Here is a 117,271-nt window from a genome sequence, read left to right as displayed (position 1 = left end):
GCCGGATTATCTTTGCGCCGAATTGGCACTGCTCTGAGTTGACGCTGTGCCAAATTTTCCACACTGAATTGAGGTAGAACGACAAATCACATTAGAAAATATTACTTAAATATATCAAATGGCCATTAAAAAATTGCTATTCATTTAAATATTTATAAAATTGAAGCTATTTATAAAATTGAAGCTATTTTTCCTTGTGAAGTGAAAGTGGTAGTCCCTTTATTAGCTACAATTGATTATTTTTAAATTAACCTATGGTCTATTTGGAGGGATGAAACAATATTAAAATTAGGCATTCTTATAAAAATTATAATCATAGAACATATGTAAGAATTGCTACAACTAGCTAATTGCTAGTCATTTGTTGAATGCATTGAAAAGGTGGCACATTCGATGCAGACATCTGGAACGAAGACCAGGGGCGGACTGGCGACGTTACGGCCTCGTGGGCATTTTTTTATAGCGGGCTCATTTTTATGGGGGCTTCGCCCCCATACCCCCTATTTTCGCTTTTGCCCGGCCTTCGGCCGGGTTCCCTTAAATGGCTTCTTTAAATTATATATTTTTATTACTTGTTATTTTTTATAGGTACAAACAATTTACATTTTAAAAAAGAAAAGAATAATGACACGATAATCATATATTTTATTTTAAAAAATTGCACATCCAAAATCATATTCATTGAACACATAAAAAAATATTCATTGCACATATAAAAAAATATTGCACATATAAAAAAATATTCATTGCACATATATATTTTATATTAGATTTATAAAGATATTGCACTATAAAATCAAATCATACATCACATGTTAAATATAATACATACTCAATATATAAAATCAATTAATTACACATATAAAATTATAACAATTATAGAATATTGCACAGAGAGTAAAATTGTTGCACTTATAAAATTAGAGATCATATTATAATAGATATAAATAAGATTTAAATAAATGAATTAATAATATATAATTTTTATGTTAATAAATCTCTCATTAACTTTGAACCTTTGCGTAAATAATATCTTCTATTTCAATCTGCGATAATAGTTCTCGTTCAACTGACATCATAAAAACCGCTTTTAATTTTTCTTGGCCTATATTAGCTCTCAGCCTATTTTTTATAATTTTCATTTGCTAAATGTTCTCTCGCAATTAACCTGCGTAAACGATAAAGTTAAAATGTATTCATACGCCAAAAATAAATTAGTGTGTGCACTTGTATGCATATTGTACCTCTTAAGAATTTCATACAGGCATATTAAACAATTGTTACATTTATCACACTTCGAGTTATTATCATTATGTAGTATTCCATCTTCTTCATTCGACTCCTCACTTGTACATAAGATATCATCGTCCGTTTCATTTAATTCTGCTATTAAATCTTTGAATACACTAGAAAATGAACACAATTCGTTATGTAATTTATCACTCGATATATTTGCCAATTGCGCCAGTTTTTCCAAGGCCATTTCAGAGATACCTTTACTATTAATGTCATCAAAATGCCTTGGATGCAAATATCGCACATTCAAAATAAGCTCTCTATTCGCAGAAAAGCGTTCCGACAAACTGTTTATAATTTGATCAATTATAGGACGAAATACTTCAACCCTATAAAGGTCAATCGATTCTTGAGGACGTTCATCCTGGCCTTCATCACTATATATTCTCTTTGCTCGTCCTATTCGAATTTTTGGCAGAGCAGTCTGTACACAGATACTCTCCGGAAGCTTTAAATATGAAAGTGTTTCATTTAAATCAGAAGCCATTTTTATTGCTTTATTTTGAATTGATGTAATAGTTATCGATGACACAAAAGACTTAGCATCTTCTATCATTTTCCATGCCGACTAATATCTAAATTTTTGGTTTGAAGATACAATGACAATGGCCCCATTATTTCAAAAATTTCTAAATATATTACAGCTGTACTAAGAGTCTTAAATTTACATAAATTATCTATAAACGACTGAGCTTCTGATGAGGTTTTTGCCTCAAATGATTTATTATCTATTATAAATCGAAGTGCACTTATCGTTATTGGAAGTAAGCTCTCTTTGCCATATATCCATTTAAGGGCTTTTTCACGTGCCCACCACCTTGTCTCACCTATTTTTTGCAGCCTTCTCAGTTTATTTTGGCCAATTAAGTTATTCTGTTTCACCCAAGCGTCCATCCTTTTATATGATTCACTAAAGAAAGTTGCTAGTCTGTTCAATAATCCAAATAAAATTTTGCCTTCAATATTATCGCATGAATGACATATACAGAGATTTAATATGTGACTATAACACCAAATATACAATCTACCTGGAGCCTCTTGTCTAGTAAGAGCTTGCAACCCAACAAATTCCCCCCGCATATTTGCAGCACCATCAAATGATTCTCCAATTATATTTCTCATTTGAATTCCATGTTTTAAAAAGCATTCACTCAAGATATCAAAAATTCCTTTTCCAGAAGAGTTGCAAAAAGCCTTTCTGTTATTTTACCATTTTATATGTATCGTAGGCAAATGGTTGCTTGATCATAAACGCAAATGTCTTGAGTAGTATCCATTTGCAAACTAAACCGTTTGTTACTAATCTCCTTTTTTATTAAATTCCTGATTTGATCAAGAACAGCATCAATAACTTTGTTGACAGTTGTTTTTGACAACAAGGTTATGAGAGAACCTCTTCCCTTCGATTTTGACTTGTTAGACAGTTTAAGCGTATCTTTTCTACGTTTGCTTTTAAAAATAGCCTTCTCTAAATGATCTCTAAGTATTTAATCATTCTTTGATATATTACGGATCATTTCCAGGAAATTGCCATGATTTAAATTTTCATTATCAAAGAGGCTAAGTGTTTCGGTAGCATTTGATCCTCTGTATGGTAAGTTTTGTTTACCTAAAAACTTTATTATCTCAAATATTTGTTTTATTATGTGGATATTGTTATGAATTTGTCGATTTTTTTCATTTAATATTTTAACGCTAATTGAATGATTAAATGACTGGTTTTTTGAAGCTCTGAGATAGGCCTCGACAGCACTAATATGCACTTTTGAATTTTCATGTATTTTAATAACTGAGTGCATGTGACGAAAATTTGTAGAGCCTGTTGTGAAAGTGTTTTCACATACTGCAAATGCCAGGCAGATTGAGCAGTACACAGCCTGGGCTTTATTGCGTATAATTTTTATGGTAATCCATTTTCTAGGTATTTTTTTCACTCATTACCATTCGATAATATAATCTATCATATTTAAAGTTTATTGGTTGTATAGGATGTTGCATTAAAAATCTAAGTTTTTGAGGTATGGTGGCTGTTAATTGCAACTTAAAATTTTCATGTGTATGCATATCCAATTTGATAATCCACTTTGAAAAATATCTGAAGGCATTATTGATGTAGTTGCTTCTGATAAGTGTGAGGATAGTGACAATGATTGAACTGATACCATAATACATGAAGATGTTGCAGATAAGGTAGTTGTTTCAGGTAGTGGTGAATGGGAGGCAGTTGTTGATATCTCTAAAAAAAAAGTTTATTTACATGAAGTAATTATTTGAAATACTTGGTATTGATTTTCAAAAAAAGATAATTTAAGTTGTTTTGGATCAGCACCAGCTGCTTTGGGACCAGCAGCATTTTTTTTTTCTTAATTTTTCAGCTCTACCTTTAAATTTCCTTTTGGTATTTCTATGCATATATGAAAATATATCAATTCAACTAAAATAAAATTTATTATAATTTTTTTTAAAGAATTGTATTTTAATATAAAGCATAAAGTAATCTGTTAGGTTACCAGCCAGTAATATTAATAAAAAAACATTACTATCTTTGGGTTATGAAATATAAATAAGTTTTTTACTTTTGACTATTTACATACATCTCAATTTACGTGTAAAAATAGTATATAAAGTTGATTCTTTTCTTATATTATGTTTGTTTGCTAATGATCAGTAAATTGTTGTAATACAAATATTAGGCGCACAAAAGTTTCCTCTACAATAAATTAATGTATAAAAATATAATATAATAAATTAATGAAAACTTAGCTTTCACTCTACTCAAGCCCAAGCTCAAAAGGATCAATGAATTAAGAACAAGATAGTTTCCTATATTACAATAAATTAATGTATAAAAATATAATATAAATTAATGAAAACTTAGCTTTCACTCAAGCCCAAGCTCAAAAGGATCAATGAATTAAGAACAAGAAATACAATCAATCACAATAGTTTCCATACAATAAATTAATGTATAAAAATTAATATAATAAATTAATGAAAATTTAGCTTTCACTCTACTCAAGCCCAAGCTCAAAAGGATCAATGAATTAAGAACAAGAAATATAATCAATCACAATAGTTTCCTATATACAATAAATTAATGTATAAAAATATAATATAAATTAATGAAACCTAGCTTTCACTCTACTCAAGCCCAAGCTCAAAAGGATCAATGAATTAAGAACAAGAATATAATCAATCACAATAGTTTCCTATATACAATAAATGAATGTATAAAAATTAATATAATAAATTAATGAAAACTTAGCTTTCACTCTACTCAAGCCCAAGCTCAAAAGGATCAATGAATTAAGAACAAGATAGTTTCCTATATACAATAAATTAATGTATAAAAATATAATATAAATTAATGAAACCTAGCTTTCACTCTACTCAAGCCCAAGCTCAAAAGGATCAATGAATTAAGAAGAAGAAATACAATCAATCACTATGGTTTCCTATATACAATAAATTAATGTATAAAAATTAAATAAATAAATGAAAACTTAGCTTTCACTCTACTCAAGCCCAAGCTCAAAAGGATCAATGAATTAAGAAGAAATACAATCAATCATTATAGTTTCCTATATACAATAAATTAATGTATCTAATTAATATAATAAATTAATCAAAACTTAGCTTTCACTCTACTCAAACTCAAACATAAGCGTTTTCACTTCCTTTAAAAAAAAACGAAAAGCACGTGGTAAATGATATATAGCGTCAAGCGATGTAATTGATATTTTATGCATTCAAATATAGTAAACGACATGATTCTTCTCAGGGAATGTTATATTCAAATAATAGATATCATTAAAAATAAATAATGAAAAGAGAAAATAATGTGAACAAAATAATATTTTTTTTTCCTACCGGCCTCTTTTTTGATATTTTCCTCTCATCGGCCTCAAAATCGACATTTTCTCGCGGCCTCGTGGGCAAAATGCCCACTGGGTCTTATGGCCAGTCCGCCCCTGATAAAGACATATAGGGTATAATATATATTATTCAATGGAGACATATGAATCTCAAATTAGACTCTTAAAAATATTATTTCCGTTTAAAAAAAGAAAGAATTAGGCATACCCATAGATTTTTAAATGTGTCCCAGATTCCTCCCATGCCAAATAATTGTTGACATATTTTAAAGATTATTTGGTATATTATATCTAAAATAATATATTTTCTAATAGTTTCTAATCCTCATCAATTTTTTTATATGCTTTTTTAGATTTGAACTGCTTGACATAGAGGTTAAAAATTTTAGGGTTCAATTTACAGTTATAAAGTGTAGACTTAGCCCTTTAATTTTCTTTATTTGTGTGAACTGGGACCAGAGCAGAATTAATTCATCATAAGAAATATATAATTGATATTTTAAAATAAATTATAATATTATAGGATTACATCTATGTCGATCTAGAATTGTCCACTTGCCAAAGTGTTATAATTGGGTTGGGAGAAGTAGTTTAGATTCAAATATAAGAAAAACTTAGAGATTAATATTACTAAAAAATGAGAGTTAATTTACAATACTATTTCCAAATGGTAGCCTAAATAAATTACACTCAAAAATTTCTGTGATAATTTTATTTGATAAAATTAAAATGCAAGCGAAAAATAAACACATAATCATTTTTTTTTTGTTCCATATGCTCCATTCCAACTTTATTTATGAGAATTTATTAAATAAAAGCAAAATAAACAGGTAACTATACTATAAATCATCTAATTATATTAGATACACAATTTTTATTTAATTATAATTTATTCATATAAATGATAATTTAGATGAATAAAAGATTATGCCAATATTTAACTATAATTTCCATGCATATTTAGTTATTTTTTTTTAATAAAATTTAAAAAAGGTGTACAACGGGAGATTATAAAATATAATAGCATAAACATCCACAATTGTGTTGTCAAATGGTTAGATTTGAGCCAATTATAATCTAAATATATTAGCCAGAAAAATAAGACCTATGACTTGAAATTTAGTTATTAGATATCTAAACCTGTGTGTCATCTATGAAAATCTTAAGAGTTGCATTTGGATAAAATATTGAGTTAGCCTTTTATAAAAATCGGCTCAAATCGAGCCTTTTAACAACACTAGAGTTCTCTTATAAAAAATTAATATTTTTAGTCTAGTTTTTATTTATATAATTAGTGGAAACTAACCTATTAAAATCCATACCTAATTCAAAAATTTCAAATGCAGCACTCCAATTCTAGAGAGATACCTTGATTGATTCACTATTAATTAGATTAATAAGATGATATAAAATTAGTGCTGTAATTCTAAAAAATCGAACGCGTTCGCGTTCAACGTTCATTGATAAAAATCGAACGCGTTCACGTTCAAGTTCACTTTCAAAAAAAGGAACGCGTTATGATAAAATTTTTTTTAAATTTTCTAATATAAGTGAATGTTTTATATTTATTAACACAATATTAGCCATGTTAAAAAATAATATAGTTTTATTTTGATAATATAATTATAAATTCAAAATAATATATCAAATAAAAAGATAATTTTATTTATAAAAATTTTTCTTATTAATTTTTAATAACAATTTCAAAATTTTCATCTGATAGACAGGAACGCTTGGCAGTTAATACGGCATTAGCTATACTAAAAACGCGCTCAAAATAGATGAAGTGATTGCGGTATTATACTTAATAAATAGCTCTTTTAACGTGGGGAATTTATTAAAAACATTTATTGTTTTGTTATTTGCTTCAAAGAATTGAGATAAGTTATCCTCCTTCCTCGACAAAAAGGATATCTCGAAATTAACAGTTCTTGCATTATCACTTCTAGGGTTTTCAAAGCATTTTTTACAATAACGCTATAAGTTTATTTTTAATAGGTTCGTTCTGAGGAAGTTTTATACATGGCCATTGAAACTTGAATACTGGATGTATAATTGCAGAAAGAACATATTGATCTTTATATATGTTCAAATCTTTAAAAAAATAAAATATATGTAATTAATTGAGAGTAATAGGTTTAATACCTTTTATAATCCCATTTAATATGGCGTCTATCAATAGTTGACCATATTTAGGCCACTAATTTTTTTTAATTTTAAAATAACTATTGTTATTGTTGGGGTCAAATATCCCAAATGCATTTTTTCTTCAAATTTAATGATTTTACTTAGTTATATTATATAAAATAAAATAATTAATTTTACAATCAAATGTCGTTTTAAATTGTAACCTGAAGATTTTGACAATATAATACTTTGGGCAGATTTTACACTTGTTAAGCATTGAATTAGTTCCTTCAATATGGGATGTTACTGTTAAACATTTATCATCTTTGGCCATGGTAATGATAATTCATCTGATTTTGGATTTTCAGAATCAGATGATGAGGATTAAATAATAATATCCATGCTTATGCTAATCTATTAAAATTAAAATATAAACAATAATATTCAAATTAATAAACTATGTGTTAAAAAAATTGAAATTGTGAAAAGGAAATACGCAGTCGATTACAAAATATAAATAATACTTTTTTAAAAAAAATTCGGAAATATTAAATTTTTCAAATAAATAAAAATAAAAATTATTTTTTAAATTGAACGAACGTTTAAATTCGAATGTCATAAAAAAGGAACGCGTTCACGTTCAAAGTTGGTCAAAAATAAAAGGAACGCCGTTTATCATTTTTTTCAAAAAAACGAACTTCGTTTACAACACTATATAAAATTAATCAATAAAAATGAAGTAATTAAATAAAAATGAAGAACTTTGGTAGTTAATCTGAATTTAAAACTGGGCTTAAATTATTTATGAAATTAATAAAAAAAATATAATATATAATAAAATATTTTTTTACCTATTTTTAAAAAAAAATTTTAAATAAACGTTTTGCGTTAATCGTTATTCAAAAAATGTGAACTTGTTACTCTTTCCTTTTGAAACAAACAATGAGTGGTTAGTTAAAAAAGGTAACGAGCGACGTTACTTCAAAGTTACTTTACAGTACTAATTTTATATTATTATTTAAAAAAATTTATATTTTGGTTTCATTAAATAACAACGCACATACCAGATTAAATTCCGATAAAGATTTAAAAAAAATTGATGAATGAAGTCTTGCGAAGATGATCTAAGAATTTTTTAAAAAATAAAGACGATGCCATTCTTTATATATTTTTAATAAATTCCACCAAATATTTTAATTTATTAAGTATAATAAAATCCTCCCATCCTCCGCGCCAATTGAATGTGTGTTTGACACAGCGAAAACTGTGTTGAAAACTTATCTGATCAAAATTTTGAAAATCAATTGTTTAAAATAAATAAAAAATTATCATAAAAAGATCTATATATTATTTTTGTATAACTTTTTTTTATTATCTATGGGTAAAAAAAGAAAATTTATATATAATATTTAGTATTTTTTTAAATAACGAGTAACATGTTACTTTTTTTTGATTAGAGAGTAACGCATTCCCTCTTTCACAAGATAATGAGTAAGGCAATCGTTTTTTTTTCAAACGTAATGAGGTTCTTTTTTGAAGTAACGTTTACAGTACAAAATACGAATAATTCTTGTTATTATATTACAAAAATAAATACATTAAAAATATTGGTAATTTCGATGAGATATAAGTAACGGGCTTTTCAAATTATTTGGGGCTTGAAGTGGGGTTCTGGACTCGACAATTCTAGAGAGAGAGAGAGAAAGAAAGACTAAAATAATCATTTTTTTATTGAAAAGGTTTTTCTTAAGGCTGTTTCGGGAAGAACTTATATTTCTAGAGTTTACCAAATTATAAATTCCATCACTTAAATTAAAATAAAAATATTTTAAAAAGAGTTATATGAAGTTAAGGCTTTCTTTCCAATAAAAAAAGGACAAAAGCAAATAGATTGATTATTATATAAATTACATATTAAATGAAGGGTGCCAATAAAAAATCAAACTTTTTATCATTGCTTATATTTCTCTAAATTCCTTTAATTGAATCTGATAAAAATAAAACGTACATATATAATTCTCATCATTAACCAATCCCATAAAATACCGATAAGATTGATATAATGTAAAATGATTGTTATTAATGTTTTTTTTTAAAATAATTCAAATCAGAATTATACAACTAGTATAATTAAATTCATCCTCTAATTACTCTTTTAAAATTAGAAGAGTTTTAAACCTTGAAAATGTTATAATTTTTTTAAGGAAGAAAAAAAATTATGTCCACAGGACAAAATAAATTAGCGGATAAAGGGAAAGTTGATGAATTAAACGGGAATGGAAATCCAGACGATGCGGACCCAAAGCAAAAAAAAATGAACGATTTATCAAATATTCGTAAACAAAATAATGAGGTCAACGCTTCGGTACCAACCAAACCCTCAGGTATAGACGAGAAGATAACTTCCAAGACCTCCATCACGACTCTTAATGGATTGATACAACGTAGACAGCTATTGACAGAACCAAACAAAAAGATAGGAAGGAAAATCATGGGAGTTGTGGATAAGAGAATGTCTCGGCATATGTCTCTATGGAAACAACGACAGACATCGATATCAACTTTAGATGATTTGAAACAAGAGCTAGACATAGTTTTGCTATAATAAAAATAATTATTATTTATGAATATTACAGGCGTTCTGTATGGACCCTATTTTCTCATGTCCTTCCAAAAATATTTTTTACATTGAACCATCAAAAAAGCAACGGTATTGGATAGAAAGTGGAAAAATTAAATGTGCTAAAGGATAATAAAAAAAATAACCTTATTCTTAAAAATATTAATGATTAAAACCTTATGAAAACGAAATATTTTAAAATTTTATCAAGGTCCAAATCTAACCGAATTAAAGTGTTTTATTGAGTTCGACTAACCCTGGACTCATAGTTTGTGCGAATTCACGGCTATTATATAAAATATGCTGTGTTTTGTAAATATTCTTCGCGAAATCGATCTAGAATGAGACATAATCCGAGTTTGGTCGAATCGGAATCGGATTAGACTTAAACTATGGTCGGTCCACAAAAGGGCACTAATATATATATATTTTATGAAGTTTCTATATATTATAAGTTGACTGAATATATAAAAAAATTAACATTTTGTTTTATTATACAGGATTTTCATTATGTGGAAATAGGAAAATTATACGAAAGATTTGAGACTCACCCCATAAATGTAACATTAGTTTTTTATTAATATATTATATATCTAAAAATAGGGCTTAACTTCAACAAAAGCCGTAGAATTACTGAAAAAACATGGCATGAATGCTTTGACTCCACCACCCAAGACCTCTGAGTGGATAAAACTTTTGGAACATCTAGTTTCAGGTTTCTCAATTTTATTGATCATTGGATCTATTATGTGCTTAATAGCATACGCTATCCAATATTCATTAATCAATCGGACGGTATCAAAGGACAATGTAATAAATAATTTTCCTCATAGTTTTTAACATAAAAAAAATACATATTTTACTCAGCTATTTCTAGGAGCTGTGCTCGCGGTGGTTGTATTAATAACAGGTTTTTTTTCATATTACCAAGAAGCAAAAAGCTCGAGAATTATGGAATCCTTTAAAAAAATGATGCCACAAGTAATTCTCACACATTTTATAATAAAAATTTATGATAACACTATAGCGCGCATTGGTGATAAGGGACGGTAAGAAAATAGATATAAAAGTGGAAAATCTCGTTATAGGGGACATTGTGGATATACGATTCGGTGATAGAGTTCCGGCAGATGTACGAATTATCAAAAGCCAAAGTTTTAAGGTAATATAAATTTTTAAATACAAACTTTACTGTCTAGACTACTTAATAAATGGGGAAAAAAAGGTAAATTACGTGGTTTATAAACTAGCCCAGTATAAGATTAAATAAAATTGGAAATCATTTAAATAGTTTTGTAACATTCTATATATATTACACAAGGTTGATAATTCTAGTATAACTGGTGAATCGGAACCCCAACCAAGATCAAATATTATGACTAGCCTCAATCCTCTGGAAACTAGAAATCTCGCTTTTTTTTCTACCTACGCGATTGAAGGTTATAAAAATGTCTGATAATTTATTTATAAATAAATCTTATATTTTATATATCCTATCATTTATTAATAACTATTACTATAATGACATTCATATGATATGAGCTTACGAGGAAAGTTTCTCATAAAAGATTTTAACGGTTTTTATAATTTTTTATAATAATAAAGGTTAAAAATTAGCTTAAAAAAAATACAAAAACTAATACCTGTCCATTATTATTTTATTAAGTGGGATCTTCTCCCTAGTACACACCTTTGGCCGTTTCCTGCTGACCGTAAGATACCATCTAATTTAGTCCTCAGTTTCTACCATCTTTTTTTTCATTCCATCTGCAATCCACAACTTCCTCCCCTTTTTCAACTCCCCTCCCCAAATAAAGAAGGAGAAAGGTGAATAAATTAGAAAGTTTATAGATTTTTTTCCTGAGATTTTTATTTCAAGGAATTTTTTGTTTATCTGGTATTGTTTCTGCGATTATCGATTTTAAACTTTTATTAAGTATTTCTAAAGCCTATGGTTAGATTTAGCTGAGGTACGGGTTATAGTTTTAATATTTGTTAATATTGATAATTTAATATTATATTTATATCTTAATTTCTTTTAATTCTTAAGAGAAAAAAAAAGATGAATTAATCAAAATCAAAGTAAAGATTTAGTGGTTATTTGGATGAGTTTCGTTATTTATAATATAACATTTTTATTTTATTACTGTTTTATAAACCCTTATATTTCAATTCAATAGCATATTAATTTTGATTTGCTATAACGAGGATTGTATGTTTGCGATCTTTTTAGTTAGTTATATTAATCTAGGAAGAATATCTTAAAAATTAGATCTTTTAAAATAAAAAAAAATTGTTTATATCAGTAGTATAAAACTTAAATTAAAATTAGTGAAACCGAAGAATAATACCATTTATAATAAGAGGTAATCCACTCATCAGTTAACTCTAAATATTTAATTTAACATAATGCATAAAATCATAACAAAATAAAATAATTGAAAATTTTTTTTTGGTAACTATACTACAAAATTGATTATTTATTCTGATAAAAATTAAAATATATTCCTTTTTTTAGTTGCTTAATTAAAACAGTTAATTTATATTAAATAAAATTATATTTAATTTTCAACAATATTTTCGAAAGGTAACGCTAGAGCGATAGTAATTAGCACGGGGGACGCTACTGTGATGGGCAGGATTGCCAACCTAGCTTCGATTATTGTAATAGAAGAGACTCCTATACACAAGGAGATCAAACGTTTTGTTTTTATTATAGCATCAATCGCAGTTTTTTTCGGCGTCTTGTTCTTCATAATTTCCATAATAATAGATTATACCTTGTTAAACGCAATAATATTCTTCATAGGTATTATAGTCGCTAACGTGCCTGAGGGATTATTACCTACTATCACGGTAAATTTCATAATAATATAAAATTCTTTTAAGGCTTAAAGTGTGTCATGATAGCATACATTTATTACGATCGACACTAAAAATGCTATTTATTTTTACAGGAAAATAATTTAGATTGATTCGATTAGGCTTAAAGGGTTTATAATTATATGAATTATATATTTCATGATAAATAATTATTAATTAGGTATGCTTAACATTAACGGCTCAACGTATGGCTTTAAAAAATTGCCTAGTCAAAAATTTAGAAGCCGTAGAAACGTTAGGGTCTACATCCACTATATGTTCAGACAAAACAGGAACCTTAACTCAAAATAAGATGACTGTTTCGCACGTTTGGCTTGATCGTCAGGTTCACAAAGTCGAATTCGGAACCGAAAATGAAAGTTCGCACTTAAATAATTTTTATATAAGCTATTTAATACGAAATATTTTATGTTTATTTAGCAAATAAATATGAGAATAGCAAGACGTGGAATGCGCTGGCTAGAATAGCAACACTTTGTAATCATGCCATTTTTACACCTACTCAAGATAAAGTTAACATTATGCAAAGGTTTATGCCGAGAATGTTATTTAAGCAATTTTTCCAAAGCCATATAAAATAATCCTGTTAACCTAAATGAGATTGGTTGTTTTTAATTTTTTGCTGGATAAATTAATTTTTTTGTATAATATTTTATTTTAAAGGGATAAGCCTAAATTTTTTATTTATTTTAAAATATTGACTGATAAGATATAATGAAGAATTCCGATTTCATCAAAGGATTTAACCCGATCCTCTTAGAGATTTTTCCAAATTTTATATTATAATAATATTATAAATAGTTTATATAAATTATACTTTCCGAATATGGCTCTTAAAAATCGGGAAATTTACAAAATGCACATTGATTTATTTTCAAATATTTGGGAAATAATTCAGTTAGAACAGTGATTTAACTTTTATTTAATAGCCCATAAAAATCAGCCTGTTATGAAAAAACGAATAGAATACATAAAAGCCATTCTTACTTTTTTTAATAGGTAACTAGGCGATATACCTATCAGAGAGCCTGGATTTTTTGATAAGGTTAGGCCCAGACCTGGCGTAAAAATTTTTTATAGGACAGGCCTATATTTAATATTAAAAAAAATTTCCAAGCCCGGCTCAAGCCAATAAATTTTAAAAATTTTGCCTAAACCCATATCCAAAAATTAAACTTATTGTATTTACTGAAAATAAATAATATAACAATAATTGAAAGCATTATTCATATTTAAAATATCTATACAATATATTTTGAAAATTATGTGAGGTTAAATGTAAGTAAATCATGTTTACAAACATTACCCCATCTAACGCCTCAATTTTGGCAGATTTTTAAAAACTTCTAACTCAATATTTTAGTCAGAAAAATATTGCCTTAGCCTAGCTAATGGATATCCAAACCTTTGAGCCATTTATGAGAAAAATATTTAGGCAGGATTGTGTAATAAATATTGAGTAAGCTGTTTTTTAAAAATTGATTCAAAACGAGCCATTTAAAACAACACTAACCCGAAAATATTTTCATACAATTTTTCAAAATATTTTTTAATCGATATTCTATTTTAAAGTATGAAAGATATTTACATAAAATTTAATGAATTAATTATACCATATATGACGGATTTGTAAAACATCATATAAATTAAACTTAGCTCAACCCAATTTACGATTTGATAAAGAGAAGTCTAGTCTATTTTCCATTTATAATTTTTTTTTGCTTTGAAATGTCTTTTTTTCTATGGCCATCCTATTTTCTTCTATTCCAGTTTTTGGCATTAAAACAATATCACTATGTATGTATAACGATAACGATACTTAAGGTATCTATAAAAATTAAATACAAGCTTATTAATTTACAGACATATTATGCATTTTCTCACTTTCATTTTTAATGACGAATTGGGAACTAAAATTTTGTTTCCTTCATTTTTAAACTGTCATTAAAATCTAAGTGGATCAGATTAAAAATTAAAAGGAATACCAATCGTTAAAAATTATCTTTAAAATAATCTTTTTAACCGCAGTTATTTTTCTTAGAAGATTAAAATTCTCTTAATTCATTAAAACTTTTAAAACCTATTTATTATAAGACCTCCAAAAATTTCAAATATATTGAATTTTTCCCCACCAGAGATTCACGTGGGTAGAATGACTTTACAATATTTTAATTTTAGAGAGTGCATAGGTGACGCGTCCGAATCTGCCCTATTAAAATGCATAGAAGCGAAAATAGGAAATACCGAAAAAACTAGAGAACTCAACGTAATGGTTGCTGAGATTCCTTTTAATTCTACCGATAAATATCAAGTAATTTTTGGCTATTTTTTTTACTGTCATGGAATAATTTTTTATATAAAAAATATAATGTGCAAGGTTTCCATTCACGAGATACCTGATCATTCGAAATATTTATTGGTAATGAAGGGAGCACCCGAACGAATTTTGGATCTATGTAAAACGGCTCTAATATACGACGAAGAAAAGAAGGAAGAAAGGGAAATTATAATTGACGAAAATTTTAAACAGGAGTTTAATAAGGCCTACGTACACCTTGGGGGAATGGGCGAAAGGGTTTTAGGATTTTGCGATTTTTGGATGCCAATCGACCAATACCCATTTGGAAAATTTTATTTTGATACCGAAAATGTCAATTTTTCTCTAAGCAATTTTAGATTTGTTGGAATGATGTCAATGATTGATCCTCCTCGACCTGGTGTACCAGACGCAGTCTCTAAGTGCAGAAGTGCTGGAATCAAAGTTAGTATATTTTTTTAAACTTTATCTTCCATTACCTAATTCTTTATTTTTTAATTTTTTCTTTTAGATAATTATGGTAACCGGTGATCATCCTCTCACAGCTAAAGCTATCGCCAAACAAGTTGGAATCATATCGGAAGCAAACGTCATTGTTGAAGAGATTATTGATAATCACAAAGAATTTTCCCCCGAGTATACTAAGCATTTTAGTCCTCTCTTATCTATTTTTAAAGAAAAAGAAAGAAAGAAAGAGTTTAATTGCAAAATTTGTTTTGAAATTATGCTAGCTGGTCACATCAGACTTTTAAAGTTTAAAAATCGCTCTCAACATAAATTGAGCGATGCAACCATATCACAATACGATACATTAAAAAATTATTATTTTAGATATAAAACATTTACTATAGTTCAAAAACATAATATCACTTTTATCCTGCTTATTTGGATTGTCAAGAGTCACTACTTTTTTGAAAAATTAATGAATAAAATCAACACTATTTATTATATGCAGGATCAAGAAAATCATTCAAGCCCCTATAAATCTATCATCCAAACCGGAAAACAACGTTAAAAGTATAGTAGTACATGGTCAAGAGTTAAAGGTTCTTAATAACCAAGATATAGATACGATATTAATAAAATTTAGAGAAATAGTTTTTGCGAGAATATCACCACAACAAAAATTGAGTATTGTCGAAGGGTGTCAAAGACTAGGAGAGATTGTTGCAGTGACTGGAGATGGAGTCAATGATTCACCCGCCCTTAAAATGGCTAATATAGGCAATTTTTAAAAATCTTTATAAATGCGTGCCTATCTATAATTTTAAAGAATTTCAATTTACATTGTACAATTGTTCAAAATAAAATAGGAATCGCAATGGGTATAGCCGGGAGTGATGTGAGTAAACAGGCATCAGATATGATATTATTAGACGATAACTTTGCTTCCATAGTTACTGGAATTGAAGAAGGTTTAATTAGTTGTTTGCTAAATGTATTATAATAGAGTTAAACTACTATTATATTACTATTCAGACCTTTCCTCCATTTATTTTTTACTTTAATAATTATCATCGAGTTTAAGATGTTTTTTCTAGCAAAGGGGTTAATCTTTTGTTTTACAGTACAAGCTCTCCAAAATCTTTTATAGGTTATACTTGATTCATTTGAATAGTAAGTCTTTATTTAAGACTTATTTCCAATATTGTTATTTTTTTTAAAATCCAATTGACTTTTGTTTGCTTGGCTAACCCACCTTGTCTGTTCCTAAAAGGCCTGAAAACAATATAATAACCATATTATTTTGACTTTTCAATCCGCTTGTCATCCTAACTGTTCTACTTTAGTTATTTTTATGAACCATATTTTTGCACCATGCGTTATGACTGGAAACAAGTAACTGAATTTAAGATGAGTCTTTCTAACTTAAAAAACAATAATTTAAATTAAAACATTTTTTGAAATTTTTTTAGGAAGGCTTATATTTGATAATTTGAAAAAGTCGATAGCTTACACATTAACCCATAATATACCCGAACTGACGCCCTTTCTAGTTTACGTAACATTTAGCATACCATTGCCCTTGGCGACGATCACTATTTTGTGCATAGACTTGGGCACGGATATAGTAAAAATATGATATTTAATATTTTAATGAAAAATATATAGGTAACCTCAAAAAAATTAGAGGTATTAATAATAAGAAGTGGACTTTTGAGCACATGAGCGTTTTCATTGTTAATTTAAACAAACAATTTGAAAATTAACAATGGAATACCCTTCTCAATCGCTTAAATTATGGCTTTATATAATAACTACAAAAGTGCATAAGGTAATATTAATATTTCAGTCAATCTTGTTAATTTTATTTATATATATGTTGTAGTAGATTAATAAATTTTGGATTATGCTTCATGGAACAAGGTCTTTTTTAGCTAAAAATATAAATAATCTATAGATAGTATTTTTTAAACTTTGAAAGACCTGATTTAACCGAAAAATTGTATTCTAGCATATACAGGATAGGAGTATCTCATAGAACTGTTCTCAACCAGAAAGTTCAATTATTTCGGCAGAATCATTTTTTTAAAGATACACACAATAAATTGTTTTGCTATTTTCCAACTTTAAAAATCACCAATATAGTGAGTTTTTTAAAATTTGAAAATCAAATTTTGCTGGTAATATATTCAACATGTGTCTGCCTTATAAATATAAGGCAGTTCTACAAGATATTCTAACCATATTGCCCGAATGCGCACATTACCTATATTAACATTATGTATAAATATTTAAAATATTGTATATTTCTTACAAAAACAAAGGTACCATCAATTTCGTACGCTTATGAATACCCCGAAAATGACATTATGGAAAGAATGCCCCGTGATCCAAAAAATGAAAAATTAGTTAATTCAAGGTTAACAATTTAAAATCAAACAATAATAAAACGTTTTCTTTTTGCTAATCCAAGACATTTTTTTAATTTTTTTTAAATTATCATTAATAATTCACTTTTAAAATCTGTCTAATTGATCTGAGCGACTATTCTAAACCCGAAGAATTTTTCGATGGCTTTACTAGCACATTAGTCCTTACAATCTCAGAGAATTAATTTTTTTAAAATTATTTTTCTTTGGTTAATAATTGCAAAATAATTTTTTTTTCGAACCTAACAACAGGTATTAATAAAAATATTTTAGCGGGCTAGAACACCTGTGCACCCCCACCCCATAGTGACGTTACTGCTGAAATATATATTAATTATAAGATAATTTTTCTTATGATATCTAGTTCAAATCTAACGGGTCTATTTTAATGTATTTAGATAGAAACTTTTTGTAATATTTATATTTATTTTAGGCTAATAGGTGGTTGTTATGGGCAGATTGGCATAATTCACTCGTTAGCTGGATTTTTTACATTTTTTATTGTAATGGCCGAAAACGGATTTTTACCAAACCGACTTCTAAACATTAGAGAACAGTGGGATTCAGAGTATATTAATGACTTAGAAGACTCCTTTGGACAAGAATGGGTAATTTTAAAATTTTAAATAATATTTTATTATCAAGAATTATTATTATTGAAATTTTTAGACATATGAAAATCGAAAAATACTAGAAAAAGCTGGTTATTCTGCATTCTTTGTGTCTGTTGTTATCGCACAATGGGCTAACCTGATCATCAGAAAAACTAGAAGGAAATCTATATTTCAACACGGAATGAGGTTATAATATTTAAATAGACTCTATCCTAATACTAATATTAATTAGCAAAGTTCTGAAAAAATATTATGATTGCATCTTTGAAAGAGTTTTTTATGCATGAAAATTAACATTATATATACTTGTAAAAGATTTATTATACAAAAATAAATATTGGGTATAAAAGAAATTGATCAAAAATCTTTCTTTTTTTAATTGAAAGGTTTTTAAACTCTGCTAGTTAGACTAATTAGTAAGAAATGATAATAGTAAATTTTTAAATTTATAAATAAAATACATCAACAATAGAAATTGGGTGCTGAATCTTTCCTTATTTTTTGAAACCGGGTTAACCTGTTTACTCTTTTACACCCCTGGATTAAATTCTGCCTTAGGATTTTATCCCATCAAGTAAATATTTTTTTAAACAAATTTGATCAATTGTTTTCTAATAAAACTCTTTTTTTTAAATTAATTACATCGTCATAGGGCTATTTGGTGGTTGCCAGCCATGCCATTTAGCGTCTTAATTTTCGTGTACGATGAAACTAGAAGATATTTTATGAGGAAATATCCTGGTGGCTGGATTGAATGCGAGACCTACTTTTAAATAAGCCTTCCGCCATCCTCATGAAATAAACTGTTTGTATTTTTTTAAAGGAACATAAATCGTTATAACATATTGTACCATTTGATTTTTAATGTTATTTTTTTTAAAAAAAACATTTAATTCAACACAATTAAAGGTATCCCAATATGCAACTTTTTTTTATAACACTTTCAAATTATTATAAAATATACCTCTTTCAAATTTATGGTAAATAATATGAATGTGTTTGTTATTTATTAAGAATGTGTTTATTATCGCTAATGTGTTTTAATCGATCAATTACTTTTTTGGTTATTTTTCTTGTTTTTAATTTTCCTTATTATTCAAATGTTTTCAATTACTGTAATACTATATATATCATCATAAACTGATGAGAAAACATAATTATTATTTTTTTTACTTGTAATTTTTCAAATTTTATACGAAAAAATAAACGTTACTTTTGACTTTTAGTCCATAATAAAGTTAAATATTTGTATTTAAATCATTGGCGTACGCAGCGGGGAGGGGGTGGCAGGGGGACAAATCCCCCCAAGCCAAAAAATGCAGATGCCGGATTATATTTTTCAAAAATATTATTGTTAATATTAATTTATATTTGTTAATATTTATTCCTATCTCATATATATTTATATTTAATTATATTTATTTATCACATTCATCTACTAAGTTATTTTATCAATCATCCTTGGCGTAATTTACCTATTATTTTCAAATTTTAGTTGCGTAATATTAATTTAAATTTCTAGTCAAATAATAATTATCTCTGAAACTCCTTGTCCAACAGGGAAAAAGAAATTGCAAGCTTGTCCAACGAAATCGAGTCTCCGTCATCAAGCAGTAACAGCTATTATGGAGTTAGAAGAGCCGATTATTAATGCTATTACTAAAATATCACAATGGCTTGAAAGAAATATTTCCTCAGAAGCAAGAAATTTATTGGATTCAATACTTATTTCAAATTTTTTTTCTCATTAGAATGTATTATTTAATTATACAACTATTTTATGTAATACTTTTCAAAAGCATAGCGGAGAGCATTTTATTAGAACTCAAGGAAATCAGAGCTGATGTTGTTGAAGAATTTCATATTTTATATGTTATTGTTGAGTCAAAAGCAGAGCTATACGTGTTTAATATTTGTCCCCCTCGACTTGCAGCAAGCAAGCTCATCGTCAAAACATTTATATAAGATCAGTAGAAAAGTATTATAAAACAAATGTCCCCTCTCCCAACCTTTTTCAAATGGTGATATAAAAAAAATATAAAAATTTTTTAGATTTTTATCATGAAGATGTTAAAATATCTTATGATGCCTTATTAGCTAAATAACTATGATTAAAAGATTAACTATTTGATACAGTCCCAAAAAATGCTATGGATGCTTTTTATTTCAAACACATTTTAGATTATACTCCCAATATATTAAAATGGTTATATATATTAGCAGCTCTTTAGTAAACTAATGAGAGAACATTCTCTTTTTTAAGAAGAATAACAGAGCCTTGCAGCGGTACCATTTGCAGGACACGGCCCAGATTTTTATAAAAAATTATTAGGCCTGACCCGGCTATTTTGAAAATAAAATTTTCAGGCCCGGCCCGAATTTTTTATAGCTAATAATGGCGATTTCAAATATTTGGTTTTAAAATATACAGCTCGGCCCGGATATTTTTTCTAAAATAAATTACGGGCCCGGCCCGGGTATATTTAAAAAAATTAAAATACGGTCCGGCTCAAGGGCCGGGCCTGCAAGTCTGTGAAAAACATACCTATGAAATACAACATCTGAAAGTAGATTGAATGATTTGGATCTTTTAAATATTCAAAGGCATTTAACGCCAAGCAAGGATAGTTAATTAAAAAATTAGCTCAAAACATACAAAATACAATTATTCCTAAGAAACTTTTCGTTTATTAATTTATATTTCCAACATTTAAATTTTTTATACTTTATATATTTTAAAAGCTCAAAAAATTCAAATTTCAATTTGGGTCATTTAAGTGATTCATATCGTGGGTTATATTTACTTTATATTTTATAATTCACATTTATTTTATAGTTTTTCAATGCCGGTTTATATATATAATTTTTTTAATTCACATTAGTTTAAAATTGTATATTAGAAAAGTTATCTAATAAATTTATGCTTAGTATTTTTAATTAACAGTAATATTTCTTAAAAAATTTTATTATCCCCCCAGACCAAATTCCTGCGTACGCGCCTGATTTAAATTATTTCAACAACTTTCTAAGTGTTGGTATATGATATGAATTCTTAAAAATCATATATTTTTCAATAATATTCAGTTAAGACCATTTTTTTAAAAAATTTTTTTTGCTCAAATCAGTATTTACACTAATCAATGATTAATTTGTTTAGGAAAAATAAGAAATGTTAGCTCCAAATTTGACGACACTTTAATCGTAATTTTACCAACCTCTAAATTGATTTTGAAAAATTAGCCATAAAAATTTCTATTTAAAAAAAATTCTATGCGTTTAAACGAAATCAGGGAAAAAACAAATAATTAATATTTATACTAATATTATATTGATAATTATTATTGCAAACAATCAAAAAAATGTCATAATAAAATTTTTAATTTTATACCGCACTATAATTTAAATAAATTTTATATAGCTATCATTCCTATCGGGGTTTACTGTAAGCTCGAGGATTATGGTTCAACTAAGGGAAATTACCGCAGCTGATTATATTAAAGTTCTACTTATTTTTTTATAATCACATGACCTATCAGGTTTTTAATAAAAATTGATCAAATTTTATTAAAAATCGAATTTAAAACTTAACCCATAACTCAAACTTTTGAATAACCATAGCCCAAGCTCTCTAACTTTTATTACTACTCCTTTCGGATGCTTTTTTAATTTAAGTATCATGCAATTAAAAAATTTTCTTCAGTTAAACATTTCTTGAGTTGAGAGATTATCAAGCTCGAAATAGCGTGATATCGTTCTCCAAACAAATATAAGATATACAAATTAAGCAAATATATATCGATCATTAGTTTGTAGTGAATATATTTGATAAAGCACTTAATATATTGTTATTCTTTACGCTTAATGGTAGTTAACATATTTATAATCAAGTAAGGTATAAAATAAAAAAGAAGAAAGTAATAATTTTGCAAAAATAATTGTAATCTAATTATTTTAAGGTATTTTATATACTATAATAAAAAATGATATAAGCGCAAGCAAAATTTAACCCGCTAGCGTCAGATAATTTAGAATTAAATGTTACTCTTACAATGATGTAATAATTATTTTAAATTTATATCATAATATATTGGCATCTACATGATAGAAAATTTATTGGAGACAAACTCCCTCAAAATTTACCTCCCCCCCCCCCTAAATATTTTGTCTACCCATTATATTATAGTATCGCCATGATATTAATGGACAAATCTTAAAATATGCAATGATTTGTAACCCAATAAAATCCTTATTAAACTTTTCAGGTATTATAATTTAGGTTAGGAATACCAAATATATTAGTTGGTGATAATCAACTAGTTGTTACTAACCAAAATCTACAAATTAGGCACCAGCATTTATAAACTAAAACTATTAAAATGTTTGCTGTGAATGACTTAAAATATAATTAATTATTAAAATCGAAATAAATATCTCATATTAAATGAGAATCTTTTACTATTTTAACCTTTGATCAATAACAATGTCTATTTTTAATTTAACCAACCCTCTTTTGAATGCCTACCCCCTCTCCTCTAAGAAAAATAGAAGTAAATGGTTCCTAACTTCTCCCCCTCCCTCTCATAGAGAATCAGTAAGAGCATAGCAAAAAATATAATATTATTACATTGCAAATAATTGCTATTATTATAAAATTTTGGGTGCTAGTGTTCTATATCCACCTTTTTGCATATGATATTTTTTTAATAAATAAATTCTTCTATATCAAATTTTTATATATCCGCAATATAAATTGTTAAAATATAATTGAAAATAATCATTATTTGCATTGTTACATTGCTATTTCCCATTTAAGATACAAGAAATAAACCCTTTTTATTAAATGTACTCCTGAATTATTATTTAAAAAAATGGATATAGAACATTATAATACTCAACCTATCACACATTTGGTAAAATGGTGAAATATTTGATCACTTAAGGTATATAAAATGTTGAACCATATTATTTTATGGGTTCTAATAATTTTTTTTAAAAATAGGGGAGGGCTTAGTTTCAGAAATAGCCAGAATTCTTAATTGGAATACATTTTAAAAATTTTAAAAAGTTTTTGACAACCAGATTTAGATCGAAAACTCTATCATCTACAGCCGGAGGCAAAATAAGTAACAGCTTTGACTATTTCATAAATTCTTATAATATATATAATCCTGGAATTCGAATCTAGAACATAAACTTCAAGGATAATTTTTATTACAGACAATTTTATACCAAGATTACATAAAATTTGGTTAATAAATATTTCAAGTAATTATATAAATTTAAAAAAAGATATCTATATATATATACTTTTTTAAATGCATATTATCAATAATCCATATATTAGAATCCCATTATGTACTGTGTCCCAATTGAACTGATACCCTTTTTGTTTTGGCAATCTGTAAATTCAAAAAATAATTCAATAAAATTTTTAAATTGACTTATCAATGTTTTTCGCAGATTTCATCAAATTCTATTGATAGAATTCAATGTTCTGCACATTCAAAGTTGGACAAACAAAATTTAAACCTTCCAACATGAAAAGATAAACATTATTTTTTTGCAAATACCTTATAAAAAAATATGACGTCATAATAATGGAAGCAAACCTATGCCTGACCGGAAAAATATTAACCAAGGAAAATTTAAATCAAATTCATAAATTAAATCAGTAGATGAATATGTTTATATTTAATAAAAAATGATTATTTTAAAATATAAATGAATATGATAAAATTTTGAAAAATATTTCCGGATCTGCAATGGATGTTGGCTGCGTATCAAATAACTAGCCGTAATAAATTTCTGAATCCTATATCTTAAATAGCTCCTAGAATAATTCTAAATTTTTTAACCCCCCCCCCCTCCCCCATATTTGAATTGGTCATCTTTTATAGAAAGTGCAGGATATTACAGCTATCTTAAATTTATTAATCTTAAAAATTATCAGGTAATGTTTGATATCGAAAATTAAATTATTCCGCATTATATATCATTCTATAGTAAATTAAATAAGAGTTCAAAGAGTAAATATTGATCACTGATATTAACCCAGGATTTTTTTTTAACATAAAGGTAAATTTGTTTACCGATTAATTTTAAAAATACTATATTAATATAATTATGCAACCAATGGTGTCGCTATTTTTTACAATCTTTTTTTAAATTATAGAAAATATTTTCAAGTAATTCTAAAATATTTTTTATAAGATTTATTAAGCCCAATTTGAGAAGACTTGAGGTCCTATGCTACCCTCAATGATGCTACTACATGCAACACGTGGAAAGTGATAAATATTAAATGATTATAATTGTTTTATATTATTATTTTTTCTTTATATTATGTAATAAAATAAAAATAGACAATTGTAAGGCGATTAAAGCCCCATAAAAATTCTATTGTCTATTTAAGGGATCGATTAAGAATTTCTATGTATTATATTTTTTAAAGGATGAAATTCAAATAAAGGTGATACAATGGGAAAAGATATAGTATCGAGAAAAAACTGGATATTTATTAATAATCATAAAAAGTAGTATTATATAAAGCGGGTATTTGTTCTCGAATTCATAATTATATTTTTTTTTTTAAACTTGTCTTAATTATAATATATTAAAAAGTTTTTATTAACAATTAATTTCTAACCTGAAATATCGATGGAATTGAAATATTTATCTTTAAGTGATGAGGTATCGAAGGCTAAATTCGACAAAAAAGGTGGGGAAGACAGTGGAATCTCGGATCAAGCATCAACTTCTTCCAAAATCATTAAATCAGATTCACTTAGGTTAGTTAACAAAACGGACAAAGATATAGAATTTAAAAGCAACAAGGATACAATTGACTTATTTACCAAGCCGATTCATATATCAAGATTTATGATTTATGAGGTCCGCGCCAATGACTCAAATTTGTCTTCTAAGAGTTTATATGTTCCACCTATAAGGTATGAGATCAGAAATCCTTATCCTGATGAAATCACCGAGATATGCCATTGGAGACACAAAGAATTAGGCTTCCGAGCCCATTTGGATTATTTGAGGTCCCTTTACAATTGTTATCCATCCGGTTGGATCGTAGCTATCGACAAAAAAGGAGAGATAATAGGTATAATATTATAAATATTTGTAAAATAAATAAATATTTTTCTCTTTAATTTTATTTAAAAGGAACAATATTTGCGATGAATATGAACGAGGACCAAGCTTTTGGGGGACTATTCGCTGTAAAGAAGGCTTATAGATGTCAGGGAATAGGTGGACAATTATGGAAAGTTCGTTTGAATTACATTGGAAATCGCAATTTAGGAATCAATGCCCTGGAATCAAGGATAGCACCTAACGAAAAACTAGGGATGAAAGTGGCATTTAGAAGTATAAAGAACATATTATTTATTTAAAATATATAATTATTTCCTTATTTTCTCTAAATATTCAGTGTCGAGATATTATGGAAGACTTACTATAAGAGTCATAAATTCCTTCAAACTCAAATTTCGTGCTCCTGTTTCAAATAACTACACTTTCAGAAAATTGTCAAATATTCAAGAGAGTCTACCAACTTCTATGAATCAAAAAGAGCTGCTACAATCGATCATAGAGTACGATACGCAAATAAATACGATTCCTCGTGCTCAGTTTCTCGAAGAAGCTATAAATCATTTTGAACACACAATAACCATTGCATGCATCGAAGAAACTATTATGGCAATTGATAAAGACAACGACATCATCAAATGATTGCCTAAAATAGTAGGTTACGGAATGTTAAAACCTCGTTTGGAAGGTTACTCAATAGAGTTCCTCTATGCCGATTCCACGGTTATAGCAGAATTGTTATTCAGAAATTTAATTAATCATATAGAACCTAACACCCTCATCGACATAACTATAATCGACGATTGTTTTGGTAAGAAATATGCTCCGAAGAAAATGATTGGTGGCTTAGTAAATAATTCCCGCTTGATGTGTGTTAAAAACATAATAGCCAATTTGGGACTCGATCTGGAATGCAATTTGTATCGTATGTATTCGAAAAGTAATGTTGAATTACCGGTGAGCAAAGTGTTCGCGATGAGTAGTTCTGAAGCATTTTTGGCGTAAAAATGACATTGATATTTTTACGGATATGTTATTATATATATATATATAGTATAGTGTTTTATATATATTCCATTTATTTTTGTTGTAAATTGAATAAAATTATCTTATCACACTTTTTTATGAAGTAAGATATAAGAAAAATTATATGAAGGAAACCTGACTTATAACAGGAATAATATAATTTATAATCTAAGCCAATATAATTGAAGAGGAAGGGGAGGGGGGGGGGGGGTTCAAAAATTATATATTTAAAAATATAAGTTATTTGGGCTATCTTAAATCGAGACATTGACATAGCAAAGATGCCACCATGGGGATAAGTTAAGAAATATATCCCAATATTTTGTAATTTGCTATAATCGGTATGGAATAATTGTTTGCCAAAAATTAACAATTTTAACTTGAATCAGGCTAATGTTAAATTAGCTCTATATTTCATACTGTATATCATATTCTATGTTCATAAATTCTACAATTATATTTAATTTAAATATTTTCACTCTATTGCCTGGTATGTAGTGCAATATATTTATATCAACATTATATTTTATGTCAACTTTTTATTTAAGTGAGGTAATCAATTATATCGTCGGTCTAGAATTGAGTGCTCCACTTGCAAAATTGCGAAGACTAGATTTTAAAGTTTAGATTCAAATAAAAGAAAAACTTGTAGATTAGTATAAATAAAAATTTGAGAAGTTAATTATTATATTATTTTCAAATGATAGCCTAAATAAATCAAAAAGATTGAAATTCACTCAAAGTTTTGGACCTTTAAATAATAAATGAAAGTAGAATAAAACTTGGTTTAACTTTAAGTAGTTTCTCCAAATGTGATGTTGAAGGAAAATCATTAAAATAGCTTATCAAGATTCGAATATATTTGAAAAGAAATGCTTTCTACCAAAGCTTTATTTATAAGAAAAATATTTATTTCTACCAAAATTTTAATAATTGGACATATTTTTTAAAAAAAATAAAAGATAATTACTCTTTCATAAAATTTTTATCAATATATTAGAAAATAATTTAGATATTAGATTGGGGGATTACGGGGGTTTCACACAATTTATTTTCTAAATGAGAGGTTTGCATATATATCCATTAAATATTATGTCTCTATCCATTTTTGATGAACAATGATGCCTTCCAGTATTATGCTTAGGCCCTGCTTGAAAATCTTTGAACTTGCCATAAGTTATAATACCCAGCCTTAACATACCTAAGAATTTTATAATCTTTAAATTGAAAATATTCTTAAAAATACTCTCATTGAAAGATAGATTCTTTCTTTCTACTAATTTGACATATACTTCAGAGGGGGGGGGGCTAAAAATATTTGGTTAGGACCTTCGAGTCTTCCCATAGTTATCTCTCTGAATATGAATATATATTTGGGTTAATCAATCATTTAGGCATATTTTGATGAAATTGCTAAGTGGATATTAAAACTGGTATATGGTACTATTTTCGATCTCAGGTGCTAGATTTCTGTAAAAGGGCATTTTAATGATAGGAATTTATTGTGTCCAGACAATGTACATCGAAATATTTTACCAGACCTAACTTTATATAATGGAACAAATTTCATTTTATTCATGTTAAAAAAAGTTACAATAAAATTTGACATATCATTCAAGTAATATTCTGCATAAATATAATAAGTAAAAGGTTATTTTCCTACCAACTTTAAAAGCTAATATGGATTTTAAAAAAAATTTGATATTGAAATATTATATTGTGACCAGATAGCACCTCAACTATCCTTTAATAATCTTTCCAAGCAAAACACAAATCTATCGAGAGATTCCTGAAATGGATCTATCCCTTCCCCTTATATTTCGATTGCAGAAGGAAAAGATCAATTTGTATTATATCATTCTAAATGAATGGCATCCTCATTGAATTTACGTATCCGAATTTATATTGCGTTCTTTACATAGACTTGGCGATGGGGGGGGGGGGGGTATATATGATCCCACTTTAGAAATTTTTCTGTTTTCGTATTCCCGTACATCCCCTCCTATTTTATGTATTTATTAATAATTTTTAAAAACTGAATGTAATTCAAAATTTATATCATAATAGTGAAAAGCCAAATTATTTTTATAAAAATATAACATAGCCACAAATAATATTTTTATATTTAACGAAATGTAATCAAAATGAAATATAGAATTATACATATGATGATTTAATAGGTTAATCAATATCGTTCATTAATGAAGATTTAATGTACCTTGCGATAATGCTAATTTTTTAATAATTTGCTCTATATTGGAAATTAAATCTCGATGTATGTTAAGTAAAATTTGGAGGTCAATATAAAAGCTTTCATTTTTAAGATTCTCTTATTAAAAAATCAAATAATTATTCAAGTTAGTCCTTGATTTTGCATTTATTTCAGAATTAAAATGGAATAATTCTAAATTGAACATTAGGTTAATTAGAAAATAAGCACAATCTTGGTATATTCAAAAATGGCAAAAATGAAGGTGTATATGGTTTTAATATGTAATATGTAATATAATTTATTTTTTGTTATTTTGTTGCTTAAGGCGAAAAAAAAGATAATAATAATAAAATGTTTTAATTATTCAGGAAATATAATATTTAATTATAATAAGAGTTAAAATTTCGTAAGAAAGTATATAAATAAAATATTTGTTTAAATGTGTGATAGTTATTTAAAAATTGGGTAATAATTTTAGAAAAGAAGTACTTTAGCACATAATCCACTTAGTTAGCGATGCACATTAGCAGGCGTGTACGCAGGAATTTGGTCTGGATGGGGGGATAATAAAATTTTTTAAGAAATATTATAAAATATTAAGCATAAATTTATTAGGACTAATAACTTTTATAATACACAATTTTAAATTATGTGAATTATAAAAAAATTATATATATAAACCGACATTGAAAAACTATAAAATAAATGTAAATTATAAAATAAAAATATAACCACCATATGAATTAGTGTCTGTATCGAGCCTAATTTTTCAAGCCCGGCCCGGCCCTAAATTTTTTTAAAAAACTTTAACGGCCCGGCCCGAACCCGAAATTTTTTTAAAAAGTTTAGCCGGCCCGGCCTGAACCGGAATTTTTTTTTAAAAAAATTTACCGACCCGGCCCGGTTCGAATTTATTTAAATATAGAAATTCATTTTTATAATTACTTAAAATAAAAGGTCGTTTAGTTTCAATAAATAAAATCAAATATTTTTATTTTACATAAAAAAATCAATATAAAATTGATAAATTTAGATATATTTAAAAAAAATTCCAAGGTCCGACCCGACCTGGCTCGAATTTTTTTTAAAATATTAGGCCCGGCCCAGCCCGAACCCGATTATTTTACATAGAATTAGGCCCGAGCCCGGCCCGAAGCCCGTTCGGGCCGGGCCGGGCCTAACTTTGCAGATCTCTAAATGAATCACTTAAATGACCCAAAATTGAAATTTGAATATTTTTAGCATTAAAAATTTATGTATAAAGTATAAAAAATTTTAATGTTAGAAATATCACAAAATGTTTCTTAGGAATAATTGTATTTTGTATATTTTGAGCTAATTTTTCAATTATCTCATCCTTGCTTGGCATTAAATGCCTATGAATATTCAAAATATCCAAACCATTTAATGAATTTTCAGAAGTTGTACTTCATTTCATAAGTATGTTTTCAGAGACTTGAGGCCCGGCCCCAGGCCGGACCGTATTTTAATTTTTTTTAAAATACACTCGGGCCGGGCCTCAATTTTTTTTTTAAAAAACACCCGGGCTGGGTCTGAAATTTTTTTAAAAAAATATCCTGGCAGGGCTATATATTTTAAAACCAAATATTTGAAATCGCATTATTAGCTATAAAAATCAAAAGTAAATCCGGGTCGTGCCCTGCAAATGGTACCTCTGCAGGGCTCTGTTATTCTTCTTAAAAAAGAGAGTGTTTTCTCATTATTTTACTAATGGGAAGAGTTGCTAATATATATATAACCATTTTAATACATTAGGAATATAATCTAAAATGTGTTTGAAATAATGCAAAGCATCCATAGCATATTTGGGGACTGTATCAACCATAGTTATTCAGCTAATAAGGCATCATAAGATACTTTAACATCTACATGATAAAAAAAATTTTTTTTTCTATCACCATCTTAAAAAGGTTTGGAAGACTTTTGTGGAAGTAATATCTGCAGATTGGTAAGTGCTGCATAATGAATTAAAAACCATTCATATATTTGGGTTAAAAATGTATCTAAGAGAGGTGACCTTTGTTCTATAATACTCTTATACCGATCCTTTATTAATGTTTTGACGATGAGCTTGCTTGCTGCAAGTCGAGGGGAGGGGGCAAATATTAAACACGTATAGCTCTGCTTTTGACTCAACAATAACATAAAATATGAATCAACATTAGCTCTAATTTCCCTGAGTTTTAATAAAATGCTCTGCGCTATTCTCATCTTCTTAATCAAGTAAATGTCATGTTTTTGAAAAGTATTACATAAAATAGTTTTATAATTAAATAATACATTCTAATGAGAAAAAAAATTTGGAATAAGTATTGAATCCAATAATTTTCTTGCTTCTGAGGAAATATTTCTTTCAAGCCATTGTGATATTTCAGTAATAGCAATAATAATCGGCTCTTCTAACTCCATAAAAGCTGTTACTGTTTGAAGGCGGAGACTAGATCTCGTTGGACAAGCTTGCAATTTCTTTCTCCCTGTTAGACATAAGTTTCAGGGAGAATTATTATTTGACTAGAAATTTAGATAAATATTACGCCATTAAAATTTGAATAATATGTAAATATTACGACATTAAAATTTGAAAATAATAGGTAAATATTACGCCAAGGAAAATTTGAAAAAATTAATTGATAAAATAAAGTAGATGAATGTGAAAAATAAATGTAATTAAATATATATATATATGAGATAGGAATAAATATTAACAAATATATAAATGAATATTAACAATAATATTTTTGAAAAATATAATCCGTCATCTGCATTTTTAGGTTTTGGGGCGTATGCGCCTGCACATTAGTCATATAAACGGAAAATGATGACTCGTTTGTTTTTGAATCTTACCTACATTAATATTAGAAAGACAGAAAATCTTTAACCTTTACGTAAATTGACAAGATTTGAGCGACAATATAAACAGATAATCTAAATAAAATGATTGACATTGTGATAAGTAAAATTATTTCGATAGCGGGGTCAACTTATTTCAATATTCCATATGGCTTTAATCCTATTTTCAATCTTTTACAATTTTCAAGATACGCTCGCTCAGTTGATCAAAATACAATTAATTCTGAAGTTATAACTATTTCTCCTATTTATTTAACTGAACAACACCCTACTACATCGAAAATTTGGCCTCCACAAGTTAGCATAACTAGGGCCCAACATAGTTCATCTCTAGTCCAAACGTTTATTGATATTGAAAGATCAACACCCCACTACTTCGAAAATTTGGCCCCCACAAACTAGTTTAAGTAATGTTCAACAAAGATAATCAATGGCGCAAACCATTAACGATACCTCGAATAGTCAGTTTCCACAAATAAGCCCCAAAAATTTTCAACAAAGTTCATTTACGTTTCAATCCCCCTCAAATGATGCAAGGATTCTTTAGTCAACTAAAGCTGAACTAGTTGGAATAATTAAGAAACTGAAGAATCATAAAGCTTGTGGTCAAGATTTATTATATAGTGAATACCTGAAGACTGACTCTAGACTATGTGCAGAGATTCTTCTTCCTATTATATCCAGAGTATGGTTTAAACGGGTGTGTCCGAATGATTGGATCACTGCCACTTTAATTAACTTCCCTAAAACGAAAGATGCCAAATTTCTTGAAGATTGGAGAGGAATATCACTAAATTCGATGGTATGTAAAATATTTGCAAATATTATATTAAATAGGCTAAGACCGCTACTTGAACCACTTTTTATAGACTCATTGGTCTCGTTTAGGAAAGGTCGAAACACTTTAGAAGCGATTCTATCAGTAAAAATTTAACTAGATAGAGCGTTAATTCGGAAGAGTCAGTTAATTATTGTGACTTTAGATTTTAAAAAAGCTTTTGATTCGATAATACTCTCAAAACTTTGGAGGACATTAGAGGAGGTAGGTACCCCGATTGTTTTGGTAAGTTTGCTGGAACTAATTTATAAAGATTATTCAATGCATATTATTCATGCTGGCCGCAAATCTCCTAAAATCTCGATAATGAAGGGTTTGAAACAAGGTTGTGTTCTATCGCCTCTCTTATTTAACTTTATTACAAATTATATTATTTTAAAAGTTAGAAATTTACATTCGGCTCAGGGGTCCTCAGGAAATTTAAATATTATCGCTTTCGCAGATGATTTATGCTTTTTAGGTAAATCGGTGTCAGACATCCAATCAGTTATTAACTGTATCGTTGTAGAGGCGGGTTTGGTCTGATATTAAATAAAGAAAAGACGAAAATGATGACATCATTTTATACTTCTTCACAGGTGACCCTAAATATTAATGGTAATACGATTACAGAAGTGGATATTCTAAAATATTTAGGGGTCTTATTGGATAAGAAAGGTAGTACAAAGAAAGATCAACACTTTAAATTGAATAAAACTAGGGTAAAGTACAGGTCCTTGATGAAGATTTGGTCATCTAGGCAAATATCTATTCCTTTAAAGATAAGACTCTTAAGTCTTAATATTAGCTTCCTTATACTATGGTATGTAAACGTGGAACGATAATATATCTGATAATAACAAGATGCAAGTTTTTATAAACAAATGTTTAAGATATTTAACTAGGACCTTTTATCCGCGAAACACTACTAATTATATATTATGAGCGAGTTGCGATATTCTTCCTATTCATAAAACAATAGAATAGAGGAAAATTGAGTTGGTGGGCCATATTTGAGACACCCCTCGAATAATTTAATTCATCAGGCACTTATAGATCAATCCCCAGAAGACATTGCTCTTAAACCTTTTTTATTCCATAAAGGCAGTTGGTTTGGGAGAATTTTAAGGTCCTTGACTGAATTAAATTAATATTGGGATTTTTTAAAGAGAGCTTCGATTGACCGGAAAGTTTTCAAAAATATTTTGAGACTTATATATGAACATATGAAGAATACATGCTGAACACTTATATTTATTGTAAAGGAGTTTCCCAAAGAAATCTATATCAATATTGGAACTAATAACTTAGAGTTCAAGCCTCTATTTTAAAGTAATTAAATTGTTCTTTTAATTATTTATGATTAAATTAAACTATATTATACAGGATATAAGTTAATTCTTAAAGATATGGAGTTGAATTTGGTTATTTAGTAAATTGATAATGGCCCCTTTAATGTCCCTTATTTAAATATTTAAATTAAATTAATATTTTAGACCATTGTTTTTGGAAGATTTCTTTTTTTTTAAAATGACTTTCTATTTTTATCCTACTTCTCATTATAACTTACTTATATTTCTACTTCTTGCTAATTTTAAATTTGCTACTTTATTGGTAGAGGGTTTAGTTCCACTCATAAATTATTTTCTGGGTAATAGGTTTGTCGGTATCCTGAGACAAAATCGGCTAAATTATATGAAGGATAGGCCTCATATAATTCACGTTCGCTCATTTTGGGCAGGTCTATGACCAACGTGCAAGATAAGAAGATAAGAATTTATTTTTATATTCTCTCTTGAATTCAGAGGTTATGATCATATATTATACCTATTTTCTCTCTTAAATTCAAAAGTTTTAAATGTCTAGGATTACATATGGATACGGTTTGTTATGAATACTAATCCTATATTTTATATAATTTAGAGTCATAGCCAAATTATCAATGGGCGTATTTTGTATTTATGTTTGAAAAACTTTATGTGCCATGACTACTTTGAAATAAATTTTAATGAAAAAATAAATTTTCTAAGTGGTCCGAATGGAAGTGAAATAATTATTCTAATATCTTTTTATCAATTATTTAAAGGTGGTAAAAGTGCTATTATGGCTGCCATTATGTTAATATTAGGTGGTAAGGCCACCCATACATCAAGAGCATCTTCGGTTAAAGAGTTTATCAAAGAAGGAAAAAAGTTTATAATCTTATCTATATATTTATTATAAATAATTATTTATGATTTAGATCTGGTGAAATAGTGATTCATTTAAAAAATGATTATATTAAAGGCTATAGACAAGACTTATATGGGAAAAAAATTATCATACAAAAAATTTTCAACATTAATGGCAGTATTACACACAAAATTTATTCAACCAATCAAAGTTTTTTTTTATTAAAAATTTGAATATATATAATTTTAATTAGAAAATGTTATATCAACAAAATCTAGAGACATTCAAAATATATGCAATCAATTAAACATTCAAGTTTACCTAATCATTTATATAAAAATTAATAAATTATAATATAGGTATCAAATCCTATACTTATGTTGACTCAAGATCTATCTAGAACATTTTTTCATAATACAAATCCTAAAAAATTATTTGAAGTATATTAATACTATAATTTTGTTAACACTTCAAATTAAAGGCTGTTAATCAAGCATTGAAAATTGATGAAATATTTGAAATTTACAATACCACACAATTATCACTCTTAAAAGTTGAAGAAAATGTCCAAAAACAAACAAAAGTATGATTATTTTTGACTTTTTAATGATATAAAATGTTTAAAATGATGCTAATAAAAATTCTAAAAAGGGATCAATACTTTCATAATTTTTTTATTATTGACTTCATTTTTTATAATCAGTAACAAATACATATAGTTGAATATGACAAACCACTTGAAATATCATTCTTAAATGGTAGGTCAAATATACACTCCCCTCCCCATCTGATCTAACAGGGTGTTTCAATTTGGCATATAATGAATACCCTAAATTGAATCAAATCAAAATTTTACTGCACCTTTTATATTTGTTTTTCTTTATTTTTTTTAATTTTCAAACATATATAATGGGTTAATGACGCTTACTACCAAGTGAATGAATGGAAATATTCTTAATAACAACCTAATTTGCTAAATACCGACCAAAATTTATTAAAAAGTAATAAAACCCTTATTATTTAATATATTATAACAGAATCATGTGGTCGAGTCCAACCTTCTATATATCATCCCCCAAAGGATGGAACCACCAAGTTAGATTAAGAAAAAAACATGATCATTCTTGGGATTCGAACCCGCGACCATGGGATGAGTAAGTGAAGCTCTTGCTTACTTAGCCATAGAGGCTTTCCAAAAATCACGATTTTTCAAATATATATTATAAAAATATTTGGTAGTGCCTATCCAAATGAAAAATAAACAAAATTCAAATTTGATAGGTAGTACCTTAAGGTAGTAAGCATCATTAACCTATATAATGTGCCAATATTAGGATAAATTTATTTATTTTTAAATTTTAAGGTTTTTTTTAATGCCCATTTTTCATAAAATATATATTTTCTAATATTTATAAACATGGTTTTTATTAATAAAAACATGATTTTTCTATTAAATTAAAATTTTTATTACAATTTATTAATTATTTATTCAAAAATTTCAATTTCGTTTTTGCCAGGGGCAAGAACCCGAACCCTCCTGAACCCTCAATATTACTGAAGCCAAACCTAAGCCCAAACCTTTTTTTAATATTTAGGGTTCAGGGTTCAAGCTTTTTTTTTAAATTTTAAAAAATTTATATATAAATTAAAAAACATTTTTTGATCATTTTCCATGTAATTATTTTTGTTATATTTAGTAATTTTTTAAATTATAATGTAGTATTACAATTGTGATGATAAATTATTTTTATGATAATACTAATTAAAATAATTTTTTAAAAAATGATGTTTTTGTTATTTTAACTAATTTTAATAAGTCATAATTTTTCTGGTCTCCGAACCCTGAACACACCTGAACCTGAACTGGGTTCAGAGATTTCATTGAACCTAAACCCAAATAAACCCAAACCCATTTTTTTAGAAGGAGGGTTCTCGTCCCCAGTTTTTGCTACTTACCATTTAAAGATAGATCTCTATGCCCCTTTTATCTATTGCAATCATGAAAACTAATTTTGATTTACAATGTATTGAAAATGTCCAATTTTTTAATTACTATATGTGATTCACATTATTATAATCATTACCATTTTAATTCCTGCCATTACCAATATTATGCAATTCTTGCAAAATTTTAATAGAACCAAATCATTTCAACTGAAAATATATGCAAGATTCAAACAAACTAAACAGGTGCTCCAAAACCCATCACCTACCAAACAAAATCATATACCAAAAAACATATCTGGACAACCTTTCTTATTTATCATAAAACCATTCTAAAATCAACCAAATCTCAGATTGACAGGAGTACTAAGGGCCCTTTCAATATCCCTTTATAAATTGGCAGAATGAATTCATTTATATATAGTTTAATAACATTCAACTTTTCAAATAATTTAACATATATATTATACATTTTTTATAAACTAACATTTTAAGAACTTAATATTCCTATCATAATTTTCTTATTACATGCATATATTTTTTAAACACACTTAATCCTCACATTATTTTTAGTAACAAAAGCAATAAATTCATTTCTCTAAACTCCAAGAATACTTAACCTTTTAGACAATATTACATATTCTACATTTTTTCAAAACTAACCCATTTTTTAACATCAAACATTGTATCAATCATACTTTTCATTTCTTCCCAAAATTTATTACTCAATTTTTCTTATATATCTTTAAAACTCTCCAAAAAATGAAATATTTTTTAATAACTCCTTCGAAAATAAATTTTTAAAATATTCCAAAATTATTTAAAAAAATTTTTTTTTGGTCTGTTACAATTTCATTTCTTTATTCATCATATAAAATAATTTCATTTTTCTCATCTTTTACTCAAGTCACAACCAGAGGTCTGCATTAGGCGGATTTTTACGTCCGCCTACACCCGTCTATTTAAGTGGGATGGTGGGCGAGCAGATAAAATTTTTAAAAAACGGGTGGGTGGGTTAAAAAGAACATTTAAATTATGGTTGGGCGGGTAGGTTGGGATAAAAAATTTGCAACTTTTATTTGTTATTTACTATCATTGTGAACATTAAAAAAATATGCTCCCTGAAATTCCAACATTTTTAATACCAAAGTACCGATAACTGAGAATGTTATCGTCGGAAGAAATTAACTAGGTAAAAAATTTATCGAAAATATGTTGGATTTGATTTGCATGGAAGTATATAACTTCAACATGGATGAAAATCTGATTTTACCTGTTTTCCAAAAAGCAAAGAGAATTCAGTCAAGGATTATTAAATTATAAATTCAATGTTTGAAATAGATAGCTAGCATCCATATCAAAATTAAACAACAATAGATGAAAGGATGTGCTCTTACAGAGGAGAGCATTACCTTATGACATCAAAATATTTTAATCTTAAAATAAAGAATTTTTGTACAATTAAGCAAGAATTTAAGCCATAGTTTCGTTTAGGTTTAAAATTTATAAACAATTAATTTAAATTACTTTTTAAATTTTATTATTAAGAGTTTCACTTTTTATTTAAATATCTTACATGAACGGATATCTATTACATGAAATTTTCTCATTTTTAGAACAAATTGATTATACAATCGCTAGTATCGCCACTTATATAAAATTTATGACATTCGCCAGATTATTAAAATAGCAAATGAATTGAAATGGATATATACTATAATTTGTTTTAAAAATAGCGAAGTTATTTTAACAATATATGAGGCATGTAAGAGGCAAGAATTTAACAAGAAAAAATCAATGAAATTATTACTCTATTGTTTTTCCCAATTCCTGAGTTACAATAGTAGCATTTCATCATCACAGATTACAGTAATAATATGATTTGTTGTAACACATTTCCATAATGTGAAAAAACTTTCTTATATAGTTAAATAACTTTCCATAATTATTGTAAAGAACATTTTTGATGTAAATTTTTTAAAAAATATTTTTGATATAAATTTAAAAAATTTTTTTTTTAATAATAAAAGTTTTTAAACTTTAATGAAGGCTAACGTCAAAGTTATGAATTGAATTAGTAAGTTTAAGTGGGAAAATGAGAATTTTAAAAAAAATTTTTACAATAACTTATTTTTAAAAATACATAAATTTTTAAAAATTTAAAATATTATTACGATATATTAATTTTACTTTTACTTATCTAAAGAATGGAAATCAGGATAAGAAATTTCAAATTTCTTAAACATGAGTGAAAATTGGAATTTAGGTTTTCAGATAATTCTTATTTGTTTAGATTTTTATTTTTTTATATGATCAATTCGAGACACTAAAATAAAAAAAAACCATTATAAATTATTACACAATACAAATCCATTATAAATTCAATCGTTTAAAGGAATGCATCTAATTCCATCTTCATTGGAGTTTATGTGAGAATAAAAATTCGAAAAATTGTATGTAAAATAACTGCTCAAAATACTCTTAACAATTGCAATAATTATATTCTGTTAATGGGTTTAGGAGAATTCGATCGGTATTAATTTTTAATAATTCCTAAAAAAATTTCGATCGAATTTAATTTTGGCGAATAGGGTAGTAAAAATATGATATTTGGATAATTTTCACTAATTATCCCTGCTCTATTTCAGATAAGGTGTATCCAAAATTATATATATAAAGTTAGTAAATAATCGAATATTATATTAACAAACCTGAAACTGATAGATTCAAAATACTAGCGATAGTAAAATTTGACATTTAAAAAAAATAGAAATATAGTTTTTAATCGGAAAAAAATTATAACTTATGAAAAATTATTAGAAGTTTAAAATTAAAATTGTGGCAAAAGTTTTAATATAAGTTATATTACCGGAAGTTTTTAAAAATATTAATTTTTTTTCAAGTTTTTAAAGGTTTTTTTAAAAAAATCTCAACAAGTTTTTACAATAATTATGGAAAGTTATTTAACTATATAAGAATGTTTTTTCACATTATGGAAATGTGTTACAACAAATCATATTTTTACTGTATATGAATTAAGCCCTGAGATGTGTAGCCATTCTATTCTAAAATCTACCTATGATGCTGGGCATTGTTTCTTGTCTTGTTATGATAAGCTTCGGCCTTGTCTTTTTGATTAAGCAATAAGAGAACTTTATAAAAGAAAATGTCTAAATTACAGTTTTTGGATTATATAAACTGTGCTTGGATAAATATTTACATCATAAAATTAAACTTTAAATCCCTCACTAATTAAAGAATGTTTTGTCAAAGAATAATATAAATGATTACCGAGGACCAATTCAGTTTGGCACAATGTTTTAAATAAAACTTTTTCTTAGCGCCTTGCAAATTTAATTTATTTCGGTCAGAAATCCCTCCAAATTTTTTATTTATTTTTAGGTCCGAGCCATGTTTTTATTTTAAGCCTGAGCCTGTCCAAATTTAATTGAAAAATATGACTTAAACACATGATAAATTATTTAATTACTTAGATTCTTTTTTTATATATTTTGAATCAAAAATGTCAAAAGCCTTAGCACTATTTAAAAAAGAAATTGTTTTTAGATCCAAGCCCAACTTTAGCTTCATTTTCAGGTTCAATTAAGTCTCTAAAGGCCGATAAATATAAAAATGTAATTTTTATCAAACTCCCCCTATATTGCAACTGATATAATTCATTTAAAATAATGCATTCGCGATGATGAATTCGCTCTAATATTTTCGCTATAACCGCGGGAAAACATTTGCTGTTAGGCAATCGCGCGATCGCTTTAATGCATTCGCTATAATAAATTTGCGATAATGCTTTCACTGTATTACATTCATAATACATTCGCTATATTATATTAGCGCAAATGCATTCGCTATAATAACTTTTTGCGGTTAGGCATTCACGATAATACATTTCGCTTTATTGACATATAACCATTTTACCATACCAATGTAAGTGAAACAAGAAGATGTAAGGGTCATTACCACTTTTGTTGAAACCTTTTTCCATGGCACACCAAATGTAACATCATTTTGGTGCCCTTAAATCCGCAGATATTCTCTCTAGACTTGAACTAACCTGCATATTTAGAACCAATGGAATATCCGTAATTCCTTAGTCAAGGGGTCAGCTTCTGGTTTGGAACTTCACCTTTATTCACCTAAAATCCAATCCCAACGTCGATGCTCTCGCTTTTCCAGAAACGTGAAAAATCACTAGCTCCGTCGATCCTTCTTAGTCATTTATACCCATCTCCTGTTTCATTCTTACCACTTTCGGCAGGAAAGATTAAATATTTTTTTTAAAGAATCGGGGAGACGGATTCACGAAAAGACTGATCAACCTAACGAATCTTATTTCTTACAAATATTACTTCCCTCCCAGGTTATATTAAATAGTGGGTTTTTAAGTCAACTCAAAAATAACCATACTTTATATGTATAATTTATTAAATATGCAATTTATGTCAATTTGTTATTAAAATTTATAAAAATTATTGGAATCATTAGGTGCTGGACACATTCAAGGCGGAATTGAAATTGCTCGCAGAACGGCTGGATAAATACGAGATTTTGAAACAACTGAAAAATCATATAGTCGTCATGGAAAAGGAGATGCACCAATTTGAATATTTTCAGATAATTACCGTAAATTTTAAGAGGATTTAATTGATATATTCTTTAAATATAAGGTGCAATAGAACCCGTAACCATTTAGGTTAGGTTTAAACTAAAAAAAATAATAATAGCTTTACGCGTTTTAATATTATCTTTACAGTGGATAAGTAAGATAATAATACATATATAAACTTTATTTATTTTGAGTTTGCATGTACCCTTAGTTACAAATGCAGTTATTTTTTACAATTTTTAACTTTTTTTTGGTATCTTTGAAAAAAATTTCTCTTATATTTTTAATTACAACAATACAGATGTTTTTGTATTTAACATCTTATATGGCTTGTATTTTGTAATATACCAGGAAATGGAGCAATTGAAGCAAACCATAGTTAAAGAAGAGACCATTCTGCAAGCCTGGCGATCTAAATTGATTAAATTTACGGTTTATCATATATTCTTAAAATTTCTATTTGAGTCTCATAGATATACGAATTTTATATAATTATTTTATATGTTTGAGTCATCTTTCCCCCCTTTTTTTTGATGATTCTTTTTCTCGGTTCATTCTGAGCCTGTCTCAATAGAATATGAAGTAAAAATCTTTTATTAAAATTAAGATGAATGCCCTCATTTTTTGGTAATATTTATAATATCTAAAAATTAGAATATATTTTTTTTTTGGAAGAGGGAGGGGGCTAAATAGGATTTATTGAAGTTTATTAGACAATCACTGAATACCGAAGTTAGTATGTATATATCATAGACCTGCAAAGGTACCAATTGCACAGCCCGACCAAGATTTGTTTTATTTGACCTCACCCGGATTTCTTTAAAGAAAAGTTTTTGGCTCAGCTTGGCCTTGATTTTTTTTAAAATAAATTTTGATTCGGCCCAGGGATATGAAATTTTTTCAATAAAATGATTTTGAAATGATATAAGAAACTAAGGTCTGCAAAACCCGGTCCTTTTTGGCCTGTTAAGCTTTTGCATAAGTTACCTGGCATGGCCCGCTGAGTTTTTTGTCTGACCTGGCCTGTAATTTAAAAAAAAATTTGTCTGAAGCCCGGCCTGGCTAGAAATATTGTTTACCCTGCTCTAAATTTTTTAAAAAATTGATATTACTTTAAATTTAAATGACATAATTTTATATTAAAAAAATATATAAATGAAATTGCCCAAGCACCAATAGACAGTCATAAATCACAAACTTTTGAACAAAATTAAAATTAATTTTGCATAAATTACGCTACTAAAAGATCTAGACAGAAATAGTGAAAATTTTTTAACTAATAATGTTTTTTCTTGATTTTTTTGGATGATTTAATTAAGTTAAATACAATATAATATTTATTTTTTATGAATATGAAATATAAAATAAAAAATATGTATTGTATTATACAATAAAATAAATAAGTTGTTTTTAATATTATCTATTTTTAATATAATCTATTTATATTATTTTATTCCAAAAGTTGTGTGCCAAATCTTTCCATACTTCCCTTCACTTCAATTTAATTCATCATATCATATAATAATAGCCTATTTGTCTCCATAATTTTTTTTTTATTGAACATTTAAATTATTTTATAAAAGAAGAGAAATAAAATTATTTTTTAACTTTTTGGATATATTTTATTAAGGAAGAAAAATCGAAAATAAATTTGGTACCATAATATAGTATAAATGTTATGATGAAAAGAAAATAAATAACAATAAAAGATAAAAGTATTTTAAACTTTTTGGATATAATTATTTTTAAAGATATCCTATATAATTAAAATGTGTAGAAAAATGTTATTAAAGCTCGGTCTGTCCACAGAATTTTTTTTATCTAATTGCCTGGGCCGGCTCGAAATTTTTTTATTTACGACTTGCCCAGCCCGTTAAAATGTGCTCAACTGGTTATGATTTTTGCCCGGCCCAGCCCATTTTAATCTATTAAAATATCTCTCCGGGCTGAACTTTGCAGATCTCTAATTATAAATATGAGAAGTTAATGAATGCTATTATTCAATTATACAACAATTTTTGAATATATTTTACTATTTTATGATCGCCATTTAAAATATTCGGCCCGGCCTGGCCCTGATTTATGGAAGAAATTTTTTTTTATCCTGCCCGAGTATTTCAAAGAAATGTAAACCCGTGTTTATTTAAAAAAATAAGGCTCGGCACCTGTACCCAGGATGGGCTTGCAGGTCTCATATATATTTATATATGTTAGCGGCAATGTGTTTTTTCTTGTAATGTGTTATTGCTTCAACTTTGAATATTTTTTTGAGCACGTTTTTAAATTATGAATCTTATTTTTCCGGAAATATATTCCAGCATATTTAGAAAACCTACCTTATGAATTGTAGGCAATTTTGTCCTTAATTTTTAAGTCATTTATAATTTATATAGAAAAGTATATGGCAAAACTATTATAAATTATATCAAGTTCAAAAGTTCATGGCAAAATTATTTGGAATTCCTGAACTAAGTATTCCAAACATAATGGAATACATTTTCAGGTAAAAAACAGATTTTAAATTTATAAAAAACGAGCTTCAAAAAATAATTTTATGACATTGCCGCTAATATACACATATATCAACCATTTTACCTTAGAATATTGTTTAGAGTTTTTTTCATTTATTTTATTTTCTCCCTTACGCTAAATTTACAGTAAACGCGTTATCTTCAAGGTTACAGCTGCTTCAATTTTAAATGCTAATTTAAGATAAAGCTAAAATAGGGATAATTATTTTATATAATATTTAATAAAAATAAAAATCATTCGTTATTGTTTTTATAATCGTATCCTATTCATTTTATCGACACATCGCAACATATGTTTTTCAAATTTTATCATAGAGTTATCATCATAACGTTCGATATTTATAAATTTATACCTATTTATTGGCTTTATTTTTTAATAATGCTGCATTAAATAACCCAACGCTTAAACAAAACGCGTTTACTATAAATGCGGCCTTAGTTCAATATTATATTTACCTTTTTAAAAAAAACAAAATTGATTTGCATGACCTAAGACATGATTATTTTACAGAAACACGCTGACCAGAATTCTCTAAAAATTGCCGATTTGGTCAAGGAAATTACGAATCTTTCCGTCGAGAGCGATAGCATGAATAAACAGCACCAAGCTAAATTTACAGAGAGTAAAAATATGAAAAAGTTGGAAAAAGAGTTAAACGTATGTAGATTAGTTATTATTATTTTTTTCTAAAACATAATTCTAGAAAATTCTAACATACGATTTGATTAAAATTCACAAACTTCTAAATAAACAATATTTAGGACACAGCAGTTTAAAATGAGATGATTTAATGAAACATTGTCACGTGATAATTTTCTTAACAAAAAAGAGAGAAAGGAGATGCCATTGATATATGAGATAATATGCTGCTTGGCGATTTATTTGTATCTATCTATGTCAAACCTTAAATTGAGCCGAACCAGATCTGCAAATATAAGCCTGACACAGGTCTATATTCATTTTAGAAATGATCTTGTCCATTAAGCATTCGTGTAATTTTGATGCTTTTGTATGTTAGTTCCTAATTATAGAAAATTAATTTTATTGAAAAAACGGGTGATGTTTAAGATATGATAAAAATAAATTTTTTTAAGGGGGGGGGTATAAGATCCTATATATTTATTAGCACATTTTTTAAATGCCAATGTGCTCAATTTCACAACAGTGGTTGTATAATTTTTTAGCTTGTACTCAAACAACCCCGAACATTGTACACATATCCTTATAAGGTTACCGAATGTAGGTCCTATATATATAATATATTGGTTTTTATATTTAATAATGGTTTCACATTCATTTCTATTCACCCATCTTAATGTGGTCATTGTGACGGATTCCAGTGTTTTCATCCTTGAACGCTATACGATTCAATTTCGCACCCACATTTTCTAGTATACTACCTTTGCCCCATTTTTTACTCTATTCTCGAATAAACAGGCCCATATTATTTGTCCAACTGTATATTTTTTTACTCTTTTTACCGGGTAGTATAATAACTACCTTTTGGTTTTAATAAATCTAAGAGCACTTTGGACCTTATCCCCATAAGTCAAACCTTCAGGGTTCCTGGAATTATTATAGTATAAATCGGCCAACGTTATCTTTTTCTTTGATCCAATTTTTTACAATGGTTACCATTCTCTTCGCCTGGCCATTAGAGCTAGGATGATATGGTGGAGCCAACACATGTTTTATTTGTAACGATGCACGAAAATGTTCTAAATATTTACTTATAAAAGCTGGATCCCCATCAGACAAAATAATTTTTTAAATTCGAAATTTAGCCCACAATCTCTGTAATATTTTAATAATGATTTTAGTCGTCCCATGGACTTTTTAATATTCAATTCACCTGAAATATGAATCCACGATTAAAAAATGTTTTTTTTTTAAATCAAAAAAATTAATGTGGACACGTTCTCACAGTTGACTTGACTTTGGCCATCCATTGCCCACCTCTTTATAGGGCATAAAGGTACAGTATTGCACGGGGCACATCTTTTTGTGATTTTTTCGATTTCCAACCGCACCACCAAACATATTCACGAGCCAAGATTTCATTTTGTCTCTGCCCTGATGACCAGCATGTTGCAAACATAAAATACTATCACGCAATAAAGTGTAGCACGATTTCCACGCATTAGATAATGATCAACAAATGACATTCTTTTTCAATCTTTTTATATTCATTATAATTATTTTTCCACGGTTTTACTTTCGTTAGAATATGACTTAATCCCCTATCCTTTAAGGTATTTATTTAAAATATTCCCAAGTTGTAGGACCTTCCTTTAGCATATAGGATAGGGTAGAAATTAACGACTCTTCACTATATCTAGACAAATTTTCTGACAAGTGATTCACTTTTTCTTGCCGATACCGAATTCCCACATTGAAACTTCCCACAAGAAACAATCAACGCTATAGTCGCGGGGACAACATTAATTCTTTGTTATCCTTTTTGAATAAATGGATTAATAGTTTATTATCGGTATAAATCACAAATACCGATTAAATACGAAATTTGGTTAAATACATCTGTTATAACTTTTTTAAATAAAATATATGTAAAAATGAAAACTACAATAGATATTTAATTACTCTTTAGCCTAGACTAAACAGTTGCACTAGGACACCCTAATTTGGTTTGTTTTAGGTATTTGATGGTATTGTTATTTTTTGTATTTTTTTCTCGTTTTTTGTTTTTTCGTTTCCTTTAATAAAAATTTCCTTTAGCTTTTTAGGCTGTTTAGTCGATACTAAATACCGACTAAACAGTCGATTATTTGTAATAAGTCGACCCAGGATACGGCCTAAGTGTTATTTTTATATTTTAATTTTTTACCGATTTGTATAAAATTCTCAATTATGGTTCTCTATTTTTTATATATTAAGTTCAGTTTTTAATGTTGGAATTTTTTATTTATATTTGTAATTTAATTTGTATAATGTAACTAAATAATATTCTGGAGTAATAAAGATGGATAATACACCAATAATTTTTAATATTTTTGATTTATATATTTTTTTTAAACAAAAATATGATGCAGCTAAAATTAAATTCCATAAGCCATCAAATCAAACATTTAGCTGAAGAGAAACAAACGCTGCAAACAACGCTAGTCGAATTAAGCGAAAGGTAGAATCACAAATCCTTCTTATAAATTCTAATCCTAAATTTTAATTTTATAGTTTTATCTTATTAGCCTATAACAAATTGGGTTATATCTTAATATGAGTTTTGCATGAATATGTATTCAATTCAACCCCCCCTCTCTATTATATAAAGTGGGTTTTCAAAGCTTGCGAATTTTGCCTAATTTTAAATTGATAATTATATTAAGTTTTAAATTAAAAATTGATAAAAAGTTCATAATTTGAAAATTGTCAAATTTTACCCACAAAAAGATATTTATTTTTTTACCAATTATTTTTAATAACCAATCCTTAAACATGTGAATAAAAAAAGGGTTTAAAATTTAAGTTTAAATCGATATGAAGAATTTCATGCAAAATGATAATTAAAATTAATTAGATAAATGTAATATTTTTTTGGTTTATTATCATTATATAGTGTAGTGAAGTCAGGGTCCTTAGAAAGTGACTTTATGCTCGTGGAGGGCATTTGAAATTAGAAGTAGATTGTGTTTTTAAAGTATTTTCATCATTAAAAATATAAATTTTGTGTTTAGATTACCTAATTAATTTTATTAAGAATTAGGTTAAATTATTCACTCAGTTTCATAAAAAAAAGTAATATTAATGAAAATGGGTACTATGTAAATTAAATTGGCAGTAAAAAATCAATGGGCAGGGTTCCAAAATTTTTGTAAGTTAATTAATATTATTTTTTTTTATTAACTTGGAAATTTATTGATATTTGAGAGCCGAACAATATATTTATAAAAAACCTGATAATAATGGTAAGGGTTGAGAATCAAAAATCCAGTATTGTATTTAGATTAAAGAAAAAATAGAAATGATGTTAAAATATGACTATATAAATAATGGCCAATAGATATATTTTATAATAATAAAAAAATAATACAGCTTATTTTGATTAATTTACTGCTAAAAATCAAACAATTATTTTACTACTTGTTGCTCTGGATGGAAACATTTTATTTTACAATATTGAAAACATACTCAGTGTTTTTTATTGGGACTATAAGTAATGACATACTTACGGTATTCATATTGCAAAATAAAAACGAACTAATCTAGAAAAATAAAAAAAATTAGGCAAAATAATTATAATTTAAATATTATTAAAGGACTTGTCCAGACCCTAAAAAATAAAAATAAAAGTCCATCAAAAATATCGGCCCCTGTCTAAGACCAATAGAACCGGGCCTTTGACCTTCTATATAGTTTAAACTCCTGACTCCTAGACAGTTACGTTTTGTTCAGCATAGGGGAATAGTTCTATAATTTATGGAATTTTGAATTGGAATATTGGGATCTGGTTACGAGATCGATCTTTAGGAGGTCAAGTTAATGATAGACCACTTTAAGAGATTTTATTGTATATACATTTTAGCTCGATTGGAGATCCTCAACTTTATAGATGTTATTGTTCTTTTTCGACCAATTTGTTTGCCCTGTTTAATTTAATCGTTCAAATTGTTTTTATATGACAAGTTATAAAGTTTACAAATCCTTCTGGCTCAATAATAATACTGTTATATATTTTATTTTAAACATTATTTTATCTTATATTTTTTGATAGTAATGACTATGTAGCTGTCAATGCAGACACCAGCAAGTCAAAAAATTTGGAAAAAGAAAAAGAGAAACGTGACATGATAGACATGAAAAAAAAGGAAGTCCAGGAACTCAAGGATAAACTCGAGTCTCTCCGATCTATGCTAAGAACTCAAACCCTGGATCAGGGCAACCTGGAGACCTCTATTCGCCATGAAGCGGAGAAAAATCAGAAATACGTGTAAGAAAATAGATTAATAAAAAGGAAAGTGAGAATGTTTTCCTAAGTAGACTTAATGCTCGCTAGATCTCCTAAAGTAATGCTCTAGGTACCCCATCAAGACTACCACCCCCGTTAAGGTGTAATCCATTCTGGCCATATATATAGTATATTAACACCCTCTAATTTGATTTATCTACTTTTTAACACATTTTCGTTTTTATTATAAATAATTGAAACATTGTGTCAATTAGAGATCTGCAAAGTTTGGGCCGGGCTCGGGCCTAATTTTATTTAAAATAATTGGATTGGGCTGGGCCTAATATTTTTTAAAAAATTCGGGCCAGGTTGGGTCGGACCTTGGAAATTTTTTTAAATATATCTAAATTTATCAATTTTATATGGAATTTTTGATTTTATTTATTGAAACTAAACGCCATATAACATATTTCTTTTATTTTGAGTAATTATAAAAATTAAATATTTAAATAAATTTGGGCCTGGCCGCTAAATTTTTTAAAAAAAAATTTCCAATTCGGGCCGGGCTGGGCTTGAAAAATTAGGCCCGATGCAGATCACTAGTGTCAATTAATTTTTAAGGTTAAGAATATACCAGAGCATTCTGGCATATGAGAAATTAAACATTCAATAAAATGAATTATATATTCACCTATTACCTTAAATTATGTAAATCATTTAAAATGAATACAACTAACAAGCAGAATGGTGATTTTGTTAATGTGCAATCTCTAAATATCAAAGTTTTTGGAATCCATTTTGCAACCTAATTTTTGACTTGTATGCGTTCTAGAATGTTCTGACATGGCCTCTGTTAAATTACTAGTTAATTAGTATTTAATGTTCTTTCTTTATTAAAATAAGTTTCTTAAAATATAATGGCATTTTCTTTTAATATCTTGTTTACATATGTTGTTGAAATTTAAAGCATATAAGTTGATCTTTTTATCAATAATTATATACAATGCTTATCTTTTAAAATGCGGGATAAATTTAATTAGTAAGAATTTTATATTTTAATTATATTTATTGAGAGCGATTTATTCATTATTAGAATCAAATTTTCCGAGGACTCAGAATGAATTTGGATTAGAATTAATTTATTCGAGTAGAATTGAATTTCCCAAGTGAATCTCCCTTTTTGAAAATATTTTCAATATATTTTTTTCTCATTTTAAAAGCTTTTAATCATATATATTTATATATATATTCACTCCTAATAAAGAAAATCATATTAAACATTTAGTTGATTTTTTTCTTTCAAATTGTACATTCTTATCTATATCTTCTTTGGCTATTTCTAAAATTTATGATTGGATATAAATGATAATAAATAAAGTTGGATTTCGATAATCCAAAGGAACTCACGGGAATTAAGAAAATAAATACGAATATTTATGAATCAACCAGTATATATATAGTATGTGTAAAGTCACATGTGCGGAACATTTTTGGCCAGAATGGAAACTAAACTAGAAGTCAAAAATGCCTCTGTTACGGGTTCATTAAATATTTACTTTTTATGTTACCTTAGATTAAAATAAGTGTATAAAATATACAGGTTCTCATCGAAGTAGGGTATTAACAAGCCCGATTTTCTTCGATTTTTAAAAACAATCCGATTAAGATTTTAGCCAAAATAATATTCTGTAAGTTACGAGATCCTGCAAATAGAGATCCAAACCTTTTTCCCATCTTTGAGCAAAATCTCCAGGCTTAATATTCTTTTGGCTAAAATCTCGAATCGGGCTTTTTAACAACCCTAACTAAAGCATATTATTTTTTCTTTTTATGGTAATTTAGAAATAATTATACATGTATAATATAAAAGCCTTAGCCTAAAATTTATTTATAATTTTTTATAAAATTTAACATATTAATTGCCAGTTCTGAACTAACATACATGGGTGAGATGTTGAGGAAAAAGCGGAACGAAGTTAGGGATATTAGCAACTCGGATACTGATATCACTCTTCTATACGGAGAATGGATGCCTGGTTTATTGAAAGCTATCGAAAGCGCTTATGCCCAAAAAAAATTTACAAAGAAACCAAAGGGACCCATAGGTTAATATAAAAAAAAGTTTGCCGGCATATTTCGATTATCCAGATTTAAAAAGTAAAATGTATTTTTAGAAGGTTGGCGTGATATATTCTGAAAGAAATTTTCCATGCTGCTCAAATTATCAAAATATTTTTTTAAGCTGGACCAAAGTTTTCAAAATGTTTATAAAACTGTTAATTTTAGCAAATTTATTTCTTTTTATTTCATAAAAATTATTAAGGTCTTTGTCGGACATTGTTTAAAATTATTAAATAGGTCCTCAAAATTAATGGCATGAATTTTTTAAAAAGTTTCGTGGGCTGGCTTAGTTCTCGACCTCTAATGTGTTATTTTACTCATACATTTTGTATATTCAGAGTGGTCTATTTCTATTTTTAAATTAAAAATTATAAAAATAGGTTGAAGTAATACTGTAAAATAATGTTGATGAAAAAACGAGTAATACTCGAATAACTATAACACAAAGTTAACATATAGCGATTTGCTAAGCAACCATTAAATTTATTTAAAATGCAAAAGGACATATTATATTTAAAAGAAGGACATGTGGACAGTTCCTATCTACTATATATCATACCCCATGTAGCACACAACCACATTATAGTGGCAGAAAATAAACCCAATCCTTACTAGATTCAAACCATGATAAATGTGGCAAGTGGGCTTGGTCTAACATAATCCCCAAAGTTCTTCATTATTATTTTATTACATTATTTGTTTAATTTTATACAGTCTAGGCCTAATTAATATTGAATCAACTAAGGTATGTCAATAGCACTTATTTTTTCAGATGAAGGCGATTTAATTCAGTCCTGGCTCCAGTATGAAACTTTTCCTACACCAATAAGGGTTAATTAAGCACTAAATGGTAGCTATTGATAGTTGTAAAATGAAATGGTCGGCATCAAAACTCTTCATCCTTCATTTTCCCACCTAATGAAGATAATTTATATGCTTCTGTCAATAATATTAAAGAAATTGTAAATCCTCTAACAGCAATAGATACTACTTACATGCTTATATCCACTTCGTTTTACACAACAAAATGGAAATCTATATCTAAATAATGATATTTTATTTCAATATTAAGTAAAGCTATTTTTTAAAATTATATATTATATATATTAATTAAATTTAAAAAAATAATATTTAGATTTTTTTTAGCACTTTGCCAACCATTACTTTTTTTATCGATTAAAAATTAACTAAAAAAAACAATGGTTATCTATCCCAACAATTTTTTCGGTATAAATTTATATTGATTTAATAAACATGCTTACCAACTTTTAGAAAATTTTATGCATAAGTACATATTTAAAAAAAAATCTTTTACTTTTTCCGGAGATACATCTGTTTTTTTAGAAAATCGAGGCCTATCTAATAATACCAAATATAGGTCTTTATCATTTTTATTTTTTGAGTAATCTTTATTTTTACCAGTTTTTTCAAATTAGGAAAGAAGCTTTTTTAAACTTTAACCATCCATATCTCCGGAACTAAGTTAGAGCAAAAAACTAAATTGCATGGGTCCTCACTCCTCACAAGATATATTATCATCATGCAAAGTTTCATTCGATTTGAAAGAGGTCCACTACAAGACTTTTTTTTGGTCGATGTCCAAAGCAAAGTTTATTCTTTCGGGATTAATGAGATATATAACCATTATTACTTATTGCTATCAATGTTACTTAAGAATGAAAACGGACACTCATCAATATTATTTCTGCATTATATGCCAAGTATTGATGTTTACATTAAATGCTACCATATTAAACTTAATCCCTACAGAAAATAACGAAAAATTCTATTATACAAAAAAAGAAAAGTTGGAAAAGAATCAATCAACCCTTAGGAAGATAGAGAATCCCTCTTCAAAAATAAAACACAAAATCATGCTTAAGAATTAGTTTTAAATTATGTAATTGAAGATCTCCAACCATTTTCAATAGTAAAGAGTACAGCCTTTATAGATATTATCACAAAATTGCAACCTACACTAAGTATGATCTACTCTAGTATCAAAGATTAACAAGGTTTAAAACACCATGAGAAAAATTTATTGAATATCCTAACAACTATTTGCAACTGGATTCTCGTAAGGGTTTGATTATTTTCAATATTTCTTTTTTTTGTTACTATTTAAATGTTCATTAATTTCTTTCATCTTTGAAGAATATAGTCGAATTTTTTTTTAGTTAAAATATTATTAATTATCATCATGTTAAGAATAATTTAATACTATATAGATTAATACATTTTATTTTATGAGTGGGCTTTTTAATATTATATCTATAATGATTTAATATTCTATTTAAAATAAGGTAATGTAACTCCATAAAATATTATATATTTTATATAATATAAAATTCATACTTTTACCTTCATTTGTTCTTATAGATTTGAGCTGGGTATCGAGATGAGACAATTTTTCATTTACAAAAGACTAGTGTCCTTAATTTTGTTTATTGGTGTAAAATAAGTTTGGGGTCATGGCAGAGTTAAATTATTTTCATCTGATGAAATAAGTACCATTGATTGATATAATCATTATAAAATCAGTTATAATATCAGAGAATAAAAATTCACATGCCTTGATTGAATTATTATTAATTAGATAAATAATGACTAATATATACAACAAAAAAATATGTAATAATTAAAATGAGAATGAAGAACTTTTGGACTTATGTTAGACGATGCCAACTTGTCTTAAATTTTATCAAATTCAGTAAGAATTGCTTTTTTCGGACGCTAACTAGGTGATTATGGGCTACGCGGGGTGTTATATATATTAGACCGGAATCATCAGCATATCATCTGTTAACATTATATTGAAAATAGTCTTATTGCATTTTTAATAAATTAGTCGTTGTTTAGCAAATTGCTATATGTTAATTTGACACCGTTTAACATAAACCAAACTATGGATGGTTTGATCTGAATTAAAAATCTCGGCATAAATTATTTAAAAATTTTTTTAAAAAATATTATATAATATAAAGTAAAAAATAAAAAGGTATTTTATTTCCATATTTTAATTTTTTTTTTTAAAAAAATCGAAATGGAAACGACTTTACAGCACCTAATTAATATTGAAAAGGGTTACTATTTATTAATACATAATTTTGTTACTATAAAGGTCTCTACATCAACGTCAAAAACGGGAATGCATCTTTAGCCATGGAAACCTGTTTGAAAAGAATTCTCAGAAACTTTATATGCGACAACCAAAATGATTACTATATTCTTAAAAAATTGTGTGAGGCTCATTGCCCCAGACATTTTTTACCCGTCATTTCTATCTTCAGTTATTCGGTTTGTTTCTTCAATATAATATATAATCTTTGTAAAAAAAAAGAATAATAGACTAAAAAAATATAAATGCCTGCAGATATGGGAAAAATGGGTAACGTAGACGGATAGAATAAGCTATGTTTTTATAATCTTTGCAGACATTTACAATAAATAGAAATAATATTCTTAATATCTTGATAATATAATTTACTTGGAACTATCCTCCCCCCCCCTCCCAATAAAACATGGTAAAAAAATTTTAAGCAGCTATCTCAAAAAGGAAGCATAATTCTGTTTAAATAGCCTTTTTTGTATTTCCTTTTTACTTGGAGGAATAAATATTCTTATTAATTTTTATTTCGTTGCTTAATAGTTTTTTTTTATAAGTTTCTGGTGAAAATGATTATTTGTAGAATCAGAATGAGTTGAGTTTATTATATATATTTTTTTTAAATTATAAGTTGAAGGTCAGTTTCACTGAAAAGATAGATATATAATAGATTAAATATGTTTTAATTAATTATACATATATATATATATCGATTTTATTTTTTGATTTTGATAGGACAAAACCTACGACATATCCAAATATGTAAGTTTACATCATATTTTTATTTTTAAAAATTGTTAAAACAACAACTAAATTTTGCCCTTTTAAAGAATGCGCGACTATTTTCTTTTAAAATGAAACTTTTTTTTTCAACCTGTAAAATGATCGATGGTCATGTAAGCACGATAAAACCTTATCCCTATAAATTTTTCAAAACGAATAACAAATAAGGAAAATATTTTATCTGTAGAATAATTTTTTTTATCTATTATTGAATCGAATTATTCGAAATTATATTCAAAATTATTTTAAATTAATTTTAAGTACTTAACAAGTTCCTTGCGGAATTTTTTATTCCTATAAAGTTTTAATACCAATATTGAATAATATATTTTATAAGTGTAAGGGAAGTAGACTCATTCATATAATTTGAGTTTTTTAAATAATCGTCATAAATAAGAGAAACAAGATTTACAAATAAGATTCCCAAATTTGGAATTCTTAAATTTCCCCTATTTTTAGCGGTAAGCGGAAAATAGTTCCTCGAAAAAAAAATTCCCATAATAATTCTCGAAAATAATTCCCCGGAATTGATTTTCTCAAAATTTTTTAAATATTTTATTTGAGGATTTTTATTTTGTGGGTATATTTATAGGGAATTTTTTCTCCTATTTTGTTATTTTTAATATCTTAAAAAACGGGGATTTTTTTTCCGAGGAATTTTTTTCCTAAATTCATTTTTAGCGATTTTAAAAACTCTTTAAATACGTATTTCCATAGCATCTATTGATAATATCTACAATATTGCTTTAAAATATTTCCAGGCAATTTATAAACTATCTCTTTTATTTCATAAATGTAAAATATTTATCATCTAGCTGTGTAGCTATCGAAACGCGTACAACTTTACCGATCTCATCGATATTCAAGATGTCGATATTTTTAATTATATAATGGACCAGGTTAATATATAATTTTTTTTTAGTTTTTTTAATAATTTAATGATAGATCTGTTATAAAATTATTCGTTTATATAATATACCGTGTTACCTAAATACTGATATATATATATTAGTAGGAGTTTAGCAAATTCAAAACTTTAATTTCCATCTACCCATATGAATTTTATACTGATTCCGCATAAATTTTTCTTTATTTGTTTTAATTTATATGAAAAGTCGAAATTGGGGATCTTAAACAAAAGCATTTTTTTTGTTCTAGTTCGGCCCAAATAATTGCATTCCATTTCGGAACGGTAATTTGATTAATATACATTTTTTTCTGGTAACTTTATCTTCGAAGTCTCGATTATCATTGACTTAATATTATTTTGTACAGATATCAGAATTTTGTTTAGAACTTAATTTCTCAGAATTAATAATTACTTGGTGTGTCCTGGTTCAACTTATATTGAACAGCTGGCTGTAATGTTGTTAAACGGCTTGATTTGACACGATTTGTACAAACGGCTAACTAAATATTTTAGCCAGATAAATATTGCCTAAGACTCGAGATTTCGATAAAAATGTTCAAACCTTTAACCCATCTATCAAAAATATCTTAAGACTTGGGTAATATTTTTCTGGATAAAATATTGAGTTAACCGTTTTCAAAAATCAGCTCAAAACGCGTCGTTTAACAAGACTAGTTGACTGTTTAGCTGGCTATGCCTTGCACTAAACAGCTTAAAAAGTATGAGAAGAACGAAAAAAAATACGAAAAATAACAATGGCACCAAACTCTTCTAAAACAAATCCAAATAGGAGTGTTTCAAAAGCTGTTTGCCCTAAGTATCAAAAATAAGTCTAGCTAGGATACATCTCAAAAGTTAAGGAATTTATATTAAATTTTACAGACATTTTTCTTAAAATCAAAGATGATTTTGCAAATTAAATTTTTTATTTTCTCAGTTTATTGAATTTCTCGGAAGAAATACCAAATCGTTCATAAATTCTTTGTATTAAAGTTAATCAAATGAATTGAATTTTATTAATTTAGGGTCTAGATCATGGGTGGGGGTACAATTTTTTAACATATGACATGGGTATCTAAAGAAAGTTAATATAATTGATACTCTTCATTATGTCATCAGGGTAGATGTGGGGGAGGTAAATTCTTAAACATAATATCTTGCCAAGGCTATCAAATGAAAGCTAATAAAGGATAAATTGATATTCATCGATGGATTTGATGCTAATCACTCTATGTCTTCAGGGGTGAGTGCGATGGGGTTAAAAAGTTTCCACATTTCGAAAAATATTAATCGATTATTTTGATACTATTCTCATTCCAATTGCGTCTCATTTTCCTCTTCCGGGACCGCCATATTTCGGTTAAAAATTAATTTTAAGTACTTCAAAAGTTTATGTCAAAATTGTCTAATATTTAGGGGAATGTGCACTCTATACATGTTGAAATAAGATTCTAATGGGTTCTTTCTAAAAAAAATTCTCGCTATTATTTATCAATTATTTTAAAAAATGATTTGCCAATCCCTGATTTGCTTAACCCCTACGCAATATATATACTTTTGCCTCGTTAGGTCAAACTGATAACTCGAAAACGGTATATTTTTTTGGGCTGTTATTTTCAATTAATAATTTATTTCAGAATTGGATTTGAGAACCAACAAAAATGCTCATACACTTGTGGGGTAGTTGTCATAATAAAAAGTATTTCATATTTTAAAAAATACATTAGACTGTGTCCCGGATTGGCTTAATTTGGATAATTAATTACTTTTATTATAAGCTAAAAAATGAACCAGGACACCCTATTTTAATTTGTTTTAAGTATTTGGTGGCATTGTTATTCTTCGTATTTTATTCTCGTTTTTTGGTTGTTTTTTTGTTTTTTTAAAAAAAAATTCTTTTGCTTTTTTTGGCTATTTTGTCGAATTATTAGTATCAATGTTAGTTTCGTTTTTTACTTGAGAATAATCATACAAGGACATTGCTTATGATGAAATATGTTCAAACTATTTTATATGATTATGAAGTATGAAATTTTATTTTAAAATAATATTTTATATTTAGAGGAAATTAGAGTCTATATTATTTTGGGGGGACACTGAGGATGTTGCTATCGTTTTTTCGGATGATTCCAAAAGGCCATCAAAATGCAGTGATGTATATATTACAAATTATTTTATTTAGCGAATTAAAATTTCCTTATTTTTTTTCCTACATTTTATTTATTTCGATCAAATATTTGATTTTTAATTTATTTTAAAAGAAAATAGAGCTCTAAAGCCGTGTCTTTCTTTCGTCTTATTTCTAAACAGGAACCTGTTTAGGCATTTATATAGCTCCCTTTAAACAGAATTAAAAGAAAGAGGCTATTTTGATATTGTAACACGCTTGTCCTAGTTCAAAATCTGAATTAAAAATAAGTTCAAACGAAGACACGTCCCGAATAATTTTTTTATAGGAATGAGTGATCATTTATTGTTCTTATTTACCTATTTCCTAATCCTGACTTCTATTTGGAATACCATTATTTTAAGCTCGCTTCCCTTACATTGAGCTAAAGGGCGAGATTATATATTAGATATTTGCAACAATCAAAAATCTTAGAGCTTTTGTGTATAAAAGGCTTCTTTTATTGTTTTTTTGGGTACTAAAGAAATACGGTATAATATTGTTACTTAACAAATTCGGCAGTAGCGATTAACGTATTTTTTAAACACAACAAAAATCATTCACCCATTTGTTTTTATTTAAAATACATTATTTGAAATAAAACGCAAACGTAGGAAGTTGAAAGTACTTAATGACGTCTAACACCCTAGACTAATGCGTATTAATACAAATCAGCTGGCAACAAGCCATTTTGGTTTCATTTTATATAAATAAGGGAAACTAACATGGCGTTCCGCTCGTTTATATTCAATAACTCTTCAACTGTCTAGATGAGTTCTATACGCCATTCAAAACACTGTATAGTTGTTTATAAATATGGAGAAAAAAAATGTTATTTTATAAAATATAATTTTATACGACTATATTAAAATTAATATCTATACTTATGATTGAAAAAATAAAACAGGCCTACGCGTTTAACGGAGATTATTACCAATATCGTGATAATAATTTAAGCAGCTACCCATGTATGTTTAACAGATCAAAATTTTTGTCCAGTGGTGGAGACAAGAAAGAATTTTCCAAGTTTAATTTCTTAGATAACATATTATATATTATATTATAGTTATAGCAGATACCTAGGTTCAAAAATTAATCCCAGAATGGGCCAAAAAAGTGTTGTGATTTTAAAAATCTGAGCTAAATTGTATAAAATTAATCATTTGGAAAATTTTATACTGGTCCATTACTGCTCATTACATTAAAATTTCCACTTGGATCAATTAACAAAATACGTTAAAAATTTCAAAATCACAATTTTTTTAAAAAATTTCTGGGTCAAATCATGCAATTATTACCAATCTCGTTGATAAAAATAATTTTTTTAAAAAAAAATTCAGGACTTATCGGTTTTTACTATAATTGATATATTTAATCCACATTTTCTTAATTCGAAAACTAAATGTTACTTGATTATTATAAAGTTTCAACTCCACTTAGTTGAATTTCACAGGAGAGGAATTTTTAAATGCGTCTGAGGATATTTTCATAAAAAAAATATAAAATAATATTTTAAATGAAACAGTTATAAATAAAAAGAATTCACATATAGGAAAGAAGCACGTGATATAACTTAAAATAATAGTATTATTTTCGTCTCTGAGTTTTTAATGGAAGATTAATTTAAAAAATATAGTTTTTTATATAAAAATCATAAATCTTTTTCAAAATATTATTGATTTAGTAATCTATCGAAATTATAATTCCCCACTCCCTCCCTGTCATTTAAAAAAAATTAAAATAAGATACATGCAATCAAACTTATATTACTTTGAAAAGTATATTTTAAAATTTTAATGGGTAACTGATTAATCGCTCCACTCGGGTGAACTAACGGTTTTCTTAGTTTCGTTCGGAATAATAAAAAAATTTCTGCTCATGTCACTACGAAAATTTGATTCGCGAGTTGATTTAGTTTTCTGAATTTAATGCTTCATATATTCGCGACAATTAATTTGACTTCCTTTTTTTTAAATAAAAATTCAAAAAAGGGTTCTGAATGTTGAAATTGGGAAAATTGAGGAGAAAATGAAAAGTCTGCACACGGAAAAAGGGCAAATTAATATAAATGTTCAAAATTTTCGGGGCATGAAGAGCAAAATAGACAAAGCAATTGACTCGTTGAAAAGGGATATTGCCATTTTAGAAAAAGTAATAATATATAAATATATCTTAATTAATAATCAATACTGCCAATATTAAACTTTTTTTATATGCATTTAATAGAAATGTACTTATTAAATCTTTTTCCATATACATACAATAGAAATTTACTCATAAAGAATTTTAGAGGTCTAATTCTATTTGTCTGATCCCTGACACCAGCCGATGCGATTTTTAATGAATATTATTATGGGCAAAAAAAATGCTTAGGGAATAAAATAAACCTTAAATATATCAATAAAATTAATACAAGAAAAATAAATCAACTATTTAAATTTAAAAAAAAGAAATAATAATACATTTGTTTTTTTTTAAAATATTCATGATTCAATATTAACATTTTATCATAAATTATTTTTTTATAAGCCATTTTGGTATAATGGATCGATTGTCAACCGATATTTTAAAAAATACAAATGACTTGGCTGATCCGATATTATAAATATCGGTAGATAGAATCTTTGCTGGACACGTGGCAAAATAAAAGTAGGCCCTTGAAGGTATCCAAAGTTTCACCGAATTTTTGGAGGGCTCTTAAGATTTCAATTGGCATATCATCTTTCACATCTGTCTTAATTTATTAATTTTGAATCACTTTAATGATTTATCAAAATTGTTCTCATTTTGAACTTTTTAATAATTCATTCATTTTTTAAGAAAAACAAAGCAGTGACAGATCAATTGAACAAGAGTCTCGGTCCCGATCCTCTGGACGAGCAATCCGTGAATACCCTGGGTCCACAAGAACTAGAATCTCTCAACACCGAAATAGACAACTGTGATGTGGCTTTAAAAAACTCGATAGGGCAGAGAGACGAAATTACGGCTGAATTAAGGGAATCTGTCGCTAAATATAGGCAATATACAACAGACATAGATAACCTATTGAAAAAGGCCGGAGAAATTAGGGTCGAGATTCAGAATATTCAGGTTTGTTTTGGCATTTTTTCAATTTGTTTTTGTTTATTATGTGTAATAAATAGTGGTTATTTAGCCTGACTTAATGGATTTTTAGATACGTCTTACTTAAGATTTTAGATAAACAATATTATGTAAGCTTGATGATTTTAGTCATAGGTGGCACAGATAGGCTTGTCATATATATTTATTTTGGCTAAAATTTTGGCCATTTAAAAACAATAGTATAAAGTATCATATCAAGTTGGTGGAAATGTTTCTAAGCCTAAGTTTATCAATTTCAATTTTTAATTTATCATTCGAGTTTAAAAAATTATCAAAGTTGACTTGGAAAATATCTAGAATTTGAAGCCTTTTGGCATCATTCATTATTTTAGCAATATTTGGATTTTCATTGATGATATCTACTGAGCTTATTAATTTAAAAAAATAAATAATTTTAACAGAAACGTGTTAACTTATATATCATCTTTTGAAAAAAATATATTTTTTTAAATCGTAATATCTAAAAACCTATAGCTGTCTCAAGTTAAATTTTTTTTTGCAAATAGATAGAATGTAAGTGAATAATAAAATATTAAATTCAAAGAAATTCAGAAATCGAAAGCTTTCAGGTTCAATAACAATAAAAACCATAAAATTATTATTTTATATAAATCCTTAATATTTACTGAAATATCTATAATATAGTTACAAGATGTACATAATTTTTATTTTTAGCATCATTATTTTTTAACTTACCTCAATTTTAAAAAATCTCATTTTTCGAAAAATGTCATCTTTGGCACGTTTGGCCATTAATATCTCGAGAACTATTAGTTCTACAAAGCTAAAATGTTGGATTTAATGCTTTCTAATGATCTTCTCTCAATATGCAAAGTTTTATCAAAACTAGAAAGGTATGGTTGAAAAGTTATCGATTTGTTATAGAATTGCCCAAGAAAGAAAGAAATATATAATTATATAAACAATCATAAGATAAAAGCAAGATGATATGGGATCGGTTTTTCAAATATCCGTCCGTGCCGGATTTTTTTAAAAACAGTATATATATTTCGGATCCTATCCCTAATTATTACATATTTAAAATTTTTTTGTGTGTGTTAAGAAAAACGTGTCTAGTGCCCAGGAAAAGAAACGATTATTTTTGCAAGAAATCCAAAAATTGAATACCTCCATAACAGAGAAGGAAGATATCATTTCTTCGCACGAAGCAAATTTACGCCAAAAAGACACGATATTTAAAGTTTAATGTTCATTTTTATTGAAAATTTAGTAAAATATATGTTTTTATATGACATTTATATATTAATATGCAAGCTCGTTAACCACGAAGTAGGCCATTTGAGAATCTCCGCTCTAAATAAATTTCAGCCTTACCTCCCAAGAAAATTTAAAAAAATAATAATTTTTTCATTATTTTTATTGATTTGTTAATTAAAAAAAAATTCTTTTCTTTTCCTATTATTTAACTGGCAAAAATAAACTGGCTATTTTAATAATTTTACAAAATGAAAATAATTTAAATAGCCCACATCAAGCTTTCGCTCCACATTTTTGTGCAAGGGAAAATAGCATCTTTCCCAGTTTGATAGGTGTTTTTCGTAAAATCTCTCAACACGTCGGTGATATTTTATTAATTATACCCATGCTAAAACCAAAATATCTAAAAATTGGGAATCTCGCTTATATCTCCTATAAAAATTTTTAAAGTAAATTTGAAATTAATATTAATGGATGCTAGATAAGTCATCCATTAATTTTAATCTCAAATTTACCTTAAAAAATTTTCTATGAGATATAGAGATTCCCAATTTTTAGCGATTTAGTACCTATCCCATTTATTTAATATAAACTAACTCCTTGTACCTAAGTTACCTACCTGTTCGAGAAAATTGGTTTTAGCTTTTTTTAAAAATGCCACTAGCTTGGGGAGGGATGAAATGTGATTTTTTTTGCTGAACAAATTATATTTTTACAGTAAAAGGGTATTTGTTGATTTTTATTTTTATTTTTCTTTAATTTTATCTTAAGAATTAAGGTTACATAAATTAGTAAATCGATTCGAATAAATGAATTATTCGTATCGTTTCAAAAATTCAAATCCAATAATTTGTAGCATTCCTATTCGAGATTCAAAAATTTAAATCGATATAATAATTGTATTATTTTTATTGGTACGAATAATAAAGTGATCTGAACCTGAACTATTGATCTTTAATCAATTAAAAAATTGAATATTCATTTATTAACATTTTATAATAAATCATATTTTTAAATCTCCCATATTGATTCGATATTTTAGCAATAACAAAACTGTATATATATTTTTTATAAATGTTATTATTAAAATTTTTTTTATCTATTCACCCTTAAATTTATACACATTAAAACAAAAAGGAAAATTTTTTGCAGACCCATCAAGAATACATAGATTCCGATGATAAAACTAGAGTTCTTAGACGATCTAACGTTAAGAAGTACAAAAACAAGGAAGAAATAATAAAAGACATCTCAGACACAGAACTAGAAATTGGACGCCTAGAAATCGAGTTATTTATGAAATTTATTGATATAATGGATATTGCTTTTTAAACCTTTATAATACTTTTTCTATATTTAATAATTTTTGAAGACAGTTGTCCAAAATATCAAAAATATTCGATTCGGAAATTTGAAAAGAAATAGGCATTTTTTTAATATACAAATAAATACATGTCCAAAATATAATTCTAGAAAATTAAAAATTATCATACGATGTTTTAAAACTTTTCGAATTTTTTTCAAAGTTTTTGGACATATAGCTTAAAAGTAACAAATGAGATTAATTTTTCCGAAAACAAAGTTACTCTCTTTGACGTTACATTACATCACATAATGTTTCTTATATGATTAATATTTATAAAGTTAGACCTTTAGAATGAATGAACTTTTCTTAATGCCAGTTAGTATTTTTCGATTACAAGCATAACATTATTTAGCTGGAGCTGTAAAATCGTTAAAATTAAAAGATAAGATTATATGTAAATGTATTTCGTGATTGAATAAATAAATTATTTTCGCCCCTCACCCCTTTGAATAATATGTTACCATAATTTTATGATTTGAACAGAGCTGACAGATTAAAATATATATTAAACAAATATATATAATTTAGAATCAGTAGCCAAAATTACGATGAATGTAAACTAAATCACGAAAACAAAAAAATAATTCTTTCCCAATACGAAACCAAATTCGAAAATTTCCTAAAACTATCCGAAGTAATTAAATTTTTTATTTGAATAAATAAATACAACCACTGATCCCATTACAGAGGAATAATTTTTTTTGATAACTATATAAAAACACTTTTTTTTATTTGCTTACTGAGACTAAAAGTTTAGAGTCGCTGGCCCGAGCCTGGTTCTAATCATTAAAATATAGCCCATGGCTCGAACACATTTTAATATTATATTTCCTTCCTATTATTCCTTTTTTTACCTGATTGAATATAATAAATTATAAATATTATAATAAATGTTTTTTTTAAAAAAATCAGAAAATGGGAATTATTTCTTAATCCATTTTCATATTTATAAATAAAATCAGAGTTTCCTTACCACCTCAAAATAAAAAATCTAGATAAAAAAATGCAGATTTTTTGGGAATGAAGCAGTGGTTTTGATCAAATTTTTCCCAAAATTCCAAATCTAATTTGTGATTTATACGAATTAAAAATCTTTCATGTTTAAAACCACAAATTATTTTTGAAAGAAATATTTAATTTTGTTGATTTATTGCTCATAATATTTGTTATACCCTGAATAAAATAGATAAAAATCATTAAAATGATCAGTTTTGTTAAATATTTAGATTTAATACCAATTATTAAAATAGAGAGTGAAAAATGATGTTTTGGAAATGAGATGAGAATCTTTTCTACTTAATTTTATTTTTAAAAAATTTGGCCACTGACTAAAACCTTTACTTTTGCCACTAAGCTTCAGGCATTTTTAAATAAAAAAATTTTTTTAATTTGCGCAGGCCTCTAGAAACAGTAAAAGATTTTATGCATATAGACTTGAATTAAGGCAGAGGTGCACTGATCCCAGGACCAATACTTTACACATTTAAAGGAACCTAGAGCTGAAATCAGAATTTACTGTTAAAATCATTTTATATATATATGAAAAAGCAACTCAAAATTATATTAAAAAGGTTTTTTTTAAATAATTTATTTTATAAATTTCTTAATATATAATTATTTCCTCCAGCTGATTAATTTGAACTAAAATATAAATTATTAAATAATGATCGAAAAAAATTTAATTATTGGTTCATTTTATTTATATATGTTAGCGTCAATGTGTTTTTCCACTGTAATATATTGTTATTTTTTCAACTTTAAATAATTTTTTAAGCACATTTTTTTTAAAAATAAAAATATGATTTTAGGAAATTTATTCATCATGTTTAGAATAACCGTATTTGAATTGTAAACAACTTTGTCTTTAACTTTGAGTCATTAATAATTTTAATTTATATAAAAAAATCTAAGGAAAAATTAATATAAATTATAAGTTCAAAATTTCATGGCATAATTCTCTGAAATTTATAGGTTCCAAGCATGATGGAGTCAACTCTGCCACTAAATTAGTTTACCCTAAGAGTGTTAACATTACCTTTTTCGCAATATTTTTTAAAGCCTTTTTATTTTTATAAAATGCAGACCAGGCTAATTACAAATTTTATAAACATACACTAATTAAGATCACTTCATAAATTAAAATATAATGTAGTAAATTTTATTTTCATTAATATCCTGTTTTACTAGTTATTAGTTTATTACCATATGACCTAAGAATCTTCAAAAATTTAAAGTTTTAAAATTATTGAATGCAAAAACTCAAATTATATCTGCGTAAATTCAAGAAAAAATCAATTTCCGGTAAAATCAGATTTTTAAATTTAAAAAAAGCCCCCAAAAAGAATGATTTAAAATTGAAAAATAAATGACGCATTGCCGAACATATTAACGCTAAATTGACAATCGATAATCTAAATATATGTTTAAAAAAAATTGTCCTTGACTCGATTAATATTTACAGAAAATACAAATCGAATTGCGTAAACACGTAAAAGGCTTCGACATTTTCAAGGCTCGTCTTAATTCGCGAATTAGCGGCTTTTTTGTCCAAAATATGGCGCTTAGAAATTTTAAGGCTCGTATTAATATCGACACCAAAGCCAAAGAAATCATAATTCACGTATAAAAAAATTATATCTTTTTAAAAAATTTTGTGTTATTTTTTTATTTTTTCTCTTTTATACCATATTATTTTTGACAATATTTTTTTTAAAAAAATCATCCCATATGAATTCAATGTAAATTTTAAGAAATATATCCAACTCAATGATTATAATTTATTTTTCTAAAGAGCGCGGTAACTTAACAGAATTTGAAAAGGAGCAAAAATTTTTGAATATTTTTAAAAGAGATATTTTTGTTCATATTTTACCTTAAAAATGCCAAACTCTTTTATAAATAAATCTTTTGCAATTTATCAACATAAATTCACAAATTTTAAAAAAATGAAAAATTTTTTAAATATTTTTTTTTAAACTTTGCTTCTAAGACATTTTGGTTATATGACATAAAAGTAATATTTTTTGAATTTTATTATAAAAAAATACGCGGTTTATCACGTGATCATATTTTTTGAAATTTTATTTCAATTTTTTCCTTTGAAATAAATTGCGCTTCCCAATCAAAGTTTTTTACGAATTTTTTGTGTGATAATTTTTTTATAAATTTATAATAGGTAAAACCTGATAAAACGGAAGAATACTGTAAAGATTTAAAAGCCTTATCTGGAGGCGAACGATCATACACCTCTATTTGTTTCCTTTTGGCGTTGTGGAACTGTTTGAAAACACCGTTCATATGTATAGATGAATTTGACGTATTTATGGTATTTTGTATTTTCCATATATTTTTTAATAAATAAAAAAATTAGCTTCTTTTTAACAAAGATAAAAAAACAACTGATTTTTTTTAACGAAGAAAATGTAATAGATAAAAATATTGTATAAGAAATTTATGAGGAAACCAGCCATAATGGTTAGGTTAAAGATATTGTCGTTTAACTAATATAAAATTTCAAGTTTAAACTTATCGTCAAGCAAGCTTACAAGACATTTTAAAAAAAATCTTATTTGAATCTGGGAACCTTTATGATATTAATTTTCGGTTCTAATTTATTTAAAATTCGAAATTTACATTTTTTTAAAAAATTTCCATGATTAAAATATTAACATTATATCATAAATAATATTTTATCAGCTATTTTGCATTGCTGTAAACGTTACTTTTCGAAAAAGGGAACAGTAATTTGTTTATTACTTTCCGGGACAAAAAAGGCCTTACGATTCTTAAAAAATAAAATAATTTAGTCGATTTTAATTTTTTTTCGTTAAAAATATTTAAAATATTTTTACAATCCACAAATTTAACTAATTAATATTCATAAAATTTGTATTTTATACATTTTATATTAATGATTATAATTTTTTCATTAATTATATATATTTATATCTGAATTAATATAAGATCTACCTACCCTATATTATAATCTTTTGATTTGATCAGAACTCAGCTAAAATTAATATTTAAGGTAATTTTCTTCATGTACTTATGCCATAATTTTGCTTTCAAGTTCTTCCATATTTTAAGAAGTAACGAGTAATTCCAAATAAATTTCACATGAAGTTACTTCTTCATACAAGATGATGACATTACTTAATCAACACTTCTATTTTAATATGTATGATCGGACAGTAGATATGAGCAGATAACCGATATTCTTAAAAATGAGGATTATCTGGCCAATACGATATAAAATCAGTTAATTTTTAAAAAAAATTCTTTAACAATATAAGTTAAATTGAATTATAACATATATATCATGAGTAAAAATATAATTCTATAATTTTAATTAATATTATTATTTTTTGACATACATATTTTTTTACTATTTTTTAATTTACAGATAGTTAATATCTTATATTTTTTTTTCTATTTTATTTATTCCTGATCACTTGGTTATTATATAGAATAGTATGTGGCTTTGAATCAAAATGATTATTATTTTTTAAAATTACTTAGGTTTCCAATTAACAATAAAGTTCTTCTAAGTAAGGACCCAATATTTAAAAGAAAATTTTTTAAACAGTATATGCTAGATCAGGGATTAGAATCTCTTAGTCATTTTCATGTATTAATCAAACTCATAGTTCTTAGATTTAAAAACATATTTCATCATTTTACGAAAGAAGAAAGCTTGTAAATTAATTTAAAATTTAATATTTTTAAGGCCAATAATTTTTTTTTTATCTCTTTTTTTAAAAAAATATTTTTATTTGTTAGGATCTAGTAAACAGAGAAATAGGCAAGGAATTGATAATCGCCAACGCTAAGGCAACAAATAGTTCTCAAATGATTATACTAACTCCGCTTGACATTGGGTTAAGACTTTTTTTAAAAAAAAAATTCTAATTTTATTAGGGAAATAGACTAATTTCCTATACCTTATCCATTTTCAAAGACATAATGTCCCCTCTATCCTAATTAGATGGCGAAAAGATATTGTTTTTTAAAGTTACTATGATAAACTAACAATAAAAGGCAAATTTCTATTGTTTTTAAAAAATTATATATTTAGCCATTTTTGCATTATTATTTCTTATTTTTACGGAGAGAATTCAATTTATATTATTTTATAAAACATAGTTTTTGTTAAAAAAAATTTTTATATTGTGATAAATATTATTTTTTATCAGAAATGTTGAAATCACAACCGATATATCAGTTTGGCGATTGAATCCTCCAGAAAGAAAATGATATATTTTATTTTTTAAATTTTCAATTACTTGTATTTTATTATATCTATATTATATATACAGAAGAAAATACTTGTACTTCGTTACAGCTCCAAAATACTCTTTTAATAAATAATATATATATATATAAAATTAATTAATATCTTTTAAATTACACTTTTTAAAATCAAATATTTAGTTTTAAAATGTTTTTCTTGATTAAAATTTTATTTTACTTAAAATTACCTGGAAAAGAAATTATCAAGAAAATGATAATAAATCTTTTACTACTGCTTTGGGCTGGGAACCAATATTATAATCCCAAGATTAACATAATTTAATTATATTTTTAAATATATTTATGGAAATAAGCTATGAAGCAATGTTTTAGATAACCGAACCTAGATATTTTTCCTGATTCCTTTTTAATTAATAATTCTGAATGAAAAATATTGATTTAATCAATAATTTTTCACAAATCAATATTAAGCCAATCAAATAAAAAAAATAACAGCATGATTTTCAAACTTTTATTCAACACAAAATATAAGAAAAATGCAAAAATTAGTAATATTATACAAAGAAAGAAATATTTTTGAGATTCTCTATGCTTATCCAACTCTTTAGGCCCAGGCATGCTTGAATAGTAAGTTAACCAGTTATAACATTGCGCCCTCCGAAAACTATTTTTCAGAGCTTGTCAAAGTTGCTGGAATTGCCAGATAATCTTTGGCCATTTTTGATAATATAAGATATATATTTTTGTGTAATTTCCACCATTTAAGGGGATTTGTATCTTTTGAAATATGGGCTTCATTAATATATATTCACTTATTTTAACTTAGCTATTATTATCATGGCTATAATTTTCTTCGACTTGATATATTTTCTCGTAAAAGGTTAATTTTTTTGATATACTTTTTGTTTCATCTTCAGACAAAGTGAAATTATTATATATTTTTTACTGTCTTCTTTTAAATATTTTATCAAAGTTTCTGAGGTATTATTCATTAATAGATGTTTTAACTTTGTAAATGTTCGAATAGACTCAGACATAAAGGAATAATCATTGAGATGGTTTATCAGATGAGGCAATTTCTGTAGAAAAATAAAACGACTCCAGAAATCATCGAAATTTCTATATCATTCCAAGCCAAAACAGTAATATAAGGTTCATTGTTGGAATAAATTGTTTTAACAATGTTTGGAATTTATTTGAAAGTTGTTTAGTATCTATATAAATCTTTTTATTATAAGCTACCATGTATATTATATGAAATAAAATTAGTAAATAAAATATCAAGAATATGATTTATGGAATAGAAGTTTTTATTATACATTGTTTTTATTGTGCATCTAAAAATATAGAAAATAATAAATGTTTATCTAAATATTTAAAAAACTCACACGATACTACAAGAGTGTCTTTAAGTTTATTATAAGTTATCAGTATAATATCAAATATAGAATTAGCGAATTAACAAATAAAATATTAAAAATAAGATGTATTATTGAATTGCAGTTTTTATTATACATTTTATCATTAGAAAATAATTTAAAAATGCTTATATCTATTTATTTAGGTAATATTTTAAAAAAATTGGTCAATTTTCCATAATCATTTTAGGTTTGAGACATTTTAAATAAAATTCCTATCTAATTTTACATCATTAGGCATTAGAAATTTAGTTTTAATATGTTTATAGTATGGTATTGACGTGTATTCAATGTTATATTATCATTAAATTAATTTTTTTTAAAAATTCTTGCTCCATATTGTTATCTTTTTTTTAAAGTAAATTTTCTTACTCCTCGTTACAGTTGATTAGGGCGAATTTATAGTAAACGGATTATATTCAAATTTTGCTCTATTTAACGCTATCGAAATCATAGCTGATACTTCGCAGCGAAAATTTAATAGATAAAGCTAATATCCGGACTTCAAATCGAACTACGAATCATTATAATTTCTGAACTGTAAGCGAATCATTATAAAGAATAAAAAGAGCGAACCGAACTGTTATAAATATTTTTGAACCGGTTCATAACGGTTTTAAAAAAAATTGAAATTCTAATTTTCCTAAGGAGCAATTTAAATTCGTGATTTCTTTAAAAATTAAAATTTTCTTACAATTAAATGGCCATTATCTTCATATCAATTAATACCAAGTTTAATGTTTTTACTTTATATACTCAATTTAATAGAGATTAGGTAAATTACTAGTTAATTAGATAAGAAATAATCTTCATGGTTAAATTAAATAAGGAATTATAAAAATATAAATTAAAACGTTTTTCTCTAAGATTAATAAATATGTTTCTGATAAATTTTTTTTTATAAAAAGCGGGAGAAAAGAACCATTATAAATTCTAAACCGAACCAATATAAATTTTTTCAAAATAACCGAAATGGAACAAAACCTTTATAAAATCTTAAACTTAAAACCAGAGCGAACTGAACCGATATACTTAAATGTTCAAAATCCTGGCTAAAATAGAGATAATTATTTGCATAATATTTCAGAAATATCACATACCTTTTTTTTATCGAATTTGCTTTTATTTTTATAATCGTATTGTAAAATTTTTTATTAACGCAACATGTATTTTTCAAAATTTTATCATAGCATTATCATCAAATGGCTCCATATTTATAAATTATGCCTATTAATTGGCTTGATCTTTTAGATAATGTCGCGTTAAATACCACCGCTTGAACATAATGCCTCTACTATAAATTCGCCCTTAAATCCATTTTAAAATTTAGTGTTCAAAAAAAATTAGAATTTCCCAAATATATAAAAAAAATTGGAAATTATTTACAAACTGACTAAAATTTCAAATACCTGCCAAATTATTTTGAAACTGCTAATTTATTTTAAATATTGCCCAAATCAATAAAAAAAAGAATTTGAAAATTAATTATTAACCATCCAATAATTTTGAATACCTACCAATGTTTTCTTTATACTGTCCATTTTGATTATCTTAACTGCCTATTTCTTATTTTTAAAAAAGTCATAAAAAATATATATATAATTATTTAATTTTGAGTATTTATTTGCCTCGATAATATCTACCTGATTCATTAACATTTTTAACCATTTGCCCTCAGGTCATCATCTGCTGATAACTTAGCTGGCCTTTGAATGTTTGAAATTCGGATCCGTAAGATTACGGCTAATAATTGAATATAATCCCTGCAGGTGCATATCTGCACCTAACTATATATATATATATGACCATGTTTTCCATTAGAATCAACCGAATTTTTGAACATTTTTTATTCTTATTTTGATTTATAATAAAAATTTAAAACTAAAATCTGAATAACGAGGAGGACAGAAAGTTATTGTGGAGTGCATCTACCACACTTTTTTCTTTTCTAAAGTTATGTGTGTAGTTGAATGATATCATCCAATAATCCACTAATTTTAGCCAAAACCAAAATAAAAATCACAAATGGCTTTTTTTCGACACTTATTTTAATAAACCATAAAATTGAACACTTTATTGCAAAAAATTTAATTTTTTAGATATAATTATGATTCCTTTTTTAGGAAAACACGATCATTGTAGATTTTATCTTTTTATATTACTATTTTTATGGATTATAATCATACATTTAGATTTATAAACCCTATATCTACTATTATATATTTTTTTAAAAAAATCCAAAAGTTTGGTCAAGTTCAATCCCGCCCTCTAACGCCAATAATTGTTACTGTTGTCATTTATCATATTTATTATAATAATGATTTATTTGGTTCTAATATAATATAGTATATATTCAAACCCAAAGTAAAACTCGCCCTGCTTATTTATATTACGGCAAACGGTAACTTTGAGAATCGATCTCGAACCGTTATCGTCACTTGTCTAAATTTAATTTTAATTATGCCTTTTGAATAATTTGAGGCAAGATATATTTTTTTGAATTATGCTAATCAATAATTTGCATACCTTTATTAAAGTATAATAGATAGCAACCCAATAGTTCTTAAAGACAAACTTTAAATTTAATATTTTGTTGAACTGTTATTTTCCTTTTAGTATGTGAATATACATATAAGATAAGGTAAGTAGTCAATGAAATAACATTTAGATTATATGTAATTCCTTAATGGTTTTCCACGGATAGCACTTTTAATGCATTAATCTCAACTATAGTATTAATAAGAGATACATGATCTACGCCTGTTCGCTAAATTTTATTTTTGCTTCAGGATTATTTCTAAAATATTTCTCTTATAAACCCGTCTAAACGGTTTTTCCTTATATAAAGTTCTAAATTTCTGGTTTCGCGAGAATAAACGTTATGATAACTTTCAATAAAAGATTACTAGGAAATAATTATGGCTAATTTTACAAATGCCCATTCGGCTTTATAAATTGGATTCATATTTTTAAATTGACAACTCTGTTTTGGGTTGGATTATGCGTTTTGAAATTGGAAAGGAGTTCTAAAACTTCTGAATATAGAAGATAGCTATTCTATTATGATTTACTCCACAAGGATAATTTAAATATAGTTTAAAAAAATTAACCTATTTAAGGTGCTAACTAATCAGGCCGACTCTTGCGAATTAATGATCCTCACGTTTGAAGTTTTGTTATACGACTCCAATTAGGTATAAAAACTCAACCTTTTAACAATATTAACCCTTGATTGTTTGCTACGATGATGACTAAATATTGAAATATTTATAATTAGATATAATATAATGCTTTAATAATGGTTTTATTGACCCTTAACTAAAATCATTAACCGAACTTTATAATAATATCCTTATACGCGAAGTTCCTCCTTATATAAGCCCTATTATTTTTGATGCACGTCTTGTTTCTTTAACCAAACTGGATAGTGGTATTAGACCTATAGTAATAGGGTTATTTTTCGTCGATTAGTCTTCAAGGTTATAGTAAATATGATCCGGTCTAAGGCAGGTTCTTTCCTATTTCCACAGTTAAGTGTTGGAGTTATAGGTGGGTGCGAAGTGGCCTCATGTGTATCGCATATTTTAATAAACACTGAGGCGGCTAAGGTTTTTTGAAAGTTAGACTTCAGAAATGTCTTCAACATCATTCATAGGAGCTCATTTTTACCCTCTTTCTTACAACATTTCCCCAAATATTGGAATTTCCATAATTCCTGCTATGGATTTCCCTCGCTACACATATTCCATGAATTTTCAATATCCTCTGAAAAGGAATTCAGCAAGGTGATCCAGTAGGTCCCTTGCTCTTTATTAAAGATATTCAGGATTTGTTCAAAAATTTAAAGCCTGATTAAATTATATCTTAATGTATCTCTACGATGGCTCTTTTGGCGGATCTTTTCTCAATGTTATGTCGGCCATCGAGTATGTTGATATGGAAGCTTCGAAAATTGATCTTTCCTTAAATATAAAAAAATGTGAAATATCTTCCCTCATCAAGATTTTATCCCTCACCCAGATTTTAAAATGTTTCCGCACGAGAAACTGTCTTTTAAGTTCTCCTATCGGCTTATCAACTTCCTTTTGTCAAAGTTTTTTTGACAATTTGATTCAATCTCTTTTTAATTCGCTAAAGAATCTTTCTCATCTTCCAATACTCAGTTTTTTTTCCTTACTAAAAAATGTTTTTTTCTTACCTAAATTCTTGCACATCTTTAAATTTTTGCCGGCTTTCCAATATATAATTTATAAAGTCACATACATTTTACGACATATACATTTTATTTAGAAAAAGAAAAAACTAAATATTTAATTGATAATATTTATATGGAAAATATCACAATTTATATTTTGATTGTGTATTAGTTATAAAGGAATTCTATTGGGATTATACAATTTATATTAAAGATTAAATATGCTATAAGATAACACATAATATTATGACGATATTGAATAATTGTGAGATTCTGATATATCGATCTTCAAAGTTCTATATTCAAGTTGAGACATCACTTTTATTGAAAGAATATCTAAGAAACAAAAAAACAATTACAATATTTATCTATTTAAATTTACTTTAGCAATTCTTTCAAATGTTTTCCTTTAGATTGGTATATATTAGTTAAGGATTTAAAATTTTCATGATCCTACAATAATGGAAGAATAGGTATATTATATAAAAATTTTATTTATATACTTTTGACTTTTCATCTTTAGAGAAAATTGGCATTATATAGCCCAATGTCAAAAGATTCAAACATATAGTCATGATTAATTTCACAAAACTTTGAGACCCATTCTCCTGACTTTTAACCAAAATTATATCATCATTATTCGGGATAACACCGGAATCTAAACCTTGTTCCATTTGATATGTTCTACGTCTATTCTCATCTCGCCTTCTGTCTTCATCCCTTCTTTTATCATCGCTACGCCTATCATCTCGGCGTGGACTAGATAAGGATACGATGCCACTCTCTTCATTAATGTTTTGGCTTGCTTCTCTACGTCTTTCCTCATCCCGCCTTCTGTCTTCATCTCTTCGTTTATCTTCGTTTCTTCTATCATCTCGTTTGGGGCTAGATAAGGAAACGATATCACTCTCTTCCTTAAACTGTAGACTTGCTTCTCTACGTCTTTCCTCATCCCGCCTTCTGTCTTCATCTCTTCGTTTATCTTCGTTTCTTCTATCATCTCGTTTGGGGCTAGATAGGGATATTATGTCACTCTCTTCGTTAAACTCTAGACTTGCTTCTCTACGTCTTTCCTCATCCCGCCTTCTGTCTTCATCTCTTCGTTTATCTTCGTTTCTTCTATCATCTCGTTTGGGGCTAGATAGGGATATTATGTCACTCTCTTCGTTAAACTCTAGACTTGCTTCTCTACGTCTTTCCTCATCCCGCCTTCTGTCTTCATCTCTTCGTTTATCTTCGTTTCTTCTATCATCTCGTTTGGGGCTAGATAAGGAAACGATATCACTCTCTTCATTAAACTGTAGGCTTGCTTCTCTACGTCTTTCCTCATCCCGCCTTCTGTCTTCATCCCTTCTTTTATCATCGTTACGCCTATCATCTCGGCGTGGGCTAGATAAGGATACGATGCCACTCTCTTCATTAATGTGTTGGCTTGCTTCTCTACGTCTTTCCTCATCCCGCCTTCTGTCTTCATCTCTTCGTTTATCTTCGTTTCTTCTATCATCTCGTTTGGGGCTAGATAAGGAAACGATATCACTCTCTTCATTAAACTGTAGGCTTGCTTCTCTACGTCTTTCCTCATCCCGCCTTCTGTCTTCATCTCTTCGTTTATCATCGTTTCTTCTATCATCTCGTTTGTGGGCTAGATAGGGATATGATGTCACTCTCTTCGTTAAACTCTAGACTTGCTTCTCTACGTCTTTCCTCATCCCGCCTTCTGTCTTCATCTCTTCGTTTATCTTCGTTTCTTCTATCATCTCGTTTGGGGCTAGATAAGGAAACGATATCACTCTCTTCATTAAACTGTAGGCTTGCTTCTCTACGTCTTTCCTCATCCCGCCTTCTGTCTTCATCCCTTCTTTTATCTTCGTTTCTTCTATCATCTCGTTTGGGGCTAGATAAGGAAACGATATCACTCTCTTCATTAAACTGTAGGCTTGCTTCTCTACGTCTTTCCTCATCCCGCCTTCTGTCTTCATCTCTTCGTTTATCTTCGTTTCTTCTATCATCTCGTTTGGGGCTAGATAAGGAAACGATATCACTCTCTTCATTAAACTGTAGGCTTGCTTCTCTACGTCTTTCCTCATCCCGCCTTCTGTCTTCATCCCTTCTTTTATCATCGTTACGCCTATCATCTCGGCGTGGGCTAGATAAGGATACGATGCCACTCTCTTCATTAATGTGTTGGCTTGCTTCTCTACGTCTTTCCTCATCCCGCCTTCTGTCTTCATCTCTTCTTTTATCTTCGTTTCTTCTATCATCTCGTTTGGGGCTAGATAAGGAAACGATATCACTCTCTTCATTAAACTGTAGACTTGCTTCTCTACGTCTTTCCTCATCCCGCCTTCTATCTTCATCTCTTCGTTTATCTTCGTTTCTTCTATCATCTCGTTTGGGGCTAGATAAGGAAACGATATCACTCTCTTCATTAAACTGTAGGCTTGCTTCTCTACGTCTTTCCTCATCCCGCCTTCTGTCTTCATCTCTTCGTTTATCATCGTTTCTTCTATCATCTCGGCGTGGACTAGATAAGGATACAATGTCACTATCTTCATTGAATTGTAGGCTTGCTTCTCTACGTCTTTCATCATCTCGCCTTCTATCTTCATCCCTTCGTTTATCATCATTTCTTCTATCATCTCTCCTAGGTTCTGACATAGTAGTCACATCAATCTCATTTTGGTTGTTTTTTTCAAAATAAATATCCGAAACTTTTTTTCTGTTCCCATCTCTTCGTTTATCATCAGTTCTTCTATCCGTACGTCTGGGATTTGGCAAAGTTATAACATGTTTTTTTACATCCTCACTTAAACCTGTATTGTATAGAGGTATTATATCATTTTTAAAACTTACCTCAATCTCTTGCCGTTTATCCTCATCTCGTCTTCTTTCGTCATTTCTTCTATCATCATTTCTTTTGTCTTCTCTTCGGGGATCTGACAGGTATATCATATCCCTTTCTATAGTTTGTTGTCTCCTTCTATTTTTATCTTGTCTCCTTTCATCTCTCCTTCCATCATCCCGCCGTGGACTTGAAAGTGTTATTATAATATCCTCCCTTTCGGATCCCACTCCATATATTTTCCGTGGATCATCTTCTCCACCTTTTCCCTCCTCCCGCTTCCCCTCATCGGTCTTTCGATCATCTTTTTGAGGAGTAGAGAATGCAACCGAGTCCTTATTAGATAACTTTACTATATCGTTACCATTTTCTATTTTTTCCCCAAAAACTTTGTTGATATTCAAAATTGATACCAATAAAATGGTGAAAAAAACGAACAAATTCCGCCGTCGCATATCTAATTCTAGAATAATAGATTATAGGAATTAATATTAAAAATAGACACTTTTATATAAAAAAAAATTATTAAATTATATTGGGTTATTTAATTTAAAAAAACATTTAGCACTTACTTTATTTTGTCACAGAAAATTAATTGTTTTGGCAATTAAATTTTATTTGGGTGTTGAAACTTTATAAATATATTTTGAAATATGAATAATGATGCTATTTTATAAAATAACAGTCCTTTTATAGTTTTTTTTATTAAAATATATAATATAAGTATATCAAGATCCTTATCTACTTTATATAATTATTATTTTTTATATTATATTATTTTGGTATATTTAAAAAGTTTATATTTCTAGAAAATTCCTGAAAAATATTTGGAATTACGTCAACAGATAATAATCTATAATTATTGAAATCGATACTATATTTTCGATGATTGGAAATAAATTTAGTATAAAATTCATATTTTTAATTGGCCAATTTTGTTTAAAAATAAATGTTGCCAAAATAATCCCCTAGGATTAAAATAACGTTAAATTGATAGTATATAGCCAAATTTTTATTAATGAATAGGTCCAGGGCCGTAAAATCTAGAAATATTGAAATATTCGTATTTAAAATTGAATAATTAGCGTATGAATCTAATAATGTATTCGTAATTGGAATAGCGAAATTACTATGCAAATATATTTTTCATTTTATTTCAAAATTAATAATCTAAAGTAAAATACAATCATGAAAGAATAACTAATTGTAATTCCAAAGATTTATTTTTAAAAACTCATAAGGTCCTTCCTAATATTTTTTCATTTTCGAAGCATTTTTGTTAATCAATGTTTATAATAATAGGCGCTCAAAATACAAAAGAATGCTATTATTTCCTCTTCCATTGATCGCATAATATAACCTTATGTTTTAACTTAGTTTAATAAAATTTTAAACAGGTAGTCGTAATCACAATAAAAAATAATGCACATATGACTGAAAAATAAAATATTTGTAGCTTTATTTTTTTTAAAAAATTGAATTGCTAATATTTGCAAATTGTTTATAAATTAAACAGATAATTACTAAAATTTTGATTATCAAAAATTTATGAATAATACGAATAATTTAAACTTATTAGTCATCAAATTTTTCAAAAATATTATTCTTATGTTATACCAAAATTTACAATCTAATCGATAAAAAAATCAAATCGAATTTTTTTTAGGAGTGAAGATAAATTTAGCGGCCCAGTAAAAACTCCAAATTAACTTAAGATTTAAAAAAACATAAGTGATTTGTGAATACGAAACTTAGACAAGTCCATGCAACGGGGGAGACAGTAGAACGTCAGTCCATGCCATTTATAGCAAAATTTAATTGCAAACTTTATCGTTAAGATTTATACATAAAGCTTTGAGATTTTAAGAAATTTCGAACCTGATATTTTTCTGACATAATTTAAATAATTATTGCGCATTATAACATTATGAGTAAATTAATGACCAGTACTATTCGACTGCTGGGTTAAAAAGGCAAACGCCTATAACTTTTCATTTTTAGGGTTCAGATTTGATCAAAATCTGTATTTCTAGTAATACTATCTACCATACGGTAGCACTTTATTCAAAACAGAGACCTCCAGAGGTACTATTTGCACGGCCCGGCACTGATTTTTTTAAAAAACATTATATTTAAGTTTAATTTTTATAGCTAATAAAAGCGATTTCAAATATTTAGTTTTAAAATACGGCCCGGTATTTAAAAAAAAATAAAAATACGGCCCGGCCGAGCTGGGCTTAGGGCCATGCCTGCAGGTCTCTGATTCAAATAATATTGATCAAAAACTATTTACAGCCCTTTTCAACAACTTTACTTGTATTTCCTGCCTTGAGGAAATTATAATTCTTCAAAATCTAGCAAATAAATGAGAATTAAATTGCATTGGAAAAAATTATTAAATTTTAAAAATTATAAAATAAATTTTAAAAAATTAAAATTGTGTAATATGGGGCAAAACTTATAACCATAACAAAAACGCGAAGATTGGAAAAAGTATACTTAATATCCCGAATGAGCACATTCAAGTTTTACTAAGAATGATCTATTTTATGTACCCAGATTAATTTTTTAATAAAATATTTATCTTTAGTATCTATCTTACCCAGGGTCGTCAATAAATAAAAAAGCACCACTTTTACCTAACCTTAAATATCACTATTAGTATAAAAGGTAGATAGCCCCAGTTTTTTTGTATTCTAAGGATGTGGCTATCTAACGATACAATTAGTTTTATATGTTGAAATAAAATTAAAATATTATTCATAAAAGAGCAAAACACCTACCATATCCCCTACCTTAAAACCTCTGATGTTAAAAAAACCAAAATAAAAATTAATTTTATATTTAGAGTTGGCCAACTATCACCTCTTGCTGAACCAACGTACACAAAGCCAGGAAACTTTAATCCAAATTTTTTTTTCAAATTAAATTTTCTAAAAAATAACTTTTAAAATATAAACGACTTCGAATAGCTTATAATTTGAGAATTAACAATATGCTTCATTTATTAAAGTTTAATATAAATGAATTTATTGAAGTTTGAAAAATATGGGCCCACCTGCCCCGGTCTCCCCTACCATTGCAAGGGGATTTCACATGTTATTAATATTTAAAAAATATTATTGAGTCCATTGTTAAAATGCAAATATTTGACGGTCTTTCATCTCTATCTAATGATGATCACTCAATTATTCATTGCAATTATTTTAATTTTTCTCATTATTTCTAATATTACACAAACACAAAAACTTGATATGATTAAATTCGTTTTAAATTTATATTTTGGCTCTAAACTAGTATGTTGAAATTTAGTCTGGTAAAAAAATTTTTACATTTACACCTCAAAAATATTTAGAGTGCTTCCTAGCTTTATTTTGACTTTTGTTCTTAACTCTGAATAGAGCAGACTCTTCAGAAAAACAGCTATGGCACAATTTATGTCTATCTTATAATTATTATTATAGATTTTCCCTTAGGGATCATAGGGCACATTTAAATTACGGTTAAAAGATATACATATTTATATTTATTTTTAGTCTAAAAATGATTATATTCAGATAGCTGTCTCTAAAATGATAAGTCGAGCCATGGAGAAGCCTTAATATTTATGATTTCGGTAATTAGCGCAGGTAATTAAAGCCAATATTTCCTCAGTTCTTATTCATGATCTATTATGAGAGTAGGTTATTTTTATTTATTTCTTAATATCAGAAAAACGACATTTTTTTAAAAATAAAACTACTTTATCACATGGAGCACACATAAATTTCAAAAAAAAATCTCAGATCTGGGATCTTTCGGTTTTTTAATTTGCCTCGGTTCCGAAGATTCTTTTGGTTTCCAAACTTTGTTATATAACTATTTTGATTATATACATAAAATCATATTTATTGCGTTTTTATTAAAATCATTTCCAGTTCCTGGAAGATTTAAGTTCCTTCCTATTTGTTCCAATTTTGGACTCTGGTTCAAAGTTTTTAACACTCTTAAATTATAAAAGTTAACTATCACGAGTTTTTGTCTAACAGTTTATTATACCTTTTTTCTTTTTCAAATCAGGGATTAAATAATATATCTAAAAATTTTGGCTTTAAGCCAAATGCATTATAATTATAAATGATTATTCCTACAAATATTTCTGTGATAATTAGGTTTTATTTTGAAAATATCTGAATGAATGAGTTATTTAATTATTAAATATTTTATCATCCTATTGTTTTGATTATTATATAAAACATAATAAAAATATCCTTTTAATTCCTCTCCTTGTTCCGAGTGTATATTAAAATATACTTTTTAAAAAAAAAAATACAAAGTCATTTATGGGGATTATAATATAAAACTCTAATGATCTTATCTCTTTAACGCATCGTTGAATAAGCAATTATCTAAGTAAATCGGTTATTTGCCAATTTATATTATGAGTAATTAGCAAATATATATATATAATATTTAAGTCTTATAAGCCTGATCTAATCATATATAAAAAAATATCGACCATATACCAAATATATATCTGATACATTTAAAACTAATATTATAGTGTAAAATACATTTTGGGGCGGGCTGGTTAGGAATTTCTTTAAATGCTAATTAAGATTTTTCCTCTATGGAAAAAAAAATTGAATAACCGTTTCCGAATAAGGTTGGGAGATATCAGCATTTAACAATTTTAATATTTTATACTGTGATTTGAGGATCAGAATACGAATACTCATTTATTATATTCAAATTTAATGTATTTGTTAATATTAATAATTATCTCCTTAGAAGACATTGGCTAATACAAGTTGACGAGAAGGGGAGGGGCAATTTTCCCAAAAAGCAAAATGCTGGGATTTGCTGTTTAAAATTCTTCCAATACAAACTTTTATAATTATAATTAATTCAAAAGTTATTCCAAAATTTATGAAAAATCAAAAAATAGGTTTTCATTTACACATACTTCATCCAGTACATCTTCAAACAGATTTTTAAAATTTAAAAAACGCGCTCAAAAAATATTAAAAGTTGGAAAAATAATACATTGACAGAAAAAAGGGCAAGTTTTATTCTTTACTTTTACTCTTTAAATATAAATAGAAATATAAATTCAAGTAAATATATAATTAATTCGAAATATAAAAAGACCGGTATAATATATAACATCATAAGAAAAAATTTATGAAGCAAATTTTTTAAAAAAACTTTTTGTTTGGTATGCTTAGATTTTTCTAAATTTTTATTTCCATCACTTGGTCTTTTCATTCTTCTTCTAGATATGAATTTATTTTGCTTGTTTCTACAAAACTTAAGGTCAACATTTGTAAATTATTAAATCTTTCCATGGACAGAGCTTCTTAGATTCCATGTATTCTTCAAATATTGATTTGTTTGAAGTTAATCAATATATTCATTTTAATATAGCAATAAATTTACATATAAATGCACACACGCGCGCGCATTAGGTTATATATCAAGATTTAATCTTTACCATTTATTAATTTTACAATGTTAAAAATTTATAAAAATCATATGATAGCGTCTATGTCCATCTTCTCAGAGGCTTCCGAATTTTGATAAGAGGATGTTTCTTGATTGCGTGTCAATGTTTCTTTATCAATTTTACGCATTACTTCACCGTTTTTATAATTATTTAATTTTACGAGATTATTACTTATTTTTCTTATTTCATTAGTTAAGCTTAAATTATTATCATATTTGACCTTGTTGGGTAGCATATCGGCTTTAGCCTTCTCGTTAGCCGCTTTAATTATGGCAGCGACGGAAGACTCTTTCGTTCTAACATTGATTATGTCCTTTATTTGATTCGATAATGAGATTTTAGGGTCTTGATTTAAAAATAAAGTGTCTTTTCTAATTTCTCTTTTAGCGTTTATGCAATCGCTTGCCTTATAAGAAACCCTCGGAATTTTTAGCTTAGGAAAATAGAAGGAATTTTTTAAGGAATTATCTTTAATGACATAATGTTGTTTGAGGGATGTGGAAACGGCAGTTAGTAGATTATTCGTAGTTTTGCCATTATCATAATTACTTTTATTATTTACATCATTATTATTATTATCATCATTATCATTACTATCATCATTATCATTATTATCATCATTACTATTTTCAAGATTATTATTAATATAATTGTTAGGCAAGCCATTTTCTATCCCTGCAGGTAGATTCTTCATAACATCTATATTTCCTATTTGATAATAATTATTATTATTATAAGACTCGTAAATTCTGGGTGATTTTGAACCATTATTATGAGGTGGAGTAGTTATCTGTGAATATATGAGGTTGTTACTTTGTTCGTTGGGAGATCTTTTATCTTTCGGAGTACTATATTGAGGAACAGTTGGGGCAGGATATTTTGGACTGAATTGCTTCATATGCGGATAACTACTTGCGATATTTTGCTGATCGTTAACGCGCGAGTATTTGTTTATGATATCAACGTCGGCATATATTAGATTATTATCTTCACCGGATTGCTGATAGAGGTATATTATTTTAATATTATATAATAATGAGGATTTGTTAAATAAAGGTTTTTAATTTAATTTCCCCCCATTTTGATAGGTTTTAAATGTTAGTAAAAATTTAAAAAGTCCTTTTTGAGGGTAGTTTATTTGATTATCACAGGGTATCTAAATATAATATTCATTTTTTTTTACTAATGTTGAACTCATCTTGGAATATGGTAGAAAGTTGGAACATAGCAAAGGGGCATCGTTGAGCGAGGTAATACATACAGTGTAATTGTTAGCTAATATACGTTTTTTAAAAAAATAATATATTAAATTGACATCATTAATATATAATAAAATTCCTTAAAAGTGAAGATTGGAGTTAAAAAATAATTTTCCTTACGTCTGATGGACTTTCCGATAAGATGTCCATTTTCCGGATAAGGCATTTTTTCAAAGCTGTTTATAAATTTAAGTATGAAGAATATAAAATATAGAAAAAATTGAATTTAAATAAAAGCTTGGCTTAATCTACAGGTACATGCCAAAGAAAATTCGTTACGCATTTAGACACAGGTTAATTTTACCCTATTCTTATTACGTTGGAGATTATTTCAAAGTTCCGAAGCAGCAATGTTATATACTACTACTATTAGATTGCCGATTCATTAATAAAAATATACATAGATAAGAGTCAGTTGTAGTATCATTTTGTGGGGTACATAGACTAATAGTCTTATCGATCATTATATTAATGCATGTTGATGTCATTTAATTGACGTGCAAACCACACAATGGAGGTAAATTTTTTCATGCATTTAATACATGAATAGCCAATTTAGTAGTATATACAACACATCATTGCCAGGAGGCTAAGGTATCTTCTCGGCTAACGAAAAACTAGAGCAATTGCCCTATACTAGTTATTGTTATTTATTATGTTTTAATATTTATGAAAAATACAATTTCCATATTTTTTTTTACTTGTCTAAATTAGTTTTCCGAATAACTAAATCATTCTTTGAATCCACAAAGGTGTGATCTGATATTTAAAGAAAAAATTTTAAATTATTCATTGATTTTTTTTTAAAAACAAACTTTTCATTAAAAAAAAATAAGAAATAATGCATTACTTAAATAAGGGCTTCCTGGAATTTGGGTATTTTTTTTCTTTTTGTATTTGACCAAAGTAAACGTAACCACGGCAGATATAATTATAGCCATAACCAGTACTACAGATACAATGACTATCCAGGTAATGGTCATTAAAGGAAGTTTAAATTCTTCCCTGCCCCAACCTTTTTTTTTTAAAAAAAGTCAAATTTAGGTACAAAAATTATTCCTAAATCTTAGATTATTTTAATATTACGGTACTGTACTTTTTACTGTAAAAATAAAATATGCATTTATATACATACTTGAGGTCATTTCTTGTGTTCTGATAGTGAGAGTAGGACTGATATTATTGTCTTGGGAGCCATATTGGTTGTATGATATAACCTTAAAGTTATAAAGCGTGTTTTCATCTATCAGGGGATGACTGACATTAAACCAAGGTACGTTTGATTCAGATATATTTTTGTAAATTTTTGAATTTCCTCTCTTAGCTTGTAACATGTATCTTGAATAAAATAAAAGTTGATATTACATATAGTCGTCACCACTGCAAGACCTCGTATGTAACATTTTTTTAAAAATACGTTTTTTGTATAAACGGGTTCATCTATAAGCCAGCTTCATCTCTCAAAAAATAGTGTCTCAATAACTAAAAAATACTAGTTTTTTTAAATCAAATAACATTAAAACGAAGAAAAAACAAGGATCAAAACTTCGTAATTTATATTTATTTTTAATGAAAAAATTGTAAAATCAAATTTTTAGCGTTATCAAAACAACTTAACTTGTCAAGAAAACCCCGTAAGTGGCACATCTCATATATGAACATTTTTTTTATTAAAAAGCCATTTGAATGAAGAATTAATTAAAAGTTTTCATTAATAAGTATAAAATAAGAGTTATAGTTTTTTTTGCCTCTCCTAAACAATTTCAAAAATACTATTTACGAGGTCTTGCAGTGGTGACGGAGATATTCTAATTTCCCGATGAAGCTCCTTATATTATTCCATAATGTCTTTCCTTCCCAGTCTCAAACTCCTTATAATATTAAAACTGTTCGCGGTAGTATATAAATTAAGCTTATTTTGAAAAATCGAAGATTATCAAGTTAAGAATAGTTATACCAACGTATTTATTATCTAATGAAACATGGATTATGATAATATATTATAATTAATTCAATTGATTTTTTGGTTCATTTTCAAATTTTAATATACTGGTTAATAAAAGATATTTGAAATACCAAGGCTAGAAAAAAAATTAACCTATCCATTAATAGGAAAAAAACCAACCCTAGAATTACTTCTAATAGATAATAATCAATATAAAATAGGCATTTGTTTTTAATTTTTAAAAAAAAATAACCTTTGAACAGGAAACCCATAATTTGTATTAGGATTATCGCAAGATATCAAAACACTTGAGTTTATTTTACTCGAGGTACAATTTGAAATGGGTAGAGGAGGATCTAATATTTCAAATTTATAATTTAGCTGGGTTATAAAAAAAATGGTAATATTAAACAAACTCTATTCCTATTTCTCAAACCCATAACTCAATACTTTATAATCAAAGCATTACCATTTAAATATCAAAATTTATTTTTAAAATTTTGTTTTAAGATATTTTATTTTGTATAGAAGCGGCAATGTATAAATTTCCTTATTTTTTTGGCAGTGTGTTATAGTGGTGGCAGTGTGAATTGGTTATTTCTGCAATACATAAACATTGCCTGGTTAAATCGGGCTATATTTTCGAGGTTCCAAAATAGTCAAACTTTTCTAATTTATCATCGAATATCCTTTCAGAATATTTAAGGGATGGTTTTCATCAATAAAGATAGCCACAGTAAAAAAAAGAAATACCTTATGATTTTTGGACGGGCATATGTAATAATTTAACATTAACTCTATCGAATGATGATCATGATGTGGTAAATGTCAGAAGAAACATTTATTGCGAAAAATCTAGAAAATTTATTACTCAATCAAATGTTAGAGATAAAATATAATCATTTTATAGGAAGGCTTTGTTAGACAAATATATTTTAACCTAAAATATTAAAATTATTTTATATTCCTATTCATTTTGTTATTTCTATATAATATTATGAAATATCTTTTATTTTGAGATTTTTTGGTAAATTAATTTTGTTATATGTCAATCAATTTATTGCAAATGAATATTTAACCTGTTTTAAAATATTTCATATTATTGCAATTATATGTAATTTTTAAAATAACTTTTTTTATTATCCTTGAAACATGATTTGAGTATTAGGAGTTTGAGATCGGGACAACAATTTTATAAATAAAAGATAAATAGGCAAAACGAGTTTTATTTTTCTAATTCACACCTTAGTTAATAAAAGTATTATCAAAAATAATTTGAGCCAAAATGGGTTTTAATAAAACTACCATATCGATTTCAAATGAATTGTCGAATATAAAATATAAGTCTGACCTGATGGTAAAATGTTTATATAGCAATTCTCATCGCTGATTCCTAAACTGTTTTGCGCCCTACATATGTATGTCCCATACTTGGTAGGTTTGTCGAGATATAAGTGAAACAAATTTTGGGGAGACCTTAAATTTACTAATCTTTGCCCATACGTTAAAGGGAACGAATTTATTTTCAGTTTGGTAAAATTTTCTGCTACCGTTCTAACATAATCATCGTTCAGATAATACAGATGGTAGTTGAGGATTCCAGGTCGACTCAGCATGTCGCATCTAACCTCCAGGGTTGAATTTACTTTAGACAGGTATAATGAGTTGTTTGTCAAACATATGGGTTTATCTGAAAAATATTGTGTCAATTTAAAAGATAATAGGAAACTATTCTACAATATCTCTAATAAAAATAAGAAAATTTAAAATTAGCTATTTTTCTTTGTATAAAATAATTAATTATATAATATCAAGCCTGAATTATTCCTAGAAATTAGAATCTCATCTACCAATCTGTTTTGCCCTGTCCAAATTTTTGCAAAGCAATCTCTACTCGTGTACCAGAAATATTATTTTTGGCTTGGTATAGCCTCTCTTAATTAACATAATATTTTCGCAAACACTGTTTTGAGCGTAATATTATAAATTAAATGGTGAAAGATAAAGCTTAATGTTAAAACAAGTGCAGTTCGATAAACCTTGTGACCGAATATTGACGGTTGGTCTTTAAAAGTTATTTCCAGGTTCGGTTTTAATTTTGTAATTTTTTTTTGATCCGGTTCAGTTTGGACCGAACAGTTATATATTCTCATTTTTTTTATCATTTTTAAATAAATATAAACAATACCAAGAAGCTTCAGATTCAAGTTTTATTCATACTCAAAACTAGTTATACTATTTTTATTATTGATATATTATATATACTCTTACAAAATATTAGTTGCCCATAACGAATGTAAATCTAAGATATAAGTTTAAGGCATTATAAAATAAATATTAAGTTTAAGAGATCCAATATTTAAACATTTCAAAATTTATTTTAACGGAATATGCATCCATTATCTAAAAAAAATTAAAGTCAGTATGGCATCCCCCTCCTTTAAGGGTCTATACAGTTTTATTATTTATGAAAATACTATTGTCTGTAAATTAACTTGTAAATATTGTTGAAAGGGAATAGAAAAAATTAAGCACTTAAGTTCTTTGTAGAGCATGTAACTTAGTAGCTAAGAAGAGAAATAGATTATCAAGCAAAATGAGTGAATACATCATGAGTACTGTGGGTCATGCCTCAAAAATGAAATAACTTTTAGACAAGAACTAATATAATGATATTATTATTCTATAATAAAAAAAATGTTGTGTATCATATTTGTTTATTCTTATATTAGAATATATATAAATTTTTTAATTTAAGAAAAAAATTGGTCCGGAGCACGGTCCGTTTCGGTTTATTTATGTGATCCATGGCCGTATCCACGAGGGAAAAAGGGAAACCCGGGGGGCCAGGTCCCTTCAAAAAATTTTTTGGCCCCCAAACCTAGCCTGGCCTCCAGAAAAAAATCTTAGGCCCCCAAAAATGTCCCCCAGTAATTTTTCTGCCCCCCCCCCCCAATTTTAAAATTTTTTTAGAATTGATTATTTTTATCTTTTTAAAATATATTTTGAATATTTATTCAAAAAACATGTCTAGTTTGTAAATTTCTTTCTATCCTGTTTTATTTTTATTTTACCCAATATTAAATCATCATTCATTCATTTATATTCATGTGTGTTTGTGTATAACATTATATAGGTATCACATTATTATTATTATAATAAATAACGAGTTACTTTGGTTTACAGCGGTTATTTTAAAATTATGAAGAAACATCAATCAGTCATTAATTCTTATTCTAAGTTAAACAAATGTTAAGAAACATCACAACCTCTACAAACTACTAGTAATACTACATCAGAAATTTCTGAAACTGATTCTGCTCAGAGTTAGTATAAATTTCTATTATTATTTTTTGTGAAGAATTATTTGACCATGACTTATATGATATATGAGCAAAAACTAATATCTATAGGGTTGGGCAATACCTATATATTAATATTTCATATGTATAAGATAAGAGATAGAGACATTTATTTTATTATTAATATTATCATTTTAGCATAGTAATTATTACAATAAATATATTCGCTCATATTTCAAGATATGAATGAAGTTGAAGCTAATAATCTAGATCATGATCCACTACTCTCAGATAGAGGAAGATGGTGAATAGTTTAAAACTTAACCCAGATTTTTCTATTTATATATTTTTGATAATATCAATAGGAGTATGTGATTATGGTGATTCATTATTATATTTTGATTTTAATACAAATATTGAAAATGAAGAAGAGGCTCAATCATTTAGAAGCTCAGTCTCTCATTGTCAAGAGGCAACTAATAATTGATTTATAAATATAAAAAATATTATTTTTTTTCTTTAATCTTAAAAAATATAATATTTATGATCTTTTTATTTTACTTGATACTGTTCATCAGAGTTGGGCACTACAGTATAGCAAATACTTGTTAAATACAAGATAGAGAATTTTGTATGTGTTCATTTTCAGCATGCCCTTCCCTTTGCCCATCCTGATGACCTTTATTATGACCCTTTCCCTCCTTACAATTTATTAATTATAATATTTTAGGGTCAAAAAAATCCTCTAATAATTCAAGTTCAATTCAAATCCCAGGTGACCTTGGCCAGAATGAACCAAAGCAAATCAAATTGAACGATTATGTGAAAAAAGATATCCATGGAAGGCAAAGATCATTTCAAAAATCATGGTACAGAGGTTGAGACTGGTTGGGTACAGTGTAAAGCTGACGCTGCTTTTTGTTTTCCATGTAGGAAATACTTGTGTGTCCAAGTGATGAATTTGGACAAAAGAGATTCAGTAATTGGAAAAATGCGTTAGCTGCCAAAAGGGACTGCTAAAACACGAGATCTCAAAAGCTCATTTAAATTCAATTACAATATGGCATGATATACAGAAATAACAACAATGTTGGGAAGTAATATTTAATTTGATCCTATTTCTTAGCATACAGGAGCTACCTTTTCGTGGCACTGGTTCGACACAAATTATAGATGTTGCTAATGATGTAAAAATAATTTATTCTTCTGGATTATTTATAGCAATGTTTTCATACACGATTCAAAAATATCCAGAATTAAATAAGATTATGAAATTTATTCCCAAAAATGCCCAATACACATCACCTCAGATACAAAATGAAGTAATATCTATCATGGCAGATATGGTGCTTGAATATATTTCTGATAAATATAACAAAAGCGAGAGCCTTTTTTTGTCTTAAGGCTGATGAGACAAAAGATGCATCAGGTTGTGAAAACCTGAGCATAATTACTGTTATATTTTTTCTGGAGAAGTCCAAGAAAACTTAATAGGAATTATTAATTTAGAGTGTCTTTCTGCTGAAATCATCATTGATTGCATTTTAAGGCAACTTTAAATATTAATTCAACATATAATAAGCCAGGCATATGATGGTGCAAACGTTATGTCTGGCCGAAATGGAGGAGTGCAAACCCTTCTTCAAAAAAAAATTAATAAAAAAGTTCCTTTTATACATTGTTACAAGTTGCATCTTGTGGTTCAAAATTGGTATTATAATATTGTTATCATTTCTAATTTTTTTAATTTATCCAATGCATTGTATAATTTCTTTAGGCGTTTTAACGTATCCTGTAAATATACAGGCCATACTCTTAAGAGACTTTTAGACCAAAGGTGGACTGGTCATTTGGAAACATCTCGCATCATTTATGAGAATTTTGAGGCCAGAAGTATTATTTTACTTTTCTAATAGAGCTCTTAATTCAGAGGTTTCCACTCATGATTCAGCCGAAGCCTCAGGTCTTTATCTCAATGCATGAATATAAATTACGTTATATTAGCCATTATAATTTATGAGATATTAATAACAATAGATCCACTAAATAAGTATCTACAGTCAATAGGTATACTAATCTAGTGGTTGCTAAAAATTGTATTGATTCTACGATCAATATACTAAAAAATAAAAGAAGTGATAATTCTTTTGATTTGATTATAATTAAAGCTTAAAAACTTTTAGCAAAATTTAATCTCACTCCCCAAAAATCATCAAGGGTACGTAAAACGCTTATAAATTTTCAAGATTTTTTAGTTGATAGCAAATTACGATTTGATTGTGAAAAAGACTTCAATTGGTGTTTTTTAAAAAGGATTTATTATGAAATTATTGATAACTTTGTTGATCGGTTTTTAGACAGATTTACACAAGATAATTATAATCTTCTTTCATGTTTCAATACATTGTCCCTCTTTGACCCTGATTATTTTTTATCAGATAAAATGGCCCTATTAAAATCATTGGTAAACTTAAATATGGAAATACATCATGAAATGAAGATAGCTGTTAGCTTCCGAAGTTAAAGAAAAACATAATTTTGAAAATATTCTACATATGTATAGAATAAATTATCATCATGCATAGTGTTGTTAAATGGCTCGATTTGAGCCGATTTTTCAAAACGGCTAACTCAATATTTAAGCCATAAAAATTATGCCTAAGCCTCGAGATTTCGTTAATATATGTCTAGATCTTTGTTACTTCTATCAGCAAAATCTCCAGGCTTGCGTAATATTATTCTGGATGTAATATTGAATTAGCCGTTTTTAAAAATCGGCTCACATGCATTTAAAGAATTGTATAAATGCTATTCAGCAACCATAATCATTGGGATATCAACGGCTTCTTGTGAGGCCTCGTTCTCTACACTAAAGAGAGTTCTATCGAGCACTAGAGAGTCGATGCAGTATCAACGTAAGCAATATTTAGTATTGATGGCTTATGGAAAAAAAATAACACAAAATTAATCTTTTAATTCATTTTCATTAAAATTTAAAAATAAAAATAGCCGTATTCTATTATAGTAATATTTTGTTTTGTATATGCATATTATAGTATTATTTTGTTTTGTATATTCATATATAGTAGTATTTTGTTATTAAATTTTTAATAAAAATAGAAAAAAATTTCTAAAAAATAGTATCCCCCAAAGTAAGCACTTGGCCCCCCCTATCTGAAAATTCCTGGCTACGGCCCTGATGTGAGCCACAGGTATGGCCTTTAGATGGGGTTCGGTTTATAAAAATCGTCATCAAACTGTAAAAATATATATTTTGTAATTTTACGCCATATTTTAACAATGAGGTCTTTGCTGACTCTCCCATAACGGTTGCTGATTTCACAAGTTACATTGATAAAGGGCTCAGAATTTCTAAAAAAATTATCCGTCCCATATATTTTCAGTAAAGCGCTAACGTTTGTAGTCAAAATATTCCTTTGAGTCAGGGTATTGTTGTAGTTATTTATAAACCACCTTATCGCGGATTTAGGATTACTGTCGGAGTCGCATATCACCTGTTCAGTAATTTTAGCTAATATGCTGGTATTGCCATTAGGACCTTTCTGGGTTAAAAGAATTATCTCGTCTTTACTCAAGTGAACTTCTTGAGGTGGATCTGTTAATAATTATTAATATTTATAATTATGTAATTAAAATAGATGAATTTAAACCGATGTCATTTTTATTTAAATAGAAACGAATTAATTGACAATAAAACATCGAGATATGATTGGTTATTTTATATAAAAGTTCTCTCAAAATTATATCCCTTTCGGTTTAAAGGCCTCCTTAAGCTACGATATTCTTTAATGACTTATAAAAGGATTATTTAACCCAAGCCACTATCCCTTAGAAAAATTCAGGGCTATGCTAAATTATAAAATTAAAATAATATATAGTAAAATGTCTTTTATTGAAGGATACATTCTTTTCAAATTCTATTATTACCTTTTTAATTAATATTTTTTATTATTAGTCGTAATGGGCTTTGAAATTCGTGGGGATGAATCACGATTTTAAATCATTTACCAAGAGTAATTTCTAAATTTTTACGGAAATATATTCCATCATAGATATACCCTATGGAATTTGAGACAACCATTAACTTTTAAGTATTTTTTCAAATTTATATGCATAAAATTTATATAAAAAACAAAATGCGTAGTTTCTAAAGGTTATGGCACAGGTTTTTAAAAAAATTGTATACTCCATACATGCTAAAATGCAACTCCTGTCAAGTTAGTTCTTCAATATTTTAAAAATCGCGCTCTTAATAAATAATATAAAATCGAGGGATTCTAAAAGCCCATGAATTCCATATCCCCAATACGACCAATTCATTAGGTAATATTATTTTTTCATTAGAAAAATTATATTAATCTATGCTATATATTTAACATGATATCGATAAGGTGATATGGCTAATTAGACGTGGTTCATTATATTTCCTCATAACTTCATTGATCGTTAAACATTGTAATTTAGCTTGATTATACTTAGATTCCATTGTCAAACGTAAGATATTCATGACATCGTAAACACCGGTACTATCTATCGTAGTGTGATATGTTCCTTTGGGATTATAATGTAAATTATTTGTTAAAATTTTTATTATATTTGGTATGATTATTATGTGGCAAATAATTAGTTTTCCGATTTTAACACAGTGAGACTATTTATTTTTCCTAGTTAGTACATAATAATAATTAAAAAGAATATTTAAAGAGAATTATTAAGGTAGGAATGTTTACCGTTTAATATAGTAAAAGATTTTCCTTTTCCAAGTTTCCAAAATATTTTAGGCATTGGGTTGGCCCCTTTTACTTTACAGATGATTTCGACTGTGTCACCAGCCATCAGAAGTTTTTCGATTGGTTCTATAGTTGGCTTTAAAGGTCTGGCTTTTTTTTTGAAATAAGTTTTAAATATATATATTATTTTTATAGTTTCAAAATATGTAATAATGGCAGTCGATTTTACAATTAATTGGAGGTGGTGGGGGGGGGGGGTTAAACTATATACTAGATTTTCATATTTTTACCAAATTTTAACGTTTTAAACTTGCTCCCCAGACCTCTCTCCCTTGGCGTTCTTTCTTCTTTTCTTTTCTTTTCTTTCCTTTCTTTCTTTCTTTCTTTCTTGCTTTTATTTATTTATTTCTTCTTATAAATGGTTAACAATGAATTCCAAATCCCTCAATTTTTATGGGCGGATTTTCAACTCGCCCATCTTCGCTCGCCCATCTTAGCTCGCCCATTCGCCCATTCTACAGATTGATGTTGGCGAGATAAAAGATTTTAAACAATGACGAGTGATTGGTTTAAAAGTATTTTTAAAACAAGGGGCGATGATAGGCGGGTTAATTTAAAATATTTTTTTTTTTACATATTGCATATTTTATAGGTTTAAGTAAATAAATAGAGGAGCCAAACCATTCAATAAGATAATTTTTAAACATTTGAAGGGGGGGGGGCAAAATTTTTAATAAATGCATCTAGTTTTGCCTATGAATTTCAGACAATTGCGCCACAAACTTTTATGTATTTTTTTAAAATTTGAATAAAAAATCTATATAAAATTAAAATTCACCACAAAATTGTTTGAAATTCAAAGGTCAAAAGTACATATTCTAAGTCTACACATCCTAGAATTTATCACCGACAAGAAAAAAATTTATGTTTAAAAAAGTATTCCAGAGCACGTTTAAAACTTACTATATTACATTTATCTTTATTACGATGAATTAATTGTTTTATAGGTAGTTTATAATTTATATTTAATTTTTTTTTAAAAAAGGAAAAAGTAGATTTTGAGTTTTATATTCACTAATAGCAAACCTCGTTAGAATATATATTTGTTTAAAATTATCGTTGTTTTTATTGTTTTAGCATATTCTAATGACACATATTACTTCGTTTGTCTATTTTCACATTCTTTGGTATCGACGTTGTTTTATGTTTATTTATCAAATATTATGGTATTATGCTGATTATTTGGCGTATTTTTTTAAAATAATATTTTTATCAAACGATATGTATATGTAATTATTAATAAAATGTTTCATTTAAAAATAATAACCTATATACCTAAGTGGAAAAAACATTTTGTAATGTCAAAAATGTATCTATTTGGATTAGTAAGGGAGACTGGGGTTAGTCGAACCAATTTTTACAAAATTGGCTATAGCTCTTGTTGTTTTATAGATAATATAAAAAATAATATATGATGGGATACCTAAGACTATACTCTTTAAAGGTGCCTTATAAAAAATCTTAAGAATAAAATTTTTTTTTTAAATTTTATATTTTGTAAAAGTGAAAATTTTGTTCAACAAGCCCCAATAGAGGGGTGAGGCAAACCACTTCAAGGGGTTTCCTAAACCATTAGTTTTTTTAGGCCATAATAAATTGAGATGCATTTTTAATTAATGATATGTATGGAATAATTTTATTGTTTTATTGTTCAAAATATCTTAATACTTAAAAATTGAAACTTAATTTTGGCTAATTTGGTAAACATTTTGGATATAAAAAAAATATGAATTTTAAGGAGAGATTAAGATTTCTTATCATAAATCCTAAATACCAATCATAAACAGCCATGAAATTGCCTTTTCAAGATTTTGAAATTTTTTTCATTATTAATTACCATAATTGACGTGTATTATGGTTTAGCAAAACCCGCTAGCTCTAAATTGATAAATCATGATTGAAATAATATCTAGATTTGATAAATACTCATAAAACTTACCCAAATTATAGATTAATGTTTAAAATTTGTAATAAAAATTAATTTACATATAAATGATTATATATTTTAATAAAAATTAAAACTGATCAAAATTTTATTTCTTAAATAAAATTTTTAGTAATTAATTATTTCAAAATATATTTTATCCATAGATGTATACTAATGAAAACTATATTAGGATAAAATTTTAACCTTCTGGTGTATTTAATTTTAAAATGAGATAAGGTGGTTTGCCAAGCCCCGGGGTTTAGGTTTACCTAACCCCAGTCTCCCCTATTCATTTAAGAATATTATTAACCGTTTATCTCTGATGTTTTATATTTATTTAGATAAGTATTTTAAAATTATATTAATATTAGAGTTATTAAGTTACTTTTGAAAAGTAACTAATTATACATTTAGCCTAATTTATAAAAAATTATTATAAATCATTTTGCAATTTACAAATTCTAATCAAAGGAATAAATGAAAATATAATTATATAAAGAAGTAATTGCACTGAAAAAAATATATGGAACGACAATGTAATATTTATTTGTGTCTCAAAAAAATCACAACATAATATTTATTTTTCAAAAAATGGGCATTAATTTTTTTGAATTTAGCGAACTTCTTTTAAATTTGATGTCTCCTAGGGATGCTAATTTTTCCCCAAAACTAAAAGTACCTAGAAAAACGTTCTACAGAGCACTAGATGTAAGAATATTATTAAATTTAGTAAATTATAATTTTAAAACAATTTAAAAATCTATAAAATATTGAGATTTTAGAAATGTATAAAAAAATTTTAAAACAATTAATTTTTGGTAAACTTTTAAATTTTTTTATTTCGTTTTAATGAGTAAAATTCCGGTTTAAAAAATTCATTTTAAAATAAGATTCAAAAACTTTACTTTAAACTTATTGTCGTAAAATGGCATTCATTAAGTGTTTGAAATGATATATTAAGAGGTAAAATGTTATATATAAATAGTGCAAATATTATTAAACATTTACATAAATTAGCATTACTAAAAATGTTCAATTTGAAGCTTATGATGCTCATATCATTGCTACGATAGACAACGCCATTTTCTGCTTCGCATGTAAAGATTGATGCTAGATTATCTCTACTAACTTTCAATTTTAATACACTCCAAGAAGAACTCGTATTATCTTGAATAAATTTAAGATAGTTTTGTTTGAAATAAAATGTATATAGAGTAATATACGTGCACACTTATAATGCTTGATAATTAAAAGCACCAAAATTATGTATTTTAAAAAAAATGTCAAGACAAACAATAAATTAGATTAAACATACGAAATAAATGAGGCACATTAGCTCTAAACACCAGGGCCCTGGCAATCCAGGATTTTGCTATGGGGGTGGGCACTATTAGGTGAATTTTTTCTCCATAATTTTGTTGGAGATTTTTAGTTCCACTTATTGTAGGCCTTGGCTATATTAGACTTTAAAAATAATGTTGGGTTTTCACTTTTTTTGTTAAAATGCTTTTTTTCTAAAAATTTTAAATAATAATATTTATTTAAAAATATATTAATTTTAACTAATTTTTCTTTCAATTTCTTCCTTATAATAATATTGTCTATTTTTAGGTATGAGGGGTGGGGGGGGGGGGGTAAGGGAATAAAGGAGGGAAATTTTTACTAGCTTAAAATGATATTTACGAAAATAGGGAAATTTGCGATAGGGCTGGGGTAATTTTCCTCTTTCGCCAGCATTGGTTACGTTCCTTACCAGGGAAATCACTAGCCTTTACTCAAGAGGCTTATAACGATTTTTAGCTATCATTATCTAAAATTCCTCATTTTTTAGCTAGCATTATCTAAAATTACCTTTTTTTAGTTAATATTATCTAAAATTATGATTTTTTTAGTTTACATTATCAAATTTATATTTAGTATAAAATATTCAAAATTTTGAGAGGGTTCTTTAAATTCTTCAGAGTTTCCCCCTCCTAGTGAGGCTACTACTGAACAATCTCTAATAATAAATTGATGTATATCTAGTTACATTAATAGGAAAGGTAAAATTTTATTTAGAATGTTTAAGTTTAACATTGATGATTTTAGCTAGAATGTCCTAAAGGATGAGGGCTACCTAACGACGTCATTATCATACATGACATAGCTAATGACTTTATATGATAATCAATTATTTTACAATACGACTCAACAATTTCCTATTAGGCCACGATGTATATACCTTGATACTATATAACGTCAATAAAGAAATTATACTATTTCATAAATAATATTAAGAGGTAATATTTCTTACCGGGATTTATTATATTTCCGGATCTTGCTGTTGACTTCAACAAATTTCCGGATTCCCTCCAATGCAAATGGGCTGAAGGTTTAGCCCTTTCGCAACTACAATTAATATGGACATATTCGTTCTCGTAAAGTATTTCGTTCGAGTAGTTTATGCGTGGTTTGCTTGGTGGAACTTATGCATAAATTGATTCATTTAAAATATATTTATACGTATATAAAACATTATAATGTTTTAGAGAAAGAGTGAAACTTTTCGTACGATAAAATTCTAAAATAATTCTTTTGATAAAATTTTATCGTGTATAATATCCGAAATTCTTATTATTTTCTGAATTTAAAAAAAAAAAGAATTAAAAGAACTTAGAAGCTGTGAAAAAAAAATTGGTCTGAATACTGACATACGATAAAAAAAATTGAGCATATTGTATATGCCAGGGTGAAAATAAGTGGTTTCAAAGAATATCTAACGAATCATTATATTTGTTAAATATGTGACATCATTGTATTTTTAAAATAAATTTGCACTAGAATTTTCTAGAACTCAAAATAAATCTAAATGTTAGATTCAATTAAAATTTTGGAATTGATTTCTAATATCGGCTAAATGTAATGCTAAATATTGTTTGACGGCAAAACTTTATAATGTAAAAAGTATATATTATATATATTAAACCTAGTATTTCCAAATGTATTCTATGTTCTTTATTGGTCAATCTTTGTCTCAACTTGGGTATGCATATATAATTTCCAGCATCGGTTAGTGTTATATTAGTTATTTCGAGATACGGCACATTCCTTTGAAGACTTGTGTGATCAAAAATTATTTTATTGGAATATAATTCATTAGAATTTGGATCAGAAACAAAATGAGCCCTAGTTGCCAATACTCCTGACATTTTATCTGATTTTGCCTTCTTCAAAATATCTAAAATGGGATCTTTATTTTGGTTAATTGCTTCCCTTACTAGCCCTACTGGTACATAAGTAAATACATTGTCCATTTTACCATCAATTAATTTGACGAATCTGACGTATTGGATTAATTCGCTGTTTAGAGTGTAATTCCAATTTTTTCCTGATGATTTTATAGTATAAGGACCATTTACTAAGATAGGACATTGCAATCGAACTGATACACCAATTATCCCGTAAACATTTGTCATGTTATTGCTATTATGTTTTAGCTTATTATTAACGAGGGTTTTATTAATCATAAAATTTTCCGCGGGTAATAATCTTGGCTCAATTACTGTATAAGCGCTGTTATCATAGGCAAGGTTACTCCCTGTCTTATCCACAGAAACATTATAATGAACATCTCGGTTTACCTGTTTGGTATAATTACGATTACTGCTACTGTTTTGTTTCAAAAGATTGATGACTAAAATTTGTGGAGACTTAGATAGATCGTTTGTACCAGAGTTTTCTGATGTATAGCAGTATATGAATAAAATAAATGCATATTAGGAATTTATATATCGTTGTTTTAATTCATTAAGCAACTAATAATTTAATAATAAAAATTCATAATTTGAAAACTCATATTTATCGCTACTCTGAGTGTAACCAATGACGTAATTTTTTTTCCTAATAAAGCCTTGCAACCGTTTAGGTAAAAAAAAAGTAGTAAAATACACAATTTATAACTAACAAGCTAAGAATCGATACTAGTGATTATAAATTAGAATAACACTAAGTATTTAAATTTAGAAATAGATTTATAATAAACGACAGCCTGCTATCTTCTTTAGATGAACAAAAATTATCGTAAAAAGTTTGATAATGCCTTGGTATTTATGTATGATTTTAAAAAAAAAATTTTGGTTAAAAAGAAATTTATTCAAAAGCGAAGCAATTTGTAAGATATAATTATAATTTGTATAAATTTATTTAAATTGCACGTATAATTATGTTAATTTATATATAACATTTATAATATAGACAACACACACTTTTATCATATCTCATAATTTAAAAAAATAAATGCCATTTCAAAAAAAATTAGAGCCAAGGTGAAAATGAATGGCTATAAATCTTTAAACAATCTAAATTCAAGAATTTAAAACACCTTAGATCTTACATTTATAAAAATGGTTTTAGAGAGGGAGAAGAAGATATTTTATATAATCTGTTTGTCCTCTCTAATAAGGTTCTAATGACTAATAGTATATTTTTATTTAAGCTATAACTTGTTACAATATTTATTTCCTCATTTTATTTCCTTTTCTTCCTTTACGACTATTAACAAGCAATCTTAAGAATGATTGAAAGAACTTAATAGCCTGAAATCCCAATGTAACAGGGAGAACATCCTTAAAATTTTAGATATTATTTTGAAACCCAAATTAATAATTTTATATCCGTTTTTAAACCCTCTCACCCTCCATTCCCCTCTCTCACAATCCGTTAAAAATATTTTTTAAATTATAAATATGAATAAAATATTCACATACAAATTTAACAATTTAACTTAGTGAAAATCACGTTCACGAGTAAAGACTTAATTTTTTTGCAAAGTATAACTCAAATAAAGTGTTACATTTTATAGAAGCACTATTTTCGACAAAAGGCATATAGTCAAAAAAAATTTAGATTATATACAACTTCTTTGCTATAAAGGTAATATATATATAAAGTTATAAAATAAATTATTATAAAATCGAATTTGCGATATATTTGGTTAATCTTGAAATGACCACTAATTTTATATGGAATTTTTTCTTTTTAAAACCATAACTCTACAGTGGATCTCTGCAGCCAGAGTCTGACGGTTCGGCGTAAAAACACGTTTATAAAATTGAACCTGGTCCAACTCGGCCTGTAAAATACAATAAAACATCTAAAGACTAGTTCCCAATTTAGTCCTTACCCCCTCCCCCGATTCTTTTTGGTGCCAGGCGTATTGCCTTACAGAAGCTTAACAAAGATATCAGAACAATAGCCATTGGTTAAACCCGTCGCCTTCTCACTAAAATGATTACATCCAGGATTAACATGAGACCTCTCACCTTCTCACCCTATTTCAATTAGGGATATGAGTCATTGGCAGATGTGAGGCGGAAGTACATCTCACACGTCTTAACTTGGAGGGCAATCCTACAATAAAACCCTTATTAAAATTGAATTTGCTAATTCAAGACACCCTCTCCCATAACTCAATCTTGCAATAAGCGACCACATCATTCCCATGCTACACCAAATTATATTCTTGCAACCAATTTCTATTTATTTGCAATTTAACTTCAAAAAATACTCTCAACCGAGGGATTCAACAAGATAATTTACTAGGATCCATTTTATTTTGCCGAATCAATCAGATAATCTAAATCAGTAATTAATACTTACCTTCACTCCAGGTATGGTGCATAAACGAAGGAATTCTTAGTGGACCTCAATGAAAATCAATAAAACCGTAGACATTATCAAGGATATACGATGCACTGTTTGTCTCATTCTCAACCACCCAATATTCTAATTTATGCGAGTAAACCTTTCAGACCAAAATCTCCACAATTTCAAAATAACTTCCAAGGGGAAACTAGTACATCCAAATCTCCCTGTAGGCTGATTCTCTACATACTACCTTCCTCCACTCTTCTCTTGATATCGTCCTAAACTTGGTGACCTTCTTGACTTGCTACCTTCGCATAAATCATTCTTCCTCCTAAAAATTTCTTTAAAATTCCACGCATTTTTTACTTCGCTCAACTCTTTTTTTTAAATATCACATCCCTCTTAGCATTTATGAAAAGAGAATAGGATCTAACTAATAATATTTTAACTAAATTCAATGAAATTGCATCAGTTCAAGATTAATTACCCGCTAAAAGTGGTGGTTTGAGGATTAGATTTCCCACTGATCTTGCTCTCACTGCTTTTATTTCGAGTTCTTATTATCACTATTGGAATCCACCTTAATTGTATGATAACCTTTCCTCAAATCTGCTATGGCGTCAGATATAGGCAGAAATGAACAGTTTACCTTTGCAGATGGGTAACCCAGGCCAAATTCTTAAGCATAACCAATACAATTTCTTGATCCAACGAGCTTTACTATTGACCCATACCTTCAAAACTTGAGCCACCAGGGCTTCTGATGGAAAGTAGCCTGACGGAATCAGTTTGATCCCATGGAAACGGGGCCATTAGATACAATATCCCTACTCAATCAAGCTCCTATTAAGCAAAAGAACAGCTCAAAATTTTCAAATATTCAAAAATCTCAGAAGATTATATTTTTATTTCAATAAAATCACAACCTTCACTATCTTTCCTAAGCTTGCATTATCCTTCTTAAAAGATTTATCACATTTGCAAGCTTAATGGCGATCCTCAAGAAGGCTTCTTCCTAAGACAGAGGTTAGCCATATCTATCCTTTAACCCAATTATATAAGCTTCAATGGCAGTCTTCTCTCAAAAGAACTTTGCTAGACTTACTCATTCTTCTTTATTCTTCTCGTTTTACGTTATTTCTTCTTCTTTTTTTTTAAATTTTGGATTTTTTTTATTTTAATATAAATGATTTATATTTTAACTATTTATTATAAAAAATTGTAAAAATATAAATATGTTTAGTTTTTTTTTTAATTTAAAAAATTTTCAGGGCATGTTTAAATCCTAAAAATAAAATAATTTCTTAATTTTTTTGCCTTCTGATATAGAGCAAACTCATTTAGTTTTAAACCTCAGATTTGTTGCTTTAACTAATGAGGCCTATAAATAATATTAATTTTTGATAAATCTTTTATAAATCCTTTTTAATTTTTGTTTCATCTATCAAGATGAAATCAAAAATTTTTTAAAAAAAATCTTTTCTCAAATTTTGAAGATTTTCTAACTCTCGTTTTTTGATTCAAGAGAGAAGAGAATAATCAATTATCTGTTATTAACTCGCTAACTCATTTTGCATATTTTTTAAAAAAAATTGATCTATACCAATATCGATACAAATACATTTATTTGTATAATACATTTTTAAAAAATCTTAACATTTACTATACAAATCGTTAAATTAACCCTTATTGTTTAGAAAAGGGCGACTTGAAAAATTTGGTTGCTTCCAATGGGTTGATCAAGTTGAAATTATCGATTACAAATAATATTATTTAAAATGAAGAAAGAAACTTTGTTTCTTTTAACAGAATCATATGATAATCTCATAATTATTCAAATTATAAATTTATAAAAATAAAATTTTTGTTTGTTGGAATTTAATTTTTTTTAAAGTAGTTCATTCATTCCCTAATTATCCAACTAATATATTTTTTTTATTTCTATTATTATATAACAGTCTCCTAAAAAATAATTTTTTTAAATTTTTTTAAGCAATTATGGAAGTACAAATAGAAATTTTATGCACAACTAGTGGTGTTAAAGGTCAATATAATTATAAAATAATATATACTATATTACATATCTTTAATAATATTTTTACGTGTCAAAACATTGTTATCATCCTTAATTTGTTATTATCTTTAGCAAGTGGTAGATATATTAAAAAAATGCGGACTACAAGTTACAAACTGGTTTAAAAAAAATGTAATTTAGCTCTAAATATAGGCAACTTTTATAAATTAATCATAGCCCTACACTGACCAATCAGAGCGGATCAACACGCGCCGGTTAAACTCGCAGGGGTCAACTGACCTCTCAAATTCTAATTGGTCAGCTTGGATAGGCAATTTCTTTGCATTTGAATTCGGACCTTGATCTAAAATTTAATTTTGACCGAAATTGACCGTTCTAGGATAAATTTTATATTATATATTTTTCCTTATGTTTTATATGAATAATTTATTCAAGAAATAGACATTAATTATTCTTTCAGCACTTAATTTTTATGATTTAGTTAAAATATTTTACCTTTTTAAAAAGTCCAACAAAATATATTTTGATCGGAAAGGAATTATTTCTAAAATAATTTTTGGATCAGATCTGACTCGGATCATTGAAAAAAAAATTCTCCAGATTTTAATAAAAATCTATAAATATACTTTCTCTTATATTTATTTCTTCAAATTTTAGATAAATTATTAAACACTGCACAAATATCGTTAAAAAATTTATTGTATAATGAAAAATATATTCCTTCAATTATGGAAATTTGTTATATCAAAAAGTTTGAGAAAATACTCTGGAGATGTACCTCGTTTAAGTTACAAATACTTTCATAAAAATGTATTTTTTACATGTTCTAAGCTGCATTTTAAATATATTTCTCAATATCGTTTAAGCCTATAGTTTAAATCTACACAAAATACTCAACCAATATTTATAAAGTCTGCTGAATTTCGAATGATAAATCACGACAATATTTTAGCATAGTTTAAATTGTGACATTTCTAGAAATGTTAATAATAAAAATAAACTTATTATTATTAAAATACTATCAATTTTTACCCACTGTGGGTTCCTAAAATAAGTGGTAGAATTTAAAAGTTCCCTTGATAATATTTTTTTGGACGACTTGCATAAAATACATTAAGCGCTTACTTATCATTCTTGATACTTTTTATCAATTATGGGAGAAAGTGCAATCTGATGGCACAAACTTTAATTATGAATGAAATAGATGGACCATAATAATATTATACAATTTAAATATGTTCTCTTTTCTTTTCATGATTCATTTTCATTTTTATATATTTTTTCCCACCAGTTGATAACCAAATTAATAAATATTTTCTATTATTAATTTATAATTTAAGCAAATTTAAATTATAAAAATAAAAGATGAAATTTAAAATAAAATATAAAATAAAATATAAAAAGTATTTTGACTTTGAATATTTGAAAAATATTAAGCAAATTTAAATTATAAAAATAAAAGATGAAATTTAAAATAGAATATAAAAAGTATTTTGACTTTGAATATTTGAAAAATATTTAAAATAAGTGAAATAAATTTCGCTACGTGATATTTTATTAACTAAAAAATGCCATCAATTATCTAATTTTGATTCATAATATTATATTAATTTAATTGTAAAAATTTTAATTTTTTCAGGTCTTAAATAAGTTCATTTATAGATTTTTAAGTTTAACGATAGAAATTCCCTGAAACACTATAAATAATCTTTTTTCCCTTTTTTTTTCTTTTCTAAACATATAAAATTTATTTAAATTAAATATTGATATATTTAGGTCTGAGTTAAAACTATTTACATTTTAAAATGTAGGTTAAACGGTCTTAAATTTTGATTTGAGACTTGATCACATATAAAATCAAAATTTTGACACATGCAGGACTCTAGTTTGAACAATGATGTTAATTTTAACTTTGACTGACATTCATTCATAAATGCAATAAAAAGTATATATCATTGAAAGGCTTTTAAGACCAAATATTAAAGTCATAACAAAATATACAATCCAATGGCGTCTACTATAGCTGACTTTAGTGTATTTATATCTATAAACTTCAGAAAGTTAAGTATTAATGTCATTGAGTTTGGACTAAAATATTTATCATTCGAATTATTAAATAATATTGAAAATATTATGCCATTAAAGATTTTAAATTTATCATATTAGATTATTTGTACTAAATCTCTAAGGCTTAAATAAACAATATTTCCTATTATAAAAATTAGTCTCAAGTGGGTGGGTTTTTAAATTTTTAAATAATTAGAAAATTATTTTGTAAGAAAGTTTATTATATTTTTTTAAAAAAAAGAAAGTTATTTTATGATGAATATATTTTTATTTATTTTCAAGCTTACTATTATTAGATGTTTGAATTTGATTGAATATTATTTTATAACCTTTATAAAATTTATTTTACAATAGGAATCACAGTGTCGCTACTAGTTAATCAATGCTTTGATTTTACTTAATTAAGTAGAGTAGAATAAGCAAGAGACTATGATGATTATCATTACTATTATAGGTTAAGGTAATTAAAATAAAATTAAAACTTGTTTAATTTTTAATTCTTAAATTGTTTTGACACCTAAAGAATTTGTATAAAATTAATAAATTTGGTTCAAAAAATAATAATGATATTTTTTAAAAAAAAAATCTAAATTATTGTTCTGAGCGATTTATATAAAAATTATTTCATTATTATTCAAATATCAATATGTTCTCACGGTGTTTTTTAATCATCTTTCAGCATTTATAAAAGTTGAAAATATAATTTTTTATTCTTGTTTAATAGTGCGCACAAATTGAGAGTTTCAAACGCAAATAATGCATCTCGACTGTCGCGTTAATTCGTAAAATTACAGCTTGACTTTAGAAATAATTCAAAAAAAGAAAAGAAAATTAGCTTGCTCCTTCATTCATTTTGCAAGATGGTCGACAATCAACTCTTTAAGAACTGGATTTTTTTCGTAAGAAAGTCTATAAAACCTTGTTAGCCATAAAAATAAATTAAAAAAATAACTTGTCTTTTAAAAATGGAATATTTAGAAATTAGTGAAATAAAAGGCAGACGATATAACATAATTTACAAAAACCAATTTTTTTTTACTTACAATTTAAACAAGGGATGCCTTATTAAAAAAAAGTATGGCAAAATGAGAACTATCAATTTGTTTGCACTATAGCTCACCTAGGAAAAAACAGGAATTCCTGTGGGATCTCCTTCTACTTGCTTCTTGTATCTTACAATTTTGACTTGCCCCTCCCCCATTTACTGGATTGTCATGGCGCCTATCCATGGGATATTGACGTAAAATAATCGATAATATTAATTTAATTGATGTCTACCAAAAAGTTAACAAATATTATATTAATATTAAGTAAAAACATTAATACTATATAATAAATTATGGTTGAACATTTAAAAGGAAAAGGTCAATATTAATATATTCAATATTTTTTTATTATATACTATAATAATCATATTGTAATATGACGCAAACTAAAAACACTCTCTTAAAGTGAATCAAAAACGAATAAACTTTTGCTCGTAAAAATAAAGGCTTGATAAAGAAGTTTACAAATTACAATATAAAATTTAATCTTTAATTCATATTTTCAGAGTTCTTTCCCTTTACTTAGTCTAATTTCTTATGTTCGGATAACCGAGGGATGGTCACAATCTTAACTATTATTTGAAATTATGATGATTATGCTGCCCCATAAAAACATTATTCCAAAAAATATTTTCAATGAATATGTTAGAATCCTAAACAAATCTTATTAATCTTAAACTTAAATATAAAATCAATCGGATTCTCATTACAATATGTTAATTTGATTATTATACTTAAAAAATTTATATGTTTAGTTTATATTAGGACAAAATTATAGAGATTTAATTTTTAATATCCATTCAATCATAATCTAATTATTTGCGTATTTTTAAAAAAATATAAGTGATTCGTGTTAGTTACACTTACATAGTCTTACACTTCCTTTTTAAATAATATTTTTAAAAAAATTTATATTAGATTTTATTTATATTTATTTTATAATTCTTTTCTCGTTTAGGTGGCACTCTTCTTAGATTATGAACGAACCCTCGATTTTAAAAGTATATTATAGTGATTATAGAGTGAAAATAATCTATTTTTTGAAAGTAGTAATCATGTACCTTTCTTTGTCACATTTTTTTGGATATCATCCCCTAATATAAATTCGAGATTTCAATTAAACAATAACTATTATAAAAACCTTTTTTTTATTAATAAAATTTAGCAAATTCTTAATCTTTCATCAGTTGCCTTAATATTGAATATTTTCATTAAATTATTAAATCGTATTAGAAAATGAATATATAATTTTTTATTTTAATCGAAATAGCATTAGAAAAATAAATTTTTATTTTAACTTTAAGTCTGTCCATCTCTTCCTATTTATTTCTTAAATCGATACTTTTGTTTTAAATGCATTGAGTAATGGAGGAAAAAAAATATTAAGGCGGCATGCCAATGACATGACAATTAAGATTTTGTCTGAAAAAAAACCATTAACCTAAAAAAACTATTTTAAAAAGAGTGAAACATAAAAAATTTTAATATTTTTTAAAAAATTCGAAAATCCCAGTTAATTATTTTTATTAGCGGAGTTAGAAAAAGTTTTTACAAGGTATTTGTCAGAGACCTGCAAAGCTTTTTCATGGCCTGACCCGGATTTCCTTATAAAAATTTCGGCTCGGCCTGAATTATTTTAAAATATATTACATTTATTCAGAATTTTTATAGCTAAATAATGGGGATTTAAAATATTCGATTTTCGACCCAATGCTTTTTTTTAAAAATAGGCCCGGCCCAGGTATATTTAGAAGACAGGCCTCTCCGGTATTTATATTTCTTAAGTGATTGGACACAATATATATTATTAGTTATAGAAATTAATTAATATTTTCGTGATTTGCTTTGGTGAATCGTGACTTAATAATTGAAGTCTTTGATGGAAAAATTAGAGAAGATATATATTGTTGATAAATTATAAAGTATATAAATGGTAGCATATGCTAAGGACACTTTCAAATCTCACCTAGTGACACCACTGATTGATAATATCAAAATATTGATAAGCTAAATCATTATTAATTAAGAGCAAGATCTAATTTTAAAAAAAAAATCTCCATAAAACATTTAAAGTTTTTTTTGAATATTTTTTATAATACAAAAGATATATGATTGTTAATAAGTTTGACTTTTGAAAAAAAATATTATAATTTCTAATCACTGTTTTAAAATCATATAATAAATTATTATAACATATTTATAATAGTAATGCACGCATACACAATGATAAATATATTTCTTTTCTTCTTAAAATACACCTTATTTATTCAGTGATATTTTAATGTATTATGTATTACACAAATAAATGTTTGGGGAATATATAAAGAAGTGACTATTCTCTTTTTAACTATTTATAATATATATTTGAGTAGTATACTTTATATTATTATGATTTTTAAATATATTATAATTTAATGGTAAATATTTTATTATTAGTTAAAGGTCAAATAATGTTAGAATCGCAATGTTGTTATACAAAGATACTTAACTTTAAAAAAATGTAAAATAACTTAAATGAATATAATAAAAAATGTTTTATACAGAAATTTATCCTTAAAGTTTTTAAATGATACATTAATAATCTTTGTTTTACAATTTTTTCTTTGTATATTTAATTTATTTTTCTATTATCTTTTTAATCCTTTTTAAATCAAATTTGTTTTTTAAAATATTTATTCAAAATGTTTAGAATTTAGAAATGTAATATATTTAACATTTTATTTACTACATCTATGATTGCAAATATTAAATACAGATTTAACTCGAATGTCGAGATATATATTTTTTACCACTAGATGCTCTAAGTAAGTCGGATGGTTAGACTCGACCTGGTTAATTAACGATGCCAATCATAAGGCCAGTTCTTTCCATTCCCTGACAGCAGTTTATCATAATTATTAACCTCATAACTTTTTTCAACATAATCTAAAAAAAGGTTCAGAATATGTAAAATTATAATATTTACCCAATTAATGGAGCCAAATTTCGATACCCAACTCAGAATCCCTGGCCAAACATGTCTCTCATTTACATTAAATGGTTGAGAAAATTTAAATAATCGCTTATAATGATTTGTTTTAGAATAAACTTATATAACTCTTTTCTTAGCTTGAGATCATATACAATGTTTTGTCTGGAAATATATCTTGTTTTATTATTTCTAAAACATTATATCCCATATTGTGAAGAATAGATAATCCCTGTATATATATTCTCTAAATATATTGATGTGATGCTCTTTAATTAAAAGGGACATATTTCCTTCTCCATAAATAGCCTATTACAAAATATGCGCTATAATTTATAAATTCAAATTACTATTTTTTAATTTGGCTAACTTTTTTTTATAATAAATAATAATTATAACTTTCCTAATGTATACAAGCCTAACCTTTCATTCCAATGGAATATGTGATCTTAGCGTAGAATAGAATGAATCCAATAAAAACGGCAATTTTTGATATTAAATCTATTTCAATCGGAGTCATAATAATAATATTAACGATTTTTCATTAGAATTTATTTTGAAAAGTCGTTTCAGGTTGTAAAAAAGAATTTTAATATCTATTTAATCTTCTTTTTTTTATTACTAATTCATGTAATAGATTATTACCTTTTAATTTAATTATTGATAAAATTACATATTTAAATAAAGAAAGATAATTCATGTATAATTTAGCCTTCAATATATTTAAATGTAAAATTTATTAAATTTATCCCATAAAATTTTAACGATCTCCTTTATTATTGATAGTTAATTAACCAATTCTTCTTTAATAAATGATTTTTATTTATTACCTTCTTAAATGTGACATTTATTTTCATTTTTTTTAAAATAAAAATTTAGTTTTATTTTTTATAATTTAATTTATATAAAATATAGCAAGATGATATAATTATTCGAAAAATAAATCTTAACGCTAAGATTCTCCTTTGAGGCAAATAACAATTATTTAAATAAATAAAATTTTTATTATATTTTATATAAAATATATAGAATAAAATAAATATTTTAAATTACATTACAAAGATGAAAAAGTCGTTAGATAACATTATGTCACATTTAAAATATTTTTTGAAAGATAAAAATAAAGTATAATAACTTCATATTTTTTTAATGCTTAATTAAAATTAATTTAATATTATTTATTTTTTTATATATTAGATTAAAAGTATCGGAATATCAATAATTTTTTTAAGAAGAATCATGTCTATGGGATTTAGATCTTAATTTTTTAAAAAGCCCCCTTAGAATAATATTTCTTAGAATCTGAATGAACCAAAAATATGGTTCCTATTCTAAATATTTTTTAAATCCGTTTCCTACAATTGTTTTAAAGATAATCTGATTGCCGGGTTTTAGATTTTTTTACGGTTTCGAAAGTTCGGGTTTCAAACTCTGAAATCTGAACCTGTTCATGAAAATATTTTGGTTCCTAGAAATTTGTGGGTTCTGGTTGTTCCTACACTTCTCCAGGTTTCGAGGGTTCCAGTTCTAAATTCTGAACTTATATTATAATAACTATGAATTGGAATATAAAAAAACGATCAATCAATATAAAAGCCTTATATAATAATTGAGAAAGTTGGGCAAAATTTGGCTTACCCGCTCCGTTCGTGTTATAGCTAACTTTTGTTGCCTATTGTTAAGTTAGTTAAATAATAGGGATCTCCATAGGAGAACATCTAGGAAATAGTCATAAAAATGCAAAAAATCAAGTGGTAGGAGTTTGCAAGTGAGATAGCGATTAAAGAAGGAAGAATAATATGTTATCGGTCGCTAAGAAGATAAAGATAGAATGAATTAATTTTTGGCAACTTGACTTATCTATTAATAATGCTTCATTATTAATTTACCCTTTTATTTTTTTTTATCTGTTTCGAAACATGCATTTTTTTTTAAATACTGGGAATGAAAATCTAAACCCAAGAAATAAAATCGCAAGCATTAATTTCCAAACTATACCTCTACTACTTTAATTATTAAACTGAAAAATTTTTTACATAAAAATCTATCATATTAAATGAATTATTATATCAAAATAAAAAAAATTTATATTTATTTCTTTACAACTAAAATTAGGTTTTATGAAAATGAAATGAATGATTACACTAAAATTAAAAAAAATATTTATATTCCATTTTTTTATTTATGCATAGCTTTAAAGGGGGGGGGAGGATGACATGGGGAAAAGCAAATCTATTTCTTTTATTAAAGACTGTCTAAAATAAAAACTAGCAATTTTTGGTTTACACTCAAAAAATCTAATAATAATTCTAGTTCACAACCATTAAAGGCTCTAATAGAAATAGAAAAATTGAGCTTAGGAAATTTTTTGGAACTTGAAAAATGAAAACATTGTTATAGATGAAAAAAAATTGTAGTGTAGAACATCTCTAAAAAAATGCAAGAAATTATTTTAAAAATATCTTGAAAAATATTTTTATAAATATGAACCTTGGTATCCTTTTTTTCTCACTATGTTTAAACCATTCAGGCCTCTATATTATGACCCCTTTGCTTTATTAACCCTTTCTTGCAATTCCATACTTTTTCACTCACTCATCCATATCCTTCGTACTCGTATAACCTTCACGTGTCCTTTCCTCTCAGTATTTTTAAATCATTCAGATTTCTATATTGTGACCCCTTTGCTTCATTTTTAACCCTTTCTTGCAATTCCATACTTTTTTATCTCTCAGGGATATTGTACACATTCATCTCATTGTTCTCAGGTCATAGATTCGCCTCCATTATCTATATCCTTCGTACTCGTATAACCGTTCACATAGCATAAACTATCTCCTTTAACGCAAGGGACACACTCCTATCCCTTGAATCCATCAGTTCTTTGAACGTCTTCCTCCCATGCTTAACCTTCACTATCCAAATTGATATCCCTATGTTATTCAGCACATCTGCAAAGAAACAAACTTCGTCATTACTATTACAAGTTACCTTAAATATAATAAAAATGCCCTTTACTCTCAATTATATAACTTAACAACCCAAAATAATTCTTTCTAATAATATTAAATAAATACCATTGACCATTAACGACGATCCATATTTAACATAATTATCTTTATTTCCAATAAAACCACAACAATCTAACATAAAATATGTAGAAAAATATAACATAATATAATTATCCAATTCTTCATTTCTCAAAGGTCCACAGCTGACATCCAAAGGTCCACAGCTGACATCTAATCCAATATCTCCCAATCTCCAACTACGGGTTTTTCCGAACAATGAAACACACCCCGTGATCCCTATCTCCTCTTCTTCCCCCAAGGAAAACTTAATTTCCCTGTCAGAAAATAACTGACATTTGATGTATTATATTAAATTTATTTCTTCTTTTTTTCAACAGTTACAACACGCCCACCCTTCACAAGCCCAGCGTCCCTCTCTCTGTGGTGTTGTTGTATCGAATCACCTCTTTGAATTGTATCGAATCACCCCTTTGAATTGTATCGAATCTCCTCTTTGAATTGTATCGAATCACCTTTTTGAATTGTATCGAGACGCCTTGAAGACGTTCAGGGAATTTGTCGAATCGTCTTCCCTTATGATGATTTATAATATATAATGACCTGTACATTGGGGTATCTGCATTTATAATCTATGCAACATTAATATGGACAATGTAATATCAGCAAAACATAATAATTCATTCATTTTAAGACATTTGGGAAATATGAGCTATAATACACATTATTTGGATATGATTCATGGTAATTAAGAAATAATGATATTACATATAATAATGTAATGTGAACATATTGTCTGTGTGTGAAATGCAATTTCAACACATGTAATTTTCCTTCTGTCATGTAAAAAAAACAAAGCTACATTTATGTAAATATTTCCTAAAATGAATAGAAAAATCCATCCTTAGGTATTACAAATAATTGCGAAACTCTGCCAAACAAAGATTCTACCTAAAATTACAATATATCCATATACAAATACATTTAATATTTTATATGAAGGAACAAATATAATACGTAGAAAATACAATATTTCCCATCTAGGAATTACTCAGTATCCTAAGAAAAATATACCATTTCTACCTAACTCTGTCATCACAGTTAGCACAAATTCACAAAAATGTAGAATGCAAAATAACAACAATTGAGAATATAATGGGCTATATGGTATATATGTAAAGAATTTTTAATATACCTTCACAATATAAAATAATTTGAGTTTTTCTTTAAAAAATATGTTCATAATTAAATAGTAAAATGTGATGTGCTATAAAATTATTACAAAAATAAAAAAAATGTATTATGCAGCATAAATTTACAAAAAAAATTTACACCAAAAAAAAAACTTTCTCCAGTATGCAAACTAAACAATATTTTCACCTCAAGGCATACCCCTCAACACGGGCTGACCTTATCTGTAAAAATATTTTCCCTTCACATCATTGCATACCACACAAATAATATAATAATTGCAAATAAAACTTCTTATAAAAATTTATAATTTAAAAAAAAAATATATATATTAAATATAAAGATTTCATAATTTGGAAAAAAAAATATTATACACCATCTAATGTATCATACAAATTCCTATCCAATTTATATATACACTAAATGCAGACACTAAATCAAAATAACTATCCACATCTAACATTATAGATATTATTCTGACTTCATCATACTTCAATTCCTTCAAATTCTCATTCATAATTAAATATATCATATGTTACCTATACAATATATTAACATTATACATAATAATTCATAGTTAAATATATCATATGTTACCTATGCAATATATTAACCTTAATTAATAATAAATTATCCCATACATATTCATCCCTTTACAAACCCAAAAAGCATAATTAAATAATACACACTTTATTACAAAAGTCTATATCCATATATATTTTCATAAATTTCACATATTTAAATATTTAACAATCCTTTCTGTCCTGCTGTTCATGAGGTCTTTCAGCTTCCTATGACGGAATACCTATAACACCATTCAATGAGTTTTAAGGCATACCAAATAATGATCAAAATTATATGTACCATATACATCTAGACATAAGATAATATACCAAATATTACTGTCTTAAATTCCTGATCTTATTTCCATATTTCTGCCTAATACTCATTACATACTTTCTATCTTACACCTTTTAAAGTTAAATATAAAAGTATAGAAATTTTTAAACTCAATCCTTAATCTCACTATAGTTTTTTTTTAGTACTTGCGTTGTGATTTCACATTAATCCCTAGATAGATCCGATCCTGGTCATGGCACCAATATTACAAGTTACCTTAAATATAATAAAAATGCCCTTTACTCTCAATTATATAACTTAACAACCCAAAATAATTCTTTCTAATAATATTAAATAAATACCATTGACCATTAACGACGATCCATATTTAACATAATTATCTTTATTTCCAATAAAACCACAACAATCTAACATAAAATATGTAGAAAAATATAACATATCAAAGGTCCACAGCTGACATCCAAAGGTCCACAGCTGACATCCAAAGGTCCACAGCTGACATCCAAAGGTCCACAGCTGACATCTAATCCAATATCTCCCAATCTCCAACTACGGGTTTTTCCGAACAATGAAACACACCCCGTGATCCCTATCTCCTCTTCTTCCCCCAAGGAAAACTTAATTTCCCTGTCAGAAAATAACTGACATTTGATGTATTATATTAAATTTATTTCTTCTTTTTTTCAACAGTTACAACAATTACCTCGATTTTAGATATACAAACCAAACTTGCAAAATTTTTGCCTTACTTATTTTATCTTGGTGTTGTAATTTATTTATCTTGATATAGGTTGTAAATTTTCAAGTTAAATTTTGTGTACTGTATACTTTATCCATATTTTTGAAATATGACGACAGGAAAGAGAAAAGCAGTTAACAATGACATATAATAATGTCATTGGAAATTAATAAAAGAATTCTTTAAAAATATAAGGTTATGTGTAATTATTAAATCTTTTAAGCAAAAAATAAAAAAATTTAACAGGTGCTAATTTGTTCATTTATTAATATTAAGAACATCATATATATTCACATAATCATAAATACTAAACATAGATTCAAAGCAAAACATTCATAATCAATTCATTGGTAACTTCATCTATATGGATGAAGTTCTTTTTTCATGTCATGTTCGGTAGCTAGTTATTAAACCCTTCCCTATCTCCTTTGTCCATTCCAAAACATTATCATGCAATAGTAAAACTTGTGGTCCCAAATTTAACGCTAAAAAGTCCTAGATGATCCCGTTATCGCTTACACGGCAACTAATCACCCTACCCAATTCTGCAACAACCTCTGTCACCAATTGTAAATATGTGGACAGTCCATAAGGCGTTAAACGGGAATGGTTCTTGAACAGTCCGTTATCGCTTAAACCACCATTCATTGTAACCACCACCAATTTACTCCAGTTTCCAAATCCTCCTCCTTATTATCATTAACTTCATAGGTATCTTCACTTGTCCATATCGCTGGGCCTGACTGTCTCATTTTAGATTGAATCTGCTGGGCAACTCCCCTCGAATATCTTCGATGGACCACACCTAATCTAATTTTAATCTGAATAGAGGATTGTAATACGACTATGGCTTCTAGCTCATAGCCTTAATTTTATAATTATATCTTAATTAACCAGGTTTTCTTTTAACAGCATCGATTTTCAACAATATTCATTATTTACCAAGGATCAATTATCCTACTAAACCCAATTTTCATGTAAATGTCACTCTTACCATTAGTATCCACATAAATTCAATTTATTGTAATCAGATTTAATGACATTTCCCCAAATTCAGTCAAATTCTAATAATCTCAATATTTTTCATTTAAGTTCCCATATTTATTAATAATTTTTCGACAACATACATCATCTTAAAATTTTTAAAATTAATATTCATTTATTTAATTATATTTCATTTTACAATAAGGTACAAAATTAATTTTCAATTATACCCATAACATTGTTTTAATTTAGTCATTCACATATTCTATAATAGTATACTTTCTTGTATGTAATTTATTCAAACTATTTTAAATTTAACAAGCATGACCTATATTTCAGTATCACCAATCATTCTTTATTAAGATCGCCATACTATTTTAACAACATAACATTCACATTTCTATGATCCAAAATTTCCATCAATCATTCATATAATCAGGGTTTTCTATTAAGATACCATACCATAATCCATTCACCACAATAACATCTAATTTCCTCATTTATTTATATTATAAACATCATACATATACATTCACATAATCATAAAAAGCATATATTCAATACAATATGTTCACAATCAATTCATTCAGAAACTATAGAATGATTTTTTTTATGTCAATGTTCAATACTAGTCGTTACAATAGTACCTATATATGTATCTTTTGTCAAGAAAATAAAAAAATAATATAAT

General features: G+C 26.8%; 5 protein-coding genes and 1 long non-coding RNA gene across 6 annotated transcripts; 2 read left to right on the top strand and 4 right to left on the bottom strand.

Moving 5' to 3' along the window:
• Positions 1-9,363: 9,363 nt before the first annotated feature.
• LOC135929287 (uncharacterized) lies at positions 9,364-24,188 on the bottom strand. Its single transcript, XR_010572551.1, has 4 exons — positions 24,047-24,188; positions 23,913-24,004; positions 10,175-10,332; positions 9,364-9,897 (listed from the first exon to the last, which is right to left on the bottom strand). It is a non-coding gene; the product is annotated as an uncharacterized LOC135929287 (long non-coding RNA).
• LOC135929285 (sodium/potassium-transporting ATPase subunit alpha-like) lies at positions 9,738-19,378 on the top strand. Its single transcript, XM_065465797.1, has 20 exons — positions 9,738-9,891; positions 10,419-10,478; positions 10,522-10,728; positions 10,786-10,899; positions 10,946-11,080; positions 11,240-11,357; positions 12,506-12,774; positions 12,962-13,160; positions 13,222-13,330; positions 14,980-15,112; positions 15,179-15,562; positions 15,630-15,732; positions 16,091-16,342; positions 16,432-16,533; positions 17,035-17,189; positions 17,887-17,981; positions 18,425-18,599; positions 18,661-18,791; positions 19,078-19,179; positions 19,258-19,378. Exons 1-20 carry the CDS (start codon positions 9,790-9,792, stop codon positions 19,376-19,378), a joined length of 3,066 nt encoding a protein of 1,021 aa, XP_065321869.1. The 5' UTR covers positions 9,738-9,789.
• A 10,217-nt stretch (positions 24,189-34,405) lies between the features above and the next one.
• On the top strand, positions 34,406-68,942 carry LOC135929662 (structural maintenance of chromosomes protein 6-like). Its single transcript, XM_065466348.1, has 27 exons — positions 34,406-34,512; positions 34,553-34,673; positions 34,716-34,821; positions 34,872-35,011; positions 35,055-35,116; positions 35,161-35,241; positions 35,283-35,384; positions 41,249-41,386; positions 41,721-41,801; positions 44,412-44,558; positions 46,952-47,040; positions 48,631-48,846; positions 50,731-50,909; positions 54,047-54,222; positions 54,767-54,793; positions 55,630-55,713; positions 57,787-57,879; positions 58,799-58,917; positions 59,883-60,042; positions 60,712-60,984; positions 62,081-62,218; positions 63,373-63,524; positions 64,130-64,235; positions 66,063-66,221; positions 66,777-66,926; positions 68,381-68,478; positions 68,794-68,942. Exons 1-27 carry the CDS (start codon positions 34,504-34,506, stop codon positions 68,852-68,854), a joined length of 3,267 nt encoding a protein of 1,088 aa, XP_065322420.1. The 5' UTR covers positions 34,406-34,503; the 3' UTR covers positions 68,855-68,942.
• Positions 68,943-74,766: 5,824 nt separating this feature from the next.
• On the bottom strand, positions 74,767-76,079 carry LOC135930143 (trichohyalin-like). Its single transcript, XM_065466929.1, has 4 exons — positions 76,027-76,079; positions 74,968-75,979; positions 74,847-74,917; positions 74,767-74,800 (listed from the first exon to the last, which is right to left on the bottom strand). The coding sequence occupies exons 1-4, from the start codon at positions 76,077-76,079 to the stop codon at positions 74,767-74,769; spliced, it is 1,170 nt and encodes a 389-aa protein (XP_065323001.1).
• Positions 75,884-78,009, bottom strand: LOC135929420 (trichohyalin-like). Its single transcript, XM_065465989.1, has 2 exons — positions 77,879-78,009; positions 75,884-77,769 (listed from the first exon to the last, which is right to left on the bottom strand). Exon 2 carries the CDS (start codon positions 77,759-77,761, stop codon positions 76,091-76,093), a length of 1,671 nt encoding a protein of 556 aa, XP_065322061.1. The 5' UTR covers positions 77,762-77,769; positions 77,879-78,009; the 3' UTR covers positions 75,884-76,090.
• Positions 78,010-82,816: 4,807 nt separating this feature from the next.
• LOC135930142 (uncharacterized) lies at positions 82,817-116,244 on the bottom strand. Its single transcript, XM_065466928.1, has 19 exons — positions 116,131-116,244; positions 115,316-115,498; positions 113,252-113,380; positions 112,854-113,136; positions 99,001-99,753; positions 98,329-98,499; positions 97,059-97,202; positions 94,049-94,198; positions 93,696-93,869; positions 92,584-92,913; positions 87,347-87,685; positions 86,249-86,351; positions 85,186-85,388; positions 84,901-85,065; positions 84,752-84,809; positions 84,171-84,226; positions 83,975-84,066; positions 83,605-83,791; positions 82,817-83,499 (listed from the first exon to the last, which is right to left on the bottom strand). Exons 1-19 carry the CDS (start codon positions 116,242-116,244, stop codon positions 82,817-82,819), a joined length of 4,317 nt encoding a protein of 1,438 aa, XP_065323000.1.
• Between the last annotated feature and the right edge of the window lie 1,027 nt (positions 116,245-117,271).

This window comes from Gordionus sp. m RMFG-2023, chromosome 5, assembly GCF_954871325.1.
Source record: "Gordionus sp. m RMFG-2023 chromosome 5, tfGorSpeb1-WG-v2, whole genome shotgun sequence".
Taxonomy (NCBI): domain Eukaryota; kingdom Metazoa; phylum Nematomorpha; class Gordioida; order Chordodea; family Parachordodidae; genus Gordionus; species Gordionus sp. m RMFG-2023.
This window is presented reverse-complemented; position numbering and strand designations above follow the sequence as displayed.

Coding starts and splice junctions, on each gene's coding strand:
- LOC135930142 (XM_065466928.1), bottom strand. CDS start 116,244: ATGAATGGTGGTTTAAGCGATAACGGACTGTTCAAGAACCATTCCCGT. Junction 92,914..93,695: donor TATCACCTTATCGATATCAT/GTTAAATATATA, acceptor AATTATTAACAG/ATCCACCTCAAGAAGTTCAC. Junction 86,352..87,346: donor TATAAACATTTTACCATCAG/GTCAGACTTATA, acceptor TTGAAATATTAG/ATCCTCCTCTACCCATTTCA.
- LOC135929285 (XM_065465797.1), top strand. CDS start 9,790: ATGGGAGTTGTGGATAAGAGAATGTCTCGGCATATGTCTCTATGGAAA. Junction 11,358..12,505: donor TTCTACCTACGCGATTGAAG/GTTATAAAAATG, acceptor TATTTTCGAAAG/GTAACGCTAGAGCGATAGTA. Junction 19,180..19,257: donor TTAGGATTTTATCCCATCAA/GTAAATATTTTT, acceptor ACATCGTCATAG/GGCTATTTGGTGGTTGCCAG.
- LOC135930143 (XM_065466929.1), bottom strand. CDS start 76,079: ATGATAAACGAAGAGATGAAGACAGAAGGCGGGATGAGGAAAGACGTA. Junction 74,918..74,967: donor CTAAAGATGAAAAGTCAAAA/GTATATAAATAA, acceptor CCATTATTGTAG/GATCATGAAAATTTTAAATC. Junction 74,801..74,846: donor CATTTGAAAGAATTGCTAAA/GTAAATTTAAAT, acceptor TTTGTTTCTTAG/ATATTCTTTCAATAAAAGTG.
- LOC135929420 (XM_065465989.1), bottom strand. CDS start 77,761: ATGCGACGGCGGAATTTGTTCGTTTTTTTCACCATTTTATTGGTATCA.
- LOC135929662 (XM_065466348.1), top strand. Junction 34,822..34,871: donor TTTATCAAAGAAGGAAAAAA/GTTTATAATCTT, acceptor TTTATGATTTAG/ATCTGGTGAAATAGTGATTC. Junction 60,985..62,080: donor TCGAGATTCAGAATATTCAG/GTTTGTTTTGGC, acceptor GTGTGTGTTAAG/AAAAACGTGTCTAGTGCCCA.